The sequence below is a fragment of the Dama dama genome, chromosome 4 (assembly GCF_033118175.1).
Source record: "Dama dama isolate Ldn47 chromosome 4, ASM3311817v1, whole genome shotgun sequence".
NCBI lineage: Eukaryota > Metazoa > Chordata > Mammalia > Artiodactyla > Cervidae > Dama > Dama dama.
In genome coordinates, this window is record NC_083684.1 from 43,949,129 (window position 1) to 44,071,024 (window position 121,896).

Below are 121,896 nucleotides of genomic sequence, written 5' to 3' on the forward strand. Positions count from 1 at the left end.
AGAGAACCAGGGAACAGGGAACCAATCTTTTCTGCAGTCAGGATACCGAGTTCTCTACTCTTCCTCTTCTTCCCGCTCCTCCCCTTTCACTGTTCCCAACTTTGAGGGAATCTCTTTTAGGCTGTCATCTTTCTGCCTTCATGTTTCTTCAAAACTCTGCCCATTCACTGTTAGATGTTTACCATCCCCAGCTCCTTAGAGAACAAAGTGCCAATGATATCTCCTGGCCATTTCAACTACCAATAAAATTCAGGAGGGCCATTCATTTCCAACACCGCTTTTAGATCTAGTGACACCTTTATCACAACTGTTATGCTAAAAAGTTAAGCTTTAGTATTATGGAAGTCAGAAAGACCTTCACCCTGCCTTACAACATGCCCCCCTTGGAAGCAGAGACCAGACTACTTGCTTGTAGGAAGAAAAGGAGAAGAAAGAAAGAGAAAATAGATTATTATGTCCAAGTAATATCTGGCCACATTCAGATGTGCATCTGCAATAGATGTTCAATGCAAGGATCCTGAGAGACTTGGAGCAGCACAGGGACCTTTTTTCCATCAGCCAAAGAGTCATCAAGCTAGATGTTTTCATGGGGCCATTTCCATGAAGCTTTATCACAACAGCCAGTGTGGAAGCTCTGGGGGTTTTTTACTGCTAGGTAATGTATCTGCCAGACATCCCTAACTCTCAACCTATCGCTGACCCTGTCCCTGTAGCACCAAGGACTGGGTAGGAAAGAGGGTGGGGAAGGAGGGAGGCACAGGAAAATGTCCATTTCTTCTGTTACTCAGTAACTGAGATATGGTGGTTTGTGTTTCAGCAGAGTCAACACAGCTACATCAAAACCTCAAATGCCATCTTCACTCTGAGTCCTGCTGCTTATTAGGCTTCTTGCAAGAAGAATTAGACCCACCTCCTCATTTTCCACCAGGATTCACACTTCCCAAAAAAGAAGCTGGGTTGAGCTGGGTTGTCTCTATTCAATCTGGAAAACCCTAATGAGCAGAATCTACACCAAACTTGTACAGAGGCACTGACCCTCATGCTTAACCCGTAGACAGTGCCAACCCCTCTCCATCTACCCATGGGCCAGTCCTTTCTGCACATAGGAGTATAGCAAATTGTGCAAGGAGGAGCCTCTTTGGGCCATTTTCCCTGAGAAAAGGCAGGTACTCTGGCTCTCAGCCTGGCCAGCACACAGGGTGATAGAAAGAACACATCTAGTGTCCTAAGATCTAGATCTTGTCCTTACTCTGTGTGGTTTTGTTCCAGTCCCAACTTTTGTAGCTCTTAATCTCTCAGCTGAAAAATGTGTCCCACCTACATTATACAGTTGCCGTGCAGTCCAAATACGGTAATAGTCATGAAAGTACTTTGAAAAGCTATAAGAATTGTAATAATGTTATTCCTTTGCTATAGATTAATGAACATAATAAGATTGCTACTGCAGGTATTAGCATAACAGCACAGATTGTCCTTCCCTTTAATGAAATTCATCACAGATAAAGGCTCAGGCTCTTTTCTTAACCTTGTCTTGCCATCTTTGTTCAGTCAGAGGCCATAAGGTTCAGTGGTCCCCCAGCCAAGTACCTCTCTGTGGATAGTTTCCAGAAGGCCACTCTGCTTAAACAGACGTCACTTAGGTAGAGACTAGACAACCTCCTGGAATATTCCAAGGCTCTGATTGCCTGAACGACTCTCTGCAACAAGCATTTTTAACTAGTAAGTGTGGAAATGATGCTTCGGTATAAATCAAGCCAACTTTGATTAGAAAACATGTTCAAAGTTGTAGATAACTGAACATTTTGCCAGTTACTAAGACAGTGCTACCCCTTCCTAGTTAGAAGTACCTTGAGCTGACACAACTTCCCTGGTGGTCCAGTGGTTAAGAATCCACCTGCCAGTGCTGGGGACATGGGTTTGATCCCCGGTCTAGGTAGATCCCACGTGCTGCGGAGTAACTAAGCCCGGGCACCACAACTTCTGAGCCTGCACTCTAGAGCCTGCATGCCTAGAGCCTGTGCTCTGCAACAAGAGAAGCCACTGCAATGAGAAACCTGTCCTCTGCAACAAAGAGTAGCCCCCAGTCACCTCAACTAGAGAAAGCCTGCTCACGGCAGCGAAGACCCAACTCAGTAAAAAAATAAAATATTTTTAATAAAAAAAAAAAATTAAGTCCCTGATAGAGGCTGAAGGGCTGGCTTGACCTGAGCTACCCAGCCACGTGGACAGGCAGGTGTGGGGCAAGGCTGTCTGGCAAAGGCCTTCCAGAGACTCTGGTGCAGTAGGGTAGGCACGGAGCCACATGTGCTGCCTATAGCTTGGCACGTGGTTTTCTCTCTCCAGGTCCAAATGTCACACTACTTGATATAAAATTCCTTGCAGTGCTTCTCTTCATTTCCTCTCTGGCTTCTTTTCTCTCACAGCCTCTGTGGATACATCTACAGTCATCAAGTTCTCTGTGTAGAGTCAGGAACCACTACCAACCGCTCATCCTAATTCCACGCTGCTGCCATTCTCTCTCTTCTCAGTTTCTCTCCATATTTCCCGTGCCAGCGCAGCCTTAGAACAACGGCTTGGTACTAGCTGAGTAAGTGAATTGTGACTACATTTTTCCCCTTATTAGAGGACCCTACCCTCTAAAGGAAACCACTTCAGAAACTATCTTTTTTTTCCTCCCCTCAAAAGATCTTTCCATAATCTCCCTATATTTTTAAGTTTCCTGTTGCTTGACCTATAGAATGTGGACTGTTTCAGGCCCAGCTCTGCATTGTTTTCATTTGGCTATTAAAGCTGGCTTTCTGTCTTTTTAAAAGAGATATTCATAAAGTAGAGAGATCATCCAAGAACTAGGGCCATGCAAAGACCATCAGCCTGGAGAATGCTACCTCTGGCCTGGGAACACAGGCAGGCTGCTGACAAGACCTCAATGCAGGGAGAGGTGACCTTCTCCGGGAAAGAAAGGGCTGGGCCCAGAAGCAGGCCTCTTAGCCCCCACAACAACACAGCCACTCACCCTGGGAAGAGCAAGAGTGCAGAAAACAAAGACTCATTTGGCATCTCTGATATCATCTTTGGAAGTGAATAAGACAAATAACTTAAAAGGGCCAGGGGAGATCGATGACGCTGCTAACTTGAGACTGTCCATACGAGAGTCTCTGATTTATCAGCCTTCATAAGAGTGGATAAGCTCTCGAAATGAGTGCTCTGTGATCGGCGGCTGGACCTCCTGCTAATCTGTGTCGCTCTCCTGGTTGGGGTTGTACATGTGGAGGGGGAGGTGACTGTCACAGGGATTGAAAATATGCACTTTGATTCCATTATTCACTGATCCACCAGTTTGCCTTCTTATGCCGGAGCTGTTAATTGTGGCATTCCAAGGTACAACCCAAAGCTGGCAGGAATTGTATTTCAGAACAGGTTTGGAGGTGGGGGGAAAGAAAGCTATTGCTGACAGTGAAGCTCTTTCTTTCTTTTTTTTTTTTCACCCCTATTATTATGAAAGCTGCGTTCCATGTATTAGCAGAATGGAGTCAGAGAGACCGTGCAGCCATTCGGAAAGGAGGAGGGGAGTTCTCCCCAGGGCAGGGGGACGTGCGGGACCCAGCAGGGGGAGGGAAGCTATTATGAAAAATAAAAACAAGAAAATAGAGCTGTAAAGTGGGCGAGTAACTGGACTGAATATTGGTGCTGAACAGCGTCTGAGCACTAGCTGGGCCTGCCTGAGTAAGATTAAAATCTGCAGGGAAATTTTGTTCTTTAGCACTGGCAGAAATTAGGAATAAATTCAATTGCATTCTGCACAATAGCTGGAAGCGATTGAGGTTAAGTGGCCTCGCTCTCTGATGTGTTAGTATTACTGAGCACTCTCTGCCCATGTGACTCCTTGCAATCTGCTCCTGGAACACGTCGCCATGGCAACTGATGATTTCTATTACAGTACATTCAAGTTCACATTCTAGGCCTGTCATATGCTTGGAAATTTCCAGTTAAAATATTTATTTATGAAAAAAGCAAAAAAAAAAAACCAGACTCTTTCAGGGATAGAAAACAAAAAGATGCCACGATGCTGCGTGATTTATCTACAGTTGAGAAGAGAATGTTGCATTTTCAACTTAGCTGTTTGTTGCTACCAAACAGAAAATTCCCTGCAGAGTGGCTGACTTTGTTGGGGAGGGGGAAAGTTGAAATCTCACCTACTGTGGTTTGTGTGCAGGTGTGATGTTGGTCTGAGTGCAGAGTGACAGAAGTGGCCTGAAAAACCTGCAGATCAGAGGTTCCACTTGGCTTTTTGAGACACATGGTTCCAACCTCAGCCTCCCACTAAGGTTCTGCATCTCTTTATCTTAGTCAACTCTCAGCTGGGAAAGAGCAGCATTCATTCCCCAGCTATGATGAAGGGGAGGTGGGATCCCTCATTGGGTGGGTCAATATTCTGGAGTCCTCAGGGGTTCTCAAGCTGACCCAGGAGAGGAGGAGGGCAGCCAGGAACGTAACAGGGCACACTGCTCTGTCATAGAAGCCGTACCGTGTTCCACGACAAAGGTTGATGTGACCCTCTGTGTACCCCTCCCAGGCACTGCCCAGAGGGCCCCAGGCACACCCAACTCTTTCAGGAAGACTTCTGTTTAGGCTTGATTGTGCCCAGTGATTTCTCCCCAGAGAAAGACAATCAAGGGTTAACTAAGCCTTTCCTGAGAAAGAAAGCGTTGCTTCCTAGCCCTGCGCTACACAAGGAGGAGTTGCTAACAAGGCCTCCTCTACTTCTTCCCCTTAGTCAAGCACATTAAATATGTTAATAAGAGTCCCCAGTGCTTCCTCCATCAGAATCATCCAGGTGGCTACAATCACCCTAGGTGCCCAATTACCTGGTGAGGGTGTCCCACAACTCACAGATGGTTCTCTCTAGCTATTAACATCTCCATATCTTTTTTTTTTTTTTTTCCCCCCGCATTGTGGCTTGTGCTGCATCTGATTGGAATCATAACCTTGTTTCTAGCTAGAACCCACTTCGTTTAGTGGGGCTGTGTTTTCTTAACTTGATCAGTAGAGTCACTGGCTTGCTTGTTTAAAAATACATATTCCCAAGTGCACCTCAGAATTACTGAGTCAGAATCCCCAGGGGAGAGGTCCAGGACTCTGTATCTTACAATCAAGCACACTTGAGTCTCACTGCACTTGGATTGTGAGCGTATTGGCAGTGTGAGGGCTATATTGAAAACTATCTAGTGACACACTCCTGATGTCTCTATGTAAGGTAGTGGGCCAAAAGTCTTCTGGGAAATTCCGAACCATTATGGATGTAAAACGTGATAAGAAAGACTGATTAGTATATTGAAGAAACATGAAGAATAGATGGATGGCTGTGGTCCTGGAGATTCCCCAATGGAAGCATGAATGAACCCAGTCCTAATGAAATGAAAGTATTTCATAGGCAATGAAATACTCATTCCACGTGTAAGACAATGACTTTTTCTTAAAACTCAGATTGACAAAGTGCCTATCGAGAACCTCTAAGGATGGAGTGCTGTGCAGATACAGCAGATAAGACTACTTGGAAATGAGGGGTGATTTCTAGGGTTAAGTTTTTAGCGCCACTCAGCAGCTCCGTCTATGAGGATTTACAGGACAGGTGTTAATGTTTGCAGACTGCTGACTGCACATGTGAGAAGGTAGGAGAAGCAGCATGAAAGATGGCAGCACTCAAGCCAGAAACCTGGCCTGGGAGATGCATGTTCTGCATTCAGCAGAGAAGACGCCAAGCGTGAAAGCGGCCCCCACACCTGATACTCCTTGTCTCCCTACACTCCTAACACAAGTGAGTGAGGCCTGGGTGTGCAAATCTATTAAGGGGCTCTAGATAAAGACCATGGTGCCGATACCACTCAAACTGATAGTTCCCCCATATTGTTCTGTTGATTCGAAAGGGTAAGTAGTCATGTAAGGTGGATGGGCAGACAGTTAGAGAAGTTAGAGCAGATATGGTTAGTTTTTTTAATCAGTTTAAGAGTTTCAGACAACTCCTTCACACACATTCCCGTAAGCTCTGACACAGAGAGAGAGATTTGGCATGCTCTTCTAGAGCCTGGACTCATGGACCAGAAATTACCTTTTCAGATTCTAGGGTGGATTACAAACCGGTGGGCTCTATCCAAGGAAACGGCGGACCCCCAGCCCCGAATGGCTCTGTCCAAGCCTAGCTCAGTCTGTCGCCTTTATGTGGGGCAGCAGCGTCACCTAGTGATCCTGTGGTTTAAGTACACGCTCTTTTCCTGGGAACTATTCAATTTGATCAAACTATAATGAGATCGATTATTCATATTAATGAATGAGAGTAGTTGTACGTATAATCCCATACTGGAGATGACCCCCAGTTCTGTTTCTGTTTATCTTGAAATACATTCTATGACTCTAGCATTTGGATTTTCCATCGACTAACAAAGGAGAGTATGACTGAGCTCATGCCAAGGCAAGATGGGCGGGGCAGGCAGAGAGGTTGGCAAGGTTAAAGGGGGATTGGGTCCTTGTGTCAGTTCAGATTCTCTAAGAAGCAAATGCTGAGATAGAGTTAAACATACAAGTGACTTAGTGGTGTTGCTGCTGCTGCTAAGTCACTTCAGTCCTGTCCGACTCTGTGCGACCCCATAGACGGCAGCCCACCAGGCTACCCCGTCCCTGGGATTCTCCAGGCAAGAACACTGGAGTGGGTTGCCATTTCCTTCTCCAGTGCATGAAAGTGAAAAGTGAAAGTCAAGTTGTTCAGTCATGTCCGACTCTTCGCGACCCCATGGACTGCAGCCTACCAGGCTCCTCCGTCCATGGGATTTTCCAGGCAAGAGTACTGGAGTGGGTTGCCATTGCCTCCTCTGTTAGTGGTGTTAACACCTGTCAAAGGAAAAGGGGAGATGGATCACCGGTAAGCAGGGAGAACCTTCAGATCACCATGCTGGTCTGACATCTGTGAAAGAAGATGGGGTAAACAGAGCCTCAGACTGTAGTGCGGCACAGAGAAGGGGATGGCCAGCCCAATTGGGAAATCTGGTGCAAGGATCCAGGAAAGGGGGATCCCTGCTCTCACCGCTGTGCCTGGGCACTGAGTAGCAGCTGCCTTGGAGACATCCATAGCAGGAAGCTGCCAGCTAACTGCACTCCTGGGGACTGATCCACTCTGGAAGGGAGACCTGAGCAGCAGGACTCTATGGCTACCAAAGACTGGAAGGGAAACTGCCGAGATCACATACTTGCCAGCAGATCCACATATCCACACACAGACCCTGTCAAAAACAGAGAATGAAGGAACACTGTGGTCTGGTGCATTTAAATTGATGAGCATAGAATCTAGTACTTGTCCTCATTTCATTAATTAATGTAAACTAAAAAGTAGAACTCCTGGGAAGCATTTCTCAATCCCACCTTTCTAAATAGCAAGCTGCTTGCCATCCATGGTATGACATTGAAACCAAGTTCAATGTCAACAACTTGGAACACCAACAGCATTTTTAGCTTTTTTGTTGTTGTTGAGGATGGATTTGGGTCTGAAAATGTCTATATCCTGCCCAAGGCAGGAACAATGACCTCACATCTGTGCTGATTCTCTCCTTCCTGTAAATGGTCTTTGTTGCTGTTGACCATGAGACGCCACTGCCCTGGCAGTATGACCTGATCTCTATATTTAAAAACATTAAGGAACTTGCTCAAGTTCAAAGATTTTCAGAAATCCAATTTGGGTGAATTAAGAAACCCAGATAGCACTACAGGCAAGGGCACAAAGTTTTCAAATAACAGTTAAGCCACAAAGGCCCAGGATACCTTGAATTTAAAAAAAAAAAATACAAGGAGCACTTGACAAAGAACCTTGAAAAGATCTAAAGGTAGAAGAAAGCCCACTGTGGAAATAAAGAAAGGATGAGGAAGAGCACACCCCGCCTTGCCCTGCCATTGCCACTCCAAAAAAAGAAAAATGAATGCACGACTCTCTCTAAGGCTTCTCAAGGAAAGAAAGATAAGAGCAGTGGAGAAGGCAGAATGAGTTAATACCACCAACGAGGTTGGAGGCGAGGAAAACAGGCTGGGGAGGAAGAAACCTGGGCAATAAGGCGGCTGGCCTAATAAATGAGAAGGAGAGTGAAATTAATGATGACTCTGAGTGGCAGAGATACCAAGCTGCTCTTTTAAATTGGTCTTTAACAAGAAAAATAAGGGAAGGGAGCATAGATAATTAGGAAGTAATGAAGACCTTTAAATATAGATGTTGAAATAAACCAGGTAAGGGAATACTTGAAAACATAGCGCAATATGTACATCAGCAGGTCCAGATAACGCACGTTCCCCAACCTTAAGGGAATTAGTTAATGAACTTGCGCAACTACTGGCCATTATTTTCAAAGGCTTCAAGAGACCGGGGATTATGCAATGAAAATATTTGACCAGTATTCTACCAAATTTTTTTTTAAAAAGCACCCTTGATAATTACTATACCTGACACTGAACACTCTTCCCACCTCATAGGAATGTTATGAAAATAGAAATTACATGTTATGGAATTAGAAATATTAAACCACCCAGAGGAAAACATGGTGAGGAGGGAAGTAGCTGGTGGTGGTATGGATGATCCAGGCTGATAGACCGGATCTGGGACATATGATTAGAGATAATGCAGATTTTTTTTGTTTACTTTTTGTTCAATGAAATGCATTTGGTGGTGGTAGAATTATATTTTTTGGTTTGTGTGTGTGCGTTGGCTGATATAAAATTTGTTTACATCCCCAGAAAGCAAGAGAAAGTTTTCATTGTAGGTGACAATCTATGATGTTAAATTTTCTAAGGATAATCCACAGATTGGATAATGGCATGTAGGCAGTATCAAAAATCTCCAAGCTTTCTCTTTAATAGACTGCCACAAGTTATTTTTATTTTAATCAAGATAAGTAATGCATTATTTTTATAGAAAAGTGAAAAAATACAGATAAGCAATCATCATCATTATCACCATCACTTAAAGTCCTTCTCGGCACTATAACATCCACATCCTTCCCTCGTTTAAAATTCCTAAATAGTTATTTAACCAATAACTTTTGGACATTTAGATGATCTCTCCTTTCTTTTTGCTACCAGTAACTCTGCAGGTATCATCTTTAAACAAACATCTTCATATACTTATTCTTCTCTTCCTTTAGAATAAAATCCTATAAAAGGAATTGCCAAGTAAATTGAAATTTTTTTTAGGATTTTCGTTTCATATTGCTAAATTACTTTCAAGAAAGAAGGCAATTAACACTCCACAAACAATAAATGAAAATGTCAATTTGTCACATTTACACCAACTAGATTTAGTACCTTCTTTAGTCTTCCAGTTCAATAACATGTAAACATCCTGTAGCCATTGGAGCTGGATCATAAAATAGAACAAAACATCTAAGGAAATTTATGTATCTTCAATACTAGGCTTAAACTATTTTGGGGGAATTCTCTTTTCTTTCTCTCTCTTTTTTCCAACCTTTTTCTCTTCTCACCTACCTTCTTTTCTTTCCCTCCTTCCTTCCTTACCTGTCTGCCTGCCTCCTTTCTTTTTGAATCACAGCTGTATTGACATTTTTCATTAAGGGGTAAAAAATCCAAATGGCAGTGTTAAGAATAACAGTCTGGCTCTGTGTTATAAAGTTAAACGCTTGCAAGCCTCTGAACCAGGCATACATGTTAGAGAATCACTTGCACGAGAGCATGACAGTGCCCAAGAGTGCATACAGCGGCCCTGTCTGGCATAGCTAAGAAACCTCCAACAGCCCAAGTGTACACCTGCAAAAAATGGGCTGAGCAGATTGTGCCGTATTCCCACAATGGACTGTCACGCAGCAGTGAAATGGATGAACCACAACTAAGTGCAATCACATGGATGAATCTCTGAAACAACATTGAATGAAAATAACAAGTTGCAGAACATTAAATAGAGTATGATACAATTTTTACAAAGCTCAAAAGCAAGCAAACTTTAAAAAGCTTATTGCTTAGGGGTACATACATATGTGATAAAAGCATTTTTTTCATCAGATAAATTATGAACACAAAATTCAGGACTGTGGTTACCTCTCAGGGGGAGACAGGGTCAGAGGAATGAAACAAAAGGAACTCTTAGATGCCCCATCGGGAATGGTTCAGCTCCCAGAGGGGTCACACATGTTCACTTTATTGTTCTGTTTTATATGTGTTATAAGCATCTGAATGTATCAGCCACAGAGAGGTTGGTTATGTATTGCAGAGTCGCTCGTTAGCAAATTTCATTTGCTAATACGGCAAATAGCTCTCTCGTGTCCCCAAAGAGCAAAGCAGTTTTTCACTGCTAAAACCAGGCCCCATACTTTGCCGGCTAGATGCCTGCCACCGGGAATACAAAACAGACCTTCTTGGCAGGATTTCGCAATTCCCCAGAGAAGCGGCTGTGCCCTCACACCTCAAGTGGAGAATTCCCTTCGCTCTGGAGAATCCAGAGGTAGAAAAATGAGCCCACATGTACAACAGACACAACTTCAGGAAGAATTCCCCAAGGCCCGAGGCTGTGACCTTACCCATTCTCTTCTACTTTTCTAAAAATAGATCTCCAATTCTGGTAAATGGTTAGAGGAAAATAGCCTATTTTTAAAGGAGAGGTACTAAATAGCAAAATCATTTTGCTTAAGCAATGAGCCAAGTCACTTCTAATGAGGCTGTGGCATTACTGGAAATAGGAGAGATATTTAAATAAATAGTCCATACATTACCCCCCAATAAATCACTTGAAAAATATTCTTGAATGTACTGAATGTATTTTTAGTGGCATATGCCTGACCTTTCTGGAAAAAGAAAGATAATGCTGAAACAGTTAAGAATAAACATTTATTCAAATTAGTAGTCAAGACACTAGTGAGGGTTGTAGCATGTTTTCTTAACACCTTTAACTATATCCTGTGCTTCAGAAACAACTTATTTTTTTCCTACCTTTAATAAAACACAGAATCTGTCTGTGAAGTAGCAAGAATATGAGAGATGAAACTTTTTTGATGACCCAATGAGAAATCCTATAATGGTCCTATTACTTCAAGGCCTCAGGCAGGATGGATATAGGATATCTGCAACATTTCATAAAATGATTCCCAGTCCATAAAATGTTAGTTTTTTTTATGACTGTGTCTCCAAGTGTTTTATAAGCAGTGTCATATTCTTTTTTAATAATATTCACAATAAAAATGTAAATAAGACCCATTTATTCATTCAACAAACACATTCTAACAACCTACTCTCTACCTGGTGCTCTGCTAGGAACACAAACCTCTTCTCTCAAAGTCCTCACAGCCTGTGATGTCTTCTAAAGACCCCTGTATTAAATCTGCATCTGAACCTCTTGATGTTATGTTCCACTGCCTGGAAAAAATAATAATATTGACCTTGTTCTCAGGAAATGCTTCAGGTCGAGGTTTGGTGGGAAAGAGGTTCCACACCTCAATCTTACTTGTCTCTGATGCTTCCTCCCCACTCCCCACCCCGCCCCTCACTCTGCTTTTCCCCCTTCTCTGACCCTCAGCCAAGAACCACTGTCTTCCCTTCCTTTCCCTTTACTCTCTCTCCCCTCTTCCCTTTACTATAAAACTTCTAGAAAAACATTCACACCGCTCTCCTCCAGGAACTCCCCATCAACTACAGCATTCATTTCAGTCCCCTGTTCTACCAAGAGTGCTCTCAAGGTCAGCAATGGCCTCCTCATATCTAAAATAATGGCCAGGTTCTCCTCATCCTACTTGGACTTATCTCTCTGCCTTCCCATTGGCGAGGTCCTTCTGCTAGTTTTCCTTCTGTAGGCTCCTTCTCAGCCCTCCCCACCAGTTCCCCTTTCTCTTCCCATCCCTCTAAGATTGGCACCCACACCCCAACCACAGCCCCTCTTATCCTGTTAGTGACCACAGGGGTTCTCCTTGAATGCCATATGTAGTGACCCATCAGTGACCCTGGATAAGTCTGTCCCTTGCTTGGAAGGTTAAGCCTGAAATTCTCATCTCGCCCGTTCTCTCTTTTTTTAAAAATAAATAAGTTCAATGTACCATGACATAGAAGCAAACTCAACGTCTATTAATATCAACAAAGAAACAGGTAAAGAAGATGTGGCACATATATACAATGGAATATTACTTGGCCATAAAAGGAATGGAATTGTGCCATTTGCAGAGATGTGGATGGACCTAGAGTCTGTCATATGGAGTGAAGTAAGTCAAAAGGAGGAAACAAGTATCGCCCATTCCTCTTTTCTCCTTCTGCTCAATCCCACTTGTCTTCCAGGGACCACAGCATGCGGTAGCTGGGGACTTTGAAACCAGATGATGGGAGTTCAAATCCTAATTCTACAATGACAAGCTGTGTGACCTTGTTACTTAACCTTAACCTCTCTATGCCTTTATTTCCCCAACTATAGAATGGAGGCAATGATCGTACCTGCCTCCAAAGATTGCTATGAGAATTAACGAGTTAATATTTGTAAAGTTCTTAGAGTGGGTGTCATTGTAAGTCTCATGGATGCTTAAGAAGGCAAAAAGTCAACTCTGAAAGTATTTTGCAAATGTCCATGCTTTTAATCATCTCTTATTAGTTCAATTATAACCATATATTGTGTTTTTAGATAAGTGTTTCCCCAGTATACTCTGTGCTCTCTTGGTCAGGGACTTTGTCCCTGTCACTTCTGTATTCCAACCTCGCATGTGGCAATTCTCTGGAAGCATTTGTTACGTGAGAGGAAGTTGAGAAGAGATAGGTTTACCATGGCTACTCCATCTTAACAGCAAATCAGAGAGCATGAGCCTAGAATTTCCTTGGGAGGTATTTTGGCAAGAAATGAGGTTGGGGTACTGTTAGGCACCAGCACTTTCCATTCCTGCAATTTCTTCAGTCCAGTAAACTGATCAGGTGACAGGAGTCATAATGGTGCCAAGCCCAATTAATCTAAACCTGAATGGCACAGACTGTACCTTTCTGTATCACATCAGTTGAGTTTTATTTTCCATTCTTCATACCTGTTTCCTTCTCTGTATGTAGCTAATGAGCTTTACATTTAAAACATGAAAGGCCCATAAAACATAAAAATCACAAATCAACAGTGCTTTGTTCAAGAATATCCTATTTAAGCAAGAAATTTCCCAAGCAATGCAGTCAATTCAGCCACCAGGTGCCAGGTGGCAATGGGTGCTGTAAGGGGAGGGCTGGGAAGAATATAAGAGAAAGCTATACTCCCTTTCCTTGGGTGTGGGGACTTACAAAGCCAGAAACCATCCCCCTCCCAGGCAAGCATCTTAAGAAATCAAAGCTATCCCCATACCCTTACTAATGCATCTGTACCTTTAATTAGCCCAATCGAGCACATAACTCAGTAGAAATCTCTCACCTTTTTTGCTCCTTTCAACTAATTTCTGAACATTTCATTTTCTAGTAAGCTTTCACAGCATAACAAGCAGTAATGAAATGACCGATATTAACCCATTGTTAGATTAAGCACAGTACATCATTGTCAGAGAGCATTCCATGGTATTGATGCTTGAAATGGGTCCTATCCTATGATGAAAACATTTGGTATTTGTCTAATGAGACCATTCTTGTACCTACAAAGGAAAAAAAAAAAGACATTGTATTAAAATATTTCATGTTAACGACAGCCTGTTCAGCACTTTCTGCTCCCAGCCACATCTAAGGGTGAAGCAGGTTTCTCAATATTAAATGCTGCAGTTGGGCCCATATTCTTAGCGAGCTGTCTGATTGGCTAGTCCCCAAATATAACTTAAATTGGCTTAAAATAGAACAATCACATGCTAACCCGGTAGCATTAGCAACTCTATTAACAGCCAATTTCACATCCACACCAGAGGGAGTAAAAGGTAATTTGCTCATTATCAACACCCTCTGGCAGTGGAAGGAAATGACTGTTCATCAAAAAGTATTTTCCTACATAACAATAGCAGCGCCCATATGTAACCACCTCACTCTCCCCTCCAAGACTCCATCACTGGAGAACGGCTGCAGGAAAAAGACTTTGAAATGTAAATGGGTTTGAAATAAGTAGTCTACTGTCCCCACCCAATTCCAAAACCAGCCCTACCTTCATCTCACCTCAACAACCCTTTAGGGCTACAACTGAGATGTTGGACACATAATTCTATAGGGCACAGGGTAGATCCAACTGCAGCAGAAATTGTTTAGATTGGAAAGGTTTCCAAGTCCCCACAACCTGACTAGTACCTAAGACTTCTTTGAGCAAACTGTTGAATGTGGACAGATCTTGGAGCCCATTGTAACCAGATCTAACCTGTAGACTCATCTAGTAATTGAAGCAAATGAACCATTCAGAAATAGGGAATCGTCCCTTTGGGGCAATTTTAAATCTCACCCACCACCTATCTTTCTTTAGTAAGTATTTCTTCAGAAATGAAGTTCTTTTGTTTGCTTGCTTTTGATTACCATTCAGGAAACTTCAGCATGATGTGTTTGTGTATTTGGATATAATATTGTACTAGTATAGTGAAAAACTAAAGACACAGATTTCTTACCTGTTAATCTGCTCAGCCGGTCAACTTTATTTGAAAATCGTCATCTCCTAATTCCTATCTAGCTCTCTGGGTCTTCTCCTCTTCTTCTTACATCTGTCTACCCTGTCTCCTTACACACAGAGGCCAGGCTAAACTGCCTGGAGCAACTCTTGCAGTGTCACTTCCCTGCTCAAAAACCTTCAATGGTTCCCTATTGCCTTTAGATAAATCCAAGACTCTACATCCTAGCATCTAAAGCTTGTCACAAACCTGCCTCTCCTTGCTTTTCTGGCTCTCATTGGAAATTCTCGTTACTCCCCAATACCCTAGAATACAACTCATCTTCTCTTATCAGAATCAAAGGCAAGATCAAATGCAGTCATCTCCATGGTCTTTCTTGATTGTTCCAGTGAAAAATGAACCACTGTACCTCTGAACTGCTATAAACTTTTTGGACACCTTGCCACTTCATAGTGAATTGTGGGGGGTTACCCCAGAACTTGAAAATGAGAAAAAGACATATTATGAATCTAGAGTCACCTTAGAAAGACAGAAGAGCTTCCATATCTGCAAAACCAGACTGTACCAGAATAGACTATTTAAAGAAAGAGATTATCAATCTTGTGATGCATAAAGGGAGGGGGGAGCATCGTTACAGAGGGAATGATGCCTGGACCCTCCTAGTGGTGTCCAGGAGACAGAAGGTCTTGGCCAACAGATGCTAATACTAGCTTCACTGGTAACACCTTTGCTATCTGAGATGGTTTTATGATGCCATCCTTGCCAGCTGCCATTCAACACTGGACTCTTTAGATACCCCTTAGTCCTGATTCTGTCAACCAAAATCCTTCTGGGTTTTTCATGTTGGCCTTCCTATATATAGAAAGAACATGTGCTGGTCACATGGACTGAGAATATTCTAGCTCCTGTGACAATGATTTCTCACTGTATATTAGTTAGTTGACTAATCATTCTTTCAATTAATGTTACTGAGCATCTACTATAAGAAGGAAATGGCAAACCACTCCAGTATTCTTACCTGGAAAATTCCATGGACAGAGAAGCCTGGCAGGCTACAACAGTCCATAGAGTTGCAGAGTCGGACATGACTGAGCGACTAACACACACAATGTGTCAGGTACTTATCTACTCGTTTGAGATAAGATGGAGAACAAGACCACACAGTCCTTCAATCTAATGCCTTTGCATTCTAGAGCAGAGGTCCCCCCCAGGGCCACAGACCAGTACCAGCCAGTCAGTGGCCTATTAGAAACTGGGCCGCACAACAGGAGATGAGCAAGTGGGGGAACCAGAATCATCCCCACCCCACTCCTGGTCCGTGGAGAAATTTTCTTCTGCAAAACCGCTCCCTGGTACCTAAAAGGTTGGGGACTGCTGGTCTTGAGGGAAATACAGACAATTATGCCCACAATCCTAACAAGGTGCGGTGACTGCCTCGTTAGAAATGTTCAGGAGACCAGGTGGGAGCACGTGCTTGGAGAAAGAATCCAGGCTCCAGCAGCCAGATAAGCCTTTGTAGAGAAAATAATATTTACCTGAATCCTGAGGCATCAGCTGGAGTTAGCCCAAAGATGATAGGAGGAGGGAAATGGAATGATGCACATAAGCACAGGCAGCATGAAAAAGATTCAGGGTATGTCTGAGAAACTGAACATAGTTCAGTGGAGCTAGAGTGGAGAATGTGAATAAAGGCAGGGAGGAGGGTCAGGAGAGCAGCACACAGATCAAGGAGGGCCCATAAACCATTTTAAGAGTCTGTCCTCTATCATGAGAGCAATGCAGAATTATTGAAAGGTTTTAAGCAAGTAAATGCCATGATCATATCACTGGTTGCTGGAGGAATGGGCAGTGTCATTTGGAGATGAAGAGAAGAGGACTGATAGAATATTTAGAAGATACAATAGGCAGGACTTGGTGAGTAACAAGATAAAGGGACTAGGAGTGGAAGTGAGCAAGAGAGAAAGGAAGACAGAAGAATCAAGACGGTGCTCGAATTTCTGAGCTTGAACAAATAGAGTGGGTGGCGGTGCCTTTCAATGAGGCAGCATGTGACAGAGATTAAGAGCACAAACTCAGAGCTGGGCTACCTGGGCTTGAATCCTGGCTTTACCACTGTTTCATTTTGGGCCAGTTATTTTTCTCATCTATGATGAAGATAACCAGAGTACCTGTATCATAGAGTTGTTATTTGGATTACGTGAGTTAATACTGACATGCTCAGAACAATGCCTTGCAGGTAATAAATGTTATGTGTGTTTATTATATAACCAAAATAGATGACAAAGGAGGAAGAGCAGGTTTGGAATAAAGGATTATGAATTTCATTTTGGAGATCCTGAACTGCAGAAATCTGTGGAGCAATCAAGAATAGATCTCTACAAGGCAATTGCATACATAGATCTGGAGCTGCAAATGGGATCTGCGCTGGGGATTTTTGTTCTGGAACAATCTTCATACGAATAGTAACTGAAAACAGTTACCTTCAAGCCTTGGCTCTTCTTCCAAGCATGTGTTCTCCCCACCTCCATCCCCTGAACATCCCTAATAAGAAGAGAAAAGGGTGGAAAGTAATGGACAAAGAGAAACCTGGCCCAATGCCTTTCCACGTTTTGGAATCAGTCGGCTGCATTATGTATTCAAATGTTTAAACCTTTAACTTGCTGATAAGAAGAATCATAGAGAAGGAAAAGCTACAGAACACAGCTGCACACTGAGTGAGGCCCCTTACAAGAGAGAAGTGGACTGTTCTGTGGAACCACTATCCTGGTAGTTGTATTTGTCTTTGTTCATTTCTGCTTCACCTGATGCATACTGGGTTCTTGGCACTTTTTAATTACTGAATAAATTAATATTTGTATTTTTCTATTTCTCTTTTTTTCATCCACTGAGAGGGACTTTTTCTGCTATCACCTAACCTCTTGTTTATTTAAAGTGACTGAAGTATATCTCTTTTCCCCAAGGAGATATTTCAGATATGCCAGTGACTGTAAGAACAGATCTGGTTTAAAGTATGGGCATATAAGAGGCAGGAAGGGACTCCAGGAAAAGCTTCTGTTTATAGCATAATCGGTAAGAATCATTTCTTTTATCTATGGCTATAAACATTTGCATAACTAAACTTACCACAAAAATTATATTATCTAAAGCTAATATATGTTGACATGCTATCATTTTTCTATGCTTCTATATTAGATTTAACCAGTGCTTTATTTCAAATAAAATCTTAATTTATTACAGAACTTAGCATGATAATCATCGATAAGAATAACAAGTCTTTTATAATAAAAGCCAAAATTCATATGTTCATAGCAGTTCATCTTTGCAGCCTGAATAACTTTTCATCTCACAAACTGGCACCAGCTATGTGATAGTCTTTTGAGCCCTTGGGTTGGCTTTTCCAAATGAAGTTAAGGAATTGGATTGTCAGAAGTCTTCAGCTTCTCACACCATAATTAAGACTTCAGTCCATCAGTTCTCTCTCTCTCTTGAAACAGAAAGACCAAATTTGGAAGTCAGTCTAATGACTAGCATATCCATGTGAATATCTGCACATTGTATTATTTACCTATGGCATAAAAAAAAGATGCAATGAAATTTGTATAATGGGAGGGAAAGGTTGCTCCTGGGTAAATCATTTAAGGAAAATCAGAGTTGAACGTCAACTCAATTTCTCCCTCATATGAATAATGGCATTAAGAGAAGGAGAGAGAACAGACTTAAGAGAACATCAGTGATGGCAAATGAGGAACCCAGGCGAGTCAGAGGCATGCCCATGCTGGGCTAAAGTCAGGCAACCCAGTAAATCAGTGTTCAGAATCTTTCTAGGGGAAAAGATGTTTGAGAGCTGGACAGCATTGTGGAAAACGAAATTTGTGAAGCAGTGAGGAAAAGCAATAGGTAGCCAAAAACTTTAATCTAAAAAAAAAGAAGAAGAAGAAAAGAAAAAAGCAGCGACAAAATGGAGAAGTGCAGTGTACCCCACAACCCAAGCTATCTTCAAATAAAATTCATTTCCATAAAGGGTCCTGACTGTTCCTAATTTTTGTAAAAGTCACACCCACATGCTGTAATGCACAGTAATCTTTTAATTTTTCCCTTCATTTTGGGGACAGAAATTCCCTTTGAAGCCTCCTTGTGATGGAGCTGAGGGAGCGCCAGGGTTCACCCGGGGCCTGGCGGCCTTCCTCCCTTGTTGCCACCCGCACGGTTGATGTGCTCTTAGTTACAAAGCGCCGGACTGCTGCTGCCTTCCATCAATCCGTTTAGCCAAAGGCCTCTGATTTGTTCACATTTACTACAACACATACAGAGGGCTGGAGGATTTTTTTTCTTTCTTTTTTTTTTTTTTTTTTTACTATTGATCTGGTGCTTTAAGAGGGGAAAAAATCTCCTTGGCTGTCTAAACACTATTGATCCCTGCTTGGGAGTCGCAGCAGAAGTGTAGAAAGGGCGTGGATGAATTGAAATTTCATTTCCGACAACTTGTTCCTGTTATTTTTACCCTTTTGGACGGGGAGAAACACGTTGCTGCGGCTTCAGTCAATGTGGTCGATAGCTCCACTGAGAAACTCAACACGCCTTCTGCCAGAGGTTTGGCAATGAGACATGATGTTGGATTTAGAGTGTATGAAGCTAAAGGATGCTGGCGAAAAGCACGAAGTCTTCACGGCAACTGGAGGCAGAGCAGCTAGCTTTGGGCTCGCAGTGACCTAACAGGCCTCTGGCTTTGGGAAAAAAGAAGGATTATGGGCACTTATGACACTGCCATTTGGGAAGGGCCCTGAGTAGCCACACCAGAAGCTTCACCGGGTTACAGAGTCCTCACTTCTGACTCTTGGGTGGCGGTATGTTACAAGCAGAGAAGAAACACTCTCTAGCTGAAGCTAAATCTCGGGCTTCAAATAAGAGCATTGGGTTGAGCTCTTCCAGAAGGTTGTCCCTGTCCAGGAAAGGACAATGTGAAACCGCAGCTGCAGACCCGCAAGGAACTCGTGGATGACACTGGGCTCCCTCGGGCACGTATCTACAGCCAGCGGCCTCAGGACGCACACCCGGCCTGGAGCACAGAGTAGAGGTGGTTTGGTGCCAACAGCACCAGCTTTGTTCTTTTATTAGATGTTCAAAGAGTACAGGAGAAAACCAGGCTCCTTCTTTCTAACGGCAACATCTGGCATTTATGCAGCCATGCACCTTTGATCGTTAAGGATCCCGAAACTCTTAACAACTTGCCGTGGTGCTAATGTGGCCAGAGCAACGATCTTACAGCAAACGAGCCAAGTTCTTCCCACACCCATTCGCTTCTCTCCATTTTGCAGTGTACAGAACCATTCTCCATTCTGGGAGGAGAGTCAGTTTGGATCCCAACCAAACACCTCTTTCATTTGTCACTTTTCTGCAAAGTTTGTCCAGTATTGCCTCCTGCCCTTTTTCGTCTAGAAGTACTTTATCACTGTTCTTATTATCAACAGTACTTTATTTACATTTCCAATTATTTTATAGGCCCATTTCTGCCTCTATCTCCATCCCTCCCATTCCAGAGAAAGACGAAAATTTTCTCCTCCCCTGGGAGCCAAGAATCTGCATTGCCGATGAGGTTGCAAATTCAGACACAATAAACAGAATTAAGAAAAACTGAGCTGGCATTTGACAGAAATTGTAAAATGACACTCAGAAATGTTGCTCTTGTGGAAATTACTGATATTAAAATATAAATCAGTGTCTTGTGTTTCCCGAAGCACCAGGGGCTCTATTAGGTTATGCAGTTTGATTGCTGAGCTGAACCTAAGAGACTTGGCAGTTCAGTGCTGAAGTTATACCAAAGAATTTAACCCCTCTCCTGCTGGAGAGCAGGCACCCAGGCAAATGCTCATGAATCATAGCATCTCCAAGAGGCCTGGGCTTTTCCACTGAACCGTTTGAAACCCGCAAGAAGGTGGAGGGGGTTAACATGAGGAGAGATGGTAAAGGAATTGTGGAAAATCCTTTCTCAAGATAAGAATCTTATTGTATAGTATCAGGAAGAAAGCAGCAAAGGGCAACTCAAGAAGCAGATTCTATGAAATTTTTCATTAGTTATAATGGGGAAAATAGTAACTCAGGAGACACCAACATAAGCAAATGACCAAGGTCAATATCGTTGGTAGTAAGATATACTGATGGTGTATAAGAGGCTAACAACTGGGGAAGCTGAGGAAAGGGTATACAGCAACTCTCTGTACTATGTTTGCAACTTTTCTGAAAACCTAGCTTTTTCAGAAAGGTTTGTATGTTCCTGTTCTTTCACCAGAGTTGACCACTGCTACCTTTGTGGAGAGACAAAGCAAATCACAAATAGCCTAATAAAGGCAGGTTTTTTTGCCTTTAAAAAGTGAATAGTTAGGGACTTCCCCAGTGGTCCAGTGGTTGATAATCTGCTTTCCAGTGCAAGGGACACAGATTCAATCCCATATGGGGGAACTAAGATCCCACATGCCAGGGGGCGAGCACCAAGCCTGAGCTCTCTAGAACCTGTGCACTGCAACTAAGACCTAATGCAGGCAAATAAATAAATATTTGTTTAAGTGAACAAATTAAGTGCCACAGGAGTCTGAGGGGTTACCTACCTGGCAAGGCTGCTATGAGAATTATTGTTCTTTATGTTTGGTGCAGTGCCTTACATATAGTAGCTGCCACACAAGTGTTGATTAGTGCATGTGGTTGGAAAGATGACAAAAATGGCTACTGAGTTGGGTCTTGAAATTGTGTGTTTTTTGGACAGACAGAAAGAAGATCCCTCATATTAAAAAACGAAAGATACTGAGAAATCGGTTAGGAGGGTTTTCAGTATGTCAGTTTATCCTAATGGTAACCAAGATTAGATGGAGTGTGTGCTTCAAAAGAGGATATTTTACTAAATGGCATGGGAATAATGATGGTGGCAGTAGGAGGACTAAGTATGTTGCTCTCTTCCCCACCCTAGATGTTTGTACTCCATACATCAAGTAGAAAAAGAGAAAGAGTGAAACAAAGAGACTGTACCAAGAGAAAACCAAGTCAAGGAAGAGAAAGGAACGTTTGAGAAAAATGTTCATTGGGTCAGAGTTGGTCCACAATGAAACAGAGGTTCCAAAATGTAGAAGCAGCTAGTAGAGGTGCTGTAAATGGAGAGTGAGTTGTAAAGAGGTCTCTTGAAGAGGACTGTAATTAAGGGTACTTTATCCATTTGCATTAGATTTAACTGCTTAAAATAGAAAAAATCCAAAACAACCATGACTTAAGATAGAAGTCACTTATGATAGAAATTTCTCCAGTGGTTAGGGCTCCACTATTCCACTGCAGTGGGAGCAGTTTCAATCTCTGGTTTATTTATTTGGGGGGGGGGGGGGTATTTTATTTATTTATTTATTTTCTCCATTTATTTTTATTAGTTGGAGGCTAATTACTTTTCGATATTGTAGTAGTTTTTGCCATACATTGACATTAATCAGCCATGGATTTACATGTGTTCCCCATCCTGATCCCCCCTCCCGCCTTCCTCTCCATCCCATAATCTCTGGTTTAGACACTAAGATCCCACATGCTGCGAGATGTGGCAATAAATAAATACATAAATAAATTTTAAATTGCTCTTTCTCTGTCTCCAGGGCTGGCATGGCGGTTCCATACCATCAGAGACCTAGCTTCTACGTCTATGAGCACCACATCATATTCTAGATGGTTGCTGGAGCACCAGCCCCTAAATCATCATCCCAGACAACCAGAAAGGAAGAAGGAACAAAGAGCTGTACACTACTCTTTAGGGTTTCTAGGAAGTCCCCACAGTATTTCATCTTACATCTTATTGGCCAAAACTTAGACATGTAGCCATGCTTGGCTACCAGAGAGGCTGGGATAGGTAGTCTTTTGGATGAGTACATAGTCACCCTGATAAAGGTTATTTTACTATGAAAGATTTATAGTATGGATATTAGAACAGACAACTGACAGCCTCTGTGAGAAGAACTAGCTGTAGGGAGAGATTTTCACCTGTAGCAACGAGTCTGATAAATCCTGGGACCCCTTCTCTTGTTCCTTCAAGACCCTTGTTTCTTCAGCCATTCCAAAGTCTCCTTTAGGAAGACCCAACTGGCCCTTCTTCCTCTCCAGAATAGCTTCAGTCATCGGGTTGGACTAACCAGTAACCTTGATGTCAGGTTCCTATCACTAAGTCATGGCGCAGAACCCCCAACCCAGGCAAAACCATCCCCTTCTCCCACCTCTGTTTCTCAGATATGCACTACATGACCAGGGATTATTTTCTTTTTGAACTGGATTTGAATCCAAAGAAGTAGATCGTTCATGCCAGGCCTCCACACAGTATGGCTATGTCCATGAGCTCTTGGCAGAAGCAATTTATTGTACAAGGAGTATCCTGTCAATTCATGGTGTTCACATATTTGTAAACTGGAAGAAACATTGAACATCCTTTCATCATTTCAATAATTAAGACCCCTAGGAGTCATCACCCTTTTATATTGGTGTGTGTGTGCATGCTAAGTCACTTCAGTCATGTCTGACTCTTTATGACCCTATGGACCATAGCCCACCAGGTTCCTCTATCCATGGGATTCTCCTGGCAAGAATACTGAAGTGTGTAGCCATTCCCTTCTCCAAGGGATTTCCCCGACCCAGGGATCAAACCCATGTCTCTTACGTCTCCTGCATTGGTAGATGGGTTCTTTACCACTAGTTTTTATTGGTAGGAGGTGGAAAGACTCATGGCTAAGTGTAGGTAAACCTGTTAAGTTTTGATTAACCCCCAAGGATAGCTTTAACTTTAAACTAAATAATATCTCTTTCTGTGAAAACCCAGAAATGTGTTTTAGATGAGAAAAATAGATTCTTGATATTCTTCCATCTAGGTCATGAAGGAAAAGTAACAGACAGTGTTGCTTTAAGGCCAGTAGTTCATCCATATGCCCAAGCTGTGACCGGTTTCATGGGGAGTCAGCACCAGTAATCTGTGTTGATGGCATGTGTGTAACCTCACGAAGATACTGATAGATGGTGTAAGAAGTACTAACATGTGTTTCCCATCCTGCCTCCACTCAACCTGTGTTTCATTGAACTTGTTCACTTATACCTTTTTCCTTCTTTTCCCCACAAGTAAACAAAGAATCTCTGAGTTAATAAAGAGGAAAGAAAGGAGAATATGAACATAAGTTAGAGAATTTGACCCTGGTAAGATCACTATAATTGTCAAAAATGGGGAAAACAATAGAACCCCAGATAGATTTAGCAGTCCAGGGGCAGAAATGTTGACACATACCAGGAATGGGGGACAGGGAAGTGAGTGAATAAGATCTTAAAATCCTATCCCTTTCCTCTCAACTGACCTTTCTAGAGAATGGTGGAAATGATGGTGGTATAATGATGGTAGAACAGGTCCAAGGGAAGAGAGCCTGAGACCAATCTCACGTGTGTGTGTGTGTGTGTGTGTGTGTGTGTGTGTGTCTTTCTGTATTAGCAGCTTCCTCAGAGGATTAAAAAGGCCCAGAAGAGCTACAGTAAGAAGAAGATGCAGTCTCTGCAGCCTGATGACCAGCACACAGACATCTCGGCACACTCCAACTGCGAGAGACACCCTTGACCAGGGACCAGAGCAACCCAGGACACCAGAACTGAGGCACACTCTAGAGAGACCTAAATAGGTGGAAGGAATCATGAACTGCTTCATTTTTTAACTGAAAAATGATGGATATTCCTCATAAATAACTAAGATTCCATTTTCTGCCATTTGGTATAAATGGAATTTAACAAAGAGATTGAGTAATACAAAAATAGTTACTTTTTCTTTGCACACTTGAGTTCATACTGCTACCCTAGTCACTAATGTGATGACTAGATGTAGTATTAAGTGTTTCTTGAGAATCTGTAAAGTGCTCTGTGTGGGGGCTGAGGCCAACTTCAAAGGCACAAAACATCACTAGATCCCCTGACCAAGTTTTTGTTTTCTGTTTTTTGTGGTCACAACTGTCACCAAGAAAAAGCCTGCTAGAAAAGCAGATGGCAGAACTTTTGAATACAAAAAGAGTAGTTCCCTGGGGAGACACAACAGAATTGGAAATGCCAGTGGAGGAGATGAGGTGCAAGGATGTGAAGGTCTCAGCAGTGATGCAGGAGACAATAGCACAGAAGGTGTAGAATCAGAGTTTGAAGAGAGGGGACATTCAAGTCCTGTGCCCAGAGATCAGTATCCATGGGTCAGGTGGGGAGCCCCTCCCTCTGTGATGAATTCTCTCCTCTACAAAATATTTGTCCAGCCACACTGGACACATACTCCTCAGAAGGCATTGTGAAGGTTCCTGTGATCATTTTATGAAGCAGCTGAGGCTCCTCCAAAGCACTCTTCCTTACCCATCTGGCACACATTACTGTCAAATGCTTCCAAAACTTATCGTATAACCCTTCCCTTTTTTTTTTTCCATCATAAACACTTCCAAATTGCCCACTTCTATTGTTAATGACTCACAGGATTCCCATGTTTCCTTCATGGAACACAGTTCAGCTCTCTATTTTTCCTCTAATTTATTTTACTTAGTAAATATATTTCCATGCAAATATGAGAGCCTATGCCTGCCACTTTTCCTTCCAAATGCTCTTGGCCCTTGCAATGGTAGCTGTGTAACTCCATAGTAGATGAAACAATCATGAATTAGACAATCATTTTTCCATCTCTGGGACAAGATTTCATTTTATTTAAGAATCATCTCCTGACAATCCAGTAAGTTAGCTTCTGTTGTTAGTTGCTCAGTCGTCAGCCTCTAGAGGAATATTATTCTCAAGGATATGTTTACTCCACTACAACCTTTGTGTGATGCTTGGACTGAGTTCACGATTCCTATTAAAGAAGAATGTCCATCAAGGTAGAACCAAAATAGTAAACTTTAGAGCTAGGAAAGAAAGCCATCGTTCAGTACAACTCCTCAGTTTACAGAGAGAGAATGAAGACTTGGAGAGATGAGTGCTTTTCCATAGGCTGTTCCTTGACTTAGGTGCTGAAGCAGGTTTAGCAGCTTCCTGGCATACAGACCTGTTCAGTGTTCTTTTAGGCCATGCTATTTTTAATCTTCTTGGCTGTCTAACACTGTAGAGTAAATGTTTGTATCCCTTCAAAACTCATGTGTTGAAATCCTAACCATCAAGGTGATAGTATTAGGAGGTGGGAGCCTTTGGGAGGTGATTACATCATGAAAATGGAGCTGTCATGAATGGGATTAGTGCCCTTATAAAAGAGACCCCAGGAGTCTCCCTTGTCCCTTCTGCCATGTGAATTTACAGCAAAAAAAAGAAACAGCCATCTCTGAAGTGGGTCCTCACCTAATCTCCTAGCACCTTGATCATGAACTTCTCAACCTCCAGAACTGTAAGAAAAAAGTTTTTCTGTTCTTTGTAAGATATGCAGTCTGTGATATTTTGTTACAGCAGCCCAATCAACTAAGATATCTTGCATTGAAGTGATTTGTAACATTCACCAATATTTCCTCTTGGGGGTAAAGGAAGAAAGTGGGCATAGCCATAGGACTTGTTTTAGCCAATGAAATGTGAGCAGAAGTGAAGTGTGTCACTTCCACTTTAAGAACCTGTGTGTGATTCACCTAATTCCCTTTCTGCTGCCATGGCAACAGGCAGCATACTAGATGATAGAGGTTCTACTAACTGAGGACAATAAAGAGCAGAGCCCCAGCTGACTCATAAAGGACATGTAGCACAAGTGAAAAATAAACCTTCATGGTTTTAAATCACTGAGATTTGTGGATTATTTGTTACTGCAGCATCACCTAGCCCCTCCCTACTGGCTAAACCAGATTGACATCACCGTTCCCACGATACATCTCTCTGCATGAAGCCGTAAGAGGGTAAACAATGCAGCACATCAGAATACAACCCCATAAAACATTCCAAATTCTCACCAGCATTCTTTCTTCCTCTTGGCTTTTATTAGGGGTGGGGTATGTGGTTCATTACAAAGAATGAGTATTTTGATAGCTTCTCATTCTTGGAACTATTCTGCAGGTAAGTGCCTGATGGAAACTTCCTCTAGTCCTGGAGTTTAAAACTTAATGAATTAGATTATTTTAATAAGTGCAGTGCATTATGACCTCACATGCATCATCCTATGCTTACACACACATATGTGCAAATATCTGTGGTTTTCCTTGAGGCTTTTTATTTGGATAGTTCTCAGCACTTTCCAAGTTTCCTAACTTTACAACCGCCAATATAACAGTAACTTGACGCTGCAAAAAAAAAATCACATCATCAGATATTTCCAAATTAATAAGTAGAAATTAATGGAAAGGAAGATCCCCATGGAGTAGTAAGAGAGCCTGTCTGACCTTGGGTAAGTCACTTAGCCTCTCTGGGCTTCAATTTCCTCCTCTGTAGAGACAGAAATAGTATCTACTTCCCAGGGTTATTATGAGAATGAAGTTGATGTGCACATCCCATCTGGTTCATAATTAGTACCTAATGTTAACTATATTTGAGCCATAGACTATTTAGAAACCTAGAAAGTAAAATCATTTCAGACCTTTTACTTTCCAAGAAGGATGAGTTCAGAAACTAGCCTACCTACCAACTGGGGATTTTTTGGAAAAGATGTAAAACCACAGTCCTGTTTTCCTAGCAAAGGCTTTAACACACTTTTGAAAACACAAACAGATGGGTAGGCAAGTAAGTATTGCCAACAGTTCAGAAATTTTTCCAGACTCCCTGCTGAGAGCACATATCCAGGTGGGAAAATCTTTAAAGGGCCAGACTAATTTATGCTTTTTCCATCTTAAATTCTTGGACTTTTTCAGGTTTATAACAAAGCTCAGAAAATGCTAAATCTTAAAGGAGAATTGAGAGGTGCCAAGGAAATGAAAGATGAGGTAAGTCTTCTTACTCCTCTGTATAAAGGAATAGAGTTGCTTGAACCTTTGTTACAAGGGACATCTTTTCAAATTTCATGATTCAAAATTCCTATAATAAGCATCCTCAAATCTCAGACAGAGGTGGGCAGCAGAGCATACATAACATATAAGAGCCCAGACTTAAGCTAGGTGAGTCTGGGTCCATATCTAATAGCAGTGTGATATTTGGCATTTTACTTAACCTCTCTGAGCTTCCTTTGCCTTACCTAGAAAATATGAATAATGAGCACTTATTTCCAAGACTCACTGTGAGGATTAAGTAAGATACCACATGTAAAAAACCAGTGCTTAGGACTTAAGCACTTATTAAATACTATTGCCAACATTTTCTCTTTATCTGGACTGATATGGAAACAGAGTGTTCTGCTGAGTTTAATATTTCAGTCAAACTATGTTTATGTTTTCCCTGACTTGTTCCAGAAAGGACTTAAGGGGGGATGTTTTTGTTAGTGTAGGGCTGTCCCAGATGACATACGCTTTCTAACAGACCTCCTACCGAGAGGTAAGCAGTTTCCAAAAGAGGTGTTTCAACTCCTTTCCTGCTAGATTACTAGTGGGAGCCCTTTAGGATTCACTCAAAGTTCTGCAGGAAGAAAAAGGGTCTGATGTAGCTTCTCCAGAAGGGCATTTCTTCATTCACCTGATATCTTTGGGGCACTTCACTGTGCCAGGCATTGCTCTAGGGCCTGGGGATGAAGCAGTGGACAAAATAGACAAAGATCTCTATTCTTGTGGAGCTTACTCTCTAGGGAAATAACTTCTCCAAGGGTATGTTGGAGGAAATTATGTGCCAATGAGAACTGGCCTATGTTCCATAGGTGGTGGATCTCTGACAGGTCATGTATATCCTAAGCCATATACTTATACAGGGTGCCAGTTTTTAAAGAATTTAAGACACAGTAAAATATACTCAGTCTTCACTATATGAACATAATTGGCTCCAAAATTTTTACTCACAGGCTAAACCTTGGGTAAGTGCCCATTAATTCCCATCATAAGTAAATAAAAACTGTAATGTTTTTATAGATGAAAAAGTAAACTCAGGAATCAAGTTAGTAATATCAATAGCAATGTTTGGAATTACTGTAGATAACTTTAAACTCTTTTACTGTAGAAGTAAACTATAAAAATTCCTGTAAAAATGTTAACTTTTAAGATTTCATGCTTTTAAAAACATAACTCTGACTATAAACTGATATGTTTTGAATGGTAGTGAGGGCTAAAGGTGGTTTTCCATTGTTTATTGAAGACCTTTCTTTATCATAAAACTGATTTCCCAGATAATAACTTTATGATATTGTTGGTGGACTCCAGATTTCCTCTGGAAACTGCCACCCAAGCTTTATTGTTCAGGTTCCAAATCCTGGGAAATGCTGCCATCTTGAATCTTTGTGATGCTCCTGGGGCCTGAGTGTGCTACTGAATCACAAGCTTCAGTTTAACATCAGCTCCCCCGGAGAAGAAGCATAAGACTATCTGTCAATACTTTTTAAAAAACCTTTTATTTATTTATTTATTTATTTTTTTGGTTGTGCCTAGTCTTTGCTGTTGCACAGGCTTTTCTCTAGTTGCAGCAAGTGGAGTGGGGGGCTGCTCAGTAGTGCACAAGTTTTTCATTGTGGTGGCTTCTCTTATTTCAGAGCATGAGCTCTAGGGCACTCAGGCTTCAGTAGTTGCTGCATGTGGGCTCCGTAGTTGTGACACATGGGCTCAGTAGTTGAGGTGCACGGGCTTAAGTTGCCCCAGGGCATATGGAATCTTCCCGGACCAGGGGTCAAACTTGTGTCCCCTGCATTGGCAGGCAGATTCTTAACCACTGGACCACCAGGAAAGTCCTATCAATACTTTTGAAGCCTAGAGCAAAATTTCCTCCCATCTTTTGAAATATGTGTTCAAGAAGGCATGCTCTTTGAAAAAAGACTCACTTAATCAATACAGAAAATTTGCTTCAGTAAGTAACCTGTTTTCTAATAACTATCTTGAGTATAGTAGCAACTGTAGCATCAGCACTCACCACTTTGCCTGTGGTTGGTAGCTGCTGCTGATATCACAGGCCTTCAAACAAAGTGACCAGGTTCCAACCCCTTATAAGCAAAACTAGGTACAGGCAGACTTCATTTTATTGAGCTTCACTTGATCGCACTCTGTAGATATTATATTTTTTACAAATTGAAGATTTGTGGCAACCCTATGTCAAGCAAGTCTATCAACGCCATTTTTTTCAATAGCATTTGCTCACTTTGTGTCCCTGTGTCCCATTTTGGCATTTTGGGCAGTATTTCAAACTGCTCATTGTTATATTTGTTATGGTGATCTGTGCTGAGTGACCTTTGTTACTTTTGCTAAAAGATTGCAATTCGCTAAAGGTTCAGATGATGGTTAGCATTTTTTAGCAATACATTATTTTTAAATTAAGGTATATACTTTTTAAAATACAATGTTTTTGCAAACTTAATAGACTACAGAATATTGTAAACATAACTTCTATATACACTGAGAAACCAAAAAATTTGTGTGACTTGATTTACTGTGATATTTGCTTTATCTCTGTGGTCTGGAACCATGCCCACAATATCTTTGAGGTTTGCCTGTATCTAAGTACATGGTTTATGAATGTGAAACCCACCTAGCAGTGGAGGCTTGTGATTTCAGATTGTTCGTGACTTCATATCTAGAGCAGGATCAGATGACACCTGAGGGTCAACATTAGACTCTCAGTTCATCTCGTGCCCCAGTACTGGTTACAGAGCTCTGATTGATGAAATGTCAGATTAAATCAATTTTTACTGCATATTGATACTCAAAAGGCATCTGCCTGGAATTTAGCATTCATAAAGCACATAGGATTAGAAAGTGTACAGTGACCTCTGTTTATGATATTAGCAAGAAATTAAGTTTACTGGAACCTCAGAAACACTGGCCTTTATGGAGTTCTGAGGTGAGCACAGCCCCTTCTTACAACCACCTACAGTAAAAAATAATACATGGTTCATGGAAATCACCTTAGTGCTCTCCCAGCATTTTCACTCTTATTCTGGTGAATCAAAACCCTTGTATAATTTGGCCTTTAGGAGTGAATGGTTAGGTCCTGATTTCCAAAGCAAATTTCATTTGACGTTTAGCAAAATACCTTTGTTATTCAACTGGTCTAGGGCATCCTCAAAGAAAGGACTATTTATTCCAAACTTCTTGTTTTATGAACAAAGAAATTGCCTCAGAGACTCTGAGTCAGTGCTAATGTCCAAATTAGATGAGATCGTGTACATTAAAGATCCAATTCTGAAGCCCTGGTGATGCAACAGAATTGGGCTAGCCGGCCTTCCTCTCAGAGGACATCTAAAACTAGAAGGAGTGGGGTTTTTTTAATTGGCCTGAGAGGGTATTGAGCTTTTAACATGGAGAAGCTCAAGTTGTATATCACTGGTACTTTGTTAGTGAGTCCTCAGTGTGCCCGGCTTCATATACAACAATCTGGTGACACGGTCCTCACCTTAGGGTGCATATATTCAGCATCCAGGCGAGAGTATAGGGCACGTGGCACTTTCACAGAGCATGCATTGTATTGTCACCTAATCTGCTCATAGATGCCAAAGAGAGAGTCCTGTAGCAATAGGGAACCCCTAGGCTCTCCCCTAACTCCCCAGTGAGTCTCCACACTCTATTCCCAGTAAGGCAGTCATGAGAAAAGGGCTTTTAAAAGCCCTAGAATCAAACTGCTGCTCCTTGTCAGATCAAGGATTTTGTTTTCTAGTTAGAGAACAGAGTCTGTACACCATTTTTTTTTTTTTAAGCTGCTCTACACATATTCTCTTAAGAGAGTCCCTGGTAATTGTCTTAATGGTAATTACATGCTTGGGGCAGTTGACATCCACTGTTATTTTTCTGAAAGTGGGGAACAAGGGACAGGAGCTGGAGAGGAAGAAGGAGAGTTTTGAGATAATGAAATCCTTTTAATGACAGAGCCACGCCGTTAACCTAATTAAACTGTAAAGTGGTAAAAAAAAAAAAAAAAAAATGTCCAGGTACTAAATGGAAATGATGGAATAAATCAGCTGAGACAGCAGCACTTCTGGGAAACCTTCTGAATTCCGAATACTCTGACATTGAGGTGTCCGATTCTTGTGGTTATTTCTGCCCCCTCCCACCCCACCCCCAGCCTTGTACAGAGGTCTCTTAAACTGACCTGTCCAGCAAGGCTTGATTTATGATGTCCATATCAGGTCTCCAGCTCCCCCTGGGAATATGCCTTATAAAGCTCATACATTTAAGAAGTCAGCACAATCAGTGGGACGTGGTGGTGGAGCCCTGGCTACAGGGTCAGGAGAGCTGAACTTTCCTCTGCTAACCACCTATGGGACATTGGACACTATCACTTGAACCACTTTGCCATTTCTGGGCATTCATGCCTTCTGTGTGCTTTTGCACCTACAACTCTCTTAGAAGAATTGCCCTTGGGCATTTGGGGTCACTTTACTCACAAGAGCAGAAAGCTGGAAGTCCTTGGGAGCTTACACCCCATGAGGCACCCCTTAACCATTGACTGGCCGATGCTGAGGCTGACAGCCCAGCTTTCATTGCATCTAATCAGGACAGACTCTAAGGTGTAACTTGGACTCTGGAGTTCCTGTGGAATTAGGCTGAAGCCATCCCCACAAAACTTTGCCTGAAACTGTGCCCTTCCTTAGTTTCTTCTTCCCTGTCCTGCTTCCCCCACCTACTTGCTGATTTCTATTGGGACTGTTTTCTTTAACAGATGCCATGAATCCTCACCTAAGAGCTTGCTCCGGGCAATTTACACAAGCAGGCACCCACTATAAAAGCACCAGGCTCAGTTCCAACGTCTAAAACTCGGAGGTGGTGGTGCCTATCCTCAAGAGTATCACAAAAAGTTTCCACAGTGGTAGGACTAAAGCACTGGACAGGTTCACAGAGGGCTGCTTGCTAATTTCTTCTCACACCGTTGTCACCCACAACACTGGCAATGGAAGGTGACATCCTATATGACAGAGTCCCCACCCCCTTCCCACGGCTGTACGCCCCAACCCCACCCAAGCTACTATGCCCCACATTCTCTATTTTGATCTTGATCACTAATTTCCATCTGACCTAGCAGTAATTAACAAATCATCTTCACTTATAATCAAAGACAGGGATCTTATGCAATCAGTCCAGGGATTTTACTTTCACTCCCATTGGTGTATGTCTCCAAAGAAAATCACAAGCTTTATACACATAAAAAGTGTAAAGTGTGAGTTGCTCAGTCGTGTCCAACTCTTTGCAACTCCATGATTGTAGCCTGCCAGGCTCCTTTGTCCATGGAATTGTCCAGGCAAGAATACTGGAGTGGGTTGCCATTTCCTTCTCCAGGAGATCTTCCTGACCCAGGGATCGAACCCCGGTCTCCTGCATTACAGGCAGATTCTTTACTATCTGAGTCACCAGGGAAACACAGGTTTGTAGGTGAGGGAAGTCTTTAGTTTAGTGAGTAGAAGGGAAAGTGAAGAGACTTTTCAGAAGCCGCATCAACTCCAGCACTGATTCACTAGAGTCTTGACAAGTCCATTTGACATCCCACTAGTTCATCTCATCAGTGGCAGAGCCATTAATATTATAGACAGCTCACAAGGTGCCTGGAGTTGTTCTAGGCACTGACTTTCTCTTGAAAGCAAGGGAAGCGTCTATGATGCACCCACAGCAGTGGGTGAAGATTAATTAATGTAAATAAGTAATTGTCTGAATAATGCAGAGCACTCAGACACCTCGCAAATGGATACTGTGTAAATGTTACACAAGATGAGTAATAACAGCAAAGGGTTGATGGACAAATTTCCGGCAAATTTAAAGTCTCTGTCAACCAGTGAACGAAAGTAAGCATTTTCTTGATAGTTCATAATTGATGCTTTTGTTTTTCTGACTGCTGAGGTGGGGGAGAGAGACAGAGACGTAAGCAGTCTGAACAGCAAGCTCTTGAGCCTGCAAGCTGACATCAAGAATCTACACAATGTCTGCAAGAGACAGGGGAAGACCTTGCAGGAGAATCAGCTCTGTGTGGAAGAGGCCATGATGAACAGCAGCCACGTAAGGGATTCACGGTCCACTTCCCACCTCTGCTCCCTCTGTTTCCACTTCTGCCTCCTTGGGTAGGAGAAATAATAGAAAGTTCTCCCACTGGTCATTCAAGAGCGCTTACTGAGCAAACAATGAGAGAGAACTACACACACACACACACACACACACACACACACACAGATGCCATCCCTGCCCTGAGGACTTTTCAGTGTAGCTATCTTATCTCCAAGGTTATTTACATCTGAGCTCTTTTCTTTACCTGGTCTTTCACACTGAATTAGCAGCACCTGAGATCCATTGCCCTTTAAAAAAAAAAAAAAAGCCAGATCATAGTTATGTAGTTATGTAAAGAGAATCAGTTCTAATGAGGTGGATGAAATTGGAGCCCATTATACAGAGTGAAGTAAGCCAGAAAGATATAAACACCAATACAGTATACTAATGCATATATATGGAATTTAGAAAGATGGTAATGATAACCCTATATGCAAGACAGAAAAAGAGACACAGAAGTACAGAACAGACTTTTGGACTCTATGGGAGAAGGCGAGGGTGGGATGATCTGAGAGAACAGCACTGAGACATGTATATTATCAAGTGTGAAACAGATCGCCAGTCCAGGTTGGAGGCATGAGACAAGTGCTCGGGGCTGGTGCACTGGGATGACCCAGAGGGATGGGATGGGGAGGGAGGTGGGAGCGGGGTTCAGGATGGGGAACACATGTAAATCCATGGCTGATTCATGTCAATGTATGGCAAAAACCACTACAATACTGTAAAGTAATTAGCCTCCAACTAATACAAATAATTGGGGGGGGGGGGAGAGAACAGCATCTCTTAATGGATTTTACTTTATTTATTTTTTGGCCGAGTCTTGTGGCATGTGGAATCTTCGTTTCCCAACCAGAGATTGAACCTGTACTCCCTGCCTGGGGAGTGCAGAGTCTTAACCGTTGGACTGCCAGGGAAGTCTCTTAGTGGATTTTGGACAAACTTCTACATCACCCATGAAAATAGCAGCCATTCCACCTGCCCTGAAGTGTCACTTCCTGTCAGTGCAGCAGGAGCTCTTTATTGCCACACCTGCAGCTCTCTGCCTACAAGCTTTACTTCAGGATACAGGAGCCCATAGCCTTGTCCTATGGACAAGCTGAAGTTCAGAAGAATTAATGCCCCTAGAAGCAGCCCTAAACCAGTGACTGATGGGGAGAGGGCTGATTAGCAGCCCATTTCCCTTACCGTATCTCACTGGAAATAACTCCAGGCACGTTCCTTGCTCTCTCCTGGAGTTCCTCAACAGGGCCCAGTACCAGGTGCCCACAGTGGCAACTAGGTTGGCCTCCTTTCATAGCCTCCTTCCCTGCCTTGTTCATTTCCCTACTCCCATACCTGAGTTTCCTAAAATCACCTTCCACACAAGCTACTTACTCGATGCCTGGTTCCTTGTCATAGGACTTGCTTCCAGAGGTGCCCAAGCCACGATACTCAGTAACACTTGTCCTGAACATGTGTGGGTAGGAGGATCTCCTGACATGATCATCTTTCTTGAGACTCTGATTTTGAACTAACCTCCTAGGCAACTCATCAGCTGAGGCAACTTCCCTTCATCCTGAGGTTTTCTCTTTTTGGAAACTCCAGCTCTAAGCTCTTTAAACCAGTCTCTAAATGTATGCTCACAAGCTGGGGAGCCAGCTGGGAGATGTTTTCCCAGAGTTTTCTAAACACTTTGGGTCTCCAAGAACTCCTAACTTGCAGTCATCATTTCTACTTAGGGACTTGAGTTTTTGGTGAACATAAGGCAGGTACAAGTTGCACAGATCTGTTGCTAGACCTCCAAGTTAGCCTCCTAGGTGCAGTCAGGGATCTGGTCTCTCCTAATTGAGAGAGTTAGAATTAGAGTTAATTAGAACTCTGTTAAGAGTTCTCCCAGGACCCTTACCACCTCCCTATAGAAACCACAAAGTGTTCCTCTGTGATGCCCTAAAAATGTTAAAAGCAAAGCAATTTTTTTTTTTCAATTCTACCTTTTCTTACTGAGCACTACTGTCCTTTGGAGAAGGGCATGGCAACCTACTCCAGTATTCTTGCCTAGAAAATCCCATGGACAGAGGAGCCTGGTGGGCTATAATTCATAGGGTTGCACAGAGTTGGACATGACTGAAGCAACTTAGCAGGCAGTATTGGCCTCTCTGCAGTAAGTCACAAATATAGAAAAATTCATTGTTTCCCTAAATGGATCCCAGGAAGGATATTACCGTAATTTTTTTTTTCTAAATATTAGCATTTTAGGATATTTTTACCATTACTGTTGCAAGTTTATTCCCCCAGTCAGGGAAAGTCTTGTGGCTTATAAATGTACCTGGCAACTTGGAGGGAGAAAAGTAGTAAGTCACATTTTATTATTCTAATTGCCCCAAAGAAGGTCTAACAGCTTGAAACAAGCTTTAAAACAGGCTCTTTTTTCCCCCCCAAGTATGTAGCTATTTAAATTGCAGACTACGCATACAAATACACAATTAGATGTAGACTTACATTCATCCACTCAGAAAACCCCTGCAAGATCTGCCTTCCACAAGGAAATATAATATGGAAACAAAGGAGGAACCCAAGGCTTTCTGAAATTTTGACTAATAGCTGACAAGGAGCTGGAGAAATAAGCAAAAGGTTCAGAACACAGTTATGCAAAAAAAAAATTAAAATATGACATCAGATGTTGTGTGTGTAAAAAAGGGACAGGCAAGGTGACCTTGTAAATCAAGAATATGTTGTGCTCCAAGTCCCAGGAACAGAGAGAGCTGGGCCTGAGGTAAGCAAGTCAGATGCCTAGGGTGCAAAATATCAGGGGCTCTCATTATTTTTTTTTTAGCTTTATTTATTTTTGGCTGCACTGGTTCTTCATTGCTGCCCATGGGCTTCCTCTAGTTGCGGCAAGTGAGGGCTACTATTCTTGAGGTGCACAGTCTTCTCATTGTATGTCTTCTGTTGTTTCAGAGTCTCAGCTCTAGGGCTCATGGGCTCAGTAGTTGTAGCACATGGGGCTCAGTTGCCCTGAGGCATGTGGAATCCTCCCAGACCAGGGATCAAACCTGTGTACCCTGCATTGACAGGTGGATTCTTAACCACTGGATCACCGGGGAAGTACAAGGGCACTCATTCTTTAGGTGCCAACCCTGTACTTGTTCAGTCCTAAGATTGAATGCCTCCTTAAGATGTGCCCATCACTTACCTCACCCTAGTCCCAACCCTGGGATGAACCTCTCTAGCGATATAAGACTAAATTAGGCTTACAAGGGAAATATCTCACTTCCCACCTCAAAGATATGGAAAGGAGTTCTGACAACGACTGGGAAAAGATGGGGCTTTTTCTCTTAAATGAAGAAAAATCATCAAGGACTCAATTTTCAGAGCAGTGCCAACCTGAGACAGAAACTAGAAAAGAGAATAAAATGGTTAAAAAGTATTTTGAAAAGCTGGCTTTAGGCAAAGCAGCAGGGCCTGATGATATACTTCGAACAGTACTTAAGGAATTGGCAGGTGTTATTACATAGCTGCTAGCGATTATTTTTGAGAACTCAAGAGAATAAAGAAAGTCCCTGCAGACTGAAAAAGGGTAAATGAAGTGCTCATCTTTTTAAAAAGGGAAAAAGGACAATCTCGGTAATTATAGACCTGTCAGCTTAACTTCAATATCGGGGAAAATATAGAACTTAACATCAATCAATTAGCATCAACTCGAAAACCACCAAGTATTGGGTGGAAACCAACATGATTTTTCAAAAGGTGAAATCATGCCAGGCCAATTAATTTCCTTCTGTGATCAAGTGGCCACATAAGCAAGGAGGGAGCAATAGCTATAATCTCTTTGACCACAAGGAGGGCTGAAAAGTGGTCTAAATATGAGAACAGGTTCCTACAGGTGGCCAGGTCCTCTATCTTTTAAGACAGCTGAATCCTGGACAGAAATCAATCTGAGAAACATTGGCAGACCAGATGGCCTCCGGTATCATGTCCAACTCTGAATGGTCATTTTAAGAACTAGTCTTACTTCCATAAGATTATTTCCAACTTGCTAATTTTCTCCAGATTTCGGTTTAAAGGTCAAAGCAGAATCTAATAAAATATCTGCCTTCACTATAAAGAAATTTTTTTAAAAAAAGAAGACAGAGAAGCAGCAGGAAATGCATTGATGCCTTTGTGACATGGCTTCTTGGTACAAATATAAGTGAAATTCAGGCTTAATCTATAGCATGTCATTTTCTATTCATTTAGAATTAAGAAAAATAACCTTTTGAATACCTAAGGATAAATGAGTAGAAATTTAATAGGTCTCAAATAAGTCTAGGCATTTCTCCAAGTCTTTGAAATTTGATTCCTTTAAACCCATAGGTATCTACAGTGTGCAAATGTTTAAAATCTTCATCCAAGAAAACTCTAGTTTCTCTGCAGGTATGAGCAGTTCTTGGATCTTTATTGCCAGACAAATTAGGTCAGGTGCTACCTTTGCCCTATACTGAAAAACTTTAGTGAACTCTCATCATCTGGTCCATCTATCATATTACCTAAAACCAAAATTAAACCCAGAAGGTTGAACACGACCTCTGATGAAGGGATATTATTAACAATTTTCCAGTATCACTGCCAGGTTGCTAAGCTTTACACTAGGAGGAGTCTCTCTTTACCCACAGGAGGCTTAAAAGTCAAAGAACAATTATGAACACACCAAAGTATAGATCATGTGCTCGGAGGGGAAGCCCTAAGGAAAGAGTTTGGCTTGTTTTAAAAAGAAGAGCATTTCTTTTATTCTTTTGGGTAATGAAGAGAAAACGGGGATGTGGAAATAAGGGGAGGCAGAGAAAGAACATACAATGAGGAGACTGGTCAGTTTTCAACTGGGGCACACACATCTGGCAGTAGAGTGGCAGGTCCAAATCGACAATTGCACATAAGTTCTAGGAGGACCAGGCTCCGCTTTCTTAATTTTTAGAGATCAAGCCACCTTCAACAAAGCTAAGAGAAACAGGACTGGAGCAAGACAGATTATAAGTAGGTGCTTTACTGAAATAAGCCCTTCTGCAATAACCATACCCCAGGTGTTCACACCTTTGCTTTAGTTCTACCCACATTAAGTGTTTATCCATGACCATGTCTTTCTCCAAGTAGCTACCCACCCCACAGTTTCACCTATATAGACTGAGGACTTGGGCTCTTGAGAACCTCCCCCATGCATGTTTGTGTTCATGCACACATGTGAGCATGAGCACACACACACACACATCACTCCCAAGCCCCTTCCCTCTGAACCTCATTCACAGATGAGTTGTAAGAATAGCACCATTCTTATCTTGAAAAGAATGAAAACACTTAATTTAAAACATTTATTGTAAATGTTGGCAATTGTAGCAGAGTAAATAAAAAATTCAACTTTGTTTGGCCTAGAAAAGAAGTCTCATCCACTTCCCTCTGGCCACATACACCAAATGTTCAGGTCAAGGGTTCAGCTTGTCTTTGTCTGGGAATTCTTTTGCCTGCTGACCATTATGGTCCATTTTCTGTCTTCTCTTTCAGATTGAACTGACACAATCAGCTGTTGTCTTTCTGGTTCTGAACTGGGTTGAGCCTCCCTGACCTTATCTGTGCTGCCCCTACCCACTCTCACTAGAGAAGATTTTTTCCTTTTGGGTGCCAGCTTTTACTGAAGTAATCTCTTTAAATCTCCATCTCTCCAGGACTTCCCTGGTGGTTCAGCAGTTAAGATCCGTGCTTCCAATGCAGGGTGTACCAGTTCAGTCCCTGGTTGGGGAACTAAGATCCCACCTGCCATATGACACAGCCAAAAATAAAATAAAAGTAAATAAAACTTCATCTCTCCAGTTACTCAGACCAAAACCATGGAATCATTCTGCCTTGGATGACCATTATCTCCCCTCATTCCACATCTAATGCAGAAGCAAATCCTGTAGAGTCTACTTTCAAACATGCATCTAAAATCCAGCCACTTCTCCCAGCTTTTACCTTGGTCCATGCTGCTGTCCCTTCTCACCTGGAATCTTGCAGCAGCCTCCTTGCTGGTCTCCCCACTTCTGTCTTTGGCTCCCAACAGTTTGTTTTCAATATAATGGCCAGTGTGTCTTTTGTGACATCTACAGGAGATCACGTCACTCCTCTGCTCAGTACCCTCCAATGGCCCTTCATCTCCCTAAAAGGAAAAGTTAAGGATTTAAGGATGGCCTACATGGTCCTGAAAGACCTCTCCTCCCTTTCCTTTCTCGCCTCATCGGGTACCACTCTCCCCTTACTTTCTGTGCTCCAGCCTGAACAAAGTGGCTCCTCAAACACCATTAGGCACCTCCTACCTCCAGGTCTTAGCACTTGCTATTACTTCTGTCTGGAGTGTTCCTGTTGTACGTTCCCACCAGGCTTCTTCCTTGACTGTCTTAACTCAGATGTCACCTTCTTGGTGTGGTCCTCCATGAGAACACTTAATTCAAAATTACAACTGCGTCCATCTTGGCATTCCTCATCTCCCTCCTCTGCTTTGTTCTCCTCCATAGCACTTTTTCCTCTTAATAAACTACACAATTTACTTCTTTAATTTGCTACCTCTCTCTCTCTCATTCTGTCTCTCTCTCTCTCCCTCCACACATCTCCCCCACCAGTAGATGCAGACCTCACGAAGGCAGAGATTCTGTTTTATAAACTTCTGTATCCCCATTAACTAGTAGAGTGCTTGGCACATAGGAGGTGTACCCTAATATTTGCTTAACAAATTAATTAAATGAAAATGTGACATTCACATGATAGCTGTTAATGCTCATAGCAGTATTATTCATAATAGCCCAAACCTGAAACAATCCAAATATCCATTAACTGGTGAACAGATAAACAAAATATGGTATAGTCACACTGTTCAGCAGTAAAAATGAACAGAATACTGATTCTTGCTACAGCCTGGAAGAACCTCAAAAACATTATGCTAAGCGAAAGAAGCCAGACACAAAAGATGACATATTATACAATTCCACTTATATGAAATGTCTGAAAAGGGCAAATCCATAGAGACAGAAAGCAGATTAGTGGTTGCCTGGAGCTGGGGTAGGAATGGGAGTGACAAATGGGCATGAGGGAATTTTTGAGGTGATGGAAATATTCTAAAACTGGATTATAATAATGGTTGTACAACCCTATAAACTTGCCACAAATCATTGAATTGTATACTTACAGTATTTGAATTTGATGACATATAGAAAAGATGCTGATAAAACTGTAAAAAAAAAATTTAATTTTAGAAAAGTCTGAAAGTACTCTGTTAATTGGGCCAAGGCCACAAGCTCAAATTTTTGGGAGCCAATTTTTACGTCTTTCTTTCGTTCAATACCTGGCTGTGTATGAATCTCTAATCTAGGCCCTATACGAGTAGACATGACCCCTGACCTTCAGAAATTAATGGTCTAATTAAAAGATAAGATGCACAGAGATCATTACAATGCAAGACAGAATGTGAAATGCCACATTAAGGACGTGCCCAGAAAGTCTGTGGTATTGGTGCAAATACAACTTTGCAGGGAAAACAAGAAAGAAAGCAGGATTTGGACAGGGTTTTAAACAATGAATAGGAAGACAATAAGCAGAGAAAGGAACTAAGGGATGCCTACAAGCTATCTTCTTCATCCACCTCTCCTTCACAAGTCACCATGTTACCAAAAGTGGGACCTGGCTGCTTACCACTCTAAAACCAATACTTGAGAGGCAAGGTTGGTGAAAGGAAAGCTTGCTGTATGTGAGAGGCCAGCAACTGGGGAGGAGGGTGGGCAGACTCACTCCTGCCACTGACAATCAGTGGCCAAGAGCTTTTAAAGGGGAGTTTCAGGGATATATAGGTGGAGGAAAGGTGCTACATACAGAAACAGCACCATCAGCTCTGACAATCATCTTGAAATTGGTCATGCAGTAATCTGATCAAGCATCATCTTGATTGTTTTAAGTACAGTTGATCTTCAGTTCCAGGGTTGGTTTGTTCCCATTTCTTTGAGGCCAGTTCTCAGAATTGTGGCAGCTTATGTCATGGCTACAGTCTGGTCATCAGGTAGTTAACTTCTTCCACCTGGTGGGGGTTTCAGTATCTACAAGACAGCTCACAGGGTATGGCTCAGAATATTATCTATAGACTAAGAAGGAACTAAAGTTCCTTGACTTTGTTTAATGACTAAGCTATTATGGTTTGGTCTTGTTGGACTACTTTCCTTTGCTTCTGCATTTTCTCACTTCTCTGATTAAACTTATGCTTTGGCTAAAGTTTTCTACAGACAAAAGACAGGTGGAGGACATGGAGGAGAAGGACCATAGGGGCCTGCTTCTGTTTCAACTGGGAGTGTTGGGCAAGAAAATATAGAAGCATCAGTGCAAAGACCTCAGTTGTACCAGAATAAACAACTCAGGGATATGTCCTATGAGCAGAATACCTGATACAATGTAGGTGCTCAACATATGCTTATGGAATGAATGAATGAAAATTTAAGTGGGGTCTAGCAGCATTTCAGGTTGACTGTGGACTGGCAGGGAGAGATCTCTCTCTCACACACACACATACACACACATACAGACACACACATACTCAGCAACTGCAAGCTCATATCTGCCTTCAAGAGGAGACAGAGTCAGTGCTCAGATGTGCCTTAGCAATATCTCTGCCTCCTGTTTCCCAGCATTCCAGAAAGCCATTTCCCCAAGAGTTTGTCCTTTTTGGGGGGCATTTTTAATAATCAAGTTTAGTCCAAGAACCATAACCAGAAATCCATTCCCTTCCAGGTCAATTGTGTTTTCTTTTTACATGAAGACAAAACATAAGCATATTATCGAGTGTCTCTTTATAGTGCTCTCTAGGTCCCTTTCATGTGTGTGTTTTCTTCTGACCTACATAATAGGAATGCTATATCTAAATAGTAGGAAGGAACTATGGTTTTTCCCTTCTTTTAAATTCTTCATACAGAGTGAAAGTACAAAGTAATGCTTCATTGTGAACAGAGTGAAACATTTAATAAGTGCTCTGGAGATGAAAAGACAAAAGGGTGGATAAATGGATGTGAATGGTTGAGGAGATGAAAAAAAAATCAAAGAATGAATGCCTGCTTGGTGACAATCTAAAGCCTTTCTCAATTGCAGAGTAAGAAGCCAGCGTTAGCATTTGAGGAGACACACATGGATTTTGAGCCCAATAAGCAGTGTCATCTAAGGCAACTCCAACAACTCAAGAAAAAGCTGCTGGCCTTTCAGCAAGAACTGGAGTTTCGCACCGAGGAGTTGCAGACTTCTTACTGTTCCCTCTTGCAGTATCAGTCCGTCCTGGAGAAGCAGACTTCTGACCTGGTTATTCTCCACCATCATTGCAAGATGAAAGAAGATGAGGTATAGATAAAGTAACTATGGAAGTGTCCTATATGACCATGTACCTACAGAAATCAGGTCAAAACTACTAGAAAGCAAGCAGTGGACTTAGAGGAGAGCTTCACATCTTGAGCATATTTTATCAACTTTCCCTCTTTAACTCTTTGATTTCTTTGAAACTGAACAGAGGGAACTAAACAGAATGGCATAACTGGGTGAGAGGTCCAGTATTAATGCATGTGAGCTATGTGGTATGTGTGTACGTGTGTGGGGTGTATGTGTGCACATGCACATATATGTGTGTGGTGTGCATGGAGGCTTATCATCTCCATTCTATTACCATGGCAATTTAAATGCAAAAGACTCTAGGTCTCTAAGGGTTATGAAAGAGGTATAAAGTCCACTAAATCAATCATTTTTTTTAGAAAAATCAGATTTCAATCATATATAAATTCCTGGCACTTGCACAGTGGATAAGATAACCAGATGTTGAGTCTGAGTTAATCACTGAGAGTACCTCATCAGTCATTTTTGCAAACTGGAGTTTTATATCAAGTAGACTTAACTTAAGTACATTCTGGATATTCATTTCTATTCATGTCCAGGATGGTATTTTTTTTTTAACCAGAGTATATCATCTTTATAGAATCCCAAGTAAATTACGAAGACAAAAGCCTTAGAACTAAACTCAGTTGGGCAGTGGTAGCACTAGCAGTAGTAAAACCACGGGTTTGAAGTAATGGAACAGGTAGCCTCCTCTGGTATTTTCCTCCTCTGCCTTTAGAGATAAAATTCCAAGGGCTATCTTGAATGGTGCTATTACTTAATGACTAACTCCAGGGAATTTATGAAGGGCCTTGAAGAAACATGGAATTTTTTTTAAAGGAAATATTATGACCAATGAGAATTTGCTGTAAAGGATTGGGAGGGAAAGGAACAAAGGTTATTCTACAAAACATAATCTGGGACAAAGCCTGTGAGCAACAAGGTTTAATAAGGCTAATGCAAAGCTGTATTAAAACTGGCTAGTTCATCCTAACTTAAACATCCTAACTTAAAGTGACTCTGAATTATTAGTAGTTGGGATTCTATTTAGCTTCATATAACAGAAGACCCCAATGCAATAGTGTCTTAAATACAATAGTTAGACACTGTTGTTTTTAAAGACACTGGACACCAGACAATGAAAGACAGTAGTCTTGAGAAATGGGAAACAAATGAGGTGAGCACTACTATTGTCCTTAGCTTATTGTTTCACGTTTCTAGTCCATGACACAAAAAAGAGAATCTGGGAGAGTCTGGTAGACTCCCTTACTTGAAGGGGATTGTGTAAGGATCCCAGAAGACTAAGTTCTTAGAGTTCATAAGATAGAGTAACAGAGAAGATCAAGTTGCACAGAAAGAGAATGCTGGGGGTCAACAGATCTTTCTTCAGTAATCAGAAAATACAAAAAATTTATCAAGCTAGTCTTGTATACCTAGTGGAAGGATCTTTCAAAAACAAAAGTAAAATAAAGACTTTTTATTTTTAAAAATTAAAAAATAGTTAATTTCTATGACATAAAATAAGAGAGAGGTAGTCTAGGACTGCTACCTGTGTCCTGTCTTTTGGTTCCACCATCATTAGCTGAAAGCTTCCATTTACCAGGTCACCTAAGATGGCTGCTGGAGCACCAACCTTTACATCTTTGTTCCAAATAATCAGGGTGATGGTAGGAGATAGGGTGGAGAGAAAAAGGCACACCCCTCCCTTTTATTTTTTTTAATTACTTTATTTATTTTACTTTACAACATTGTATTGGTTTTGCCATACATTGACATGAATCCGCCACGGGTGTACATGTGTTCCCCATCCTGAACCCCTCCTCCTCCCTCCCTCCCCATCCCATCCCTCTGGGTCATCCCAGTGCACCAGCCCCAAGCATCCTGTATCATGCATCGAACCTGGACTGGTGATTCATTTCACATATGATAATTTACATGTTTCAGTGCCATTCTCCCATATCATCCCACCCTCACCCTCTCCCACAGAGTCCAAAAGACTGTTCAACACATCCGTGTCTCTCTTGCTGTTTCGCATACAGGGTTATTGTGACCATCTTTCTAAATTCCATATATATGCATTAGTATGGTGTATTGGTGTTTTTCTTTCTGACTTACTTCACTCTGTATAATAGGCTCCAGTTTCATTCACCTCATTAGAACTGACTCAAATGGCTGAGTAATATTCCATGGTGTATATGTACCACGGCTTTCTTATCCATTCATCTGCTGATGGACATCTAGGTTGCTTCCATGTCCTGGCTATTATAAACAGTGCTGCGATGAACATTGGGGTACATGTGTCTCCTTCAATTTTGGTTTCTTCAGTGTGTATGCCCAGCAGTGGGATTGCTGGGTCATATGGCAGTTCTATTTCCAGTTTTTTAAGGAATCTCCACACTGTTCTCCATAGTGGTTGTACTAGTTTGCATTCCCACCAACAGTGTAAGAGGGTTCCCTTTTCTCCACACCCTCTCCAGCATTTATTGCTTGTAGACTTCTGGATAGCAGCCATTCTGACTGCCATGTAATGGTACCTCATGGTGGTTTTGATTTGCATTTCTCTGATAATGAGTGATGTTGAGCATTTTTTCATGTGTTTGTTAGCCATCTGTATGTCATCTTTGGTGAAATGTCTGTTTAGTTCTTTGGCCCACTTTCTGATTGAGTCATTTATTTTTCTGGAATTGAGCTGCAGGAGTTGCTTGTATATTTTTGAGATTAATCCTTTGTCCATTGCTTCATTTGCTATTATTTTCTCCCATTCTGAAGGCTGTCTTTTCACCTTGCTTATAGTTTCCTTTGTTATGCAGAAGCTTTTAATATTAATTAGGTCCTATTGTTTATTTTTGCTTTTATTTCCAATATTCTGGGAGGTGGGTCATAGAGGATCCTGCTGTGGTTTATGTCGGAGAGCATTTTGCCTATGTTCTCCTCTAGGAGTTTAATAGTTTCTGGTCTTACATTTAGATCTTTAATCCATTTTGAATTTATTTTGTGTATGGTGATAGAAAGTGTTCTAGTTTCATTCTTTTACAAGTGGTTGACCAGTTTTCCCAGCACCACTTGTTAAAGAGATTGTCTTTTCTCCATTGTATATTCTTGCCTCCTTTGTCAAAGATAAGGTGTCCATAGGTGTGTGGGTTTATCTCTGGGCTTTCTATTTTGTTCCATTGATCTATATTTCTGTCTTTGTGCCAGTACCATACTGTCTTGATGACTGTGGCTTTGTAGTAGAGCCTGAAGTCAGGCAGGTTGATTCTTCTTGTTCCACTCTTCTTTCTCAAGATTGCTTTGGCTATTTGAGGTTTTTTGTATTTCCATACAAATTGTGAAATTATTTGTTCTAGTTCTCTGAAAAATACCATTGGTAGCTTGATAGGGATTGTATTGAATCTATAGATTGCTTTGGGTAGTATACTCATTTTCACTATATTTATTCTTCTGATCCATGAACACGGTATATTTCTCCACCTATTTGTGTCCTGATTTCTTTCATCAATGTTTTATAGTTTTGTATATATAGGTCTTTTGTTTCTTTAGGTAGATTTATTCCTAAGTATTTTATTCTTTTCATTGCAACGGTGAATGGAATTGTTTCCTTAATTTCTCTTTCTGTTTTCTCATTGTTAGTGTATAGGAATGCAAGGGATTTCTGTGTGTTAATTTTATATCCTGCAACTTTACTATATTCATTGATCAGCTCTAGTAATTTTCTGGTGGAGTCTTTAGGGTTTTCTATGTAGAGGATCATGTCATCTGCAAACAGCGAGAGTTTTACTTCTTCTTTTCCAATCTGGATTCCTTTTATTTCCTTTTCTGCTCTGATTGCTGTGGCCAAAACTTCCAAAACTATGTTGAATAGTAGTGGTGAGTGTGGGCACCCTTGTCTTGTTCCTGACTTTAGGGGAAATGCTTTCAATTTTTCACCATTGAGGATAATGTTTGCTGTGGGTTTGTCATATATAGCTTTTATTATGTTGAGGTATGTTCCTTCTATTCCTGCTTTCTGGAGGGTTTTTATCATAAATGGATGTTGAATTTTGTTAAAGGCTTTCTCTGCATCTATTGAGATAATCATATGGTTTTTATTTTTCAATTTGTTAATGTGGTGTATTACATTGATTGATTTGCAGATACTGAAGAATCCTTGCATCCCTGGAATAAAGCCCACTTGGTCATGATGTATGATCTTTTTAATATGTTGTTGGATTCTGTTTGCTAGAATTTTGTTAAGGATTTTTGCATCTATGTTCATCAGTGATACTGGCCTATAGTTTTCTTTCTTTCTTTTTTTTTTTTTTTTTTTTTGTGGCATCTTTGTCAGGTTTTGATATTAAGGTGATGGTGGCCTCGTAGAAAGAGTTTGAAAGTTTACCTTCCTCTGCAATTTTCTGGAAGAGTTTGAGTAGGCTAGGTGTTTGTTCTTCTCTAAATTTTTGGTAGAATTCAGCTGTGAAGCCGTCTGGTCCTGGGCTTTTGTTTGTTTGAAGATTTCTGATTACAGTTTCAATTTCTGTGCTTGTGATGGGTCTGTTGAGATTTTCTGTTTCTTCCTGGTTCAATTTTGGAAAGTTGTACTTTTCTAAGAATTTGTCCATTTCTTCCAAGTTGTCCATTTTATTTGCATTTTGCTGATAATAGTCTCTTATGATTCTTTGTATTTCTGTGTTATCTGTTGTGATCTCTCCATTTTCATTTCTAATTTTGTTGATTTGATTTTTCTCCCTTTGTTTCTTGATGAGTCTGGCTAATGGTTTGTCAATTTTATTTACCTTCTCAAAGAACCAGCTTTTGGTTCTGTTGATTTTTGCTATGGTCTCTTTTGCTTCTTTTGCATTTATTTCTGCCCTAATTTTTAAGATTTCTTTCCTTCTACTAACCCTGGGGTTCATAGGTTCTTCCTTTTCAAGTTGCTTTAGGTGTAGGGTTAAGTTATTTGTTTGACTTTTTTCTTGTTTCTTGAGGTAAGCCTGTATTGCTATGAACCTTCCCCTTAGCACTGCTTTTACAGTGTCCCATAGGTTTTGTGTTGTTGTGTTTTCATTTTCACTTGTTTCTATGCATCTTTTGATTTCTTTTTTGATTTCTTCTGTGATTTGTTGGTTGTTCAGCTGCGTGTTGTTCAGCTTCCATATATTGGAATTTTTAATAGTTTTTCTCCTGTAATTGACATCTAATTTTACTGTGTTGTGGTCACAAAAGACGCTTGGAATAATTTCAATTTTTTTGAATTTGCCTAGACTAGATTTATGGCCCAGGATGTGATCTATCCTGGAGAAGGTTCTGTGTGCACTTGAGAAAAAGGTGAAATTCATTGTTTTGGGGTGAAATGTCCAATAGATATCAATTAGGTCTAACTGGTCCATTGTATCATTAAAATTTGTGTGTCCTTGCTAATTTTCTGTTTTGTTGATCTATCCATAGGTGTGAGTGGAGTATTAAAGTCGCCCACTATTATTGTGGTGTTGTTAATTTCCCCTTTCATATTTGTTAGCATTTGTCTTACATATTGTGGAGCTCCTATGTTGGGTGCATATATATTTATGATTGTTATATCTCCTTGGATTGATCCTTTGATCATTATGTAGTGTCCATCTTTGTCTGTTTCCACAGCCTTTGTTTTAAAGTCTATTTTATCTAATATGAGTATTGCTACTCCTGCTTTCTTTTGTTCTCTATTTGCATGGAATATCTTTTGCCAGCCCTTCACTTTCAGTCTGTATGTGTCCCTTGTTTTGAGGTGGGTCTCTTGTAGACAACATATATAGGGGTCTTGTTTTTGTATCCATTCAACCAGTCTTTGTCTTTTGGTTGGGGCATTCAACCCATTTACATTTAAGGTAATTATTGATAAGTATGATCCCATTGCCATTTACTTTATTGTTTTGGGTTCGAGTTTATACACCCTTTCTGTGTTTCCTATCTAGAGAAGATCCTTTAGCATTTGTTGAAGAGCTGGTTTGGTGGTGCTGAATTCTCTCAGCTTTTGCTTGTCTGTAAAGCTTTTGACTTCTCCTTCATATTTGAATGAGATCCTTGCTGGGTACAGTAATCTGGGCTGTAGGTTATTTTTTTTCATCACTTTAAGTATGTCCTGCCATTCCCTTCTGGCCTGAAGAGTTTCTATTGAAAGATCAGCTGTTATCCTTATGGGAATCCCTTTGTGTATTATTTGTTGTTTTTCCCTTGCTGCTTTTAATATTTGGTCTTTGTGTTTGATCTTTGTTAATTTGATTAATATGTGTCTTGGGGTGTTTTGCCTTGGGTTTGTCCTGTTTGGGACTTTCTGGGTTTCTTGGACTTGGGTGATTATTTCCTTCCCCGTTTTAGGAAAGTTTTCAACTATTATCTCCTCAAGTATTTTCTCATGGTCTCTCTTTTTGTCCTCTTCTTCTGGGACTCCTATGATCCAAATGTTGGGGCATTTCACATTGTCCCAGAGGTCTCTGAGGTTGCCCTCATTTCTTTTAATTTTTTTTCTTTTTTCCTCTCTGTTTCATTTATTTCTACCATTCTATCTTCTACCTCACTTATCCTATCTACTGCCTCTGTTATTCTACTGTTGGTTCCCTCCAGAGTGCTTTTGATCTCATTTATTGCATTATTCATTATATATTGATTTTTTTATTTCTTCTAGGTCTTTGTTAAACCTTTCTTGCATCTTCTCGATCCTTGTCTCCAGGTTATTTCTCTGTAACTCCAATTTGCTTTCAAGATTTTGGATCATTTTCACTATCATTATTCGGAATTCTTTATCAGGTAGCTTCCCTCTCTCTTCCTCTTTTGTTTGGTTTGGTGGGCGTTTATCCTGTTCCTTTACCTGCTGGGTATTTCTCTGCCTTTTCATCTTGTTTAGATTGCTGTGTTTGGGGTGGCCTTTCTGTATTCTGGCAGATGGTGGTTCCTCTTTATTGTGGAGGTTCCTCACTGTGGGTAGGGTTGGACAGGTGGCTTGTCAAGGTTTTCTGGTTAGGGCAGCTTGTGTCGGTGTTCTGGTGGGTGGAGCTGGATTTCTTCTCTCTGGAGTGCAACGAAGTGTCCAGCAATAAGTTTTGAGATGTCAGTGGGTTTGGTGTGACTTTGGTTAGCCTGTATATTGAGGCTCAGGGTTATGTTCCTGTGTTGCTGGAGAATTTGCGTGGTATGTCTTGCTGTGGAGCTTGTTGGCCCTTGGGTGGTGCTAGGTTTCAGTGTAGGTATGGAGGCGTTTGATGAGCTCTTATCGTTTAATGTTCCCTGGATTCAGGAGTTCTCTGGTATTCTCAGGATTTGGACTTAAGCCTCATGCCTCTGGTTTTCAGTCTTATTCTTACAGTAGCCTCAAGACTTCTCCATCTATACAGCAGCAATGATAAAACATCTAGGTTAATGATGAAAAGTTTCTCCGCAGTGAGGGACACCCAAAGAGGTACACAGAGTTACATGGAGAAGAGAAGAGGGAAAAGGGAGTTAGAGGTGACCAGGAGGAGCAGAGGGGGAATCAAAAGGGGAGAGAGCAGGCTAGCCAGTAATCACTTCCCTATGTGCTCTCCAGTGTCTGGATCCCTCAGAGATGTTCACGGGGTTACACAGAGAGGAGAAGAGGGAGGAAGGAGACAGAGGTGGCCAGGAGGATAAAAGGGGGAATCAAAAGGAGAGAGACAGATCCATTCAGTAATCAGTTCCCTAAGTGTTCTCCACAGCCTGGAACCCACAAAAAGGTTCACTGAGTTGGGTAGAGAAGAAAAGGGGGTGGGGGGTAGATAGAGGTGACCTGGTGGAGAAAAAGGAGAGTCAAAAGGGGTAGAGAGCAATCAGGCTAGTGATCCGCTCCCAAGTAAAAATGGGTACTGAAGGTTGGGTTCTTAAAGGTACAAAGTTGATAACAAATACCAAAAAAGCAAAGATTAAAAATCTTGAGTAGGGGTTAGATTCCCAAAAATACAATATTAAAAAAAATAAAATAAAAGAAACAAACAAACAAAAAAAGTCACAGAGGTTATTTTATATATATATATATATATATGAAGTTTGCTTTAAAAATAGGGTCTGTCTTTTTTTTTTGCAAGGTAATAGTAGGTTATAAAAATGAAAATTAAAGGAGTAATGGGGACTTGAAAATAAAAAATAATTTTTAAATTTTTTTTTTAATTTAAAAATTGATAGTAGTAAAAATATATCTAAGACTCTCTGGAGCTGTTGCAGACAGTGTGGGGTCAGTTCATCTTCAGATAGTTCCTTGGTCCGGCTTGTACTTCTCAAGGTCTATAGGCCCCTTCCTATGTAGTGGTGCTAACTACAGGGTATTAATCTATTGCACCTGTCACTTCCAAAGCGGTTCCCTCTGTTTATTTTAGCTTCTGTTTGCTCGTCTCTTCAGTGTCTAATTTCCGCCCTGCCACAAGGGGCGCAGTAGTGGTCACTTTTTTTATGCTCACTTGTCAGTCGTGCTTTGGGGAGGGAGGAACACTGCGAACAAACATCACTGGCGTGTGCTCCCAGTGGTTCCGCCACACTGGGTTTGCCCGCCTCCCAGAGTGTGTGCTTTGCCAGTCTACACTGCTCAGACTCTAGGTTGCTCTGCTGGGAATTGTCTGAGGCGGGCCCTGGTTTGCATGCACTTCCCAGGTCTAAGCCACTCAGGTTCAGGTTCTCAGGTACTCCACAAAGGCACAGACTTGGTTGGGCCTGCGTTTTGCACCCATCCCAGGTCCAAGCAGCTCAGGTGACCAGATGCTTGGTTCGCGGAGTCGTCCCCAGTTGAAGGCTGCAGCTTATCCCCTCCCCCTTTCCAGCCGCTCGGTTTTCTGGGTGTACAATGGGCGCGCCTTCTCAGGTGTGCCCTGTGTCTATTCTGGGGAGCTGGTCTCTGGCTGCGACCCTCCTGGGGGATGTCCACCGTCCAGAATCCCAAGAAGTCTTGGTTAGCAGAGAAGTCCGCTTGCAGTTTGGTATCTGATGCCTCTCTGGGGCCGATTGCCCCCTTCCAGCTCTGGCTGCCCTCACCTGCCTGTCTCCGGTTGGGGGTGGGCCGGTCCGCAGCCAGCTAGCTCTGCTCAGTCCTTTGTTCTGTGAGCGGGCCTGGCCATGTCTTAGGTTAGGGCTTTTCACGGGGATCGTGGGATAGGTATCCCACAGTCTGGGTTGCTATCTCAAGCTAGTTCCTTCAGATTGCCCTTTGGGCATTCAGCCCTGGTCCTTACCCTAAGGAATGCAGCCTGCTCCTCCCTGTTCCTCCCCCGCTTGCTAGTGGGGGATGGGAGCGTCTGGGCTGCTGCTCCGCTGGGAGTTGCTGTTAGGCACATAATCTGTGGGGTTTAATTATTTATTTATTTTTCCTTCTGGTTATTTTGCCCTCTGAGATTCCAAGGCTCGCCACAGACCCACCAGAGAGAGTGTTTCCTGGTGTTTGGAAACTTCTCTCTTTTTTAAGACTCCCTTCCCGGGACGGATCTCTGTCCCTACCTCTTTTGTCTCTCTTTGTATCTTTTATATTTTGTCCTTCCTCCTTTCGAAGACAATGGGCTGCCTTTCTAGGTGCCCGATGTCCTCTGCCAGCATTCAGAAGTTGTTCTGTGGAATTTGCTCGGCGTTCAAATTTTCTTTCGATGAATTTGTGTGGGAAAAAGTGGTCTCCCCATCCTATTCCTATGCCATTTTAGGGCCGCCTCCCACACTCCTCCGTTTTAAAGGACACTTTCGAGAAGCCCCACACAATGCTTTGACTTATATACCGCTGGCAACAATTAGTCACATGACTGTAGCAATTTCTTAGGAAGGCAAAGAAATGCAGTGTTTTAATGAGGCACACTTTTGTCCCAAACAAAGTCAAGGTTCTATTACAAGGAGGAGAGGAGGAATTGTTGTGGGATCTGGCAAGCAACAGTCAGGGACACAGAGCCCAATATGGGAAAGTCCTGGAAAAGTTACTTTCAGCACTCTGCCAAATTCCCCCAATACTTTGTTCACAGAAGTATCAAACTTCTGTCTAAATTTGGGTTTCCCAACAGCAGATCCTAAAACAAAGAGATGGATACAAGTATGCGTTAGTCACTCAGTCATGTCTGACTCTGTAAGTACTAGTTAATTCAGGAGGGAGGTGATCCCACGAAGCACAGTGAAAGAGTAGGGAGGTGTGTCAACAAGGGCAGGAAGCCCATAAAGAAAATTACTATTCAGGTCATTGCCGAACCTACTGGATAGCTCAGGGAACTCTACTCAGTGCTCTGTGGTGACCTAAATGGGAAGGAAAGCTTAAAAAAGAGGGGATACATGTATACATAGAGCTGACTCACTTTGCTGTGCTGCAGAAACTAACACAGCGTTGTAAAGCAACTATACTCCAATACAAAGTCATTTAAAAAAAAAAAAAAAGATTATCACCGCTGTGGGAAACCAGGGTTCAATCTCTCTGGAGAACTCCAGTAGAAAATGTAGGACATACTGAAAATTGATCCCAGCCAATCGTTCCAGTCATTGGCTGAGGGTTGCACCTGATCTTGTTAACTCCCCGTACTTGTCACTTGTCTTGTCTTGCTCCTCTGCTTGAGTGGGCTCCTGGGGCCAGTGCATCCCTCAGGCAAAAAAACTAAAGATGCTTGCAGTTGGGAGGGAGTTAACATACAGAGGAATGGTGAGTGTCAAGAGGGTATAGGCAGGCCTCCTGACAGCTTCTGTTATAAACATATGAATATAAAATATTCATTTTCTCTTTTCCTCCCCTAATAAACACCTCAAAGTAAATGATCCTTTCCTAAGACGACTCTCGAATGGCAGGCAGCAAATATATTAACTTAAATCAATAGAATGTGTTCTACCTGAATTCTGAAATATTTGAACCCAAATAAAGCCCTCCTTGATGAGCCTCCTGCTCTTAACTCCTTCAATACATATAATGCAAGTCATATAATTTAGCACACTCAAGAGCTGTTTGCTAATTTTAAATTGTATCTCCCCCAATAGAAGTTTGTAAATGCTGTGAGCGAGGAGCCTGTGCTATGTAAGTATAAATACCCCTAAGCACCGAAGACATTGTTCTTGAGCATTCAATAAATATCTGCTCAATTGGTTGACTAATTAACTGATTAGGAAGAAAAAGAGCCTAAATAAGGAGGATGCAAATTCCCCAGGAACTTCAGGTCCTATTCCCCCACTGTCTGTAGGGAACTTTGCTGAAGCAGACCTGTGTGCACCAGGGACTCCACATTTTCTAAATTAGACCTCTAGAGAATACCTAGTAAAGAAATAATACTGCCATCTCAAGTCCTTTAAAAATGGAGCTATGCTTTCATTCCTGTTAATCAACTAATATATCTTTATTGAATTAACTGCATACCAGGAAGAATGGGAAACAGAAATGGTCCCTGCCTTTAAGAAGCTTACCATCCAAACAGGACAATCTTTTTAGAAATTTTTTCTAATCATTACCATTCTGATTTTATGTACTGTAACTTTTTTTTTCATTTATTTATATTAGCTGGAGGCTAATTACTTTACAATATTGTAGTGGTTTTTGCCATACATTGATATGAATCAGCCATGGATTTACATGTGTTCCCCATCCTGGACCCCCTCCCAACTCCCTCCCCATCCCATCCCTCTGGGTCATCCTACTGCACCAGCCCTGAGCACTTGTCTCATGCATCAAATCTGGACTGGCGATCTGTTTCTGTACTGTAACTTTTAGATCTGTGTTGGGCCTATTCTTTGCATCTGCATTTTTAGTTAAGATAGAAGACTCCTCTGCATGCTATGTTATAGCCATATCCTTTCATCATTAGATGCTTCCATGGGTTCAGTGTGGTTTCTTTCCTATACCAACAGGTGATTCTCTATGAGGAAGAACTGGGAAATCATAAGGAGAACACAGGGGATAAGCTCCATTTGGCCCAGGAGCAACTCGCCTTGGCTGGGGACAAAATCGTCTCCCTCGAAAGGAGCTTAAATCTCTACAGGGATAAATACCAGGCTTCCCTGAGCAACATCGAGTTACTTCAGTGCCAAGTGAAGATGTTGGAGGGGGAGCTCAGCGAGATCGTCGGTCAGGTAGGACTTCAACCAGACCACTCGGACCAGGAACTCTTGGTGGTCCCTGTAGTGGTCCCACCCTCTCTGTCAGAAATCCAAACTTTCAACTAGTTGTCATTCCTTCCCCTGATTTTTGTGGCCCTCAGCTTTGAACTTCAAGCCTTCACATCTTTTGTAAGATTGCTCCTTAGGAATGTTAAGGCTCCTTAATTAACATAAGGAGAAGAAAAGAAAGTATGTTCAACTCTTTGGAACTGCATGGACTGTAGCCCACCAGGCTCCTCTGTCCATGGAATTCTCCAGGCAAGAACGCTGGAGTGGGTAGCCATTCCTTTCTCCAGGGGATCTTCTCCACCTAGGGATCGAACCCAGGTCTCCCACTTTGCAGACAGATTATTTACCGTATGACTCACAAGGAAAGATAATATAAGGAACCACCACTTCGAATAAGGCAGAAAATAAATGACCAAATGAGCTTCCAAATCTTCCATGTTGCCATGGGGGCTCTTCTCGGTCACAAGACTCATGCAAATCATAGCTTCAGAATCAAATAGGAGGAGAAATCAGGAAACATAGCAAAGAAGAGCCAAAGTGCCTGAACCTGTTTCTTTTTACTTTTAATTGGTTTTTAAAATTATACAACTAATACAGCAATATAGGCTTTCTAGACAGAATTATGGAGATTAAATGTAAAAGTTCACCTTTGCCCTTCTCCATCCCACACTTCTCCCCCTAGGCAGTCACTCAAAATGTGCTGGCCATCTTCCCCAGCCTATTACTACACTTACATGTATAAAATGTTAAGGTTTTCTTTTTACCTAAATGAGTCACTTTAAAAATGTGGTTCTGCACTTTGCTTTTTAAATGTATATCTTGATGATTTTTTCTTTTCTTTCTTGATTATTTCTTTTAGTACTACCTTGTATTCTGTAGTATGACTGTACCCTGTGCCATCTACTGACCTGTTTGTCTACCACACACAGGGGCTAATTCCTGAAGTGGGATTTTGCTGGGTCAAAGGAAATGCTTATTTTTAATGTTTAAAGATAATTCTACATTGAATACTAAAAAAGCTTCTACCAGTTTACACTTTGAACAACAGTAATTCCCCCCACACTCGCAGGGCATGTTTTCAGTCTCTTTAAGTTGTGTTAAACTGATGGATGGGGGAAAATAAAACAGATTTTATCATACAATTTTTATTTCCTTTAGTTCTAATCATTGTGGGTTGAGCTCCCCAGGAAGCAGACTCTGAGACAGACTGGCATGTCAGACATTTTTAGAGAAAGGTCTTGGCATCAGCTCCTGTGAAGGGAAAGGAAGCAGGGTTGGGCAGAAGGAAACATTGAGCTGTCCCAGCAAATGCCTCAGTCAACCTCATGGCGAGCTTTGAGACTGTACAGACCTCTAGAGCAATTATAAACTGGGGAGAAGGGAGCTGGCCTTTATACCGCCATGGTGATCAGTGATTGGATGTGAGTTGTCTTCCTAGGGAAAGACATGACCTTGGGCAAATGTTTTCTTCAACCCAGGCAACCCCCAAGAAGGGCTGACTGCTGAAGTGTCTTAGGGCAGCACCCCTACAGCTAGAGGGGTGCTAGAGCCAGCTTTCACTGCCAAAAGGGATCGGGGAGGCACCTCACAATGCCCACCTCATGAACAAAGTATTGAGCCCTGTTCATAAGTGCATCGGTCCTGTGGATTTCTGTTTTACAAATTGCTTTTAAATCTTTAACCATTTTTTTTTAATTCGCTTGTTAGCCTTTTTTGTGTTGACTTATAGGAGGTTCTTTGGAGAAGGAAATGACAACCCACTCCAGTATTCTTGCCTGGGAAATCTCATGGACAGAGGAGTCTGGCAGGCTACAGTCCATGGAGTCCAGAGTCAGACACGACTGAGCAACTAAACAGCAACAGCATAGATGGTTCTACACCTTCTATGATATAGATTTAGAAGGTTCTTCTACATTATCTATATTATATCTTCTATATTATATCTTCTATATTATCTATATTATAGGTAATAATGCTTCATTATATAAGTTACAAATATTTTCTCCCAGTTTGTAATTTTTATTTTTTCTTGTTAATAGTATTTTTCAACATACAAAAGTTTTTAATTTTATGAAACTAAATCTCTTAACCCTTCTTTAAATAGATCCTAGGTTTTATGTCTTATATAGGAAGGCCTTCACTACCCCCCAGATTGCAAAAGTTTATCTTATACTGTCTTTTAGCAGTTTTATAATTTTGTGGTTTTATGTTTTTTAGCTTTAGTACACCTGGAAAATACATGTATTATATATATATATATATATATATATATATATTTCATTAATAAATAATGAGCTGCTGTTGCTATTTCATTGTCCAGTCATGTCCAACTCTTTGAGACCCCTTGAACTGTAGCCAGCCAGGCTCCTCTGTCCATGGGATTTCCCAGGCAAGAATACTGGAGTGGGTTGCCATTTCCTTCTCCAGGAGATCTTCCCCACCCAGGGATCAAACCTGAATCTCTTGTGTCTCCTGCATTGCAGGCAGACTCTTTACCACTGACCCACCTAAGACAGTGAAAGTGAAAGTTGCTCAGCTGTGTCTGACTCTTTGCAACTCCATGGACTATACAGTCCATGGAATTCTCCAGGCCAAAATACTGGAGTGGGTAACCTTTCCCTTCTCCAGGGGATCTTCCCAATCCAGGTATCGAACCCAAGTCTCCCACATTGCAGGCTGATTCTTTACCTGCTGAGCCACAAGGGAAGCCCAAGAATACTGGAATGGGTAGCCTGTCCCTTCTCCAGCAGATCTTCCTGACCCAGGGCCAAGAAGCCCCATATAAATAATTAGAGAAGGCTGTAATTTTATGTTTATCAAAATGGATCTTCAGTTGTCCCAGCTCCACTTATGAAACATCCCCGCCTTTTCCCATTGACTTGAAGTGCCAGCTCAAAATTCATACTAATCTCTTTCTGGATTCTCTGTTCTTTTGATCTACTTGCCAGTTCCTGCACCAAGATCAGAGTTGTTTTTAATAGTAACTTTTAACTGATAGTGCGTTTTCACACCTCCTTTTAGAGCAGGTCCAACTTCACTGTTCTTTATGTTCAAATATTTCTTGGTCATTTTTGTATCTCTTGTCTTGGTGAAATTCATATTGTCTTACTTTCAAACTTTATATTCATTTGGGGGAAATTATCATACCCTATGGAACATGACAGGCTTCCCCAGTGGCTCAGCAGTAAAGAATCCGCCTGCAATGCAGGAGACACAGGTTTGATCCCTGGGTTGGAAAGACCCCCGGGAGGAGGGCATGGAAACCCACTCCAGTATTCTTGCCTGGAGAATCTCATGGACAGAGGAGCCTGGTGGACTACAGTCCCTGAGGTCGCAAAGAGTCAGACGCAACTGAAGTGGCCTAGCATGCGCACACACATGGAACATGATATGTTTATACTTTTATTCAAGGCTTCTTGTGTGTCCTTTAGTAAGATTTTACACTTTTCCTTATAGATCTCACATATTTCTCGCTTAAGTTTATTCTTAGATGTATTACAGTTATTGTTTTATGAATGAGCTCTTTTGTACATTTAACTCTATTAATTATTATTGTTGTAGAGAAAAGCTCTTATCCTGATATTTTTGAGCTCTGTTCCCAGATTTTTAGTTGACTATCTCAGGTTTTCCTAAATTGCTTTCCTTGTTGGCATTTATACAACTTATTTTCCATCTTACAACATTGACTAAGACCTCCAGAACAGTGTCGAATTGTAGCATCCTTGCCTTGCTCCTCATATTTTTAAATGTTTCTAATATTCCACTTTTAAGTATAATATCTGTTCTTGGATTCTTGTTAATATCCTTTTTGAAGTTAAAGATGTAACTGTCTCTACATAGCTTATCAAGAATTTTTACCAGGAATAGATACTGGATTTTATTGGATGTTTTTGTTAGCACCTATCAAAGTAATCATAGAGTTTTTTTCCTGTAATGAAGTGTAATAAATTAATAGATTTTCATTTACAGGACAATCATTACATTCCTGGAACCAATCCTCCTTGATATATGTTATTATTTTAATTAAATAATTTAATTTAATTTTAATCAAAATAATATATATCATAATAAGCTGTTAAATTATAATAAACTGCTATTATAAGTTTATTAGCATTTAGTTTTTATCTATTTTCAGAAGTGAGATTATTTTGATGACTTAAATTTATGTGTTCTCTTCTCATATTGGTGTCTGGATTATGCTATGCTAATGTAAATGAATTTGAAAATTTTTCATCTTTTCTTTAATTTCTTGAGCTAGTTAAATGACAGAAAAAATGTACATTTCTTTAAGACTACAAATAAAGCCAACTTTTACTCACTAAGCGGTATACTCCACCTCTTCTGCATTCTTGGACTTTTCCTTTTGCTGCAATAATTCCTTGTTAATTCTTTCAGAAACAACAGTGAATGGTAAAAATTCTCAAAATTTCCATGTCTGAACAAGGTTTATTTTGCCATCATTCATGAATGCTATTTTGATTAGGTATACAGATTTACAACTAAGTCTTAGAAAACTATAGCTGTGTTGTATTATACCATGCAGTATTAAAGAGGAATTGTTAGTTTTCAACCTGTTTCTCATTTTGTGTGAGTCACCTCTTTTATCTCTTTGAACTCTAGAGGTTTTTAGGCTCAGGATTTTTTAAAATTTATTTCTCATTAAGTCTCTCAACACTTAGCTGATCCTTTGAATCTGAAGATCTACATTTTTTTCAATTCCAGGAATTTTTCTTCTATTACTTTAAAATTAATTTCTATTTTTCATACTGTCAGTTAAGATATTGTAATCTGTAGATATCATCTTTCTGTTTCTTAACTTTTTTATTGTTCCCCATTCCTTTTTCCACATAGACACTGAATTATTTATATACTCATGGGCAACTTTCATGCTCAGTGAACATGCACTATTTCTAACTTTGCCTGAAAAAGCCCAGTTAGAGAGATAGTTTAATGGAGAAAGGATCTACCATCCAAACTAGCACTTTTTGCTCTTTTTTGCTTCTCTGCATCAGTTCACCCCATTATTAGTGCAGACCAGTGAACAGGTAGTAACCTTCATGCATGATTTCAGATAATCTAGAGAAAGACATTTAAAAATAAAAAATGCAGTTCTAGGAAAACAGGCATATTCATGTTGATGAGAGTGTCAATTGGTACAATTTCTTTGAAGGGTAATCATGCAACAGCTATCAAAGTTTTAAATAGACCCTGTTTAGATAAATTCCTATAATACATCTACAAATTCAATCTACACATAAACTAGAATAGCTACTCAAAGATTTATGTGCAAAAATATTCATTTCAGCTTCATTTTAGAAAAAAACTTGGAAACAGCATATATTCCCATCAATAGGAAACTAGATAAATATATTTAAAAGCAACTTAAAATAGCCAAGATAGAGGCACGTGTACCAACATGGATAAATTTCTAAGACATCTTGTTGAGAAAAAATGTGTTTCAAAAAGTGAAAATAATATCTGTATTCTACAATATTCATTTGTATATATGTAAACATATAGATAAAGTTCTAGAAAGATATGCACAAGTTATCATCTCTGGAGAATGCAGTAAGTATGGGATTAGAGGTGGTGGTCAAAGAGAAATTTAGACTTGCCTGTAATATTACAGTGTTTTTCATTTTAGAGGTTTGGGGTGGGGCAGTTTGGTGTTTGCTTTTTTTTGTTTTTGTTTTTGTCTGGCTGTCAGGTCTTAGCTGCAGCATGCAGGCTCCTTGTTGCAGCACATGGATTTCTCTCTAGTTGTGGCATGCAGGCTTACTTGCCCCTTGGCGTGTGGGATCTTAGTTCTCCAACCAGAGGTTGACCCTTGAGTCCCCCGCATTGAAAAGCAGATTCTTACTGGACCACCAGGAAAGTCCCTACAGTGTTCTGTGAGGATTTTATCTATATTTGTGTGTGTTTATTGTGCAGTTTGAAATTAATTTTAAAAGAAGAATAAGATAGATCTACAAGTAGCAATATGGAAAATACCCTAAACAAATGTTTAGAATAATATGCAAAAGACTTTCACTTGGGTAGGGAAAGAGCAAGGGGTTACATACATATATATAAATGATATATAAATATGCATAAACTATCCCCAGAAGGATATACAAAAAAACTGGTAACATAGACCATCATGGAAAGCGGGACCTGGACCACGGAGGTCAAGATTTACTTTTCAGTGTATTCTCTTGTGAACCATTTGAACTTTTTATTGTATGTGCTCTTTTTAATTTTTTTCTTTTGTTCTGGAAGATCTGATTCACATATATGAATCATATATGTGAACATGAACTTCTAGAATATAGGTCTAGACATTGTTCATGCTCATGGCATCCTGAAATTGACTCCAAAATTGACTCAAAATCAACCTATCACTTTTAAATATCCCAGGAGCCTGAGAACAAGGGTGATCATTCAAAGGTGCGTATATACACTTCTCCCTGCATGATTCAAGAGCATCAGGAGACCCTGAAACGATTATCTGAAGTCTGGCAAAAGGTCTCTGAACAGGATGATCTAATACAGGAACTTCGAAATAAGCTAGCCTGCAGTAACGCTTTGGTAAGTGTCTCCTTCTAGAACATTTTCCCAAGAGACCCAAAATAAAGTCTTGAGTAAAGGGAGGAGGGGAAAGAATCACCTAAAGTAATCTCTTTACCAGCACTCCTCACATGTCTTACATATAGTGCCCCTGCCTCTTGTTCATATTCTCCTCGGTGTGCATCCCCAACTCACACTAAGTCTGAGATTCTAAAGAGACTTAAAATCTCACTCAACAACCAAGGAGTCCATCAGCAAGGAAACAGTTAAAGAGATTAAGAGAAATGATTAAAAAGACATCCATATTATGGAATAATAATATGCCAAGGGAAAGGATTAAGTAGATCTGTAAGGGCTGCATAGAAGGATATTTGTGGTATATTATTGAGAAAAAAGTTTCAGAATCCTGTGTAGAGTCCAATCCAGCTTTTATTTTTTAAAGTCTTTGATCATAATATAGAAGTATGTATCAGCGACCCCCAACATTTTTGGCACCAGGGACCAGTTCCTGGAAGACAATTTTTTCACAGATGGGGGAGGTGGTGGAGATGTTTTCGGGATGATTCTAGTGCACTACATTTATTGTGCACTTTATTTCTACTACTATCACATCAGCTCCACCTCAGATCATCAGGCATTAGATCCTGAAAGTCGGGGACCCCTACTGTAAATTACCAATAGTGTTCCTCCTCCTTAGTAGAAGTGAGAAAGAAGAGAATAAGTGGATGGGAGAGTCTCACTTTTTCTTTCTTTTTTTTTAAGTATTTATTTATTTGGCTGTGCCAGGTCTTATTTGTGGTACTCTGGATTTTTAGTTGCATCATGCAATCTCTGAGTTATAGCATGTGGGATCTAGTTCCCTGACCAGGATCAAACCCAGGCCCCCTGCATGGGGAGCTCAGAATTTTAGCCACTGGACCACCAGGAAAGTCCCTCACTTCTTATTTTTGATGATTGGGTTCTATTTGAATTATTTTCAAGAAACAAGAACTAGTTTCAGTTTTTTTTTTAATTTTAAAAAACATACATATTCACTCAATCCATAAGAAGCTTCCTTCTTTACTTCTTGAACTTTGAATCCTATCTTCTGTATCTTCAGTGCATCTTTCCATCACAGCCTCCAAAGAATCTTCTTCTGCCTCATAAACTGGACCACACAGAGAGGATCAAGAGGGAGTCCAAATTGTGGCCATTGATGGACTCGAGAAAAACCGCTGTCTGTGCCTTAGTGAGCCTTGATATAAGACTGAAAACATAATTCTTTCTCCCTAGTTTATATAATATGAATTATACAATGCTGTAGTAAACTTGGGCTGACAAAGGAACACCTTGCAAAAATAGCACTAGTAACAAGCCAGCTGTGTTGATGATCCAGTGTAACTGATTTCTGCTATATTGCAGGTTCTGGAGCGTGAAGAGGCTTTGATAAAATTACAAGCAGACTTTGCTTCCTATACAGCCACCCACCGACACCCCCCTAGCTCCTCAGAAGATTGTGAAGACATCAAAAAGGTGAGAGAAATTTGCCTATTTGTGCCTGATGGGATGGGCCGAGTTGGGTTTGATTCTGGGTTCTCCTTCTTGTTAAAATTTTTATACTACATTTTATATTTTATTCTATATTTGCCTCACTTTGTTCAGCCCTCCCGTAAGGATACTGTATACAATGTACCCAAGGAATGTGTCTGGCATGATTAGATTTTTGAAATTGAATTTTGGCATTGAACCTATCTCTTCATTCGTGTCCAATGGTATAGCTAAACAAGACAGAGACTCCTGTTGGCTTGCTAGATTCAAGAGAATCATCCAGCCTTCTGGTTTCTGGCTGAAATTGAAAAGCAACAAATTTAGGGAAGATTATTAATTCAAATTCACTCCCTTTTTAAAAACTCTTATGTTTTCAAAATTCAAAGCCATCTCAAAAGTTGATTCAAATAATGAAAAAACATTTAAGCCATATAAATAAATCAAATTGACCAATCAATACAACAGTGGAAACAAGGCGAGGGGCCCTTCTAGGGGATTTGAAGTCAGTCACGCCTGAATTTGAGATGTGAAATAAAGCCCAGCCACATGAGGCCATGCCGATGCTAAATACTGTAGTGGTAAAGAGAAGTGGCAGAGTCAACACACATTAGCTCTCCAAGGGATTCCCTGGTTGGGGAACAGAGATGCATCTTTTCCCAGGACTTTCTATTTCCACAGAGTCTGGATGAACTTTGGAATTTCTCCTTGTACATCTGTCAACATATATTTTAAAGGTCAGTCCCACGTTATTCACATTCTGACATATAGCAAGATCTCACACACTCCATGTTTGAGAAATGTCTTTATTCCTCGTTCACTTTTTAATGTTTCATAATGGAAAAAAAAAAAAACATAACATTACATTGACCACCTCAACCATTTTTAAATGTGCAGTTAGTTGTGTTAAGTATATTCACATTATTGTGCAATAAATCTCTAGAACTTTCTCATCTTATAAAACTGAAACTCTGTATCTACTAAACACAAATAATTCTTTAACACTCCTTTTCTTTTTTAAAGGTAGAGATTTCTTCAAGAAACAGAATCCAGTTTCCCGTACCGTTTTATATATCCTACCCAAAGCCATTATGTAAATATTCTGTTAGGACTGGAACTACTCACATCTCACTTAGGGCCAGCCACCTCTCTTCCCTCAGTTGGCCCTACAGGGCCCACACCTAAGTCTTACGGTGACTGCCCTGCATTTCTGCAGCTGCTCCCCTCAGTCCTCATAGTGCAGCCCACCATCACTGTCAACTCTGAAATCACATCAACTATCTCCCCAGCATCCCATCATGGCCAGACAACTAATTGTTCTTCCTTGGTCACCATCTCACTGAGGCTTACCTATCCAACCTCACACCACACCTCCACCCCATACATCTCCATTCCCCTTTTGCTGACCTGTTTCTTCCATAGCACTTAGCAGCTCTTCATGTTTTCTGTAAGTCACTACTTTATGCTCTTTGTCTGCCTCACCCCACCAGAAGGTCAGCTCCCTGGGGTAAGAATTGGTGTCTGTGGTGTGTGCAGCACCCAGAATAGTGCCTGACACACAGTAGTGCTTCATGAATGACACTGAGTGTGGCGAGAAGGAAGGGGGTGGCTTTTATGCACATTCCATTCTGTGTGAGCAGGTGAAGTCGGCCATGTCCTTCTTTTTTTCTTTTTACTCTTTATTTTTTAATTGAGATGTAATTACATACAAGGAAAGTGTTAGTCACCCAGTTGTGTCCGGCTCTTTGTGACCCCACGGAGCCCACCAGGCTCCTGTGTCCATGGAACTCTCCAGGCAAGAATACTGCAGTGGGTTGCCATTTCCTTCTCCAAACATACCAAAAAACTCACCATTTAAAGTGTAAAATCAGTGGTTTTTAGTATATTCACAAAGTTGGGAAACATCACCACTAATTTCAGAACATTTTCGTCACTCCAGAAAGAGACCCATATCCATGAGCGATCACGGATCGCTCCCCATCCTCCCTCCCCCAACCCCCACCCCCACCCCCCACCCCCCCGCCCACCCTCCCCGGCAACTGTTCTTCTAACTCTGTGTCCCTCCGGATTTGCCTGTCTGGACCCTGGCCATTCTAGGGCGCATTCTCCCCGCAGGTCCTCACCCCGCCCCGCTCTTCTTCCGTCTGCCCAGATACTGAAGCACTTGCAGGAGCAGAAAGACAGCCAGTGCCTGCACGTGGAGGAGTACCAGAACCTCGTGAAGGATCTGCGCATGGAGCTAGAGTCCGTATCAGAACAGAAGAAAAACATCATGAAGGGTAACCCGTGGGCCAGCGGCGGAGGGGGGTGAGGGGAGCCCTGGAAGGCGGAGCGCCCCTCTGAGCAAGAAACACTCTGTCTCCTCCCGCTGTAGACATGATGAAGCTAGAGCTGGACCTGCACGGGCTGCGGGAGGAGACATCTGCCCACGTGGAGAGGAAGGATAAGGAGGTCATCATCATACAGCGGCGGCTGCAGGAGCTGCAGACGCAGTTCACCGAGACACAGAAGCTTGGTTTGAAGAAAGACAAGGTAAAGCGAGGAGCTCCCTGATTGAAACCGCCAGATGGCAGGTGCGAGACAGGCCTGGCGGGAGCGGGCTCTGCGCTCTGCCATCCTCAGTGTTGCTTGGAGAGCACCCACGCATGCGCAGTGAGATTACGGCGCTTTAGACACCGGGAAGGACATGGGAGGGCCCAGGGGATGGGGGGCGGGGGGACAGGGTGGGATTCTGAGCTCTTCCTTGAAATTTCTCGTGACACACTCCAGTATTCTTACCTGAAGAATCCCATAGACTGAGGAGCCTGGCAGGCTACAGTCCAGAGGGTCGCAAAGAGTAGACATGACTGAATGCCTAAATAAACATACACTCTGGGCAACGCATATATATGAAATCTAGAAAGATGGTACTGATGAACCTATTTGCAGGGTAGCAGTGGAGACGCAAAGGAAAGATATACCCATTTGAATGCAGAGTTCCAAAGAATAGCAAGGAGAAAAGAAAGCCTTCCTCTGTGGTCAATGCAAAGAAATAGAGGGAAAAAATAGAATGGGAAAGACTAGAGATCTCTTCAAGAATACTAGTGATACCAAGGGAACATTTCATGCAAAGATGGGCACAATAAAGGACAGAAATGGTATGGACCTAACAGAAGCAGAAAACATTAAGAAGAGGTGGCAATAATACACAGAAGAACTGTACAAAAAAGATCTTCATGACCCAGATAATCACGATGATGTGATCACTCACCTAGAGCTAGACATCCTGGAACCCGAAGTCAAGTGAGCCTTAGGAAGCGTCACTACGAACAAAGCTAGTGGAGGTGATGGAACTCCAGCTGAGGTTATTTCAAATCCTAAAAGATAATGCTGTGAAAGTGCTGCACTGAATATACCAGCAAATTTGGAAAACTCAGCAGTGGCCACAGGCAGGACTGGAAATGGTCAGTTTTCATTCCAATCTCAAAGAAAGGCAATGCCAAAGAGTGTTCAAACTACCACACAATTGCACTCATCTCACATGGTAGCAAAGTAATGCTCAAAATTCTCCAAGTCAGGCTTCAACAGTATGTGAACCATGAAATTCCAGATGTTTAAGCTGGATTTAGAAAAGGCAGAGGAACCAGAGATCAAATTGCCAACATCCACTGGATCATTGAAAAAGCAAAAAAAAATAAAAAAGAAAAAAAAGAAAAAGCAAGAGAGTTCTAGAAAAACATCTATTTCTGCTTTATTGACTACACAAAAGTGTTTGACTGTGTGGATCACAACAAACTGTGGAAAATTCTTCAAGAGGTGGGAATACCAAACCACCTGACCTACCTCTTGAGAAATCTGTATACAGGTCAAGAAGCAACAGTTAGAACTGGACATAGAACAACAGACTGGTTCCAAATAGGGAAATGAGTACGTCAAGGCTTTATGTTGTCACTCTGATTATTTAACTTATATGCAGAATACATCATGCAAAATGCCAGGCTAGATGAAGCACAAGCTGGAATCAAGATTACCAGGAGAAATATCAATAAACTAAAATACGCAGATGACACCACCCTTATGCAGAAAGCTAAGAAGAACTTAAAGAGCCTTTTGATGAAAGTGAAAGAGGAAAGTGAAAAAGTTACTTAAAACTCAACATTCAGAAAACTAAGATCATGGCATCCAGTCCCATCACTTCATGGCAAATAGATGGGAAAACAATGGAAACAGTGAGAGACTTTATTTTGGGGGGCTCCAAAATCACTGCAGATGGTGACTGCAGCCATGAACTTAAAAGACGCTTGCTCCTTGGAAAAAAAGCTATAACCAACCTTGACAGCATATTAAAAAGCAGAGACATTACCTTGTCAACAAAGGTCCATCTAGTCAAAGCTCTGGTTTTACCAGTAGTCATGTATGGATGCGAGAGTTGGACTATAAAGAAAGCTGAGTGCCGTAGAACTGATGCTTTTGAACTGTGGTGTTGGAGAAGACTCTTGAGAGTACCTTGGACTGCATGAAGATCCAACCAGTCCATGCTAAAGAAATTAGTCCTGAATATTCATTGGAAGGACTGATGCCAAAGCTGAAACTTCAATACTTTGGCCACCTGATGCAAAGAACTGACTCCTTGGAAAAGACCCTGATGCTGGGAAAGATTAAAGGCAGGAGGAGAAGGGAATGACAGAGGATGAGATGGTTGGATGGCATCACTGACTAGAAGGACATGAGTTTGAGCAAGCTCCAGCAGTTGGTGATGGACGGGGAAGCCTGGAGTGCTGCAATCCATGGGGTCGCAAAGAGTCAGACACAACTAAGCGACTGAACTGAACTGGTGGAGACACAGCCATAGAGAACAGACTCTTGGACACAGGATGGGAAGAAGAGGATGGGATGAATTGGGAGAGTAGCATGGAAACATATATACTACCATATGCAAAACAGATAGCCAGTGGGAATTTGCTGTAGTGACTCAGAGAGCTCAAACCAGCACTCTGTGACAACCTAGAGGGGTTAGATGGGGTGGGAGGTTGGAAGGAGGTTCAAGAAGGAGGGGACATATGTATATCGGTGGCTGAATCACATTGGTGTATGGCAGAAACCTACACAATATTGTAAAGCACTTATCCTCCAATTAAAAATAAATTAATTTTTTTAAAATAGAGATGTTTGGAGGGATGACAGCAGGAAGTGAGGAGTCTGGATAAACATCTTTGAGTCACTCATATGTTCATTCAACAGATATTTTTGAATTTCTATGATACACCAAGCACTCTTCTAGGCATGAAGAATATAATAAAACATGTGCCATCCCTACTTTCATGGAGCTTGTGTTCTAGTCTATAGAGACAGACAACAAACAAATAACAAAATATACAATAAAATGTTAGGTACTAATGAATTCGTAAAACAACTTGGTGGCTGTTTTACCCAGGGTAGTCAGGGAAGGTCCTCCTTGATAAGGTGACATTTGGGCAGAAATTTGAATGAAGAAAGAGGGCCACCCAGGCTGAGATCCTGAAGAATATTCCAGACAGAGGCAATAGCAAGGGCTGGCACCCTAAGGCGGGAGTGAGCTGAGAAGCAGAACAAGTGTCGGGTGGCAAGAGGTAAAGTCAGACAGGTAGCCAAGTACCAGATCGTGAGCATCCCAGGAGGTCTTTGTAAGGACTTTGGCCTTTTTCCATGTGAGGTGGACCAAGTGGAGGCTTTGAACAGAAGCATAACAAGATCTGGCTCGCATTTGTAAAAGCCCACCTCTGGCTGCTATTCTCTGTCAGAGAATAGCCCGAAGGGGAGGCAGGGAGCCCAGGTGGAGGCTACTGCAACATCCAGACAAAAGAAGACGGTGGCTCAAGGTGATCTCTAGCTGACTTGGCCCTGCTGCTCCTCAGGCCTCCATCAGCATTAACACTTCACTTTCTTCAGCTCCTCCAGGAGAAAGACGAAATGCTGCACGAGCTAGAGAAGGAGCTGGCGCAGGTTCAGAACAATCTAGTGAAAAAGGAGATGGAGCTGGAGAAGCAGCAGTGCATGACAAACGAACTCGAAATCGCCATCCAGGAGGAGAGGCAGGACAAGTGCAAGGTCGAGTACGGGCACCTGCGAGCTGAGATCAAGAAGCTGAAGGACTGTCTCGAAGACGCCAAACAGCAACAGAGGCTGGCTGGTGAGGCCCCCGGGCAAGCACTGTCCCTGCTGCCTCCAACCCACTGGACCAGAGCAGTCCCCTCCCCTCTCCAGATGGCTATGTCCCTCTCCCTCTCCACTTTCTCACTCCTATCGCCTCAGGATCCCATCTCACCTCACAGCAGTTAGGACCGCCCTCTAAGCCCCTTCCTAACCCCAACCTTACCTTCCCTCTGAAGCGCCCACCACACAGCAGGTGCTCAGGCTGGGAAAGCAGACTGCTGCTCTCACATGCCCACGTTTTTTCGGCAGCCTCTCCTTTCCTTCACACCAGAGCGCAGAGCTCTGTACCCTGCTTCTTTGCACCACACTCCCCTCCACCTTCTCTGGGACCTTTATCACACCACTCACTTCTTCCTTCCCTGCTTTTTAACTCTCTCTCTCCTTTTTTGGCCTTCAGACACATGCACTTAGAGTGTGGGTTATGTTCTTGCCCCTCTGCTGAAAGTGCTTTCTCAGAAGTCACTAGTAACTTCCTGACTTGGATATGGGTTGTTTGGGGGTGATAAAAAAATGTCCTGGAGTTATATGCTCATGGTCACACAATTTTGTGAGTTTACCAGAAACCACTGCACTATACAATTTAAAAGGATAAATGTTATGTGAGCAATGTATCAATTTTGGAAAAAAAAAGTTCAAAGCTTGTGTCCTTCCTCGCCCTCTAACTCTGTGTATGTCCACGCCATTGGCCCCCACACCTCAGTGGTTGTTTCTTAGCTTTGGAGACACGACAGGTCCCTCGTTCTTCCACAGATCTGACCCTTTCTTCCACAGGTCTCACCTCATTTCCCTCCTGCCCTGACCCTGGTCACCCATCTCTAAGACCCCACCCTCTGCTGCTCCTCTGCTGGTGAGCGCCTCCGCTCCTTGTGGCCACATTTCTCTGCAGGCAACTCCAATGCCTGGAGCCCCAGCCCTGACATGGCACCTTGTCAGTCTTGCCTTTAGAGACTAGCTGCATCCACCTTCCTGACTAACCCAACGTTCCCAAAGCTGAACCTGCTCTCTTCCTTGTTAAAAAAAAAAAGTCCTCCTCCCTTCTTCTGGGTATATAATTATTTCCATACTGACACCATCTTTCTTCCAGTATTCCAGGCCCCCCCCCCGCAAAAAAAAAAAATACAAAAAACGGAGAGAGGAGTGATATTTAATGTAGAAATGATAGGAAAAACGACAGGAAGTGGGGAGGTATTTGGTGTTGAGAAACTACAGTAAACAAATTATTTGAGTGCTTCTTCCTTCATACCCAGTGTAGACAAGGACGTGGGCTAAAAGGATATTATGAGAAATCTTTCTCCATTCTAAGACATTCTACTTTTCCTAAAACACTCTTTCCTTTATGGCAGGTCCCTGCTCAAGAACCCACTAAATCATGTTTAAATATTTCTCTCAGCCTTTCAACCTTCTTCAAAACGCGCCTCGAGTCCATGCACTTAACTGTCTCCCACCATTCCTTCTCGCTTTCCAGTTAAAAACTGGTATCTTCCCATCCTCTTCAGACATGCCCGCCTCTTCCCTTCACTGTGCATTTCCTCTAACAATCCACCTCCACCCACCACCAATAATTACCTTTCTCTTCCTTCTCCTAAGGCCCTGGCTCTACTTAGCCACACTGATCTTGCTTCCTGAGTTCACGGTCAGTGTGAGTTTAACATTACTGTGTTCTCTACATCAGGTGAGCCAGGTACAGCTAAACTCCATGAGGTCAGGATTTGTCCCCAGTGACGGGGTGAGTCGCAAAACAGATACTGAGCAATTTCTACCCATTTATTTAACTTAAGAAGAAGTTCATGGCTAGTGGGTAGGTTGAAAACAGATAATTTAACCAAGCTCTTCAGGAGTGATAATGAAGTAGAGAGAGAGGAGGACAGATTGGAAACTGAAGTAAGTCACAACATGAAGGAGCAGACTTTTTTAAACTGGCCTCATCTGAGAGTCCAACCTTCACACATAGTCCTCTCACACGTGGACACACCCCAGGGGCCATCTCCTGTCTTTTGCAGCTCAGCAAGCAGCCGACTACAAAGAAGAGGCCTTTATGGCAAATGACAGCCTGGAGGACTGCCAGAGGAAGCTGCAAAGCTGTATTTGCCTGGAGAAGCAGCAGGCAGAGACCATCCAGGAGCTCCAGAGGGAGCTTCAGAAGTTGCAGAAGGATTCCTTGACGGCTGAGGAGGAGCTCGCCCCCAGCAGGTAACGCAGGTCCACCTCCAGACAGGGGCTCTGTCCCCCGTGAGCCAGTTGGGCACCATGGGCTGCTGCCGAAGAGTGGGGTAGCAAGCCCTGTTGCAGCCAGCCCACAGTCCACTGACACGGACCCTGAAGTCCAGCCACCTGTGTTTGTTTGTTTGTTTGTTTGTTTGTTGGCATTTTGCTTTAGGAAACGGATAGAGGAGCTGACATTAGAATTCTCTGAGGTCACGAGAAAGCTTGAAATTTCAGAGAAGGAAAAGAGGCAGCTTCAGAAGACACTGGCCGAGCAAGATGTAAAACTGAATGAACAGCTAGATCGTATAAACCACATTCAACACCAGGTACGGAGGGCAAGCAGGTGGCCAGCTCAAGCACTGGCTCTGTTTAAGACTAAATGCATAGCTCTTGGGAATTTCCCAGCAGTGCAATGGTTACGACTCCCCTCTTTCGCTGCTGAGAGACTGGGTTTAATCCCTGGTCGGAAGCTAAAGATCCCACAAGCCCAGCGGCAAGGCCAAAAAAAATTGCATTGTTCTTTATTTGGGAAGATGATACCACCAATCCATTGCAAACTACTTGTCCAGAATTTGTGTTAGAATTGCCAAGCCAGCCAGTCAGCTCCAGTTCCCACAACCAATAAGCATTTTCAAGGGCTAAGCTTAAAAACAAAAGGACAATACTATTTCTTTTTCTAGGACTCAAAAGCTCTCCTTCTCATCAATTTAGTTTTTTTTAACTTTGAATTATTCTTTTTGTATTTTTCTACGATTTTTAGAAAATTTCTTCAAAGAGATTTTTATGTGGAAAGTCTTGGTAAATAAGTGAGACCTGTATCTATAAATAGAAAGTATATCTAATTGAACCAAAAAAAAAATGTTGCTCAATCTGAGGGAATTTTTTGTTATACATGCTAAATAACCAAGGAGTTGTCCTCATATTTATTTCAGTCATCTCTGTGAACAGCTGCCTGGGTTGGGTTTCCACTCCCCCCCGCCCCCAAATATGGTGTCTAACACTGACTTTCAGCCCAGCGTTTATTTTCTCAGAACAGGGAGCAAGCCTCCTCCAAAAGCAGTCTAGAAGAACAACTTCAGGAGGTAACCAGATTGCTGGAGGAGAAAAAGGAGCAACTGAAAAAGAGCAAAGATCAGCAGAAGTTAGTGGAGCAAGAGTTCGAGACATTCCGACTAGAAGGAAGAAGGAAAGAAAAGATGGTGAGGATAATCTGGGAAGACTCAGGGCTAAGAATCCCAGGGTTGGACCTGAGCCCTGCATGGCCTGGTGTCATATAGAGGCTGAGGGTACTCAGACCTCAGGAGAGAAGGGCGGGAAGGTGAGAAAGACACGTTAAGGGGAGAGAGAAGGCCTGAGATACACCAGGCACAGCGCAGAGCTGCGCCTGAGGGCAGAGAAGGAGGGGCTTCTTCGGGTGTCTGAAGTAACGCCTCCATTCTGGGTGTTGTTCCTTAATCCGGGAGCAGTCCAAGGAGAATCTGAGAAAGATGGAGGAGGAGAATGATAACCTCAAATCACAGGTAAAGCAATATAGTATACAACTGGACACCTCGCTCTGCCAACAAAACAGCACCCAGCAAGTCAACGAGGAGCTGACTAATAAGGTGAGTACACAGAAACCCCAAAGGGCTGAGAAATTTGAGCCCTGTGACTCTTGACCCTTAAGTTGGCACCCAGCTCTTCTGCATCACAGAAATGCCACTAACTGCCCAGTCCATAAGCATTCTGAGGCTCCACTTCTCTCCTGAAGTGGGGTATGCCTCCATCACCCACCTGCTGGCTGAGAAGGATCTCTTCCAGTTGTGGAAGGTCTTAATATCTGGTGAAGCCTCAAACCATCTGTGCTTTGGCATCAAGTCTTCCAGAGTTACCTTTTAGACCAGAGTTGGGGGAACCCATTGTTTAGGGGCAATTTGCTAGGGAACACTTCCAAAAATAGTCCCAAAGCACAAAAAAATGAGGTGGAAGAGGACTTGGTTCTATTTTGTTACATGAATTAAAGACAAAAAGGAGTCAATGTCACCAGCCCAGGTGGGATGCATGAGACAAGTGCTCGGGCCTGGTGCACTGGGAAGACCCAGAGGAATCGGGTGGAGAGGGAGGTGGGAGGGGGGATCGGGATGGGGAATACGTGTAACTCTATGGCTGATTCATATCAATGTATGACAAAACCCACTGAAATGTTGTGAAGTAATTAGCCTCCAACTAATTAAAAAAAAAAAAAAAAGGAGTCAATGGCTTCTAATGTATGTGAGGCTCTAGGCTCACATTCAGTCATCACTGACTGACTGTCTACTTAAGTCCTTGACATAGCTTCCCTCTGCTGGTTTACAGAGGAGAGAAAGGATGAGGCTCAAACTCACTAATTAGTATGTGATGGGATGGAGCAGTGTTTGAACCTGGATCATCTGCCTGTCGCACCAAACCTCTTTTTTCTCTTCATCATGAATGGCGATACTCCACCTTTCCGGCCCAGAAAAAAATACAGCATCTTTATTAGGTGGTCTCCTGAATTATAAATGAGAGACCAAGCAGCTCTGATTCCTTCATAATAAAAAAAAAAAAATCACCTTAAAATACTATGACTACTCTCAGTGTAAGAATCGCCCTACCCAGTAGAACTTTCTGTGATGATGGAAAAGTTCTATGTTAGAGTTACTTTATACTACATGCACTAGCCATATGTGGCTATTGAGTGCTTGAAATATGGCTTAGTAGGACTGAGGAACTGAATTTATAAGCTTAGTATTCACCAATTTTAGTTTCCTTTAAATTTCAATAGTCTTATGTGGCTAATGGCTGCCATCTTAAACAGCAGAGGTCTGAGGCACTGATGTTTCTGGAGTTTTGTCTCTCCTCTAGTGTGATCCAAACTTGAGGTCTGAATCATGCAAATCCCCAAGGAACTGCTCTCAATATAAGGAATACTGCCTAAATATTTAATATAGGCCTGTTATCACATTTGGGCTGCTTAAGTGGCGCGATTGGTAAAGAACCTGCCTGCCAATGCAGGAGACATAAGAGACGCAGGTTCGATCCCTGGGTTGGGAAGATCCCCTGAAGGAGGGAATGGCAACCCACTCCAGTATTCTTGCCTGGAGAATCCCATGGACAGAGGAGCCTGGTGGGCTACAGTCCATGGGGTCGCAAAGAGTCAGACATGACTGAGGCGACTTAGTATACATGTTATCACATTTGCCAAAAGAAAGTTAGTTATGTAAATAGGCAACCTGCAGCACTAATTTCAGAATTCCTTTGATGGGAATCCAGAGGGGTCTGGGTGTGTGTAAGCACTTTCCGTTTTCTTAACACACACCCCACATAAAATATACCTTTTGAATCACTGGAAACAACCCTTAGAAAGAGGCTTAGTTTTGTGTTCTAAATCGCATTTCCTTTCATCAGTAGTCCATATTTCAATTTTAAACACACTCTGTCAGAACCACATGTTGAATTCATCCCTCATGTTGCCCAGTACAATATTTCATTCAGTCTAGACAAGTCATTTGCTATATTTAGTGAGCACCTATTTAGTGGGCCATGCCCTGAGCTCTGGGTAATGGGGACACAGTGATGAAAAAAGCACACACAGTCCTGCATTCGTGGTGCATTAGGTCTGATGGATTATGTCAGGAACTGAGGCATAACGCACACAGCTGAAATGCTGCATCGTGTTTATGACCTAGAGCTGAATTCCAGGTTAACCCTAATCCTAACTCTTAACCATGAGACAATCAGCTGTTAACAGAAACCATCCAGTTATGAATGTAGGACGCATGCTTGGTTGGCATGCATCAAAGCTGTGAAGTCTGTGAAAGAGACTTTTCATGTGCTTGCCACATCAGGGCCCAGTGCTTCCAATATTCCTTGTTTTGGGGGGATGTGCTAACTATTAATAGAAAGGAAGTTTGGGGAGAGGAGTGCAAAAGACTTGGGAAAGCAGTTTTTCCTCTTACAACGGTGAGGGGAAGTGAGCATTATCACAGACTGCTTGGCAAGCTGGTGCAGAGAGGAGAGAGACCGGTGCTTGTTTATCTTCTGTGAACACAGAAAATGCCTCTATGGCCATGAACCCTGACAGTGATGTTCCCCTGCCCTAAAGATAACCTCTCAGAAGGAGACCATAGCGAGTCTGAAGATTCAGCTAGACAAGGCTGGGGAGAAAGAGAAGCACTACCTCCAGACCATGATCAGTAAGGACGTCTATGAGGAGTTATGCCGGAAGTCAGCCTGCTGCCAGGACGACCTCACACAAGCCCTGGAGAAGGTGGGCTACACCCTCTCATCTCCTAAGAGATGTGTGCTAAGTCACTTCAGTCATGTCTGACTCTGTGTGACTCTATGGACTGTAGCCTGCCAGGCTCCTCCGTCCATGGGATTCTCTAGGCGAGAATACTGGAGTGGGTTGCCATGTCCTTCTCCAGGGGATCTTCCCAACCCAGGGATCGAACCCATGTCTCCTAAGTCTCCTGCATTGGCAGGCAGAGTCTTTACCAACAGCACCACCCATCCCAGGGCTGTTTAATATCTGAATTTCCCCAGTAGCATGAGAGGTGCAGGAGTCGATTTCCTGCATGACCGGCTGTCACAAGGCCATCTGCAAGCCCTTGCATCGGCGGGGATGTCTGTCCAGAGAAGACTTGCTTCTTAGTGAGGCTTTGGGGAAGAAGGGGATAGAGGCCAAATTGAGCAAGTCTTTCTGCTCATGGGTGACCTGGGGCAAGGTTTTTCCCAATTCCTGGGTTTTCAGGGAAATTCATGTCCTACCCCTGTGCTGATCACCCCTGGCTGATCAGTTCATAGAACTGGAAAGAGAGGAAATGGGAAAGCAAAAGGGGAGATGCAGAAGACTGACTGTTGTCACTTCTCACCCCTCTCTGGGACACTAAGCAAGGTGACCGGGTGTCTCTGCCACCCTGGGGAGAAGAGGGTGGGGGGCGTAGAACCCTTCCCCATTCAGGTCTCGGCAGAGAGGACCCAAGCACAACGACAGCCACTCTCCATCCCCCGCCCCACATCTTTGTCTTTATCAAAGCTCAATCATTCGACCTCAGAGACAAAGAATCTGCACCGGAGCCTGACACAGGCCCAAGACAGGAAACTTCAGCTGGAAGAAGAAATCATTGCCTATGAAGAGAGGATGAAAAAGCTGAATGGGGAGTTAAAAAAACTGCAGGGCTTCCAGCAGCAGAGCGAGCTAGAGGTGAGGAGCAGCCAAAGGCTCGGGCTGCTGTCCTGTCCAGGGGCCCAGGGTCACTTCTTTCACTCAGAGCTGTACACTTCGCCCTGAGCTACCCTTTGATTAACGGGCTCACTCCCTTTTGCTGGGCTCGCTCCCTTTTGCTGAGCTCCCTCCCTTTTGCTGGGCTCCTCAGGTTTCTGGAAGGTGGCAACGAATCAGAGCAGGGTCGCCCTCTGCTGGCCGCCGGAAATAAAATACTCCCAGCAAACCTCCCAGAGAAATGTCCCTCCCGCTTTATTGGGAGTACTCAGGAACTGGGTGGCAGGCCGGGGTCTCCCTCCTCACCATGCGCTCCCGAGCAGGTGCAAGCCTTCGACAAAAAGCTGGAGGATATGAGCAACCAGGTGCTGCAGTGGCAGAAACAGCACCAGTGCGACCTCAAGATGCTGGCTGCTAAAGAGGAGCAGCTCAGGGCATTCCAGGAGGAAATGTGCGCCCTGAAAGAGAACCTCCTGGCGGACGAGAAGGAGGTGGGTGCCCCTTGACTTCTGATCACTTCCTCCACCAAGAACATCCACAGTCCACCCCCAAGAACATCCCAGGACCACAGATGGGGTGACAGACACCCTTGGGTGGGGCTGGGGGCGGGAGTGCCTGGGAGCAAGAAAAGGACATCTGCCCCATTCAGTACCAAAGCAGGGTCTGGGTGTTCAAGGCCCACAGCTGCTGTCTCAACCCGACCATCTTCCTGTGACTTTATTGATAGAGATATTGAGCAGAACCAAGGTCCCAATCCAGAGGAGAGAGAGTGCCATCTCCCTGTCAGGTACACCAGCAGCCCCCTGACTTAGGTAATCACTGGTCCGTCCCCCTCCAGAGCGAGCCCCTTCTGACACCTCAGAATCGGCTGAGAGCTCAGTGGGCATGCCCATCTCTCTGAGCAATGAAGTCTGTAGCAGGAGGCCACCACATATCTCAGGGTGACTACTGGCCTTTGCTCAGAATAGGGGGGAGAAAACATCTCTTCCTACCCGATATTTTTGCTTCCATCTGTTTTTTAAAAGGTTTAATATACTGCTTTTTTAGAATAAGTCACTTTGCTACCCTGAAAATCATTATTATAAAGGAACAAGCCTACTCTGTCTCTAGCATAAGTGGTATCTGCTCAGAGAAATCACCTTTGTGACAGGGCATTGCTGGAAGAGAAGTCCTGCTGCATTAGTTCCAACTCCAGCCTCGGGGTTGGATGGCAGAGTCAACGTCTCCTCTCCCAGGAAGAAAGGAGGCCTGATGTGGGAGTCAGGAGGTGATAGGCCTGCGCTCCCTCCCCTTACTATCTCATTTACTTCTTGTGCCAAAGCCCTGCCTGCCCCAGCGGTCTGCACCCAAAGACAACTGCAGGATGCATCGAGAGAATGATCAGATTATGTCCAACATGGAGCAATGGGCAAAAGAGCAGAAGTAAGTGAGGGAAAAAGCAGTAAGGCAGGGTTCTAAGGGCTGGAATCACACATGTGCTAAAGAATAGCGTTACACACACACACAGAGCCCTCCTAGGAGGCTGATCCAGTCTCAGCCTAGCCCAAAGGTTAGGAATAAGATGAAGGGGCCTCAACCCTTCAGGCAAGTTCAGAAAGCCCATCCACCCAGAAATGGAGCAGTTCCCTGACAGAAGGGATACTTCCTCTTACCAGCCTGGCAACGGACTTTACTGCCTTTCATTGCCTGGATCCCTTGAACGCCCTTGGGACCACAGTGGTTTTCCATTGAAGTATAGTGAGTCCTCTTCATTGCCAGTTGCAAGGAAGGCTTTAGCTCTGGGGGCTGAGGAACGAGTGGGGAGCGGGGGTCTAGGCCCAGCAGAAGCCTTGACAAGAACACCCAATGTCCTTTTCAGCCAACTTGCACTCTTGCTCACAGGGGTCTAGGAAACTCTTTCTCTTCTGTGAATTTTATTGTAGGATTGCCAATGAGAAACTAGGAAACAAGCTCCGGGAACAGGTCAAATATATCGCCAAGCTGACTGGTGAAAAGGAGTAAGTCATCCCATGCCTCCCTGGCTGCAGTTTGGCCGTAAGGAGAAGACTCAGCCAGGAACCAGGGATTCCTGGATGTGTGCAGAAGGACCCTGGGTCCTGAATCTGTGTGTGTGAACTCTTGACACACCACTTGACCTCTTTGGGCCTCAGTCCCCCCACCAACGACTAAAAAGAGGTTTAATAGTCTCTTTGTTCATCTCTGTCACCTTCCACAGTTCTCAGAGGCCAGAATGCTGAGAAGGAAACAGGAACTGAAAAGCAGACTGTACTAGTTAGGGTGGTGGCTAAGCTGTGGTAACAGAGAACTCTCCAAGTGAAGGACATAGAACATAGAAGGGACTTCTATACGAGGGGAGCAGTCCTCCCCTCATAAAAGGAACACCATCTTTTAATCTTCATAACAAGAGCTCAACTAATATTTGTTGCTTCCATATATGAGGCACTGTTCTAAGTGCTTTACATGTGTTCATTTATTTAATCTTTATAAGACCTCACACGTGCAGTGCACTTATAATCCACATTTATAGATCTAGAAAGGGAGGAACTCAGGCTACATACCTATCCCATGGTCTCATGACCTGTAAAGCAGCAGAGTCAGAATCTCAACATGGGAGGCCTGAATCCAAAGACCCTGTCACCCACTGCCCTCAACACTGGTTTTGGAGAAATGAGGCTGTTAGTATTAGCAGTTGCCATTTATTGAGCCACAAGGTTATGCTCAGTTACCTTTCCCCTCACCTACATGAAGCTGCCATTGCATCCATAAAGTGGGGACAAGTAATTTGCCCAAGCTCTCAACAGAGCCAGGATCCCCTGTGCTCTCAACCTTTCAGCTGAGGGAGGCGAGAGAACTTGGACTTTGGCATCAGAACTGAGTGCAGATGTTTCCAAGGCGTGGCCATGAGAAACTGAGACACACAGCCCAAGTCCTTCTGGCTCTTCTGGCTCTATGAGTCAAATTTCTATTATTTATCAAACTGGATTTTTATATGAGCCCCAGAAGGCATATCAGGCTGAATTGTCCCCACCTAACAGTTGAGAAAGCCAGCCCAGAGCTGACATGACACCATGGGTCAGGAGTGCTGGCTGTGGGTCCACCCCAACCCCAGACCTGGCCTTCTTCCAGGGGGTGCACATAGGCCTCCATTTCCACAGAAGGCATGAGAGCCTAGCTCTGGAAGGAACTGGGTGTCCACAGGGCCGAAGCAGACCAGACACCCACCTGTCCTTCCCTCTCCTTCCCCAGCCACCTCCACAATGTGATGGTCCATCTGCAAAAGGAAAACAAGAAGCTAAAGCATGAAATAGAGGAGAAGAAGCTGAAAGCTGGGCCCTCGAGGGTGTATGCTAAAGCCCTATGCCAAAGCAAAACAGAACCCACAATCAGGGGAAAAGTGTATGGTACCTTGGGCTGGAGGGGGATAACCCAGGATGTGAGCCAAAGAATGGACATCACCAAGTTTGTCGGGATACCCAACTGCTCAGGTATGTCCATCACGGCTTCTGCTACTTACTATGATGTTATCTTAGTCCAATGAGTACCCCCCCCAAAAAAAGCATGATATTATTTTTCAAGAGATCACTAGGTTGGAAATTCAAAGAGGTGGGTGGGAAATGATCTTTTGCTTAGTTACTCTGGACCAGTGGAGAAGGAAATGGCAGCCCACTCCAGTATTCTTGCCCAAAGAATCCCATGGACAGAGGAGCCTGGCGGGCTACAGTCCACAGGGTCGGTCGCACAGAGTCAGACATGACTGAAGCGACTTAGCACACACTCTGAACCAGAGATCACTGTTTTCTCCTCTGTAAAGGGGGGAGGCAAATGAATTAAGGCTCATTTTGATCTAAGATGCTTTGATGATGACCCAGGTGCCTCCTATCTCAGACCTATCCCTTCCCCAGACCCAGTCTTTTTTGGGGAGTGTGGAGACAAGAGGGGGACAGACAGAATAGGCATCTTTCTCCTGTAATGTGTTCTGGAAACCTCCCAAGAAGCCCTGGTGTCCCCTGCACAGCCTGGGTCCCAGGCTACCTTTTTTGCCACCTCTAGACTCCATGGATCCCCCCCTCCCAGGGAAGAAGTCACATGCAACAGAGCTGCCCCACCACAGGACTAGTCCTTAAGGAATCACCTCATTAATTTCTTCTCAAATTAAGACTGTCATTTCTTCCCTGTTCCCTCAGGTTCCTCATTTTGCTAGAATCGGCGCCTTGCCCTGAGTATCATTTCCACGCATGTTTTTCAGAGGACAGTGAGTTCCCATCCCTCTCTCTTGACTTGAACCAGCTCTAATGGGAATATGTCAAGGTCCCAGGCTATTCTGCAAGATGCTAACGTTTTACTGAGTTTTGTCCACTTCCTGCTGTGGAGTGAGCCTTGGAACCATACTATACCCTCTCCGGGCCCAGATTCTAAAATAAAGACATGAACACAGACATCTCTGTGAGCTCTTGGTGTCTTGCAGACACTTGTGCCCATTCAAGTCCCCAGCAATGTGGTCATCCCCATTTTCTCTGCATTCTAAAAAAACAAGAGCTCTCTTTCACATATGTAGTGAAAGTCAGTCATGTCTGACTTTTTGTGACCCCATTGACTGTAGCCTTCCAGGTTCTTCTGTCCATGGAATTTGCCAGGCCAGAATACTGGAGTGGGTAGCCGTTCCCTTCTCCAGGGGATCTTCCCAACCCAAGGATCGAACCGGGATCTCCTGCATTGTAAGCAGGTTGTTTACTGGCTGAGTTATGTATGTAGGGGGACTGTAATTCCCAAAGCAAGCTTCTGGATTGTCTGGATTAGTTTTTAAACAAGAGATAATTCACTCCTTTTTTATTCCTTTCATCTCTGGAATTTAAGAAGAAAAAAACAATACTTAGAAACCGCAAAAAGAAAAGTAATCCTGAGATCCAAAAGAGAGGGAGAGAAATAAGTTATGCACTTTTCAAATGGAGGAGGGAGAAATAGCCATCTACTTTCTCACTGGCCGCCATATTCCTTTTAACAATTTTGCTTTCTTCCCCAGCCAGCTCAGTACAAGTAAAATTCCAATTATAACAAACTCCAAGGACAGCTAACCTATTTTATTGTGGTTGGATTTTGTTCAACTGAGTACATGTCTAGAATTTATATATCTAGTTTATAGAAAATTGAGAGAAATATTAATATGAAAGTGAAAGTCACTCAGTCATGTCCGACTCTTTGTGACCCTATGGACTGTATGTAGCCCACCAGGCTTCTCTGTCCATGGAATTCTCCAGGTCAGAATATTGGATTGAGTTGCCATTCCCTTCTCCAGGGGATCTTTCCAACCCACGTCTCAAACCCAGGTCTCCCATATTGCAGGCAGATTCTTTACCGTCTTGAGCCACCAGGAAAGCCCAAGAATACTGGAGTGGGTAGCCTCTTCTTTCTCCAGGGAATCTTCCCAACCAAGGGATCAAAAATAGAAAACTGAGAGAAATAATAATAGCCAAAGGTAAAGTAAGAGAAAGAAATCAAAGAGCTTGCATTTCTGGATGAGGGGAGAGGAAAAATGAAGGAAGAAACCCACTGCTGCTGCTGCTAAGTCACTTCAGTTGTGTCCGACTCTGTGCAACCCCATAGACAGCAGCCCACCAGGCTCCACTGTCCCTGGGATTCTCCAGGCAAGAACACTGGAGTGGGTTGCCATTTCCTTCTCCAATGCGTGAAAGTGAAAAGTGAAAGTCGCCCAGTCGTGTCCGACTCTTAGCAACCCCATGGACTGCAGCCTACCAGGCTCCTCTGTCCATGGGATTTTCCAGGCAAGAGTACTGGAGTGGGTTGCCATTGCCTTCTCCGAGAAACCCACTAGTTGGTAGCAATTCTTAAAAGCTTTTTATAATTTTATTATTTGGCTGTGCTGGGTCTTCGATGCTGGGTGCTGGGTCTCCGTTGCTGGGCACGAGCTTTCTCTAGTTGCAGCAAGCAGAGGCTACGCTTCGTTCCAGAGCACAGGCTCTAGAGCGATGGCTCAGTTGCCCTGTGGCATGTGGACTCTTCCCAGAGCAGAGATTGAAACTATCCCCTGCACTAGCAGGCAGGTTCTTAACCACTGAACAACCAGGGAAGTCCAGCAATTCTTTAATATCTCACCTTCCTCTCCAGCTCAACTAAAGCCAAGAAAATGCTCTGCTGATAGGATGCCCCTGCTATGACCCAGGAAGGGCAAATAATGGAAATGCAGTGTGAGGCAGGAGTGATGGGCTCGTCTGGTGGTGACCCAAAGGATCAGATACACAAACCATCACCTCTGCACACTGCAGAGGCTGCCTAACATGAGAAAAGACTCGTGATTCCAGTGAAGGGATCACCTTTTACATGAAAATCCGTAAGCAACATCTTAACGCTATTTTCCATCGATACATAACACTATCATAAAGTTAGAAACTTCTGCCATTTTAAGCAATAGGGTAGCCAACCCAACCATGGGGGACAGAGGGTGAGTGGCTGCTCGCCTTCCTCCCACGCCTGCCAGCAGGGCCAGCCTCGCTCGCCAGCCTTAGGGGCAGCCAGGCACCCTGAGAGCCTGACCCACCTGGTGCTGGCACCCGAGGCCGCCGTCCTTCCCCGCCAGCTGAGTCCCAGCCCCTGACCCCTCCAGGCACTGCCTGGAGAACAGACACAAGGGGGAGCTCAGGTTCTAGGAGGCCGCATCTAAGGAAAGTCACCCCGGAGCTTGCCTGTTCTCCAGCGTGTGATTCAGGGTAGTGAGGGGAAGAGAACCATCAGAAATACAATAACATTTTAAAAACAATAAATTTATTTCCAAATCCTGAATTATAACCAAATTATAATTCCCTCTAGGTCTTATTGTGCTGTTTTACACAAGAACTTTTTAAAAAAACATAGTCACAGCCATGTCACTGATACACCAAGTGTCCTGGGACAATCTATTTGTATTTGGTGGGTCCGGCCACCTCTTGTGGCCCCAGCAGCCACTCTACAGCCCCGCGCACGCACCAAGGAACTTCAGCCTCCTCTGTGGCAGAGCCTGGCCTCAGCAGGGGCCCCCGGGGCCATGATGCACACAGATGAAAGCTATGTGCAGGTATTTTGGCAAAGTGGCCTGGGTTGAGAGGGTTTGTCGATAGGCCGGGGCTCGGGACTCAACACCTGGCTCCCCTCCCCTGCAGAGACAGCCTCGGCTCAGAGCCCAAAGCGGGCTGGCGTGCGGCGGGGGGTCATGGGTTCCCCCTGCTCCTTCCGACCAGGAGTGTAGATCTTCGTAGACCTGAAGACACAGAAGAGGGATTAGGAATCACACTGAGGCTCACTTTGCCCAGGACACACAGTAGAAATAGGAGCCTGAAACCCGGCGTTTTTAACTGTGTGAGCAGGCTCCGGGGCTGCAGGGTCTTCCCTAACGCACTTCCACTCCCCTTGCCTTCCCTATCTGTGATTGGGAGCAGAATGAGATGGGCCTTCTTCTTATATCCACTGAGGCACGCTGTGAGATGGCTTTATTAACAAATCCTTTCATACCCCCTAGGTGAGCCATGGGCTTCCCTCGTGGCTCGGCAGTAAAGAATCTGCCTGCAATTCAGGAGACTCAGGTTTGATCCCTGGGTGGGGAAGATCCCCTGGAGAAGGAAATGGCAACCCACTCCAGTATTTGTGCCTGGAGAATCCCATGGACAGAGGGGCCTGGCGGGCTACAGTCCATGGGGTCGCAGAGTCAGACATGACTGAGCGACTGAACAACAGGTGAGCCTTGGAGGAGGTCTCCCCTCCGCCTCAGCAGGCCACTGCTCCAGCTGAGGCAAGGCTCTGTCCCCACATCCTGGAGGTTATCTCTAGACCCTGGGAATTTCCCTTGGCCTTGGGCACCACAGTGGGGATCCCCAAATTTGTAACAAGTTGGTGAGAAATGAGGGTGACCCTGGGTACCCCCCAGCTTGCAGGTGGTGACTGAGGCTCTGAGGGTGGTCTTGCCAGGACTGTGCCCTTCACCTGTGGGGTCTGACCCAACTCCAGACACCAGGGCAGACACAGGGGCCCACGAATCTCCCCGCCTCACCTCTCCACCAGGATGCCCAAGCCCTCGCTCGCTGATGAGGCTGTGAGACCCACTCTGCATTCCAGCCCACCTCAGGCCCCACCACAACTTAACAATGCCAGGAGTTGCAGCCAGATCACCACCCCTTGAAAGTGTGTCCGGAATTCCTCCATGTGACCACAGTCAACCTGTCACCAATTCACCTCTGCATGTTTAACTTCTCTTAAATCGCGGCCTCACTTGGGGGCTGGTGGGTCCAGCCGCGGGCCCCCTCCCAGCCCGGGTCCTGAGGCCGCGCTCACCTGACGCTGCCCAGCGGGCTGCGCTTTTCCTGCTCCTGCCGCCGGGCCCGCAGCTGCTCCTCAGCCAGCGCCATCTCCTCCTCCATGGCGGACGCTTCCTCTTTGGCCCGCCGGCGGTTCTCCTAGAGAAGGGAGAGGTACTGGGGTCACTGAGGACCAGCAGTGAGGAGGCCTGGCCCGTACCCACACCCTGCTGCCAGCCAGGCGCAGTGTAGACTGCTCCAGCTGCCAGAGACAGGGCCACACAGCACCAGGGCCGAGGCCTGCTTTTCTCACTGAGCCAGGACACACCTTGGAGGACTGCATCCCAACCCTAGCACACCTCAGCCCCCTTTCAACCTGGTAAGTGCTTACACGCTCCTACCAAGTTCACAACCATGCCAGGACACACGGGAAGGCACAATGTCTGAGTGGAGAGGACGGACACGGGAAAGCAAAGGTCCACGATCTTATGCAACCGTAAATAATGGATCCTGGTGGTGGCCACCAGTGGACACTGAGATTGTCAGGAAACTGAGGAGCAGATAGAGAACTTATAAGCGAGGGATCAAGTGGAAACGCTGAGCACCCTTAACGTCATCAACAGGGGCACCAGAGACCATATGTGCCTCCTGACAGAACCTAAGAGGAGGTTTACAGCAACACATGCATTCATGCATTCCTACTCCAAAGAGCTGAACCTGAATCTAACCAAGACTTTAGATTAATGACTAGTTTACAGAAAACACATGGGATAGAGGCACGAGTTAAACATTCTGAGGAACCAATTAGCCTAAAACTATGTGGAACATCCTACAAGACGACCAACCTGTTTTCCTAGTAAGTCAATGCCATGAAAACGAGAAGGGGCAGAGCTCGTTCTCGAATAAAAGACTTAATATATATAATGACAAATGCCAACATCTGGATCCTAATTCAAGCAAAGCAATTATAAAAAAATTCAAAGATAATTTTTTATCTTTGAAATAAAAAGGGAAACATGACTAAGAACTGGAGACTGTGGTGACATTAAGGATTACTTTTGTTGAGTGATGTTGGTGTGGAAGTTATGTTTTAATTTTTGAAAGTCTTTTTAGAGACCCCTATTCAAGTATTTGAGTGAAAAACCACAATGTCTGGAATATGCTTTAAAACATTCCAGGAAAAAGATCACTGTGTATGGAGTAGGGTGGGAATAAGAGAAATGAGGTTGGGAAGAATGTTGATAATTACAGAGGCTAGGTGAGGAATCTGTGACTCCTTATACTGTTTTTGTCCACTTTCACAGATATTTGGACTTTTCAACAATAAGTTTTTTTGTTTGTTTGTTTTGTTTGTTTTTCAAGGCTCAGCAGACCAAGCAAATGGAGTGGGTGGGACAAGTGAGACAGGCTAGGTTGCCTGGATCACAGCTCTTATGTCCAACAGAGAAGTAAGGGGAAGCCAGATGATGACGTGTCTTTAATACCAGGCAGAGGGGGAAAAACGGATCCCAGAGGCAAACGGACCCACCCCAGGAAAGCACAGGACCCTTACCTGCCGAGACTTCCCAGCCTGTTTCACGCTGTAGAACATGGGGCCCAGCTCTGCCAGCCACTCTCCGTCCACGGCAGTCACACACTGCATGTATTCCTGCAACAGAAGGGCCACCAGGCGAGGGTCACGGACAGACCACTGCTTTGAGCTGTCCCTCCCGGAGTGGTTCCATAACTAGGATCCTCACGGGCAGGGCCCCACCCCCAGCCTGCCAGGCTGAGAGAGGCAAGGAAAAGCCACAGACACTGGCATTCTAATCCCTTCTCCCATCCAAAATCCTCCACGCTTGTGAGAAAGCCCTGCAGTGTCCAACAGAACAGGCCCAGCCCCTCAGAAAACCCTTCTAACAACACCCAGAGGGGTTGCTTGTCCCAGGCAGCACGCAGGAAACAATCCAACTGGCATAACTGAGGCCACTGGAACCTAGAGGTCAATTAACTTCCCCAAACCTCCCACTGGAAACCAACCTCAATTCCCCTCAAAGCAGCACCTGTGGCCCCAAGTCCCCCAAGCTCAAAGCTAACCCCAGAAGGCAGCAAACGGTTACAAAGGCCTGGCCCAGCCAAGCGGGCTGACGTCATGCCAGCTGCCTTGGAAAACACTCACCTTGGTGGTCATGACCAACTCGTGATACACGATGTAGTCGGGGGTGTAGCCCATTCCAAAGAGGGAGCTGGTAGGGTGCAGGTGGCAGGGCATGCCTGTCCGGATGTTCACATACTCCCCGATTCCCTGGGGAAGAGACCCAACAGGTGGCTGCCTCAGCAAAACACTGCACATCTGGGCAGCTCCCCCACCCCTCAATGCTGCCTTGACACCAGCTTCCCGGGGAAGCCCAGATCTGCAGGACTGTACAGTGAGAAAGGAGAACTCTGCACTCGGGCAGTGTCAGGCCAGGAAGGGGTCACAGCTCCACCAGGCTCCTCCGGGCTCACCTTGAGCTTGGCTGCCTGGTGGAAATAGGCGGCACAGATGCACTTCCTGACGATGTCCCAGTCAGTGCCACACGAGGCCAGGCTCATCCGCTGCTGCACCATGATGTCCTTGAGCTGAGCCCGCACCTCCCGGACCTGGAGCAGGACGCAGGTGGTCAGGGACGGAGCAGCCCCTCCTTTCCCCGCAGCCCATCCCGCCTCCCAACATCCTGCTTATCTGGGCCACAGACTCACCTTCCGCATGGCCTTGGCGTGGATGAAATGATCGTTGCACCAGATGGTGGAGTAATTGTTGTTCTTCCACTGCAGGTAGACGTTCAGGTAGCTCAGGTGGTCACTCTCAGGGACTGCGAACTTCTCCCGGATTTGATCGCTCTCCTCCTCTCGGCCCTGGCAAAGGAAAGGGGAGCCCAGGCCGCTAAGAAGAGCTGTCTCAGGCTGTCACCTACCCACCCCCCAACTTAAAACACATTGATGTGTTGCCGGACGATATAGCAAAAACAAAATTCATTTATAGCATAATATTTATTCTAAGATGCGAGGGCAGCCATCCTAGAAAAAAAAGGCTCTTGCAGAACACTCCCTGAGAACCACGGATCTAGCCCACCCCTTTCCCCGCCCCAACCTGTTTAACGTAACACAGTAAAATCACTCTTTGGAAACTCCGCTTCCACCCTCTCCACTTCATCTTCACAAGAGGGGACCCTCTCCCCTCTCTCAACCTCCCTCCAGCCCATACACTCCCGAGACGCCTGGGAGGACAGGAGCCAGGCAGAGCCTCCCACCTTGGGCCTGTAGAAGATGGCCGGGACCGAGAGCATGGAGACAATGAGCAGGATCTCGGAGCTGCAGCCCATGTCACAGGACACGATGAGCATCTTGGACAGGGCCGGATCCAGCGGGAACTCCACCATCAGCCGCCCCGTCGAGGTCAGACCACCTGAGAGAGAGGAGCGGACACAGACAGTCAGCAGACACGCTGCTGTAAGATGGAGAACCCAGGCCCCAGAGCCTGCGGGGCCCTGCCCGGCACCTGTGTTGTCCAGGGCCCCAAGGATCCAGAGCTGGTACATGGAGTTGAGCATGTTGTCCTCCGGGGGCGGGTCCATGAAGTGGAACTGCAGCAGGTCCTGCACCCCCAGGGACTTGAGCAGCAGCACCACGTTGGCCAGGTTGGTCCGCTGGATCTCGGGCACCGTGGTGGTCAGGAGCTCGTTCTTGTAGGCACTCTGGGTGTAGAGTCTGCCAGAGAAAAGACCCAGTGCTGCCACACCTGCCACCACAGGCTGCCAAGCTGAGTCCCTAGAACGCGCCCAGCAGCCTAGGTGCGCCCAGCAGCACCGTGGGCTTGTGCAGCCGGAACAGCCAGTGCTGATGACAGGTAGGAAGGAGAAGGCCTCATTTCTTCCCCCAACTCCCCTTGTCTCTTACAATCACAAATCTCCACCTATTTAAAACAGTCATGCCAATTCACCCTTCTGCTGGAGTCTCTTATATAATTGTTTCATTTTTGGAACCATTGAGCCTGGGACTAGAATTATGGCTGAGTTATAATTTGTTTATATTTTTCTGTATTTTCTGAATTTCTATTATTTTTAAGTCAGAACCAAAAAAGAGAATAATTAGAGGAGTAAAAAAAAGAACCAGTGATATAATTTGTTCACATTTATCCTCTAAGGAAAGGCACGCTGTAATACTGGTCATCCACTGCAGGGACGTTCAACATAGGTCCTCCTAAAACACAAGGCCACTTGGACCTCAGGGCTGCCTGGTAAGGTGACCTTCCACTCAGCAGCATGTGACGAGAGAACCAACAAGTGGCAGCCCCACCACTGGTCCCCAGCCTCAGGGATCACCCCTCTGCAGGAACGAAAGCCATTCCTGCCCACCCCAGCCTGGGCTCCCACCCTGGAAAGCAAGCAAGCACAGTGCTCCTACCTGAAACACTGACCTGGGCCCGTCCTGCCGGCTCTTCCCGACCGCTGGTTGGCATTGGCCTGGCTGATGGGGTAGATCTGCAGAGCATCCATGCCAATCCGGGGGTTGAAGACCTAGGAGGGGGCAGAAAAGACCTGATTAAGGACAAAGCGAGGGGATAAATGGGAGGCAGCCTTGAGACAAAGAAAACCCTTGGCTGCTACACGCTACAGAGTGAAGTGTCTCAGTGATACAGGCAGCCATCTTCTGGAGTCAGGAACCTCAAGAAATTTCCCCTCATCACCAGCTCCACAACCTTTATCAAGTTAAACTGTCTACCCTGAGTCATCCCAAGGATTAGACAAATCAGGAACATGGCAAAAACACTAAAACACCACCTCCACTTCCACAAGCAACCGCTGTTCAAGGTCTGAGGACCCAGGTCCTGCCTTCCCACCTCCTAGGCCGGGTGAGCCTGCATGAAGGCCCAGGACCCCGCTGCCTGTGTCTCTTACCTTTAACTTACAATAACCGGAATCGATAACGAACATGATGCCATCAACAGTCAGGGAGGTCTCAGCAATGTTGGTGGCGACAATACACTTCCGGACGCCATCCGGAGCCTGGAGTCAGACAGGACATGCAGGGAGGGAAGGCTGTAGGCTGGCAGGTAGGAGAGACCCCACAAGGAGAAGAGCACACCCCACCTGTGCCAGGAAAGTAACACCCTCTCCCTCTTGCCCTCCTGGGGGCAGTCTGGGAGGTTCCCAAAGTGGGGACCCAAACCAGACACTCTTGCTGTCTCACCTTCTGGAAGATCTTAGCCTGGAGGTCAGAGGGCAGCTGGGAGTAGATGGGCAGCACGGCCAAGGCAGGTGCATTCTCCAGTTCTTCCAGATGCTCCACAATCTGATCTGAGGTCACCTGAGGGCAGAGAGGAGTCGTCAGATGCCGGGGCCCCCGATACTCACCAGGGACCCACCCGCTCACCAAGGTCACAACCGAGGCATGCACCTCAATGTCCTCTTGGCCAGGCATGAAGATGAGGATGTCCCCAGGGGCCCCCGACAGATGCACCTGCAGGGATTGCTTCACCGCGGCCTCCACGTAGTCTTCCTGCGGGGTCTGCAAGCCAGCCAGGGGCACCATCAGGGGACATGTGGGCCAGGCCCCCTCCGGGAAGCAGCGGCCCAGTCCCTGGTCTAGGGCCAGAGCTGGGCAGACTCTCGGGGTCGTGCACCTGCAGATGGGCCTTATGGCCCTCCCTGGGTCCCAAGCCTCCACCCCAAAGAAACAATCAAACCAAATGTCCCCAGAGTACAGTCTTTCGCCTCCAAGCCCAAAAGCCGTGGGCTCCCATGGTGCCCACAAAACCTCTCCCACTCAGTACCCCACCCCACGCCCCCGACCCGGCTCTTCATCTGAGGTCGGGGTCAGTTAAGAAAAAAAGGGCCTTGGTACCTTGCTGAAGAGAATGTCCACAGGGAAGGTACGACCAGGGATGTGGAAGATGGGGACGTTCCCAAAAAAGGAGGCAAATTTCTCTGCGTCCATGGTGGCTGATGTGACAATGAGCTTCAGGTCTGAGCGCCGAGCCACCACCTAAGAGAAGAAGTCATTCAGAGGCTTCCCCACGGGTTCAGAACCCTTGATCTCTGCCCTCCAGTCTCATCAGCATCACTACCAAGTGAAACAGAAGCCCAAGCTGATGGGTGGCTCATTAGATCTGTAATAGTCCCAAAGGCTGAGTCACAGAGCCACAGCCAGGAGAACCACGAGTCACTCGGCTGAGCTAGAACGGAGTGAACCACCTCTGGGCAGCCGAGGCCTCAGGGGCAACTCTGGCCTGTCAGAGGCCCCCTAAGCTTCCCCGGGCTAGACCCCAGACATCTCGTCACTGACTCCCAGCCCCACAGGCACAGAGGCCTGGACCCGCAGCCCTCACCTCCCGGAGCAGCCCAAAGAGCACATCGGTGTTGAGGGAGCGCTCGTGGGCCTCGTCCATGATGATGGCGCTGTAGTGATCCAGGTCCGCTTCCCGCAAGGACTCTCTCAGCAGGATGCCGTCAGTCATGTACTTGATCAAGGTGCTTTCTGAAGTGCAGTCTTCGAAGCGGATGGCATAACCCACCTGGAAGTCAGAGAGATGGCTCAGGGGCTCTGGGCACCCACGCACCACTGCACACCCCGAGCTGGGTCTAGGCCTCAGCGGATCAGGTCAAGTGACAGAGGCCACAGGTGTGAAGTACACAGCTCAGCCCTCGGGCCCACTCACCTCCTCACCAAGGTTTCCCCCCATCTCTTCACTGACTCTCTTGGCCACCGACATGGCGGCCACACGGCGGGGTTGGGTGCATCCAATCATCCCATAGTCCGTGTAGCCGTCTTCATGCAAGTACTGGGTCAGTTGCGTGGTCTTTCCACTCCCTGTCTCCCCAACCACGATCACAATGCTGTTGTCTCTGTAAGGGGGAGAAGAGACTGGTGAATCAGCATGAGTGGAAGGCCACCTGTAGCCCCGCCTGCAGCTATCCAAGGAGCGTGCTTGCTCAGAAAGGAGGATTGCCCTGGGAAAACAGTCTCATACTGAAATCCCCTGAAAAGTCTAAAAGACAGTAAGGTTGAAAGAAGTGCCATGCTGTTTCATGAGGCCATGTTGCTTATTTCAAGCAGAGTACCCTGGGGCACTCAGGAGAGGGGGAAAAAAATCCTTTCCCTTCGCCACCAAATGTCATACCCCAAAGAAAAAGAACCACAGAGCATGCACAGGACATCTGACCCACTACTGAGGTCCCATCCCCGGGTTGGGGAGTCACCTGATGATCGTGAGGAGTTCCTGCTGCACAGCGAAGATGGGCAGGTACTGCCGCTGCTCCAGAATTGACTTCTTCTTGGCAAACTCGCTGCTGGCCTCGCTCTTCTTCTTCATGTGGTCGGCAAACTTCTGCTCTGTCCTGAGAACACACCGCATGCGGCCTAAGATCCCTGCACGGTCTCACACATCTTCCCTCCTGACTGGGCTACTGCCCTGCTTCCTATGCCCAGAAGTGAGAACTGCTCCTAACATGCAGTGAATCTTTGAGATGTGAGGGCTGCCAGCTGCTGCTCATCTCCTCTGGCCTAAGGGACCACACTGCTGTCTAAGCATCCATCATCCAAAACCTGCTCAACACCCTCGGGACAGACACCCGTGGAAGGCTCAGAAGAGCTGCAGATCAGCAAGTGTGCAAATCCTCTGCCCTGGAAGAGTCCACCCAGACGAGAAGCTCAACTGCACAGGCCATACCTCGTATAGAACAACCTTGGGCAATCTCAGCACCACCCTTATAGGGCTGGAAGGAGGAGTCATGGTAACAGTCATGACCAAGGTCAGACTCCCTCCCGCCTCTCAGCAGGACAGCAGAGTCTGTAAGGCTTTAGCTTCAAAGAACTGTGAGAACAGCCCTACTTGATATTACCGACATCTTCCACTAAATGCACTAAAGGGTCCGATACACATACATCCCCAGGCCACACAGCAAAGACGTCCCAGTCCCTCCTCACCTATGCAAATCTACAATCTCCACCCACCCCTTCCCCAGGAGCCTTTTCCTCCATCAGATCAAGCCTGTGCCCTGTCAGCTTCCCATTTCTAATGCCCCAGTCACTCCTGGTCAGCTAAAACTCTATACCAACAGGATTAAACTAACAAGGCTGATCAACAGCACCAGCTTCTCATTTCCCACAGTGGTACACAGAATTATTAACTGAGACAACAGTTTGGAAGGACTTTAGAGTGTTCAAAGGATGAGCTTCAGAAGGGACATCTGAGTTCAACCACCTACATGATGAGGGAAGTGCAACAAGCAGTCATCCAACATTGGCTTAAACGCCTCTGTGAACGGGGAAGCTCTAGCTAAGAGGACAACCCTTTCTGTTTTCAAACCTCTGTTAAAAACAGTGTCTTCCTTAGAATGAACTAAAATCTAAAGGGGCAGAGCACATGTTCCCACACCAAACATCTAAAAGGCTCTCTAGCAGAGCGGCTAAGAGTGTGGGCTCTTAAGCTAGACCGTCTGGGTGGGATCCTCACTCCACCATTTACCAGCTGGGCAACCTGGTAACCCATGGGCAACCCATGGGCAACCAGCTGCCATGAGAATCCAGCGACCAAGTATCTGTGAGGCATGTGGTGCTGCTCGGCACAGAGGACGCACCTATGGTGGCAGCAGAGGCAGTTGGGATATTATCTCGAGAAAGGTGAAGACAGACCAGGGCGAGGGGACCACAGATTCCCAAGTGACGTCATACTCATATTAGTGAGTGACGAGTCATATCAGTCCCCTTAAAGCCCATCTTCAGAGGTGCTGGCTGCCATGAGACTCCTACCTGTAGTCCACTTTCCCATCCTCGGTCAGAGATTTATCCGGCTCTTCTTCTTTTTTGACGCCCATTATATCTCCCAGTTTGGTTCCAGCCAATTCCCAATGTTTGTGTTGAGCCTGAAAAAGACATGGGAAGTCAGTCTGCTCCATCCCGTGATGGAAAATCAGTCCCGTCTGACAATAGGCTTCCTCCAGCAGCAGTAAGTTCCCAGCAAGCCAGGCCCTCCTCCCACCGTCCCTGCGAAGTTCCCGAGGCCCAGCCCTGCACCGCCTTAAACCGAACCTGGCAGGAGGAACACGCGCCCTCCCCCGGAAGCTGACACGTGCCCTGCGAGTTTCCTCTACCTGCCAAAGGAACCCTACCTGTGAGACACAACATGATCCTTAAAAAGAAGACCAAAAAAAAAGAGAAAAAATGGAGCTCCTCGGGCCCCAAATGACCAGAAACCAACCTTTTTGCGCTCCTTTTGCTCCCTGTGCTTCCGCACTGTTTGACTGCCTTTCCGAGCAATAATGGCCAAGTCTGAAGTGGCGTCCTTGACTGGGATCACAGGCTCCGGCTGCAGGAGGTTGAGGGAAAAAGCAGAAATTGCACACTGATCGTTAGAACTCAAAACGAAGGTCCGCTTCGTAACGGCAGTGGTAAGGGAAGGGCTGCCGCCCCACCCCCACCGTGATGGGCCTTCCCCCGCCTCCTCCTTCCCTGTCTCTCCCCACTGGGTCCCTCCTCTCTGACTCAGAGGCCCCCACCTGCTTGGTGAAGACGATGCGCCCGTCCAGGAAGGGGGGCACCAGGTTGTGCACCATGAGGTGCACCTTGGCCGCGCTGTCCTCCTCGAAGTCCTCGTCCACCTCCAGCCGGTGCACCACCCCGCTAGTGAGCATGCGGTTGGTCTCCCAGCGCTCATTGTCCTGTGAGGACACAGCGGGAGGAGGCCGCGTTCAGGCTGCAGCCACGCGAGGTCATCCTAAGAGGGCCCAGGCGAGGCCACGCAGCAGATCCCGAGAGAAGGGCCGTGGGGATGTCACCAGTCTCTGGACCCTGCAGCTCCTTAAGACGGAAGAGTCCCTGATCCCAAATCACTTGCAGTGCATTCTCCCAGAAGCCACCTTTTATGTCTAAACCAGAACCTCTACATGGATGCACAGAGGGGCTGTCCTGCAGTCCCACTCAGAGACACACAGGACACACAGCCAAGCCCACCCTCTCAGCTCCCATTAACAGCTCCCTCCAGGAAGCACCGCCAAAGAGCAAAGTCGGGATGTGGGTTTCCCCGCCCACCCCTCCGCTTCCAGGGGTGTCGCTCCTTCTGGGACCTCAGCCATGGGGAGAAGAGCCGTGCTGGCAGCGGGGCTGTGACTGGCCACTACCCCAGCGGAGTCCGCCCGCCACCCGCAGGCAGCCGCACCTCATTGATCTGTCTCCGCTGAGCCGAAATGCGCTTCTGCTTCTGCTTGTGCAGGTGCTGCTCCCGCCTCCTCACGTAGTCCTCGGAGGAGTAGGCCAGGGGGTTGTGGAACTCATCGTAGCCCTCGTCCATCATGTACCAATCCCGGTCGGCTTGCTGTAGCGCAAGAGACAGAGCCGTGAGAACAGGGAACAGAGTCAGTGTGTGTGCAAGACAGGGACAGAAGGGGAGGAGATGTTTGGCAAGAAGTCACTGGTGCAGTGGAACAACTCAGGAGAGGCCACCCTGCTGGAGGGCCAGCCGCCTACGGGAGAAGCACAGTTTGCAGCCCAGGTCACCATGATGGCACTTCTTAGGTTTACCACACAGTGGCGCCAGCACGCAGAAGAAGTTAGGTCTGATCTGCACTTTGTGAGAAGTTTCACCAGGAGCCTATGCGTGGAAAAGGACTCCAGGGCTTCAAGACTGAACATAGCTCAGCCTTCCCGAGACTGTCCGGTTTCACCAGAGTGTCACCCATGGCCCCTGTACTCTGACACCCCTGTCACTTGCTCACTGAAAGACGGCCACCACCCCTCATTCAGTCACTCGGAGATGTATTTCTTACCCTCTGGTCATCTTCCCACTGCTGCCGTTCCTCTTCTGTGTCAAACGAAATTCCTTCTTCGCCATCCTCACGTCTCCCTGCGGGAGAACATGTAGCGGGTCAGTGTGCAAGGCCCAGCTTGTCCCCAGTGGCCTCACACAGACCAGCCACACCAGGAGGAGCGTCCCACCCTCCCACTTTCACCCCCTCTTACCTCGGCCCCTGGACAGACGTGGGGTGGACCCCAGGTGTCTTCTGTCATCGGCCCACTCGTTGTATTTGTAGGATGGGGTTGGCAGAGGGGTGTCGTCTGAGTACCTGCTCCTCACAGACCTGGGAAACAGTAAAACCAGCTTCACTAAACAGTCACTAAGCTGAGACGTGTTCCCAGCCACCACCCGCCTGCCCAGCCCCAGTCACGTGCACAGAACATCACCTGTCCCTGTCTCGACTGGACGGCCGATGACTCCGCTCAGAATCCCGATAGGAAGGCGTGGGGGAGGGCGATTCCCACTGTGAGCGCCTAGAGGAGCCATAGCCACTGTCCTCTTCCTCCCAGGTAGACCGTGAAGGGGTGGCAGCATCTGGGCCACAAAAGACATGAAGTTCAGCATTTACTTTAACTCAGACATGGCGTTAGAGCCATTAGGGGAAAATCAGTTCACCAAATTTCTTTCTTCTACTACTTTTAAACTCTGCACCTGTTTGCAATGGATATGATGGGTTTGACAGCTTTTAAAGATATCTGAATTTGAAGAGTTCCATTTTTCATCTGTGTTTATAAGAACATTTGAAGGAATATCCAATTTGTCTCTGCAAACATATCTCTATTGAATATACGTATTTCTTTATAATCAACCCTTCTTCTGCCCCACTCCCCACCCCCACTCCCTATTCTTTCCTACCATTTTGAAAACTGGCCACTCAACAAATGGGCAAGTTGCATTAAGGGAGCATATCAGTTTCCAAGGAAGTCCATGGCCTTCCCAACTGAATCAACCAAGTATTCCAAGTCACTCATGGTGGAATTAGGAATTCCGACCCAGTTCCACTGAGGATGGGAGTCACTCACCCTGCCCCTCATATACGTGGTTCTCACAAACCACCATAAGCAAGCTCAGACTACCTTTAGGCCGGTGTCGGGGGCTCTCGGGTTCGTTTCTTCTGCTGCTGCGATCTGACCCTCCATCTCGCTCCGATCTGCCGCTGTGCCTACTTCTGTCCCGCTCATCTGTCGGGAGTCACCGGCAGAGCTTAGAAAACAGGTTCCTGTCCCAGCTTCCACCCATCTTCACCCAAGAGAAAGGACAGGCCTCCCCACTCACTCACAGGAGCAACCTCACTGCTCTAATGCGATCCAGGGGCTCCTGAATCTCACATATCCCCATTCTTTCAAAGGGCAAAAATTAGTTACTGGCTACAAAGTTTCAAACTCACAGTAACAGTTATTTTCCTGCAAGAATTCAAAAAAGAATAGTTACAAGTCTATCCTGAATAACTATTTAGTAGTTACAAGTCTACAAGCTACAGACCTCAAATATTACCAAGGAAAGCCAGCGTTGGACCTTATGTCTAGCTGTGTGCCACAGCACTGTCCTTTTCTTCTCACCAACACTATTGTCAACTGGTTTCTCAAACATATTACCCACTATCACCTTTAGCACCAATTTTTAAGATAAAACGCAAAGAACCATACACTCAAGCAAAGTAGCTATGTTGCAAGTAACAGTTCTTTTCTTAGGCTGCCCGCTTTTCCCAATACCAGCAGGGTCAAATACCCAATACCACCAGGCCGACATGAAAATGGATCTCCCTAATTGACAGGCATTATAAAAACTCCCACGACAGCAAAAAGGCCAATGTGTTACTTTGGGTGCCTAGCAGGCCCTAGGAACTCTGCCGGGCAGTTTACCTCTGTCTCTCTTGCGGTCACAATCTCGATCCCGCGACCTCTCCTTCTTCCGATCCTTTTCTTCTTTGGACGAGGCATAGACGCCATGCTCCCGCCGCTCCCGCTCTCTCTGCCGACTGCGTTCCCAAAACTCTTCGCTCACACCACCAGGATGGGATGGAGTCTCCACCCGGGCTGATCGGTAATGCCTGCAACATGGAGGGCAGCTGGTGAAGGGTTCAGTCAGAGAAGAAAAACCTGCCCCAAACCTGTGGCCATGACAAACAAGCAACCCGGCCTCTTCCACTTTATCTCCCTGGTACGGCAGGCTTGCATATGGCGACAACCATAAGCACGTCTAAGCCCCCATCACCTACTCTTTAGTTGCTTTTGACAGTTTCCCCAAATCTGAAAAAAAATACCAATTCCTACCTAGCCTCAATGTTATAGAATCCTAGTAAAAATTAAGTCCTAAATATCCAATAAGCAAACTGAGAGATAAACATGAGACATTATTTTCTGGCCTCTATTTTCATTCCCTCTTGGGCAATCCACCCAAAGGCTTTTACCTGTCTTTTCGGCCACTTCGGCCAGCCTGGTCACTGTCTTCGGCCTCAGCATCCCTCTGGTCATCCTTGCTCTCTTCCCAGTCCTTGTATGAAGAAATTCTGGACTTCTTCTTGTCCTCGCCATCATCCTTTTCCTCTCTCTCCTTCCTCTTTAGGGAAGCCAACAAGTCCAGTCCCAGCAATGAAGGGCGGGGTGCAGGGGCCTTGAAGACATGCTGCTCACTAGCTGCACTTTTGGTCTTAAAAATAAGACCACCAACCTGAGAGTCCACATCACTGCCTTCCAATCGATGGATTGAGGCATCCTCGCTGCTGTCCTCCATGACAGGTTCCAGGATTTCCCTGCAAGGAAAACAAACCATTTGCTATCAGACATAAGAAGGGAAAACACTTGGCTCCACTATGTCCCAAAATAACTGTAAATATATGAATATCTGGTGGGGGGGGCTGACCTCCCCCTCAAGACCTGAATTCCTTTAGTTACCTCTTCGCAAGACTCTTCCATCAACTCATTGACAATCTTAATCTTAAAAGATCTTTCTATTTCCACCCAACACACATCAGAAATAGATAAAACACACACAGGCACACACACACCCCCCAAGATCCAAGAGGGTATCATTCAGACAAGAAGAGACCTCACTAAGGAGCACTTACTAGAGCAGGACGGCATCTATAAAGGGCGTGTAGGGAAAGCACTAGATCTGAAGTGAGAAATCTCAACTAGAGCCCTCTCAACATTTTCTACCTGTGTGATCGTAAGCAAATAGATATTAATCTTAATCTTTGGTTAGGCATAATTCTATACCTGGAAAATGGAAATACTTTTTGCTCTCTTAAATCCATAAAGTTACTGTGAGTATCAAACAGCAAAGTATATGTGAAAGCACTCACTCTGTAACCACAAACAGTTACATAAACGTCATTGTTACATTATTTCACTTGCTGTGCTCTCGGGTACTGATTGGGTTCCTCACCATTTTTTACACAAGTTCTTCCTACTCGCTACTCCTTTAGACTACAGATAGAGTAGAGTAGAGCTGTTGAGATATAAGGCTACCATCCATATGATCCATTCTTCAATGAGTTTTCTGGGCCAGTTTTGTTTTGTAGAGAAGAATTACCTCACAGCAGTCAAAATCTGTTTAACAACAATTCAAATTCACCAAAAAACAAAATTGGATGAGAATCACCAGGCTAAGAAATGGTGTTTCTGAAAAGTATTTAGGTGACTGTAAGATTTCCTGGCACTCCACTCATAACAAATTCCTCTTTACCTCCCACTAGACACCATCTGCTTATAAACATATCCCATTTTGTGCTTGAATAATTTGCCCCATTCCAACAAGTCAGTGAAGCAAAGAACTATCAAGAGAACCACCAGAACCCAGAATGTTTCACACAGCTCTAATTAACATGCACATTTCTATAGAAAAATATAGCCAAACAGACTGAACACACAATATGAACACAGAAACAAGAGCTGCATTTTAGAAAATGCCATCACACAGAAGAGAAATGGGAAAGCTAACTTTTAGTGACATCTGTACTCATGGGAGGAAATCTACACAGGAAGGTAAGATATACATGCTCTGCTCAGTAGTCTGAACTAGAAAATATACCCCTAGGACCGTCCTTTTATGCAGGAGAACTTTGTCTGTCTTGTTGACTGCTATGCCCGGTGCCTAGCAAAATAAACATTTGAGGAATAAATAATTTTAAACTGATGAAAGGAAACAGGGAGCCAGAAATCTCTAGGACAGCAAAGAAAGGTGCCAAGCAGCACAGGAAAACGAGTCTGACAAACAGGACAACTAGTGGCTGAGAAAAACAAGAACTTTAAGTGTTGTCTTCTGAAAAAGGATTAGTGGCAAAGAAGCCACAAGAGGTACAAGAAAAATAACTAAGAAAGAAACTGTATACATTCATTCAACAAATGCCTTCAGTGAGCCAATCGCTTGTTCTGGGCATTAGCAATAAGAGACCAAAACAAAAATCCCGATCTTTTTGGAGTTGACATTTTGTTAAAAGATATCGCCTGGTAAAGATACCACTGTGACAGAGAAAGAGAAAACGAAAAGAACCCTTCTGGGCTCGGTGTCCGTCTGGCAGTGGGAATAACGAGAAGGTCTAAGGACGTGGGCGGGGTGACTCCCGGCCAGCATCCCTGGACCTCTGGGAGGCCGCGTCAGTGTGCACGATCTGACCTGATCAAGGAGAAAGGCCGGGGCCGGCAGAACCTGAGCAGCATCCCTACAGTGAGTAAGGCAAGTTGGGTGACAGGAACAAGACTTTACAAGCCCGGGCCCGAACTTGAGCGAGAGGCCGAGATCCGCCTCTTGGAGCTGCCACAATTGGCGAAGAAAAGGTCGGAAAGGAAAAAGGGACACTCACCTCACCAAGCCTGACTCTCAGGACCTGCTGTCCGGGATTCTGGGGCGCTGGAGCCGCCGCTCCTCGCTCAGACCACTTTGAGAGCCAAAATCAACTACATGAAAGCGACCATTATTGTCCCATAATACTTTGCGCGGCTCCTTCTATCCAACCAAAGATACCATCGAGGGCAGCCCGGAAAACGCCCGTTCCCGGTGCGACACAGAACGCGACCACGCATGCGAGACTAGACTGTCTTTCTCTGGGGCTCTGATCAGAGACACTTCCGTCCCCTGGCGACCAATCACGCTTAGCGTAAGAGGCAAGGCCCCGCCTCTAGGTGGGGCGTGGGAGGGAGAAGTAAAGAGACCTGTCAGGTTTAATAAGGGCGGGAGTGACCCTAGGGCTTCCGGTCAGAGCAGGTTAGGTGGGCGGTGACTAGGATAACCTCTTCTGCTGATTGGGTTATTGAGAGCGGAACGCGAGTTCATCACTGCGCCTGGGCGTTTTCTTTTTCAGTTTCCGTCCGCTCTGGTGGTCGGCAGAGGGTTGCTAGGCAACGGCTCCAGGTTACTTTGAATTGGGGTGGCCGCGGCGGTTGGGGCAGGGAAAAAAAGCCGTCTGAGTCGGCTTCTTCGAGAAAGGGTTGGGGTTGTCCACAACCCTGAAGTGGAAGAGAAGGAGGTGACGTGTACAATTAAAGTAAGTATCGTTTTCCCCAGCAGCTGTGGGCCAAAAGTAGCCCAGCCACAGGCATCATTAAAAATATATATGTTGGATATTTGGGGGAAATAAAGACGCGCGCCCACAGTGTAAGTAAAAGTCACTCGTCTGTTCATACGCAGAGGTAACCTCTGACGGAGTTGAAAGTGAAAGTCACTCAGTCGTGTCCGACTCTGCCACCCCATGGACTATACAGTCCATGGAATTCTCCGGGCCAGAATACTGGAGTGGGTAGCCTTTCCCTTCTCCAGGGGATCTTGCCAACCGAGGGATGGAACCCAGGTCTCCTGCACTGCAGACGGATTCTTTATCAGCTGAGCCACCAGGGAAGCCCAAGAATACTGGAATGGGTAGCTTATCCCTTCGCCAGCGGATCTTCCCAACCCAGGAATCGAACTGGGGTCTCCTGCATTGCAGACGGAGTCTTTACCAACTGAGCTATATCAGGGAAGCCCTGGCATTTTCATTTTTATTTATTTTTCTATGTGAATATTTATATATACATTAGAGTTAGGTTTTGTACAAAAGTGGGAGCACAGTTTATATACTACTATTTTATAAAAATTTTTTTCTTTATCGTGAGGATTTTTCAATTATTCATCTCTAACCCAGTATATACTGATACTGTGCTAGTACATCAGTGGGCTATACTGTCATTTATTCCTTCTGTCCACTACTGATTACTGTTTAGGTTGTTTCCAGTTTTTCACCCTTATAAATGGTACACAAATCTTTGTGCACATGTCTATTTATTTACTAGGACTTCTCAGAAGTGGAATTGTTGGTTAAAGAGTATTTCAGATTTCTTTTCTAGAAAAGCTTTGTTTCTCTACATTCCATCAGGTATTGAATGCTTGCCAGTTCACTCACTCTCTTGCTGTTATCTTTTAATCTTTGTCAAATGAATGACTTTTAAAGATATATCTTTTAATTTGCTTTCTTTTGCTTACAGATAAAGCTTAACTTTCCAAATATATCTGTACATTTTTACCTCTTCTTTTGTCAATTCTCTATTGGTATCCTTTGCTGTGGACATTTTCTTAGGCCTGGTCTTTCTCCATGCCTAAAGAGAAATTTCCCTCTCCTCTTTCCAGCATTTATCTAGTCCCACTCTCTCACATGCTTACCTCCCCACTTCCTGTTGACTGGTTCCTCCTCTTTTAACAATACAGAAGTTGCTGGTTGTTTGAATTCTAGTGGTGGGACAAACCCATCTTCTCTTTGACTTTCGCTTTAAAGCATCAGTAATTTGTTCTGCCACTCCTATTTGACGACAGTCCCTTTTGGCAGTCTTCTTTCCTATTTAAAGTATGACCTATTACTGGAACAATCTCCTTTCCTACATGAATTTTATCTTGAAATGTGACTTGTCACTGAAAAAGAGAGAATGAAATTGTCCCTTTTCATAGCATTCAGTCCCCTAGGACTGAATTCAAAATATTAAGTATCTCAATGGAGTCTCTTGTGGATCAAAAATAGAGCTTGATCAAAGAGTTTCTGGATCATAAAAATAGGACATTGTAGTAAATAAGTTGGGCTTCTCTGGTGGCTCAGCTGGTAAAGAATCGCCAGCCATGTGGGAGACCTGGGTTTGATCCCTGGGTTGGGAAGATCCCCTGGAGAAGGGAAAGGCTACCCACTCCAGTATTCTGGCCTGCAGAATTCCATGGACTGTACAGTCCATGGGTCGTAAAGAGTCTGACACAACTGAGCAACTTTCACTTTCACTTCCATTGTAGTAAAAGGAATACTAGACTAGAAATTTGATGGCATGGATTCTGGTCCTTGTTTTTGTAGCTAAAAATGTAACTGTGAGCCTGAAAATGACAAGCCCCTTCTATCTCAGTATTTTGCTATTTGTTTTGTGTGTGTGTGTGTGTGTGGTTTTTACACCCTCTTAGTTCATCTCTTTGCCTGTAATGAAGTACACTCAATAAGACATACACCAAGAATCTTTAAACTATAACTCATGATAATATAAATGTCTGTCAATAAAAAACTGTACAAAAGGGATGGAACATGCATGAAGTAGTATGGCAGTGTAACAAGAAATGTGTGAGTTTTCTGCCTAGAGCAATGAGAAGATATTCACATGTGAGGTAAAGTGCAGAAGAGTGGGTAAAGTATGTGTGCTGGATGTCTGTCATTTACCCCTCCAGATCCACTCTTCCTCTCTAGACTGCTCTGGGTCAAGGAGGTTTGTTCGCCTCTGTGGCTCCCCTGGCCTCTTTGTTCCAGCTGGAGTCAGCCAGTGGGAGCATTAGTGTTAGCATCAGAGGGCGGGAGGAGAGTGGCTGTATCCCCTCACTGCAGGCTGACCCCCTTTACAGCGGCCCTCTCCACCCATCAATGTCGGCCACACAGTTCTGCTAATGACTCCCTCCTGGGCTCCTTCAGGCCTGGGGGTGAGAACAGCACCCTGTCCTGGTCCTCCTAGCTGAGGGTTCTTCACTCCACCTTGTTATTTCCTATGCCCTGCCTCAATGAAAGCCTTCAAGTTACCAGATTTGAAGATGTCATCTCTTTCCCACTGGAACCGACTGATAGAATACACTGTCTTTTGAGTGACAAGGGGAAAAAAGCATCTTTATATTTTCTTGTGAATGCATAACAAACTCTGAAAGATACCTGAGAAACTAATGAAAGTTGTTGTCTGGTAACTACTTACCAGGGCACTGGCAACCAAGCCCTCTGAGGGGAGAGAGAGGGAAATTTTATTACAGTATACCTCTCGGTGTTGTTTCTTTATAACTGGTGGACTTACTTGCCACCAGTTTGTGCATTTAGTGTATTCCTTTTATGTTTTTGTTACTATGTTGTATGAAACTTTTTTTCATCTAGGAGGGAAAAATATATATGTTACCTACTCCAAAAATGAACAGTGTTTTAGAATTAGGACTCATGTACTTAATCTGTCTTTAAACATTGCAACTTTCAGGACCAACATTGAAGATTGATAATCTGGATTATTTCAACATGAGCTTCCTGTTACCCAAACTGAGTAGCAAAAAGGCAGTAGACCAAGCAATAAAAAGTACTGCAGAGAAGGTGCTGGTTCTCAGGTTTGGGAGAGACGACGATCCAGTCTGTCTGCAACTAGACGACATAGTAAGTAAATGTTTGTTTTTTTTTTCCTTCATTTATTTTTATTAGTTGGAGGCTAATTACTTTACAATATTGTAGTGGGTTTTGTCATACATTGACATGAATCAGCCATGGATTTACATGTATTCCCCATCTCGATCCCTGCTCCCACCTCCCTCTCCACCCGATTCCTCTGGGTCTTCCCAGTGCACCAGGCCCGAGCCCTTGTCTCATGCATCCAGCCTGGGCTGGTGATCTGTTTCACCATAGATAATATACATGTTTCGATGCTGTTCTCTCGAAACATCCCACCCTCGCCTTCTCCCACAGAGTCCAAAATTCTGTTCTGTACATCTGTGTCTCTTTTTCTGGTTTGCATATAGGGTTATCGTTACCATCTTTCTAAATTCCATATATATGCATTAGTATGCTGTATTGGTCTTTATCTTTCTGGCTTACTTCACTCTGAATAATGGGCTCCAGTTTCATCCATCTCATTAGAACTGATTCAAATGAATTCTTTTTAATGGCTGAGTAATATTCCATGGTGTATATGTCCCACAGCTTCCTTATCCATTCATCTGCTGATGGGCATCTAGGTTGCTTCCATGTCCTGGGTATTATAAACAGTGCTGCGATGAACATTGGGGTGCACGTGTCTCTTTCAGATCTGGTTTCCTCGGTGTGTATGCCCAGCAGTGGGATTGCTGGGTCATATGGCAGTTCTAATTCCAGTTTTTTAAGAAATCTCCACACTGTTCTCCATAGCGGCTGTACTAGTTTGCATTCCCACCAACAGTGTAAGAGGGTTTCCTTTTCTCCACACCCTCTCCAGCATTTATTGCTTGTAGACTTTTGGATAGCAGCCATCCTGACTGGCGTGTAATGGTACCTCATTGTGGTTTTGATTTGCATTTCTCTGATAATGAGTGATGTTGAGCATCTTTTCATGTGTTTGTTAGCCATCTGTATGTCTTCTTTGGAGAAATGTCTGTTTAGTTCTTTGCTCCATTTTTTGATTGGGTCATTTATTTTTCTGGAATTGAGCTGCAGGAGTTGCTTGTATATTTTTGAGATTAATCCTTTGTCTGTTGCTTCGTTTGCTATTATTTTCTCCCAATCTGAGGGCTGTCTTTTCACCTTGTTTATAGTTTCCTTTGTTGTGCAAAAGCTTTTAAGTTTAATTAGGTCCCATTTGTTTATTTTTGCTTTTATTTCCAATATTCTGGGAGGTGGGTCATAGAGGATCCTGCTGTGATTTATGTCAGAGAGTGTTTTGCCTATATTCTCCTCTAGGAGTTTTATAGTTTCTGGTCTTACATTTAGATCTTTAATCCATTTTGAGTTTATTTTTGTGTATGGTGTTAGAAAGTGTTCTAGTTTCATTCTTTTACAAGTGGTTGACCAGTTTTCCCAGCACCTCTTGTTAAAGAGGTGGTCTTTTCTCCATTGTATATTCTTGCCTCCTTTGTCGAAGATAAGTTGTCCACAGATGCGTGGATTTATTTCTGGGCTTTCTATTCTGTTCCATTGGTCTATATTTCTGTCTTTGTGCCAGTACCATACTGTCTTGATGACTGTGGCTTTGTAGTAGAGCCTGAAGTCAGGCAGGTTGATTCCTCCAGTTCCATTCTTCTTTCTCAAGGTTGCTTTGGCTCTTCGAGGTTTTTTGTTTTTCCATACAAATTGTGAAATTATTTGTTCTAGTTCTGTGAAAAATACCGTTGGTAGCTTGATAGGGATTGCATTGAATCTATAGGTTGCTTTGGGTAGAATAGCCATTTTGACAATATCGATTCTTCCAGTCCATGAACACAGTATATTTCTCCATCTCTTTGTGTCCTCTTTGATTTCTTTCATCAGTGTTTTATAGTTTTCTATGTATAGGTCTTTTAGTAAGTGAATTTTTTAAGATTTTTATTAAAAAACTTATATGTTCTTACTCCAACATCTGCAGAGTGCATGAGTGGGAGCAGGCAGGGCCTAGGGATACAGCTGTTCAATTGTTAGCACACTTCCACCAAGAGCTGATCATGTGCCTGCCTGAGCCGAACCGCCTAGTCTGTGATTATGTGGAATCCGCCCTAGCTGTCCTTCCCCAGTAGCAGCTGCCGAAGCTCGGTTTCACCAACAAGCAGTGGAGGACCAGAAACGTTACGAACTATAATCTATGAACATTGTCTTATTCAGTGCTCCTCACAGTGGGATAATTCCTATTCCCGGGAGGGGAGATGCATGCCAGGGAGGTCAGGTGACTTCCACGGGCCCAGAACCACTAAGTTGCAGAGCTGGGATCTGAACTTTGTTTTCTCTGCCTGCAAGTATGCTTTTCTGGAGTGCCGCCTCCAGTGTGTGCCTGATGGTAATCTATGATTTCACAGCACATCTTTACAGTCTGATGAGTCGAGAGGGGAGTACAGGGCAGGGTAAGCTTATCCTGGTCTCTGTTTATTGTGGAGAGAGACTTACCGAGGACTAAGACCTCACCCACGTTTTCTCTTGCTGCCACCCACAGTGTGGATCCAGTGTAAGAATCCCCATGACTATGATTAACAATGAGGGTGTGATGCATTAACCTGGTGGGAAAGGGGCCAGAGCATTTTACCCTCAACTGTGGGGGTGTGGAATATCGGAGAGTGTAGACTCTGAAGCCAGGCCGTCCGAGTTCAGATCCCAGCCTTACTGCTTACAGCTGTGTGACCAGGGGCACGTTATCTCCTCGTGGCTCAGTTTTCTTCTGTGAAATGGTGCCTGTAGCCGTGCATACCTCCTAGAAATGTATGGTTTAAAGGAGCCAACAAGTGTAAAGCACTTAGAACACTTAGCACACAGCAAGGGCCATGTAAGGGTCTGCTGCTTTGTCATAATTCTCATTTATGGGTGAGATTGGAAAGGAGATTTGGGGGAATTGCATTATCTGTAGCACATATTTCTGAGTTTACTTTTTTATTTAAGCAAGTATGGGTTTTATAAATCCATGTAAAGTTTATAAACACATATTTTAATCAAAAATAGAAGAAAAAAAGAAGAAATATATTCACCCAGTTTGCTCAGGGCCCTCTCACTACCCTACCAACAGTGATTCAGACTCTGAATAATATTACTCTTAATGTGGAACTCCCAACAGGCTAGATTCTTGGTCTGGGAATTTTTTCCACACAGAAAACTCTTCTAATGAAAAGGTTCACAGAAGAAACGTTAACAGCCCTCACATTGTAACCCACATCTCTCTCTTCACTTGCAGCTTTCTAAGACCTCTTCCGACTTAAGTAAAATGGCTGCTATCTATCTAGTAGACGTGGACCAAACCCCAGTTTATACACACTATTTTGACATCAGTTATATTCCATCTACTGTGTTTTTCTTCAATGGGCAGCATATGAAAGTGGATTATGGGTAAGTTAGATTGACATGAAGTTACTATAATCTTCAAAGTTTCTTTTCTCCAGGCAGTTTCAGTAGCTCACCCACTTGGATGTGATGGGAGCTTTGTGTGTCTTATTTTGGTACTGTTTCTCAGTTGATGAAGTCTCTAATTTGTGTGTGTGTGTGTGTGTGTGGAACTTTGGTACAAAATGAAAATGTTTCCAGTATGAGTGGTGAATGTTAACTTACTACTTAAATCTGAGAGACTAGTACAGTTTGTGCAGAGAAGGCAATGGCACCCCACTCCAGTACTCTTGCCTGAAAAATCCCATGGACAGAGGAGCCTGGTGGGCTGCAGTCCATGGGGTTGCTAAGAGTCGGACATGACTGAGCGACTTCACTTTCACTTTTCCCTTTCATGCATTGGAGGAGGAAATGGCAACCCACTCCAGTGTTCTTGCCTGGAGAATCCCAGGGACGGGGGAGCCTGGTGGGCTGCCGTCTATGAGGTCGCACAGAGTCGGACACGACTGAAGTGACTTAGCAGCAGCAGCAGTACAGTTTGTGAAGCACTCACCATCCATCACTGCAGAAAATATAGAACAGCTTTTGTCAAAGTTTCCCAGGAGTTTTATTTCAAACAAAATGGGCCATTGTTCTTAAACTCTTGATACTCATTGGCTGCATCTGTGAAAGAAGTGATCCTTCAGCAAATTAAGACATGCGTTTCCCTTACCAAGCGTTCTGTCTGCTTTCAGTTAGAGAATTTTGAAGTCCTTCTTTCTCACAGTTTGTCAAAAATAAGTAAGATCAGGGACTTCCGTGATGGTGCAGTGGTTAAAACTTCACCTTTCAAAGCAGGGGGTTCGGGTGCAGTCCCTGGTTGGGGAGCTAAGACCCCATATGCCTGGAGGTCAGAAAGCCAAAACATAAAACAGAAACAATATTGTAACAAATGCTATAATGACTTTAAAATGGACCACATCAATCTTAAAAATAAAAGACTAAATAACATGAAATCTGGAATACCCTCCCCCCCACCTAGTCAGCATCCCAATGCTTAATATGTATTTTGAATGTATCCATAGTAATCATTTCTTACTATGGACAAATCATGTTGTCCATTTGTCCAGACCTGTGGGCCTGTTTTGTCATTATCTATTTGAAAGTGTGTTAAATATTATCTATCTTAAGTATTTTAAAGCTGTTTATTCTCCTAGAATACAGCTGGTATATATATTACTTTGGTGAATCTTTTCAGCGGGTAAATTATGATACTACTTACCACCTTAGAAGTGTATAAAAATTTTAACCCAGCAATTTTATTTCCAGGAATTTATTTCCAGGAAATTATCTGAAAGAAAATAGTCGTGAAAGTGGCCAAAATTGGCCACACGAATATTCATTCATCCCACCATTATTTAGAAAACAAAATGCTTAGAAGCTTGATGTCCATAGAAAGATGCTAGATACTAATTTAATATGGTATGGGAGATGCATGTTTAATGATGTTGAAAGAAATATATGTTAGTTGAAAAAAGCACATTACAAAATAATTTGCATGATATGATTCCCATGATTGTGAAAAAAGAAATACACACACACACAAGATTGAAAGGATATATGCCAAAATGCAGCATCTGGCCTCACAGGTAATTTTTTTTCCTTGAAAAGTTTTTAAAAAGTAATACTGTATTAACACTTACCGCCCAGAGACCAGTTAATGGACTTTGCACAGTGTCTGGCCAACTTTGACAACAGCAAACTAAGCCCACACTGACGCCCCGGGAATGCTACCTGATGACGACTTGAGAAGTGATTAAATAGGTTCTTAGGCAGAAGCGTTTCACCTGGTAGGGCTTCCATGCTCTTCCAGCAGCCCACAGCACTGGTTTTAGTCATGTATCAAGTGGGCCCTGTAATCACAAATGGAAAATCAGTGTCAGGCTTTGTGTCTAAGGGCTCCCTGACCAGAAGAAAGTAAGAGAGCTGCTATTTACTTTGTTTATGCTGAAGGCCTTACAAGTACCTTTGAAAAGTTCTGAGCCAGGTCATTTCTCTCCTATGCTATTTAGGTCTCCAGATCACACTAAATTTGTGGGAAGTTTCAAAACCAAACAAGACTTCATAGATTTGATTGAAGTAATTTATCGAGGAGCAATGAGGGGGAAACTTATTGTGCAAAGTCCTATTGATCCCAAGAATATTCCCAAATACGACCTCCTCTATCAAGACATTTAGTGCTTTCGCTGCCATCAGAGTTGAAGAGAAAGGCCCATCTCGAAACAGTACCTAACTCCAGCTGTGCGGTTTTCCTGGGGTCCTTCAGAAACATGGTCAGAATCCCAGAGAATAAGAGTTTTGACCTCAATAGAAAGTACCGGCCGCCAAGCAGAAGACCACACTGGTGCTGGGACATTCGGGGATGCCCAAGTGTCTACGCCCTGCAGACCTCAGAGAGGTCAAGCCAGCCATGGTCAATTTCCCCAGTGTGGGTATTTTAATTTCTCTGTATATTGTTCTTTTCTTTATTCTTTAAGATAATACAGAATCCTTCTAAATTTGGCTAGGATAGTTTGATTCAACTATGTTTATTTGATACATTGAGTAAAATAGAAAATCAGTTCACATAAGAGCAAAAACACTTGTTTTCTACCCTATGTGTGCATACCCACACCTTCTTTTATCCTCAGCCTCGCCTTCCCTCTGCTCATGTATTTATCTCATGCTCACCTACTATCCCAGGTTCTCTTGGAATAAATCATTCTCTACTGATAGTGGCCAAGTTTGTTTTATCTTCAAGCCTTTTTGGCTCAGAATTTTAAAGCTATATTGGCTTGCTCATTTTATCAGCTTTTATGTTATTAAATTGCCCCAGAGGTGAGAACTTGAACCTTTACTGTCCAGCACCCAATTTAAGCTAAACAAAAAAATTAACTACCCTTAGTCAGTAGGAACCAATCTCTCTTGGAGCTCCGTCTCTTTCTGAGGAGAAAACTGTACTTCAGGGACTCAAGACTGCAAAGAGATGTCAGAACTGCTAGAAAGAAGTATCATCTATATAGGACTTGCCCGTTTTAATAACTTTATGAAGAATTCTTGCTCTCCCAGGGCCCCCTGGCACAACCTTCACCACTTGGGCACGTCCCTCCTCTTCTCATGGCGCTAATGGCACTGACTTTCTAGAATAAGAATGTGTGCAGAACCAGAAGGCCTCGCACCATGCAGCACATGACCCGCTCGGCAGCTGTTGGCCTTCATGCAGGGCAACACTGTCACTGCACGACTGTCCCCCTTTGCCGAGCGCCTTCTTTCCAAGTCTTCTGTGACCAACGTGGCAGAGAAGGAAGGTTGCTGGGCATCTGGGTGGCCTTCGTTGATAAAGGAGAGAGTCACCCCAGGAATGAGACAACAAAATCCTTTCAGCACCACTCCGTTTTCTCCTGGCCCCCACTTCCTGCTTACATTGGTAATCGTGATGCATGGAACCACAGCAGCCGTCTTAGGACCATGAGGCAACCAGCCCTGGGATGAAAAATAAACATGCTACAAAGAATGATGAAAAGAGCCTGGGTCCCTGATGACGATATCAAGCTCTCAAGTGGACTCTAGACCTTCCTCCCTTCAGATTTCTGTGAAGGAATAAAACGTCTTTACCACCTGTCACTTTAGTTGGATTTTCTGTCCCTCATAGCCTAAATTACACAACATTTGAGGTGTGAGAAGTGCTCAGATAACAGCAAAAACTCAGCACTTTCATGCATAAGATTCTCATATTGTCTTTCCTCCTGAGGGCTTTTCGGTGATGTTTCTCTGAAGTCCAGATTTATGTTTTTGTTCCCATCATAGTTCTCCCTTCCACAAGTGTTTATTAATTACATACTGTATGCCCCCATTCTGTGCCAGATACTGCACAAAAACAAAACGACTCCTGGATGGAAAGAAAGCTTCGTAGAAGAGACAGTTCTGAGCCTTAAAGGAGAGTAGGAGGTACTCATGGAGAAGGGGGAGGGCATAGGGGGAACCGGGGAGAGGAAGGCTGGAGAGAACCCAGAGGCTGGAGACAGTGTGCGTGTTGAGAGGGCTCCACAGAGTTCACTGTCACTGAAACCCGAGAGGGAGGCAGGTGGGCAGGAGGTGCTGCCGGGGAGGAAGGCGGAGGAGATAAGGAAAGTGAGAAAATACCGAAAGTGTTATTTTTCTCCTGAGAGAGAGGCAGAAGCCACTAATACAATCAGATTTTTCTTCAAAAAAAAACTTGGATGGTTTATTCTTCAAAAAACTTAGTGCTGAAGGTATTATTAGAAGAAAGAGGTATAACTGTTTGCTGAGAGGCATGATTTTACATGTTTGTATTATTATTTAGTTTCTGGCCATCGTCTCTTGTGCAGGTTCTAGAATATAGGTCTCAGTTGTTCTTGGCCTGTGAGCTCCAACCTGTTTTTCATTATCGATGGATCTGGAGAGTGCCTGTGACAACATCACAGGGAAGGACAGAACACTGGTGAGCAAGTAGTGACACCAAATGCCATTTTAAGCCATAAGCGGGGGAGGCCGCATTTTGGTGTGACAAGACTGTATGCTGGTGAAGGGCCAGTGTGCTGAATAAAGGAGTGTGGCTCAGTTAGAACTCTTCTTCTTCAGTTAGAAGAAGAGCTTCATGGGCTGGGTCCCAGAACTTCTGTTCTAGGAAACCGTTCATAGCAAGACCTTTATCTTTGTGAAATGAAAGACTCAGATGGCTGTGGTTTGAGTCCTGGTTGAGGGTTGTTTTCTTTCAAATGAGAAAAGCAGCCCCTCCTAAGGAAGAGAATTCTGACTTCCTCCAGCCCCAGAACATTACTACTGAGGCACTTCAGAGCCTGTCTGGGTTAAGTCCCCTGTGGGAGAGACCAGGAGACTAATGGGCAGGGAGCTCGAGGACCTTGGTAGGTTTGTCATTGAGCTGTGACTTGGACCCAGCAAATCCGTAAATCCTGCCTTTATACCACCTTACCGTGTTAGCTGAAGTGCTGGTGTGCTGGAGCACAAGCCACAGAGTACTACCTGTCAGAACGCTCACTGTGCCGCTCGAGCCAGCGTCTTCCTCACCAGCCTTCTCTTTCTTCTCCACTCGGAACAAGCAGAGGATGCTGTGAAAAGAGCTCAGGATTTGTGTTCAGACAGACTTAGGTTCAGAACTCAGCTTTGGGTCTCCCTGGTGGCTCAGTGGTAAATCAGTGCTTGTCAATGTAGGAAATGCAGATTTTATCCCTGGGCTGAAGATCCCCTGGAGAAGGAAATAGCAGCCCAGTCCAGTATTCTTGCCTGGGAAATCCCACGGACAGAGGAGCCTGGTGGGGTCTCCACGGGGGTCTCAGAAGAGTCGGATACAACTTAGCGACTAAGCAACAACAAAGGTTCAAGATTCAGCTTCTCTATTTGATACCTGCGTAACCTTGAACAAATCGCTTCTCTGACTCTTATTTCCTTGTCTATAAAACAAGGATAACCGTGACCTCTCTGAGGCCTGCCATCAAATAGGTACTCATTCGGTGATCATGAGTTCCCCAGTGGGACAGCTCGTATCACCTTAGGGATTTCTAGTTGGTCCAGGGTGTTTTCTGCCACACTCCCAGTAAACTCTAGAGCACTTGGCTGCTGCTGTACTGTCAATGAGAGAATAAAAAAAAAAAAAAAGCCCAAGGCTAAAAGCAGTGCAGAAGGGCTTCCCTGGGGGCTCGGTGGTAAAGAGTCCACCTGCCGATGCAGGATACGTGGATGCGATCCCTGGTCCAGGAAGATCCCACATGCCATGAGGCAACTAAGCCCGTGCGTGATAACTACTGAGCCTGCACTCCAGAGCCTGGGAGCTGCAACTGCTGAGCCCCCGTGCCACAACTGCTGAAGCCCTCGGACCCTAGAGCCCGTGCTCCACAGCAAGGGAAGCAATGAGCAGCTGCATACCACAGCTAGAGAGTAGCCCCCACTCGCCAAAACTAGAAAAAATCCTGCGAAGTCATAAAGTCCCAGCACCGCTGAAAATAAATTATTTTAAAGAAACAGAAGTGAGTCAAAGAAAAGCTCTTTATTGACACAGCAATGCAGGGCTGGAACCCATCAGCTTCACGCTGCATTTTTGTCCCCTCCACTCCTGCCCAGTTTTCCCCTCGTCCTTTCAGGCAGCTGCTTCCAGTCGGCCCCACCTTAGTTGTCAGCGATGGTTTTCCGAACCCAGTCCAGAATGGAGGTCACCTTCACATACACACCATACTCAGCCACGGCACAGCTCTTGTCAAAGCTCAGGATCCCAGCCGCGTACCAGGTGTCGTCCTCCTGGTCGTGGACGACGAAGGCGCTGCCGGCATCACCGTAGCAGGTGTCCTCCTGGTACTTGGATAGGCCAACGCAGAAGGTGTTCTTATTCAGTATGGGCTGCACCCCCACAGGGCTCTTATCCGTCTTATTTTCAGGCACAGTGCTGTTCTCGTAGTGCTCCACACACTTGTCTTGGTCAGCCACAGGCAGCATGATGTACTTCAGATGCTCCGTAAAGTTGAAGTTGGCATTTCGCCCCCAGCCAGACACATAACCCACACGACCCACCGCCACATAGTCTTTCGAAGGTAGGCAGATGGGCATTACTTTTTCATTGACGGGTACCTTCTGTCTGAGTTTGATGAGCCCGATGTCTACCTTGGAGCGGTCAGGATGGAGAACCACCTTCTCCACCTCTACAGGCTGGTTCTTTCCCACATAGAGTCTTAAAGTAGGAGCAATGTCCTTTGCTTTTTTGTCACTGGTATGACCCAGGTAGAGATTTTTAGCTGTGGTGAGGAGCCATCGTTCATTGATGAGCGTGGCTCCCGAGATGAGGTTATTGTGAGAGACCATCTTGGCCTGCCAGGGAAAGCTGCCTTTGGCATCCAACGAGCCACCGATGATCCTCTGCACCTGGTCCACTGGGTGCTTGGGCTTCCCGCACACTGTCAAGGAGAGCAAGATGATCATTAATATGAGCAGGGTGTGAGCGTCCCCCAGGCCAGGAAACATAAAAACGCCCTCTTGCCACTGTCCAAAACTATCGCTCTTCATGTCTCCAGGGCTAGAAACATTTACATGCTTTGCCCTTACCTTCTGCTCCTCCCGTCCCCAATGTTAACAATTTAAAAAAAAAAAAATTTTTTTTAATGTTCACATCACTAAAGCAGAGTTCTGTTCCCTGCTTTTCTGACTCACAAACAGCACTGAAATTTTCAAACCCCAGCTGATGAACTCTAGATATATTTAAATGATTTATCACAACTAGAGGTACATGACCCCTGAAATTCAGTGTAAGGACAAGGAGCTACCAAGTTTCATTCTCTCTGAATAAATAGGGACATGAAGCAATGTTGACCGGAACACAGATTTTATAAATACTGGAGTTGATACCCGGCAGGTTAGCAGTTCCACAGCCCAAGTAGCAGAAGAGGATGGGCAAAATCCTCTTGTTCCAGGAGGGAAAGGAGAGAGCTCAGCCCCTCTTGGTGACAACAGAGTCCTGATCCTTCTCCATCCTCTTGTAGCACATTCCCACGGATTACAGTTTTGCTCTGCCCTCCCTCAACCTGTTCTTCTGCAGCTTGCTTTACCCTTGGCCCAGGGCTCTCTAGGTGGGCTCTCTGTAGAGTCCCCTGATCCTCTGTGGACAATGTAGACAGTGGACGAGGTCAGTGCCTCGGAGGCCAGATGAACACATCCTTAGTGAACTTCATGGGGTGGCGTCACCTACCTGCACACATCTCTGCCCAGCCACCTCTGGTCCCCCTGGTCCCTGTCCTTGGCTGGTGTGTGCCCAGGGGAAGCCGCATAGGGAGGATGTGCCTTGATGTTCAGATCAAGATGCCTGCTGTACACCAGCCCATCAGTACCCACTTTCAGTCTGCTTCCCAGGCCCCTGGCTTCCTACCTGCCTCACATTCAGGGAGTTGCTGTCCAACGTTCTTATTTATCCACTGCTTCTTACTGTTAAAGGTGTACACTCCTGAAACAAAATTAAAAAATACAAGCTGAGAGGGACGTTGTAACTGGACCTAGCCCTGGGAGAGAGGGCAATTAAAGAGCAGAATCAGAGAAATAGGAGAAGGAGGGCCAGGGAGGAGGAGGAACAGAAGAGCTCTGTGCTGGAAGTCAAGTGCTGGGGGCCACTGAAGCCCAGCAGGACGGGTAGTGGTCTAAGTGGCCGAGGCGATTGTGTCAAGACAGTACAGGGTTGGAATCAGGGTTCAAATCCTGACTTTCCCTCATACAGGCTACCTGAACTTGGGCAAATTTCTCAACCTCTCTGTGCCTCAGTTTCTTCAGCAGTGAAATGAGAATAATAATCCTGTCTCTTGGGAAGTCCCTAGTGGTCCAGTGGTTAGGACTCCGAGCTTCTAATTCAGGGGACCCAGGTTTCATCCCTGGTCAGGAAGTTAAGTTCCCACAAGCTTGTGCAACTTGGCAAAAATAAATAATAGTATCTCCAGAGGGATGTCGTGAGGACCTCATGAGCAAATCTGTGGAGAAAACTGTGCACAGTGCAGGAGTGTAGTGCTCACGAGGTGAGGGCTCCCTGCCATCATCACCATCACCATCACCATCATTCTGTTTTATATAGATCTTACCCTGAGATGGGTAGGCTACGTGGCATCACCTCCACTTAACAAGGGAGAAAACTCAAGTCTGAGGAGAGTTAATTTGCCCAAAAGGCCACAGCTGCCAGTGACAAAACCCTCATTAAAACCTGAATCTCCTGGCTCCAGAAATCACATGCCCTTTCTGACCAGTCACCCTGGCTCCATCCCCCATGGAAGTGGAGGGACAGGAGGCATTCGTCCAGGCCTTACCATCTCCAGCAGAGCGCAGTTTGTAATAGGTTTTGCACTGGAAGCGAATCGAGTGCTCCACGTAGCCATTTTCAATCTTGGGGGGCTCTGGGCAGCTGGCATCTGCAAAGGAAAAGAGTAAGAGAAGGTTCATATTGGGGAACTGCCCCTGGAGACTCGAAAAGGCAGAGCAGAAGAAGCTGGTTTGCACATCAACCTCCCACCATCCCCAAAGGAGATAGCACCAGCTCTTCCTGGTGACGATGGAGTTCTGACCCTCTTGTAGCCTCTTGTAGCACATTCCCATGGATTGCGGTTTTGTTCTACCCTCCCTCGATCTGTTCTTCCTGCAGCTTGCTTTGCCCTTGGCCCAGGGATCTCTAGGTGGGCTCTCTGTACATAGAGGGTCCCCTGATCCGCTGTGAATAGTGGATTCGGTCAGTGCCCAGGAGACCAGATGAACACATCCCTAGTGAACTTTGTGGGGAAGCATCACCTGCCGGTGCACGTCTCTGCCCGGCCACCTGTGGTCCCCCCGACCCCTGTCCTTGGCTGCTGTGTGCCCAGAGGAAGCCTCACAGGGAGGATGTGCCTTGAGGACGTTTCGATCAAGATGCCTGCCGTGCACCAACCCCTCAATACCCACTTTCAATCTGCTTCCCAGGCCTCTGACTTCCTACCTTCACATTCAGGGAGTTGCTGTCCAATGTCCTTGTTTATCCATTGCTTATTGTTAAAGGTATACACCCCTGAAACAAAAAGAAAAAAAAAAATGAGCCAAAAGCTGGACCTGGCACTAGGAGAGAAGGTATTTAAAGAGCAGAGTCAGAGAAGTAGGAGCAGGGAGGGCTGGAGAAGAGGAGCAAGGGAGGAGCGCTATGCTAAAAGCCAAGTGCTGGGGGCGCCAGTAAAGTGCGGCAGGACAGACGATGGTCAAGGTGACTGTGGCAGTCGTGGAGACTGTCAAGGCGGTCCGGGGTTGGGATAGGAGGACCCGGAGGCATTCGCCCAGGCTCACCATCTCCAGCACGCAGTTTGTAATATTTGTCACACTGATAGCGAACTGAGTACTCCACGTGGCTGTTGGCAATCTCGGGGGCCTTTGGGCAGCTGTCGGCTGCAAAGGAAAACAGAAAGACAAGGTTCATTTTCAGAAACTGCCCCTAGAGACTGGAAAAGTCAGGAGAGAAGAAACAACGTATCAAACTCCCACACCCCAAACAGAAGCCCAGGAGAGATTGTTGGCTGGCTGGCTGGCTGGCTCCCCAGTGTTCTTTACGATACTGAAAGACCAGAGATCAGGATAAGGAGCAGTTGGATTTTCCCGGAGAGGATGCAGATCTGAAGGGCTAAGGTGGGATGCAACGGTGTGGCCAGGTACAGCCCTTGCCCACAGGCAGACCTACCTGTGGCCTCACTGCTGATTTCCACCACGAGAAGCTGCCCGCAGAGCAGGAGGGTAACGACCACTGGCAGGGCGCTGCAGAGAAGACAGAAAGGAGGGCACCGCTAGTCTCCCCGCTTCAACACACACACACACCCCTCCCGTGACCTAGAGACCCCTCACCCACCCACATGCATGCTTCAGCAGCTTCCCAGTCACAGAGGTTCCTGTGTGTTCCGTGCTGCCAGGAATTCTACAGCAGCTTCAGAGAAGAGCAAGCAAGATTAGGGAGGAATCGGGCCTCAGTGCATGGCAGGATTCCGGAAACCCTAAATTGTTAACAATATATGAGCTCCTCAGCAAAGAGAAGCCTCCCTTGGGGGCACCCCTGAGGTGCTGGGCTTTGAGGATTCCACAAATAAAATGCAGGTATCTAGAAGATGGGGCAGTGGGGGAGTTATTATTATGCTACTCTCTCTACTTTGGGGAATTTTCCATAAGAGGTTCCCTAAAATATAAAACACTGATGTAGTTGTTTCTATTATTTTTTGGTAATTTGACTTCAGGAAGTCGTATAGCGAACCCCCAAATTCCAGAAGGTTACGTGGATGATAACTGACTCCGTAAAAGCTTGACTGTGCACTTGGGCATCAGTGCACAGGCCATCCCCACCCATGGACCATCTCCCTGGAAGATGGCAACTACTCAGAGATGGCTTGGTTAAGTTTCTGGTTTCATTACTTCAACATTTCAGAAAAAAATTTTTTTCTGTTTTGTTGTGTCATTCAAATGTTTCCCTTTTGGTCTTTCTCATTATACATTTTTTAAAAATCTGCTAATAGGCATATTCAAAATGCCAGGGAAAACTCCCAGGCAGTCCAGTGGTTAGGACTCAAAGCTTGCACTGCCAAGGACCCAGGTTCAATCCCTGGTTGAGGAACTAAGATCCCGCAGGCCATGTGGTATGACCAAAAAGGAAAAATACGTCAGGAGGCTTACCACAGGAGCTACTGGCTTCCCCACAAAGATGAAAACTTTATAATCTCAAGGAAAAAGCTATTTCTTAGAGAAAGTCACGCCTCATGGGAAAGCAGCATCATCTGAAAACATTACCTTTTATGGACACAGAAAAGCAGAGAATTTTTGCAAAGTAAACCTTTATTCACTATGTGTGTGCTCAGTCACCAAGTCATGCCCGACTCTGCGACCCCATGGACTGTAGCCCGCCAGGCTCCTCTGTCATTGGGATTTCCCAGGCAAGAATACCGGAGTGAGGTTGCCATTCCCTCCTCCATAGGATCTTCCCAACCTAGGGATCGAATCCTGCATTGTCAGGCAGATTCTTTACCACTGAGTTGCCAGTGACACCCCAGAGAGAATGTTACAAAAGAATAGTAGTATGGGCAGCACAGGAATATGGCAAGAACCTTGAAGCTGACATGCAAATGAATGAAATTTGGAAAACAATGAGGTAATGACTGAAAGGACTGCTCCAAACTCATAATTCCTAGAAGTCAAGGACCAAGCTTTAATCCATTTCCAATATCTCCTCCAGAACCTTATGCAGCACATAGAACATAGAGGATCCTCTACAAACATGCTACTATTTGGAAGATAATTCTTATTATAAATATCGTTTGAGCCTTTGGTGCTTCCTGGCTCTAAAACCAAACACATGAGTAGATTCCCCCAGGCAGATAAGAGTGAGATCCACCCTAAATAACTAGGAGTCAGAGCCAAGGACAGAATAAACCCTGAGAAGCTTTGCGAGAATAAAAGATATTGTTTGCACGCTGTGCATCAGAAAGCAAACAAAGTATAATTTAGTCCATTTGCCTTATTTATCTTCATTGTATTTTTGCATTTCTCCTGTAGGCCTCTCCTGTACCCAGGCTGTCATGTACGTAAAAGATATATCCAAAGAAGGATGAAATAATCCAGAGAAAAGTGAGGGATAGGAGCAAACTGTGGACTCACCTCATCTTTGGTGTGTCTGGCTCTGGAAGAGCAGTGCCATTAGGGGCACCTGCTGATGCTTTTATGTCCCCAGTATCTCACTCCACCCCCTTCTTGATTTTGTAATTGCTGTGTCTCCACACTTTGGCCTTATTAAGGTTACTCACATTTTCCGGTAATAAAGCCACAAACAACCTCCCTGTTAAAGAGTCCAGCTCTTGCTTCATACTTAAGTTTCCCCTGGTGTTCTTCATGCTTGAGCCAAAGAATCCTGGCCATGTCGCTACCCCATGCAGCTGCCAAAGGGTTTCCCGAAATGAGCCAGTGTGCAGGACTGGGGGAGGAACCATCAATCTGGGTCTCTTTGTTCTGAATGCTTTTCAGCACTGGACAAAGCCCTTCTTGGGGTTGTTTCAAATCCATTAGAGACACTCCTGCAACCTGGCTGAGACAGGGCTTTCAAGTAAGCATTTCCTTTTCACAATCATGTCCCCCACACTGTGTTGCCATCTCCCTATTCTGCAAAGCTCTCCAACCTAAAATCAGTAAAATGTACTCATTGTGTTTTCTCTGATTGCTTGTTCCAAAAATCACACAGAATGGTTAAGGCTATAGTGTAGATGCAAACCATACTCAATGGCAGTGGTTATCATGGTTTTATTGTTGCTGTTGTTCAGTTGCTCAGTCGTGTCCAACTCTTTGCAAGCCCATGGACTGCAGCACACCAGGCTTCCCTGTCCTTCACTATCTCCCGGAGTTTGCTCAAACTCATGTCCATTGAGTCAGTGATGCCATCCAACCAGCTCATCCTCTGTCACCCCCTTCTCCTCCTGCCTTCAATCTTTGCCAACATCAGGGTCTTTTCCAGTGAGTCAGCTCTTCGCATCAGGTAGCCAAACTATTGGAGCTTCAGCTTCAGCATCAATCCTTCCCAATGAATATTTAGGTTGATTTCCTTTAGGATTAACTGGTTTGATCTCCTTGCTGTCCACAGGACTCTCAAGAGTCTTCTCCAGCACCATAGTTCAAAGCATCAATTCTTTGGCACTCAGCCTTCTTTATGTTCCAACTCTCACATTCATACATGACTACTGGAAAAACCGTAGCTTTAACTATTCAGACGTTGTTGGCAAGGTGATGTCTGTGCTTCTTAATATGCTATCTAGGTTTGTCATAGCTTTTCTTCCAAGGAGCAAGTGTCTTTTAATTTCATGGCTGCAGTCACTGTCCGCAGTGATTTTGGAGCCCAAGTCTGTTACTGTTTCCATTGTTTCCCCATTTATTTGCCATGAGGTGATGGGACTGGATGCCATGGTCTAAGTTGTTTTAATGTTGCATTTTAGGCCTATTTTCACCTGCATCAAGAGGCTCTTTAATTCCTCTTCATTTTCTTCCATAAGGGTGGTGTCATCTGCATATCTGAAGTTATTGGTATTTCTCCTGGCAATCTTGATTCCAGCTTGAGCTTCAGCCAGCCCAGCATTTCTCATGATGTTCTCTGCATGTCAGTTAAATAAGGTGACAATATACAGCCTTAATGTATCCCTTTCCAAATTTTAAACCAGTCAGTCATTCCAGGTCCACTTCTAACTGTTGCTTCTTGACCTGTATACAGGTTTCTCAGGTGGTAAGTAAGGTGACCTAGTATTCCCAACTCTTTAAAAATTTATAGTGATCCAGCAATCAATCCAAATAGGCGGGGAGAAAAGTAGATATACTTCAGTCAAATGTCTGCAGCTGAATACTATTCAATTTTAATCACGCTCATTTCATTTATAAAAGCCCAGTGGTTCTTAGAGTGTGCAGAAGAATCCCTCTGGGATATTTAAGGTGGTGCTGATGGAATAGCAAAATAATTGGAAACAGCACAAATGTTTATCAATAGGAGAATGGCTAAATAATGTGTGATCTGTTTGTATAACAAGTTACACAGCCATGAGAATGAATGAGCTATGAAAGAACATGGATAGT

The 121,896-nt window shown here is 44.4% G+C and overlaps 4 protein-coding genes across 5 annotated transcripts; 2 read left to right on the forward strand and 2 right to left on the reverse strand.

The window, feature by feature from the left end:
* The first annotated feature begins 27,433 nt into the window (after window positions 1-27,433).
* PMFBP1 (polyamine modulated factor 1 binding protein 1) lies at window positions 27,434-81,030 on the forward strand. The gene is made up of 20 exons (XM_061135012.1): window positions 27,434-27,445; window positions 33,410-33,565; window positions 42,716-42,958; window positions 54,785-55,006; window positions 61,439-61,609; window positions 62,990-63,100; window positions 65,265-65,391; window positions 65,487-65,644; window positions 69,020-69,260; window positions 71,284-71,473; window positions 71,661-71,814; window positions 72,520-72,687; window positions 72,955-73,092; window positions 75,591-75,755; window positions 76,524-76,691; window positions 77,033-77,200; window positions 78,031-78,131; window positions 78,632-78,706; window positions 79,956-80,194; window positions 80,894-81,030. Exons 1-20 carry the CDS (start codon window positions 27,434-27,436, stop codon window positions 80,908-80,910), a joined length of 3,024 nt encoding a protein of 1,007 aa, XP_060990995.1. The 3' UTR covers window positions 80,911-81,030.
* Window positions 81,031-83,467: 2,437 nt separating this feature from the next.
* On the reverse strand, window positions 83,468-100,807 carry DHX38 (DEAH-box helicase 38). Of its 2 annotated transcripts, XM_061138861.1 has the most exons (27): window positions 100,606-100,807; window positions 98,212-98,553; window positions 97,664-97,851; window positions 96,878-96,982; window positions 96,188-96,335; window positions 95,966-96,084; window positions 95,773-95,849; window positions 95,166-95,321; window positions 94,507-94,668; window positions 94,209-94,316; window positions 93,761-93,873; window positions 92,209-92,346; window positions 91,668-91,854; window positions 91,338-91,523; window positions 90,854-90,994; window positions 90,407-90,517; window positions 90,200-90,316; window positions 89,908-90,015; window positions 89,414-89,526; window positions 88,509-88,717; window positions 88,261-88,415; window positions 87,710-87,865; window positions 87,476-87,610; window positions 87,147-87,272; window positions 86,541-86,636; window positions 85,026-85,147; window positions 83,468-83,958 (listed from the first exon to the last, which is right to left on the reverse strand). In XM_061138861.1, the coding sequence occupies exons 2-27, from the start codon at window positions 98,532-98,534 to the stop codon at window positions 83,874-83,876; spliced, it is 3,684 nt and encodes a 1,227-aa protein (XP_060994844.1). In that variant the 5' UTR covers window positions 98,535-98,553; window positions 100,606-100,807; the 3' UTR covers window positions 83,468-83,873. The 2 variants fall into 2 exon arrangements, with proteins under 2 accessions (XP_060994844.1, XP_060994845.1); XM_061138862.1 differs by lacking the exon at window positions 90,407-90,517.
* A 265-nt stretch (window positions 100,808-101,072) lies between these two features.
* Window positions 101,073-111,441, forward strand: TXNL4B (thioredoxin like 4B). Its single transcript, XM_061138869.1, has 4 exons — window positions 101,073-101,286; window positions 104,246-104,415; window positions 107,636-107,787; window positions 109,833-111,441. The coding sequence occupies exons 2-4, from the start codon at window positions 104,284-104,286 to the stop codon at window positions 109,996-109,998; spliced, it is 450 nt and encodes a 149-aa protein (XP_060994852.1). The 5' UTR covers window positions 101,073-101,286; window positions 104,246-104,283; the 3' UTR covers window positions 109,999-111,441.
* A 2,364-nt stretch (window positions 111,442-113,805) lies between these two features.
* Window positions 113,806-120,096, reverse strand: LOC133054152 (haptoglobin). Its single transcript, XM_061138863.1, has 7 exons — window positions 119,947-120,096; window positions 117,992-118,065; window positions 117,604-117,702; window positions 117,266-117,334; window positions 116,607-116,708; window positions 115,688-115,762; window positions 113,806-114,722 (listed from the first exon to the last, which is right to left on the reverse strand). Exons 1-7 carry the CDS (start codon window positions 119,949-119,951, stop codon window positions 113,944-113,946), a joined length of 1,203 nt encoding a protein of 400 aa, XP_060994846.1. The 5' UTR covers window positions 119,952-120,096; the 3' UTR covers window positions 113,806-113,943.
* Between the last annotated feature and the right edge of the window lie 1,800 nt (window positions 120,097-121,896).

What these genes read in the sequence shown, in the direction of transcription:
- LOC133054152 (XM_061138863.1), bottom strand. An exon ending in AATCAGCAGTGAGGCCACAG is followed by an intron (nt 117,703 to 117,991) that starts GTAGGTCTGCCT and finishes TTTCCTTTGCAG; the next exon opens with CCGACAGCTGCCCAAAGGCC. An exon ending in CAAACTGCGTGCTGGAGATG is followed by an intron (nt 117,335 to 117,603) that starts GTGAGCCTGGGC and finishes TTTTTGTTTCAG; the next exon opens with GGGTGTATACCTTTAACAAT.
- TXNL4B (XM_061138869.1), top strand. Translation starts at nt 104,284, where the DNA reads ATGAGCTTCCTGTTACCCAAACTGAGTAGCAAAAAGGCAGTAGACCAA. An exon ending in GTCTGCAACTAGACGACATA is followed by an intron (nt 104,416 to 107,635) that starts GTAAGTAAATGT and finishes CTTCACTTGCAG; the next exon opens with CTTTCTAAGACCTCTTCCGA. An exon ending in CATATGAAAGTGGATTATGG is followed by an intron (nt 107,788 to 109,832) that starts GTAAGTTAGATT and finishes TATGCTATTTAG; the next exon opens with GTCTCCAGATCACACTAAAT.
- DHX38 (XM_061138861.1), bottom strand. Translation starts at nt 98,534, where the DNA reads ATGGAGGACAGCAGCGAGGATGCCTCAATCCATCGATTGGAAGGCAGT. An exon ending in GGCCCAGGTCAGTGTTTCAG is followed by an intron (nt 88,718 to 89,413) that starts GTAGGAGCACTG and finishes TTTCTCTGGCAG; the next exon opens with ACTCTACACCCAGAGTGCCT. An exon ending in AGTTGGTCATGACCACCAAG is followed by an intron (nt 86,637 to 87,146) that starts GTGAGTGTTTTC and finishes CTTCTGTTGCAG; the next exon opens with GAATACATGCAGTGTGTGAC.
- PMFBP1 (XM_061135012.1), top strand. An exon ending in GAAGAAGGAAAGAAAAGATG is followed by an intron (nt 72,688 to 72,954) that starts GTGAGGATAATC and finishes ATCCGGGAGCAG; the next exon opens with TCCAAGGAGAATCTGAGAAA. An exon ending in TCCTGGCGGACGAGAAGGAG is followed by an intron (nt 77,201 to 78,030) that starts GTGGGTGCCCCT and finishes CTTGTGCCAAAG; the next exon opens with CCCTGCCTGCCCCAGCGGTC.